Raw genomic sequence first — 144179 nt, 5'->3', positions numbered from 1 at the left:
GTGGTTTCGGCAGCTGAGTCGGACAATTCTGAAGAGGAGGAGGAGGAGGGTTTGGAGAGCCTTTGGTTGTAGAGGAAAGTTCTGATGCACCGCAGAGCTCTCAGCTAGGCCCCTCCCGTCATGTTCCTCCTCAGACCCAGCTGTGTGAGCCTGAAAGATTGGAAGAAGACGATCCACAGCTGGCTCTGTTCAGGGACACTCGAAGCAGGAGGCAGACTAGCAGAAGTGAACAAAGAAAAGCAATGAGGCACCTCAGGAGAAGGCAATAAGAAGCCACGCCTTGAGACTGCTGTTTAAAAGGAGAATGTGTGGGAGGTGCTGGTTGCTGAAGGCAACCGTTTGAAGAGCTTCTGATATAGTCTCGGTCTGTATTTGTTTAACTCTGTTTTGAACTGTTTCGTTTAGTTTTTGCAAATAAATTTGGTTGGCTTAATTCCAGCCTATTGAATATAAAAAAGGGGTTGTCCCTGACATTCCAACAGGGCCGGTCGTAGGCTGGAACAGAACAACAGGAGTCCCCAATCTATGGGCTGCGGACCAGGACCGGGCTGCAGGCTCTTGGCCAGTGGGCTGCGAAAATGGCTGACCAGTGTGTGCACGCATGGGCACGCATTCCCACACTCACGCTAGTGCCCACGATCCCATTGGCACCTGCGTGCAGGTGCAAATGGGGTTGCTAGTCCCACGTGAGTGTGCACAGCCATTCGTGCATGTGCAAACAGGGCTGCTAGCCGCCATTGAGGGCGCGCAGCCATTTCTGCATGCACACAGCACCAGCACATGCCACATGCATGAACGGGGCCACTAGTGCTGCACCAGTGCACATGGTTGTGTTTGCGTGCACGTGCACACATGCACCAATTTGGAAGCTGCTCTCCTTCCCTCCAGCCCAGAAAGGTTGGAGGCCTCTGGGTACCACTTCGGTGGGAAGGTAACGCTTTTTTGTGCTCCTTGGTGTATAGTCATGCTGGCCACATGACTACAGAAATGTCTTTGGACAACGCTGGCTCTCTCGGCTAAGAAACAGAGATGAGCACAGCCTCCTAGAGCTGGACATGACCGGACAGTATGTTTGTAAATAATTATAAACATAGTTTATGTTTTAATCATATGTTCTCATTTAAAAAAATATTTTTAAAAATATTTAAATGTTTTAAATATTAAAATAAACAATTCATGGTTTCAACATTGATTTTCAGATCTTGATAGACTGAGATTTCCAATTGTTCGTCTTTTGTGATCCCCTGTTATGCCACATCAATCCACACTTTCTTCTTTTCAGCTAAAATTATTTTTGGTGTGTTATGAGCCGAGGCTATTAATCTCTATTCAGAAATCCTATAATATTTTAACCTACTACAATTTTCAATTGCTGGTACATGATAATTTTTATACATGTTCCAGTGAATCATTTTGGCTATTGTGCTATGTTGCTTTTTATAATCAGTTTGTGTGAACTTCTTGTATGAGCTAAGTATATGATCTACTAGCTCTTCTGCTTCTTTGCCCAATTTGCACTTTGAATCATTTGACAATTTTTCAATTCTGGCCTTGATTGCATTAGTTTGAATAGCTTGTTCTTTTGCAGTCAAAAATCAAGTCTTCAATTTCTTTTTTTAATGTTCCAGTTATAAGCCATTGGCAAGTTTTACCTTTATCCACTTCCCCTTCTATCTTTTGTGGAAATTAACTATGTAATGCTTTTTCTTGCCAGCATTCTGTTCTGCTTTTATAACCTTATTTCAATATTCACTTTTTGTTTCCTGTACATTTGATACGTTCAGTTTTTTAACTTGAATCAAAGCTTGTCCGTGGCTGTCTTTTACATAATCAACCAATGCACTTTTTATTTCTTCAACAGTTTCTTTCTGGAAGTAAACCTCTGTCTCCATTTCTGTGGGGCAGGTACAGTGTATCAATATCACTGCAGGGGAGCGAATAGCAAATAGTCATCAATCCTCTTGTTTTCAGTCCAAACTGACCAGTTCAGTTTGCATCCAGTTAATAATTCCAGCAATGTATCATATCACAGCTGTGGCCCAGGTATTAATAGCTTTGGTTCTGTTTCCACCATTCAGTTTTGTCTTTAGCAATTTTATTATGTATTATTATTTTATTTATTAAATGTATATGCCGCCCATCTTGCAGTTCAAGGCGAATCTGGGCGTCTAGAGTTTTCTCACTATTTGGATACAGCCTTTACTAATTGCATTTTTAATTTATCCATTCTCGATGTTATCCAACTGTAAAATGCCCTTGCCAATGACTGGTACTTGTCAATGACTGGTTTTCGATGTCTGATTTTCCATAAAGCTTTAAAAATATCCATATAAAGGAAATATGAGGTTTCATTAGCATTTTTTTTGCTGTTTGGTAGCCAAGATTTGTTTTCTTCAAAATCAAAAAGTGGGATCATAGCAGTGACAACTAATAAGAGTAATAATGAATGAAGCTGGAAGATGCCTCTCCTAATGTTGACAAGCCTATATTTTTCATTTCCAACCACCAATTGTGTGTACTATACTGCTTGAGTAATTTTTATATAAACAATCTAATGTTTTTACTGACACCAGCTGTTTCCAAATACTTAATGATTCAGCTATTGGCAATGAATCAAACACCTTTTTATAATCAGTCCATCAATAAATTAGTTTAAATTGGTATACTTTTGTCTTGATTGTGGTTGTTGTTCTTCTGGTAATCCTCCTGAGTCCTGTTGCCCACAGATACCCAGGAACTGTAACATCTGATGTGATTCTTGTTGACCTGGGCAGTGACCAATCTGGTTTAGGTTGCTTTTTCTGTTTTCTCACCATATTAAATAAGTTGATGGATATACTGAGTCTGCCTCTTCCATTAAGACCTCTCTGCAGTGGTGGGATTCAGCCGGTTCACACCACTTAGGCAGAACCAGTAGCTAATTTTTTGTTGCCCAGGCCCAGAATGGACTTCCAGTAGTGGCATCCACAGAGAAAACCAATTGTTCACATATTTGAATCTCACCACTGCCTCTCTGGCATGGGTGACCCCTTTGGTAGAACACAATACCACCAACATAGCATTTGACCTCATCGGAGTGTCTCCTACATGACAAGGCGGCATCGTGGAGTTGTTGCTGTTATTTGTAGCACTATTAGTTAATATAGTATTAAATATACTGCTCAAAAAAATAAAGGGAACACTTAAACAACAAAATGTACTGTATTTAATAGTAGGATGTCTTATCTTGTGTTCCCTTTATTTTTTTGAGCAGTATATTTAATGAACAGTTAGTAATATTTACTATTAGTTAAGTGGTATATAAATATTAAATTATTTTCATGTATTGTTTGGGGGGGTGTGGTCAATGAACAATCTGAAATTTCATGGAGGAGGTGATGAACTGAAGAGTTTTGTGAGTCTTCCTTTAAATGCATTAGATTATTAGCTTGATAGCAATTGAGTACAATAATGTTCCTTTTTCCCCCCTAGAATCAAAGTTAGGCATATAGAATTTTTCTTCATAAAATAAGCAGCTACCAGTTAAATTCCCCTTGGCCAAGATATACAAGAAAAACTCCAGAGACTACCCAATTAAATGTAGTATGTGGAGCAAAGCCAAATGGTGTAGACTTTCTGTTCCCTTTTAACTGGCTTTATTCCATAAGAAATAAGGATAGTAGCTCACAATTATAGTCAAAATCCATATAGAGCTGTCGGAAATCTGTTCTGACGCTCTGCTAGACAAAGCAAAACTTTAGATGGAAAATATGTTTGTTTAAAATGCTTTTTAGCTTTATTTTGTGCTGCTCTTTGGTTTGCTTCATGTTAATCTTTGCCCAAAGCAATAAAATAATAGCGCTTAGTTCTGAGTTAATTGCAAGCAATTTGGTTATTTTTTTAATACTGCAATCTAATTCTGGCTCACACATTTTAATGATGTGAAACTGTTATGCGAATCAATTATTCTGATTTTCAGGCTATATTTCCTCTGTGTCCTTATTTTACCTTTGGCTAGCAGTTTTATAAATCGAGACTTGAGGGCCTCTGCTGTGTTTAAAGAACAGCCTTTTTTGAGTCAATTCTGGTGACTTCATGACTACCCATAAATCTCAGGAAATTGTTTAGCTCTACAACATGAAAAGACAGCTTAGCAGTTGCCTCTTCAGCTGCAAAGAGACCTACATGTTCCATAGGTCAGCCAAAATACCCCAAATATCAACAAAAGACACTATGTGCAATTTCCAGGCTACATTAAAAAAAAACAATCAGATCCCTCAGGCAGTTCAATCAGGACACTTTAACAAGACCTCCACTCCTACAAAGAATTGTACCAACTGCTGGTCTACAACTGATAATTGGAACTACATGGGGTTCTCCATAGAAGTTTAGAACATGTATGATTCCATACAAACAAGGTATAAAGTCCAACTTGTGAGCTACATGTATTGGTGAAAAATCCCAGGTGACCCATGATCATAGTCATTATGACATCCTGAGCCCTTTCCAGTATGAACATTCCTGTATATCATCCAGTGGTGTGCCTGAGGTCATCCCAGCTAATCAATCTATGCAAATCCTCAAAGCGATTATTTGCTTCCATGAAGGTTTGAGTGACACACTGGAAGCAACTTAATCTCAGTATCATCCATGACTTACAAGAGTTGGAAGAAGTTTCTGCTCATGCAGAGCACCTGCACAGAAGGCTGTGCCACCTTTTACAAGTAATAGAAGATGCCAGGGACACAAGAAACAAGGGCTACACTGAACTGAATAATATATAATTCTATATTTCTCCCTAGCAGTTACAGAATGATCCAATAAAACCACTATTTTAGTCTCAGTTTATAGGCAGTTGTTTATTATGATGCACAGTGAAGGAAAGTATTTTAAGATTAGTGTGTCATAAGACTCACAGCAACGTGAATACAATACTAAGAATAGAAACAAAGTGTGAGAAGCAAATCCCCCCCTTGTCCTTGTTTTTGAGCTGTGATTTTTCTGAAAATATATACAGGGTTAGTGCAGATAGCTTTAAATATCAGATTAACTCCAATTACAGTAGGGTTGACCTAAATGTCTTTACATTGTCTGGTTTGTAGGGTTCAGAAACTTTTCTACGTCACATTCATAAATTTTACTGAAAATGTAAGTATGTTTATGCAATCTATCATTATTTCTTGATTGTTACTATTTTTACTTGTTTTTCATTTTTATCAAAAAATATTACAATCAGTAACTCATCTGATATCGAATACAACCAACACTTCCTATCTCTACTGCATTTCTCCCCATAATCCTTATCCATACCTATAATACTGCTAAAACTTTCAGAACAGATCTGTTGATGTACAGGAAAACGAATTCAATTTCCATAAAAATTCATTTCTCTTCTGATAGACCTGTTTATATACAATCCTATATTGGGCATTATGTTACTTATTAGCTTTGTCCTTGTAAATATTTTTACATGCAGTGTTGATCTGACTTTATATACTATGGTATATTTCAGTTACTTCAGGATAATGTAATTCACAAATGGCCTATGTTTAAAAGATAAGAAAGAACAATGCATGGTGGTTTGTCTTAACTATGCTACGTTGTTTTACTTTGGTGGATTGTTGTACAGGTGGTCCTCATTTAGCATTGACCATTTGCAGTTACAATGGTGATTAAAAATTTCACGATCAATCCTTGCATTTACAACTCTGCAAGTCTGTTAAAGCAAAGGAAAGTTGAAGTAAGAAAATAAGCACAGTTGTGGTTTCACTTAGCAATTTTATTAGGTAGGAAGGGACCTTGTTCCTTGTTCTGGGACTCAGGAAAAGACAGGACTGGCTTCAGGGGGTTTTATGGAGTTGGATCCCCCCAATCTTTACACCTCCACAAGACCCTTTGATAACCACTGCTGTTGAGGGCTCAAAGTTCTATAGGTATGACCCAAAATTCTAAATAGAACAAAATCAAGGGGTTTTTTTGTTTTTAAGACAAAAAGAAATGAAAGGGAGAGGACAATGGCTACCATACTATTGCTTCTCAACCAGCCCATTTATGGGACCAACTATATTACGTGGGAATTTGGCTTTTTACTACAAAGCGTCCTTTCACCAAGGATGCTGCAACTCAGACAGATGGAAGGATTTCAAACATATATAATACAAACCTTTCCTCAAATTAGCTCATCAGCTGGAGAGCTGGTTTTTCAGATCCTGACAGAACAAGCTCTCACACGGTGGCCCCAGCTACCAGTCAGTATTTGTTTTGAATGCAGGATTAGCCCTCGTTCAAAACTCACATTGCCAGATTTCAAGAGAGTTCTGTCTACAATCTACCATGCAGCTGTCCTGCTTTGACCAGCCATCTGTCATATCTCACCGTCTCCGCAAGACCCCATCGTGGCCTGTGCCTGCATCCGTATGTGCCTGATTTGAAGATTGTTTCCAGAATATGGAAGTTTAAGCCAGGGTTTCTTTCTTTCTTTCTTTTTTAATCTATTGCTTTTCTTGACTTGCCCTGGTCATCTCAAAGGCCACAGCTGTAGGGTGGGGACTGGCAAGGGGGATAGGGAACTTGTCAACCAACTCAGTGACAGGTGGATAGACTTTTTTTCTTTTTTCTTTCAGACACTTATTCTAGAAAATTACTTTAAGCAAACGAAAGACCTCTGTGCATATTTTTATTTATTTTTATTTTTCCCTTCCCATCCCATATATTTCCAATTATGCATTTGCAATTTGCCTCTAAATTTTTCTCCCAACGTTCTATACACAGTTTTTCTCTATTCTGCACTCAGAATACATCTTCTACAAGTGTTATTTTAAATAATACTTCCTGTGTCATCTACTTTATATAAAAAAGTTGTATTTTAAAAGCTTTGCTTCATTTTGTGACTATAAGATATTTTTCTGTACTAAGCAGGCATATAGGTCACTTGCTAAAACTATCAACTGTACTGAAATTACATAGTTTTCTATTTATATTTTAAAAATATCTCGGGGCAATACATGTCAAGGTTCTGCACACTATTTTTCGTGTGGTATACAAATAAATGATGAGTAACAATTTTTCAAGCTTTCTGGAATAAAACTATAAATAAACTATATTTACATTTATTCCGTCTTTGCTCAACTGATTTCTTCCTATATGCAAAGTGGTGGGCTGAAGAAGAATTTTAAATAAAAGGCACTGTCCACTCCTGCAAAAATGATGATAGGTAGAGATGAATCTGAGGAATGCCATAGAAGCAATTGAAAAGCCAGTTTGGTATAGTGGTAAAGGCATCTGGATAGAAACAATAAGGGACTGAGTTCTAGTCCTGCCTTCAGCACACAGCCAAGTGGGTGACCTTTTGCCAATCATACTCTCTGAGTTCTGGGAAGCAGGCAGTGGTGAACCACTTACAAAAATCTTGCCAAGAAAACTGCAGGAACTTGTCCTGGCAATCACCAGGAATCAAGGCTGACTGGAAGGCACCAATAAATAAAAAGCAATTATATTGTCAAGTCATATTTATTAACTTGCATGCTGATTATCTGTAATATCTGTTTATCTCCATGCACAATCTGGTCTATTTTATAGTCATAAAAACTAATCACTATAATTATGACATCCTTTGTTTCACAGTGGAAGCATTAAGTACTGCCTGAAAGTTAATTTTTTCAGATTAAATGTTCCTTCATAAAGAAAAATAGAAATAAATCCCTTGATTAGAGCTTAATTCTAACTAGATCTTGTGACTGTTGATGGAATTTCTTCTTATAAATATCTAAGGATATGAGAAATTTCCTGGAAGCAAAAATAGGTACAATCTGCTTCTAAAATGACAGAAATGCTGTTTGTGATTTGACACTCAATGGGAAGAAAGAAAATATGCTCAGTGGTTAATCTTGAAGAGCTACCTCCAAGCTGCAGCTGTAGTTATCAACTAGTTTCATCCTGACAAGGGGAATATATGGCTTCAGGAAATCTTCAGTTTTCTTCCTTTATTAATTCAACATTGCCTACTGCCATCTCTCTTTTGTTGATTTAATGTTTATGTTGTTAAGTTCAGTACTGATTGTGGAACAAAAAGAATCTATAAATCACATTAAATTCCTGATGCTAATAAAAGCTGGAAAATTTTAGAGACTGCAGTAATATAATTATTATTTTTTACTTTTTAATTTTAGAAATATAAACTGATTTAACTGATAGAAAATTGTCTCTTTCCTGTCAGAAAGGTTCAGAAAAGGTAAATGTAATTACTTTATGGCAAGGATAGATACTCGAATGCCCCTTTTGCAGCTCCCCAATGACATACTGTTAAAATCTGACATAAAGGCTTTCTACCTTTGGTACATGGGCACCTTAAGACAGCCCATAGATTAAGAGTCCAGTTCGTCACAATTAAAGCAATTAAGATAATCTTTATTGTCATTTTTTTACTATGGGCACAGCGGCACACATAAAAAATGAAATTTAGTTTTTATTTTTATTTTTATTGTAATGATCAATGAGAGTAGAAAGGACAGTGATTTGACTTTCTGTAATAAATGTTACTCCGGGTTTTCTATTTTAGCTTATTTCAAGAATTGCCCTTTTTATTTTCTATAGAAGTAGAGCACCCACACACCAAAATATAAACAACCTCAAAACCACAAGAAAGGCATGTAGTAGTGATAATCTTTTTTAATATTCTCTGGTCACCAAAGATAAGAAAATTCTCATCTTCTGTTGAGACATCTGCCTAAGATCCTCTTTCAGAAACCTTCCTCATACCATTCTAATTTCCACCTAGATATCTGAGCTCAAAATGTAAATTAAAGATTCTGGAGATTTAAAAAACAAAAGACATTTTGGAAGTGATTCCTGACCTTCAGTGGATAACCAGCTATGTTCCTTCTGTTCCCTGCCCCTCTCCAAATGTTGTGTCATCCAGTCTTTTAGATGCTCCAGTATTTATTCCCCTTGATATTTAATCTACTCTTCATTTCCTTGAACAAATTCAAAGACAGTTTGCCAAGAGTGCAAATAAGATTTTACAGTGCTGTAATAGCCAAACCTAGGCCAGTCTTGGATGAAATAATTCAAATACGCAGGCCAAAACAGAAAACAAATGTACTGTTCTTTTTTTTTTTTTTGCAATATTTTGGAATGTGTAAACATGGGTAATTTTGGAATGAAACATCTCAGCCAAAATATACTAAATAGAAGAAAATACAACAGTGATAAAGTAATTCAATACAAAAATTAATACAAAAATTGGTGGTGATTAAATGAACTAAACAAAAAGGACGAAGCATTGCATATAATATTAATGTTGTGTAGTGAGTTCTTTGGAGGCAGTAAGCGCGACGAGATGTTGCAAACAGGAACATTGCTTTATTGAGGCAAACAGGAACAGAACTGAATCAGAGGCTTCTGCGCAGCTACTTATATGGTTGGCCACTAGGCGGCGGCCAATAAGTTCAAAGGAACCCATTCCTGCCCCAAATCATCCAGTGATCTTCTTGGAGACTGCATGTCTGGCTAGTCAGCGACCATTACATAGACACCTCAATTGAGCAACCTTAAGCAGCATTCAAAAGACACGTGAAAACTTTTCAAGTAAAATCCCAATATATTACAATTAATATAGAACTAGCTATGCCTACAGATACCCAATTCCTTTTTTAGAGTCTGTGGATGCTTGAGAATAGAGGTACTCCTTAATTGTAAGCACTGAAAATACAGTACATTCTTGCTGTTACAGTCTCAACAGGACATCTTCTTACTAAAGTTGTAGTCTCAGCAGGAGGGAGACAAATTGAAGAGGGTTTGGTGACTATAAAACATGCCAGCATTACAAGCAAAAATGCATCAAGCAAATTAGTATTTCCATGATAGAATAATAAATGGATGGTTAGATGGATGTAAAGATAGATGGGTAGACAGACAGATGATGTTAGATATTTGGCTATGTGGTACAGTATGTTTGTGTCTCCACCAATTACTCCTTCGTAAAAATTGTGAAGTAGATATTTCAATGGCATTAACATGTTTCAAACAGTTATTAATACAGGTCATTTTTTCCTACTGTCATTCTTCAAGCAGACTTAATCACCTAATCTTGCTGCTAAGAATGTAAAGGCATCCAGTAGACTGTGGAACACCACAGTAATTGATGGGGTGGCAGAATAAGGATCATTCTCATTTCATTAATGCCTTCACAGCAAAGGTGCATGCAGTAATTCATCTGAACATAAGACTAGGGTTATAATTATTCTGGAGGGCTATATTTGGCAATTCTCTTTTGAACTGAAATAGAGATTAAATATGTATTCATCCAGAGATATGGGGCATTTTATGTAGGACACCATCACTTCTGTTATTTTAATTAGCAGTAGGAATTCCCAGGTGTTACTTTTTCTTCCCCTGTATGGTTACCATAAACGACCTAATGTAATTACTGGAACATTCCTTATTTTCTTTTCAAAATCTAAAGAGTTTATCTAAAAATTCAGCCTTCAGAATCCACAGATATATAGAGTTTTTTAAATACCGTACCTGATTGTCAGCCTATGAATATGCATTTGCAATGAATGGCGTACTCTTAGTTGAGATCAGTAACATTATCATATTGATACCAAAGAACAAGAAGAATAATCTCTACTATTAATCTGCAGAAACAGCTTAAAGAAGGAACTGTCATATTATTATTATTGTTATTATTATTATTATTATTATTATTATTATTATTATTATTAATAATAATAATAATAATAATAATAATGTTGGAAGGGACCTTGGAGGTCATCTAGTCCAACCCCCTGCTCAGGCAGGAAACCCTATACCATTTCAGGCAAATGGCTGTCCAGTCTCTTCTTAAAAACCTCCAGTGTTGGAGCATTCACCACCTCTGGAGGCAGGTTGTTCCACTGGTTAATTGTTCTAACTGTCAGGAAGTTTCTCCTTAGTTCTAGGTTGCTTCTCTCCTTGACTAGTTTCCAATCGTTGCTTCTTGTCCTGCTTTCAGGTGCTTTGGAGAATAGCTTGACTCCCTCTTCTTTGTGGTAGCCCCTGAGATATTGGAACACTGCTATCATGTCGCCCCTCACTCTTCTCTTCGTTAAGCTACACATACACAATTCCAGCAACTCTTCCCTATATGTTTTAGCCTCCCGTTCCCGACATGTTTTAGCCTCCAGCCCCCTAATCATCTTTATTTGCTTCTCTGTACCCTTTCTAGAGTCTCGACATCTTTTTTACATCGTGGTGACCAAAACTGGATGCAGTATTCTAGGTGTGGCCTTACCAAAGCATTGTAAAGTGGTATTAATTAATTAATTAATTATTCAATCACTGAAAGACTGTTGGTTTAAGGAGATATTTTAAGATTTTTTCCCCATTTCCATTCACGCTTCAAAAATCAAGGAAATTGGAATAAAAAATTAGCATTTTATAATCTGAACCACATAAGCTGCAGAGAACTGGTTCGTCTTATACATAATAATTGAAATTCTTTTTTTTAAAAAAAAGAATTAGTACGATGATGATTTACAAAACAAGAAATGTTCCAATTATAGATTGGTCTGGGATATGAAGTTAGAGAGAACTCTCTGTTCAGCGGGATCTAAGAGAGGAAAAGGTGTCACAATCTGCAAGAAGGCAGATGTGTGTTGCATTCGCTATCTTCAGCCTGTGATTTGTCCATGAGCACCTTGATTTTATCATTCATCTTGGACCTGAACTATTGGTATTTAGCTAATCTTAGAAATCCCTTGCTGCTTCCATTTCCTCTTTTGGATCTCCCCATCTTCCTTTGCTTTCTCATCCTATTCTCTGTGGCCAGAGAGTCCTCCCTTCAGAGGCCAACACTATTGTATAGAGCCAACTATATCACTTCCTGAGCCACCTTCGAAACTAGAATGGAGCTGGCTATCACAGCTCAGAGGACCTTGTGCAAATAATTCTACAGGATTAAGCCCTAGTTATCTCATGTTCACATCTCTGAGAAACGTCATCTGCCAAATAGCGGAATATTCCTCAAAGCAGCCCTGGAGATTGTCCTGCAGCCCATCCATCCCAAGCAGGTAATGGGTCATTCTAAGCAGGGCTGTTGGGTAGCTATCAGCAGACACAATAAGGACAGAGAAATAAAGGTGCTTTGTTGTGAAGTAATCCCAAACGTGGGCTCTTACTCATATAAAATCAGATTCCTCTTCATTTTCCTCCAATAGTCCTCTAGGACCTCTTCTGGCATTTCAACTCATGAGCAACGCAGAGAACAAAGTTGTGCCCTAGGATCTGCACACAGGGAGAGGGCACATCCAGTAGGAGCAATGCAGTCCAAGGTTAGATTTCGGGGAAACCCCTTGCTTGCTTTGGACCTCACTGGGTCCATTAGTTGCCCTGGGCAGATTGTTCTGATACAACCCATCTCCTCATGTGGATGGGTGATACCAGCAAGTTGAAAGGCAGATAGTCCAAGTCCAGTCCAAGTTAGATCACATTGCTACTCCCAAAGACAAAAATCAGACCTACCTTGCAAGCGCTGGCAAACGTCTGGCCCACTGTCCTCATACAGCCAAGCCAAAAAACCAACACTGGCTCCAGGGGCAGCAGTAGATCCAAGAAGCCCACAGAAGAATCGAGGCCAAGTCTTGCCAGGCCACCAGGTCTGCCATTTGGAATACCATCTTTCCAACCATTAGCCACTCTTTGCTAGCTCCCAGTCCCATCAGGCTCAGCTGGTGCAAATTAGCCTTGTACCATTCCCAGCTCGCTGGCTGTTTTTGCAATGACTCTACCACTAGTCCATCATAATCCAGATGTTCTGAAGGCTTGTACCTATCAGTATTTTGAGGTTGTTTAGATCAGACTAGAATTTGAGTTGTATTAACTGAATCCTGGAATTCTTCTCCCTAATACTGTTTCTGAATATGTCTTCCGAACATTTCACTCAATGCCACTTCCATAGCCCCACTCTTGCCTCTTCTCTCTGCTGCTCTCATTCATCCAGGTTCTCATTATCTCTGAGAGCTCCCAGGGCTGTTTCAGAGTCAGCAGAGATCATTCCTTGTGGATACATCTACTTGGGCAATTTTAGGTAAGCTTTTCATTTCTTGATAACAGAATTTATACACACATACCCTTATTTCTTCTTTTAAGATATACATTCACAAAATTCTTAAATCAGCTTTCAATTTACATTTTAACTAGTTATTATGAAACATAATGCATGACATACTGGAGGTCAGCAAAGACATATTCTTCTTAGTTGACAGATTGATTCTGCGTGTTTCACATCATCTTTCATCTCCAGCAGCTTATTTATGTCATCTGTACATTTATACACATAAAGCATATGTATTTGATAACTGAAAAAAATTGCCAAGGACTTAACATTTCTGCTTATTATTTGTCAATATAATGTTAACATTTTGTTCATAATGAAAGAGAGACTAAGCCAAGCACATCCCAATAAAAAAAACCAAGATTTATTCTGGCAGCAAACCTCACTGGAAAACATAGTTGTTTATAATTGTAATCCTGACTTGCATCTCACTTTCTCCTAGTTTATTTTTATGTTACATTAATTTCTTTAAGATATTAATAAATAAAAAGAAACCAAAACTGGTTGAACAACTATAATTAGCTTCCTTTTCATAAGATCACTTGAGCTTGTTTAGTAAGTCATGCCTGTAGCAAATCCTAACTTAACAAACCCTTCCTTAAACTAAAATGTGGAATCTATATTGATGTAATAATATTTGAATCATGAATTTTAGACTATCTGTGATAGATCAAACATTCCTTATACTGATTCCAGAATAATCACAAATAACCTGTCATGATTGGTGCCTGTGGAATAAAATCTGAAATCTCTGCCTCATAGGGTTGTATCTGTGAAATGAATGAAACCAAGCTAAACAAGTGTTTGCTACATGAAATCACACACCTCTTCATCTTAAATCTTTTATGCACACAGAGCAAACTTATCAGGACTTCCTTCACATACCAAGGAGGATATAGCTGGGAACAGATGTTTCTCAGATACTAGAGAACCCTAGGTCTTTCCATCTGCTGCTACTTATTGCTGCCTCTTTGTCACCACTCTGGTTCAATCCAGGAAATTTTGGTTGCCAGCATGATGGAGCAGGACAACATTTTGAAATTCCAGACACATTCCAGAAATCTTTTGGAAGACTTTCCATGTTTTTTCCATGCCTGTTTCCACTTTCAGTGTCTTCACAAATCTGTTTCTTGTCTCTGCTTCTTCTTGCCTCATTAACAGCTTTCTGAAACTCTAAGTCAGAAGTCCCCAACCTTGCCCACTTTATGACTTGTGGACTTCAACATGGCTGGCTGAGGAATTCTGGGAGTTGAAAATAAAAAAATAAATGCCACAAATCTTTATGAATTGATATTTGAATAATTCTTATGAAGGCATACCATTATGTTTAGCAGTAATGAGCACATATTAGTTTCAAGCACTGATTTAGGTTAGAATCATCATCATCATCATCATCATCATCATCATCATCATCCAGAACTGTAATTACCAGGGGAAAATATTTATACTTGCTAGTATGGGGAAGAACGATGATAGATAGCTATCTATCATCTACAATATCTATCTATCTATCTATCTATCTATCTATCTATCTATCTATCTATCTATCTATCTATCGTCATCTATCTATCTAATCTCTCTCTCTTTCTATCTGTTTGTAGACATTGCAAAGGAAAGATTTTTCTGTTGCTTCCTAGCAACATTAAAATATCGCATAAAAGTATTCTAGAGACAAATAAACTATAATTTTAATCATACTAGCTTTCATCCAGTAAATGGAATCATAATTGCTTTAGGGAAAATATATTTGAACATTAAACTAAAAATCATTTTTGTGACAATTAGTATACATTTTTGGAGGGGACATATCCTCATGCTTTGTTATGATTTCAGATGCTATTCAAATGCAATTCCAAGAAAATGTATTTTCAACACAGATACTTTGATCACTGTAATTTCCCTTTTTTACAAGGTAATTGTATATTTTGTTTTTCATATGATGTCATACATATAATAGACCAAACACCTCCTTTATTAGCCAAATAGTATTTTGAAAACTGGTTTCCTAGGGAACAAATGCAAGTGATAATAGGACATCATTAATCAATATAAGGAATAATTTGTTGTGAATTCTAAATTTTTGTCTTCAGGCAATCAGTGCAAATGCAGAGTGCTAACTTTAAAACAGCCTTCTATACGAAATCTAGTACCTATCACATAAGAGATGCCTAGTGCCGGTAGGAAAAGAAAGAGGCCAACCAAGCATTGATGAGAATCTTCATTGACCTTACTTTGTAACTATAAAAGCAATAAAGAGAATTCACTTTGCAGCCAGCCCTGTGACCAGGTCCTTTTTTAGGTAAATAAGGGCTGGGAGAGCTCTAACAGGAATCTTGCAAGGAATATTCCTAACAACTATTGCACAAATTCATTCAGCTTCAACTCAGAGTTGGCTCTGGCCTGGCAGATCCTATGGAGGTGACTAAGGCTCATTTGAATTCAGTTATTTGTGAAGAGTTTGAACTGGTTGACCATGAGGAGGTGAACAGAGTCCGTGCATCTGCAAGTTTAACCGTCTGTATTCTGGATCAGTCTTAAGTTCTCCTAGAAGGTGTTGTTTGGTTGAGTGAAAGCAGTGATTAGTGCCTCCATGCAGCAGGGGTTAAACACAACCTGCCTTGAAGAAGATGCTAGTGCACCCTCTTCTCAAGAGGTCTCCTTGGACCAACAATATTAGACAACTTTTATCCAGACTCCAACCCTTTCTAGGGAAGATTGACAAGAGAATGGAAAAGTCAGAGGGCCCTGAAGTGGACTCTCTGGACTCTTTTCAGCCTGGTTTCAGGCTGGGTTATAGTACAGAGATGATATTGGCTGAACTTGTGGGTGACCTCTAGAGAGCTTGGGATAAGGATGGTGCAACCATGTCAGCCTTTCTAAATCTGTCAGACATATTCTTCTGGTCTGGGAGTGGAGGGTGCTGTTTTGCAGTGGTTCTCCTTTTTTTCTTGTCTGGTTGCAGTCAGTATTGGATGGAGGGGTCCAACCCTGGGGCTGTTTTGTATTGGGAGCCTTAGGGTTCAGAGCACTCCTCCTTAACATCTACCACTAGGCAAGGTTGTTCAGTGGCACCAGGTGCTGTATCATCAGAATGCTGATGATTCCATTTACACATATCTATTCCTTCCCAGGTGGATGATGCCATCCAGGTGCTGAGTTATTGCCTGTATGACAAGAGTCTGAGAACTAGCTCTGATTCAGTCCTAGTCCTACAAACCGGCTGGGTAGCTTTGGGCAAGTCAATCTCTCTTAGCCACAGAAAGCAGGTCATTGCTAACCACTTAAGAAAAATCTTGCCAAGAAAATTGCAGAAATTAACAAGGCAGTTGCCAAGAGTTAACACTGATTCAGTGGGACCTGGGACAAAAGAGATTGTAGGAAAAATAATGGACCAGAATCGTGTTTTGTGTTTGTTTTGCTTTGTTGTATGTGTATGTGTATTTGGACAGTTTAGTTGCAAAAACACGAAACATCTACGCTATTCCCATTACACATTTGTTCACAGTCATTGTCTAGGGCAGGGATAGGCAACCTTGGCTCTTTTATGACTCGTGGACTTCAACTCCCAGAATTCCTGAGCCAACCATGCTGGCTCAGGGATTCTGGAAGTTGAAGTCCATGAATCATAAAAGAGCCAAGTTTGCCTATCCCTAGGGCTTGACATTTATATACACACAAAACAATTGACCCTACCTTCTACTTGCTCTTAAGAGACGCGGTGGCTCAGTGGGTTAGGATGCTGAGCTTGTCGATCAGAAGGTGGGCAGTTTGGCGGGTCGAATCCCAAGTGCTGCGTAGCAGAGTGAGCGCCTGTTACTCGTCCCAGCTTCTGCCAACCTAGCAGTTCGAAAGCACGTAAAAATGGAAGTAGAAAAATTGGGACCACTGTGGTGGGAAGGTAACAGCGTTCCGTGCGTCTTTGGCGTCTAGTCATGCCGGCCACATGACCATGGAGAAATCCTCGGATAAGCGCTGGCTCTTCGGGTTTGAAACGGAGATGAGCACAGCCCCCTAGAGTCAGAAACGACTAGCACGCATGTGCGGGGGAACCTTTACCTTTACCTCTACTTGCTCTTATGATTTCTCTTTATGAGATCACTCAATAAAGTAAGGAAAAAAAACTGTAAACCAATAGTTCTAAACTAAACCATTATACACTTAGACATGAAAAACCAAATGCACAAGTATAGTATAGGGGCACCTTGCTCAATAGTAGTAACTGTGAGAGGGATCTCAGAGTCCTAGTGGACAATCACTTAAATATGAGCCAGCAGTGTGCTGCAGCTGCCAAAAAAGCCAACATGGTGCTAGGCTCCATTAACAGAGCGATAGAATCAAGATCACGTGAAGTATTAATACCACTTTATTATGCCTTGGTAAGGCCACACTTGGAATACTGCATGCAGTTTTGGTCACCACATTATAAAAAAGATGTTGAGACTCTAGAAAAAGTACAAAAAAGAGCAACAAAGGTGATTAGGGGACTGGAGGCTAAAACATATAAGGAATAGTTGCTGGAATTGGGCATGTCTAGTTTAATGAAGAGAAGGGTGAGGGGTGACATGATAGCAGTGTTCCGATATCTCAGGGGCTGCCACAAAGAAGAGGGAGTCAAGCTATTCTCCAAAGCACCTGAAGGCAGGACAAGAAGCAACAGATGGAAACTAATCAAGGAGAGAAGCAACCTGGAACTAAGGAGAAACTTCCTGACAGTTAGAACAATTAACCAGCGAAACAACCTGCCTCCAGAAGCAGTGAATGCTCCAACACTGGAAGTTTTTAAGAAGAGACTGGAAGCCATTTGTCTGAAATGGTATAAGGTTTCCTGCCTGAGCAGGGGGTTGGACTAGATGACCTCCAAGGTCCCTTCCAACTTTATTATTGTTGTTGTTGTTGTTGTTAGACCTCCATTGCATTGCATTTAAATACATCAACATAAATAGAATTCAGACTTATTTTAATGATTTCACAATGCATAATCTCAGTGCTCCTATTATATTTTCTCATAACCTATTTCTGTCTCTTAAGGTAGCATATTGTATGGGAGCCTAGAGATTAATGAAACACACCTTGTTCTCTAACATTTAGAGGTGAGATCTTCATCAGTATAGCTTAGTTTCTTTAGCCATGAAAACCATGTGTGAAACATGAATTTCCTGTGTATTATTTTCTTGTGGGGGCCTTGCTGCTCTCTGAGCTTGGTTGTTTTCCTGCAAATGTTTCATTACCCAAACTAGATAACATCATCAGTGCTAGTAAGGAGCGAAGTTTTCTATCAGTTTATATTCTAGTGACTTGCTCTTTCATTGTTGGTGGGGGTGATATTAGAGGTTCTTTGTTTGGGCTGTTTACTGTTAGCTGTTCCCTGATTGGGGATTGTTTACTTCTTGATTGTTGGTCTGATGTTAATCTTGTAGTTAATCTATGCTCTTCTGGGTGTTGATTGCTGATGGAGAGGTGTTTTGGTCTTTCTGTTCCCTTTTTGGCTTGTTGGTTGTCTCTTTTGCATAGCATGTAGCTATTGTTTATGTCTGTGTGTCTATTCATAGCTAATTTATCAGAGTGCCAGGCTTCTAAGAATTCCCTAGTGTTTTTGGATTTGGCTTGGTCTAGGACAGGGGTGTCAAACTCAATTTCATTGAGGGCCGCATCAGCATTGCGGTTGCCCTCAGGGGGCTGGGTGGGTATGGCCTGGGTGGGCGTGGCCTACTGGGTGGGCATGGCTAGAGTGCGTATGGCTTACTGGGTGGGCATGGCCAGCTCTACATCGTTCGCATCAAGGGTGCCTATGGGGGCCTAGGCAGGAGTGGGACAGATCTGAGGATCTCTGGCAGAAGGAGGGTCTCTGGGCCAGGGCCAAGGCAGTGGGGGCCATTCCCTCACTGTTTCCAGGATGGCTTCACGGGCCACATGAAACCACTTCACGGGCCGGATCTGGCCCCCGGGCCTTGTGTTTGACATGTCTGGTCTAGGATGGTCACAGTTTCCCAATTGAAACTCTGGTTAAGCCTGTCCATATGTTGTGAAATTAAACAGTTTTCTTCATGTCTTCTGACTGCTAGTTGGTGTTTATGTATTCTGCCAGTCTTCTGCCTATTTGTCCTACATAATGGCTGTTGCAGTCTTTACACTGTGTTGTTGAAAGAAAAATCTTCAGGTCCAGTCCAAGCCACCAATAAACAAAATGGAGGCTGCTTGGAAAGAAGGTTGTTGTTTATTTTGTTGCGAGAAAATTCAATGACACAGCATGTTTCTGGGGTAACTGACCAAGATGGAGTGGAGAGTGGTGGGTTTTATACCTTCTGATTGAGATGCTCCAGGGGGTTGTGCCATGTAATGAGTCTTGTGTCAATGGTGATGGGTTAATCCTATTATGTCCTAAATTTCATATCTTTAGACTTTGGGTGGGGGAGGTGTAGATTTTTTTTTGGGGGGGGTCTTTGTCTTTCTAATCCCATCAGCTCCAAGCTTCCAGGCTCTAGTTTTTCTGAAAGGATTACTGAATCTGCATTTCTAAAAGCTGGTTTCTTCTTGGGCAGGGAGACGGGGTTGGTTTCTGAGGGCTGGTTTCTTTCTAAGATTTTTCTATTATTCCTTTTTAATATTCCCCAAAATATTTCTTTCTCTACGGTTGGGGTGCTGACTTTCCACAGTATGTTGTAGATCAGTCCTATTTTTTATTCTGGGGCTGCTGGGTCTTTTGGTTTACTCAGGATGTTTTGAAGGGATTTAGTCAGCTTGTGTGCTACACTGATTCTTATGTGGTTGTGATAGTCTGCCGGTGGTTTCTGAGATGTTCTTGATGTTCTCCACTAGCATATATTGAGGTTTCTGAGATGTTCCTGATGTTCTCCACTAGCATATATCGAGGTTTCTGAGATGTTCTTGATGTACTATAAGTTGGTGATTTCTGGGATCCATACATCAAGAACTTCTCAGAAATCACCAACAGACTGGAGTCCAAGGTATATTGTTCCAGATTGATTGAATAAATGGGAATATGAATATGTATGAGATTGATGGAAACATAAAGGTGCTTTTTCCAAAGGCAACTGGACTTCCTCGGGGTTTTTTTCTTTGAACACATTTTGCTTTTCATCCAAGAAGCTTCTTCAGTTCTAACTGACTGGTGGGGAAAGGAAGAGTTTATATTTTTTGCACTCTTCTGGTCATTAGCACTTCCCATTGTGGAAGCTATATAATAATGCAAACAATACTAAACGTTAGTAGAATTCCAAGGTGGGAAGAGACGAGAGACAGGCTGCAGATAATTAGAGTGAAAAAGGATGGGGGGGCAATGACTAGAACATTTTAAACAAGATATATACTAATTAGCCCTTTGGAGCAAATAAATTATCATTCTTCTATCAATAAGCATGTTTTATTTAAAAAATTGATGTTTCTCATTAATTTATGTGATTTATCTACCACTTTAATCCTATGCAATAATAATAATGAAAATAGTATAATTACATTATAGCTAGTACAGCAAATTTAAGCACCTATGGCACCAAAATCAGTGAGAGCAGGCTGGCTGAGGAATTCTGGGAGTTGAAGTCCACAAGTCTTAAAGTTACCAAGTTTGGAGACTCCCATTCTAGAAGATCGTCTGACAGAGCCAAGTTTTTATTAGTCTCCATATAGCCATGAAGTAGGGGTCATCCTCAGGGACGCGGTGGCTCAGTGGGTTAGGATGCTGAGCTTGTTGATCAGAAGGTCAGCAGTTTGGTGGGTCAAATCCCGAGTGCCGCATAACAGAGTGAGCGCCTATTACTCGTCCCAGCTTCTGCCAACCTAGCAGTTCGAAAGCATGTAAAAATGCAAGTAGAAAAATAGGGACCACTACAAGTGGGAAGGTAACAGCGTTCTATGCGCCTTTGGTGTCTAGTCATGCCGGCCACATGACCACGGAGATGTCCTCAGACAAGCACTGGCTCTTCGGCATTGAAACGGAGATGAGCACCGGCCCCTAGAGTCGGAAACGACTAGCACGCATGTGCGGGGGAACCTTTACCTTTTAGGGGTCATCCTCACCTTGGTAAGCAGACTGTTCACAGGAGAGCTGTTAAGGAGAATATTTGCCACTGAGCCTTTTAAGAGAAGCAGCTGAATTGCCATAAACAATGAATGAATGAACCTTTATTGTCAAAGTACAACCATATATACATTGAGATTGGCTGAGCCTTCCTTCATGCCCCCCTTCCCACCACAACTCAGCATCTTATTACACCATTTGAGCTGATTGCACACAACACACCGGCCTCGCAAGTCGATCATACATCAAGTTATTTCCCATTCAAGAGCCTGACAGCCCATGGATAGAAGCTGTTCTTCAGCCTGTTGGTACGGCTGGCTGTACTCCTGTATCTCCTACCCATTGGTAGGAGAGTAAAGAGGTACCTACCAGGGTGTGAGTCATCCCTGAGAATTTTCCTCACTCTTCCAAGGCAGCAAGCCCTGGCTATGTCATCCAGTGGTGTCAGGGGACAGCCCATGATGTGTTGTGCTGTGCTCACCACCCTCTGTAATATCTTCCTATCCGCGGCTGTCAGGCCAGCATACCAAACCGCAATACAGTGCGAGAAGACGCTCTCTATGGTAGACCAGTAAAAGGAGGTCATTAGCCATTGTTCTACCCTGCCCTTCCACAAAACCCTGAGGAAGTGAAGTCTCTGTTGGGCCTTTCTGGCTACCTGGGTTGTATTGACTTTCCAGGTAAGATCTTCACAGAGGTAGACTCCCAAGAATTTAAAGGAGGAAACTCTCTCCACACAGCCCCTCCCCGGTATAAAGTGGGGCAGGTTCCTCTCTTTTCCTCCAGATGTCTATCACCATCTCCTTCGTCTCGCCAATGTTCAGGTGCAAATTGTTCTCTAAACACCATAGGGAAAGTTTTTGTACCTCCCACCCTGTACACTGTTTCATCTCCACCTGTAATAAGACCCAGTACGGTGATATCATCTGCAAACTTAATGGTCGCAGTGGATGGGTCAGACGATACACAATCGTATGTGTACAGTGAATACAGATAGGGGCTAAGCACGCAGCCCTGTGGCGAGCCCGTGCAAAGCTTCAGGGGGGTGGATGAAACAGACCCAACCCTCACTGTTTGTAGCTGGTCCCTTAGAAAGTCTTTAATCCAATTGCAGATGGAGGGGGGGGAAATTCAATATGGTTAAACAGTGTAATGCTGTTATCAAATACATTTTTCACTGTTTATAATCAACTAGCCCCTTAAATAAATGAGAGACAGAATGTAATTTCCTCATATGTAAGATACTACATTTCAAGGAAAAATGACAATAAATATGTTTATATTGAGATGAACATTTAAAATCTTCAGCAAGATCTTGTACCCTAAAATTAACTTAGGATATTTTTTGCCACTTTTGAGCACATAGACCAATTCTATCACATACACATACATATGTATATGTAAAGAAGAAAGTTTTTTGGTTTTTTTTTAACTGACATGTTTTGGCAGCACGTTACCTTATCTCTCAGTACAGGAGAGCAGTGAACCTCAGATATCACCAGAAAATGTCAAGATACTGGGATGTATTCAAATCATCTTTTTGGCATGTAATTTTTGTTTTAAGGCTGCATAGCATTTGTGTCCATGGAGATGATTTTGCAATGCAAAATAACAAGTAGATTGAAGTCTAGGCACTGAAATACATAAGCACCCCATAAAGAAGTTGTTTGGGTATGATCCCCCAACCTATTTAAACATTTTTCAATAATAGAAACTTTCTTGTGATTATAATCAGTGACTGAACTTTTTGAGACCTTATAATACGTGAGCAAACAAATTGAAAAATCACACCTTCATTTACTACAGTCCCTCAGCAATTTTGTGAAATGCTTTTTATACGGGATAGACAGCACAAGTGTTATTATTGTACATGCAGAAATCAGGGGAAAAAATCATTTATACTTACGATTTATTTTTAGAGGTAGGAAATTATTTCATGAGAGATGCTCCTCCATCAGCCTGGAAATAATAATAATAATGCAACTTTTCCGCTTTGTTTGAACAGGGCTCAGGATTCATTTAGAGTACAATGGAATTGTTTCAGTTTCTCTAAATTGGTAAGCTATCGGGGTCACGTGTGGACCTACAGAACAGCCTCATAAATCATATGCAGGAATAAGACCCACTGAATTTTGCTGAGATTCTGCCAAGTCACAGGTCTGCAACCCGCGGCTCCAGAGCCGCATGCGGCTCTTTCAGCCGTCTCCTGCGGCTCCCAGTCCTCTGCCATGTGCAGTCCAAAAAAAAAAGTGGGACTAAAAAAGTTCAACCAATCAATTCAAATATGCAGGGTAGGTGCATATCTCGCCTTGGCTCCACTCTTCAAACCCTGTTCTGCGCATGCGCGCATGTACGTGCATGTGCACACATTTTTTGCGGCTCCCAGTTTTTCCTTTTGTGAGGGAACCGGTTCCGAGTGGCTCTTTCACTGTTTCAGGTTGCTGACCCCTGTGCCAAGTCAACATGTGTTAAATAGGAACATTAACCATTTTACTGGAACATTAATATATAGTTCCCTTATACAGGTAGTCCTCAACTTACGACCACAATGGAGCCCAAACTTTACAATGCTAAGTGAGACATTTGTTAAGTGAGTTTTGCCCCATTTTATGACCTTTCTTTCCACAGTTACTAAGTGAATCATGGGAGTTAAGTTAGTTACGTGTTTGTTAAGTGAATCTGGTCTTCCCCCATTGTCTTTGCTTGTCAGAAGGTCAGAAAAGGGGAATCACATGACTCCAGGGCACTGCAACCGTCCTAAATGTGAGTCAGTTGCCAACTCTCTGCATTTTGATCATGTGACCATGGGCATGCTGCAACGGTCATAAATTTGAAAAATGGTCATAAGCCACTTTTTTCAGTGATGTACAGTAACTTGGAACCGTCGCTAAATAAACTGTCATAAGTCACGGATTACTTCCACCAAATTCTCGGAACTTGTATTCTGCCTTGACTTATACAGATACTGTAGTGGCCATTTAGAGACCATTATCAGCCACAAAAAACATGTTTTTTTCTCTCTCTCTCAAATGAGACCCGTTCTGCTTGTCCTTGGCTTATACATATTTATATTGCCCTTTCACTTCTTTCTCAATAGCTTTCAAGCCAGCGACACAAAACTGAGATTACACAGACCAGTGCCAATGTTGGTATTCATGAACTGTGATTGCACCATTGATGTTTTCGAAAGACACGCACCATAGAGTTTTAAAGTGCTTTTTTTTTTTTTTTTGCTCAGCTTCTAATTAGTTGACATCAGCTTGGCCTGAATATACCATATTGCACTTCTGGAAGTAATTTTCCTTTCAAGCAAATGAATGACAGTCAAGCATATGCACGAACCCATTGAATGTAATGCCCGTGTTTAATCATTCAGAACAAGTGCTAACTCTTATGACAAGTGGCAGCATTGAAAACACTGATTTAATCACACTACCTTCCCTCTCCAGTGAAAGCGTCCAAATGAGAAGCATTGAACTTGTCCTCTTGTGCCTCTGCCTTTCCTTGCACCCTGTCAATTTGTATCCAGGGCTCATCTGAGACATTTGAAGCTTGACAAGAGATGGACCTTCCCCCATCATTTACAAAGCGGATAATTGGCAGATGAAATGTACTTCAGCCAGAGGGATGGGATAAGGCCCTTCGCTGTGTATTGCATCTGAAGGGGCCAGATTGCTTGGCAAAGCAGAAATTATTGTTGTTATTCCAGAAATAGAGTCACTAATATCAGCAGTACATAAACTCTGTTTTCTCATTGACTGCTGCCACTTTCTGAAACAGCCTACCTTCGGAGATATGGACTGCCCCAACTTCTTAGCCTTAAAAAGGGACTGAATGCTGGGTTTTGTACGGAGTTTTGGGGCACTGATGATGCAAGGATTATTTAGTAATAGTTAGATATAACATTGTTGTGTCTTACTGTTTTACTTTGCTTGTTTTTGATTGTAAACTATTTTGGGTTTACTGAGGTAGGCAGCATGTAAAGCTTGGTTAAATAAATAAGTAAATAAATACATACACCAATAAACCGCACAATTCTTATGCTCCTATATGAAAATCTAGGGTCAACATGAAAGACCCAGAGTATTAGATTATGATTTCCACAATTTCCAATTAGCTTAATTAAAAAGAGGGAATTATGAAACTGTAATCTGATAGGTCTAGGGGGCATTACATTAAGGGAAAATACTCTGTTCATTTAAAAATATTGATATAGCCCACCAAGATAAACAAAGCACACCCATTACTTTGAATTCCTGCCCTTGGAAAAAATAATTAAAAAAAAATAAAATTTGAAAAGAATGGAGTTTCAAAAGACAAATATTCTTTCTTTATCCCAGAATGTCCCTGTAACATTATTTGGATCTTAATGATTCCTCCATAAATTTTGAAGTAATTAAATAAAATATGTTTTTTGAAAGGAAGGTGAAATGCAAAGGAACCACAAGAGACATTTTCAGCTGCATGCAGCCTTATATTTTAGTAATAGTATTACCGGAACTAAATTATACACAAATGCAAAAGCCTCCTGGTGTCCAGTGGCTTTGAAGTAGGATGTCTCAGACACTTTTTTTGCTTTATAGGATAGTTTATGTGGTTAAGGTTTTAAAAGGAAATTGCAAAGTTATTTCATAATTTTTCATATTTCACTGAAACAACTTTCAACTTGAAAGTACAGTTTACCAGACTAAGGTTACAAGAATCCAAAGAACCAGGAGAAGGCAGAGAGGGAGAAAATGTCTAGTGATCTATTAAACTAAGGACATAGACCCATATCCTGGAAGTCCAGTGCTGGGATTCAGCCAGTTCACACCACTTCGGAAGAATCTGCAGCTAATTTTTTGTTGCCCAGGCCCAGAATGGACTTCCGGAAGCAGCGGCATCCACACAGAGAACCAGTTGTTCACATATTTGAATCCCACCACTGTGGAAGTCTAAACCCCTGATTTACAGTATATGGCAACATTATATATCCTGAACAACAACAGAATAACAGAGAAGGAAGGGACCTTGAAGTCTCAAGCAGGAGACTCTATACCATTTTAGACAATCTCTCAGTCTCTCGGCAAACTTGTTGTGGAAGCAAAACTGCAGTTTAGTTGACCACTATTCCTTCCGGTTTTTTGAGCACATATTTCTTCCATTGAAGAAATATTAATCATTTTGCTGTTGGTCAAGTTTAACAAAAGTTACATCTAAATTGAATCTCTTTTTTCAGTTATACACATGAAATATATACAAAAAATTGGCTGACACTAATGACAGACTTTGAAATAAGCACATTTTTGACTAGCCATAAAGGCAGAAATTAATGCTGATGTAATATTGAAGCAGAATTGAGTTTGAGCAGAATGTTCTTGTTCATGCATTGCCCTAAACCCGTGGTGGCGAACCTATGGCACGCATGTCACAGGTGGCACGCACAGCCCTCTCTGTTGGCACGCACGTCGTCACCCCAATCCTAGGCCTTCAGCTGGGTTTTAGAAAACCTTTTTGCTTTACCAGGAAACACAGATAGGACAGCCTAGAAAGGTAAGTGCCATCCTAACCATGCCCAAGCACTCCGGGTTTGTTGACGAAATCCATTTTACTCTATGAGTTCATGGTGACCTAACCCTAACCCTAAGTGGAATTTTCCTCCAATGGGATTTTCCCATATATTTTACCAGGAAACAATAGAAAGGGCAGCCTAGAAAGGTAAGTGCCCTCCTAACCATATCCAAGCACTCCGGGTTTGTTGGTGGTGTCCATTTTCCTGTATGAGTTCATGATGACCTAACCCTAACCCTAAGTGGAATTTTCCTCCAATGTGATTTTCCCATGTATTTTTCCAGGAAACATAGATAGGGCAGCCTAGAAAGGTAAGTGCCCTCCTAACCATACCCAAATACTCCGAGTTTGTTGGCGATGTCCATTTTGTTGTATGAGTTCATAGTGACCTAACCCTAACCCTAAGTGGAATTTTCCTCCAATGGGATTTTCCCGTTTATTTTACCAGGAAACATAGATAGGGCAGCCTAGAGAAGTAAGTGCCCTCCTAACCATACCCAAGCAGTCCGGGTTTGTTGGTGAAGCTCATTTTCCTGTATGAGTTCATGGTGACTTAACCCTAACCCTACGTGAAATTTTCCTCCAGTGGGTCACGTCCACTTGGCACCCGGCGATACATAAGTGGGTTTTAGGTCGCAGTTTGGGCACTTGCTCTCTGAAAAGCTTTCCATGATTGCCCTAACCTATAATGTGATTTGTATGGTTTAAACCTATTGTGCCTTTTAAGGTATTATTTAACCCAGTGGTTGTGATTTATGAGTTAATGCAATGTGTGAAATCCACTAATTGTAGTTTGGTCAACAAACTGTGATTAAGCAAGCAACAGCCAACAGAAGATGTGAATTCAATATAGTATAGTCAGTGCTTTTTTTGTAAAAGAAAAAGGTGCCGGAACTCACATATTGTTCTGTACCAGCCTGCTACCGGCCCTGCAGAAAAGACAGGGACAACCCCTTTACAAACGGCAAGAGGCTGGAATTAAACCTGCCAAATTTATTAACATAAAACAGAGCAAAACAAGACACCAACCATGAAACAGGAGCTATGAAACAGGAACTATACAAGCGGTTGCCTTCAGCAAACCAGCCCTCCCATGCATTCCCCTTTTATACAGTTCAGGGCGTGGCTTCTCTCTGCCTCCTTCCAAGGTGCCCCATTGCCCTCCTCTGTTTACTCCTTATTGACTGCCTCCTGCGTCAGGGGTCCTTGAACAGGGCCAGCTGTGGGTCATCTTCATCCACGCTGTCAGGCTCACACAGCTGGGTCTCCGTCGTGACCAGGTGGGAGGGGCCTGGCTGAGGGCTCTCATCAGCAAGCTCTCCAATCCCCTCAGCAAGCTCTTCTACACCCCCCTCCTCCTCTGAGTCATCCAACCCAACTGCCGAACCCACAGGCTGACCCTGAATCACAACACACATGTCATACAAACCACCTTGCCTACCCTACAAGGTTCCATCCAAAAAAGGTGCCAGAACTCCGTTCTGAGCATTCTATGAGAAAAAAAGCCCTGAGTATAGTAGTAGTAATATAATGTAATAATAGTTCTGTGTTTGCTGAACTACTGTAGACCTCTCACTTAAGTTTTCTAAGAATGAAAATTAGTGTACCAATATATTAAATAAATGGATAGTATGCTTTTATCTGGGATATCTCCATGTACAACTGGAGACATTTGTTTCTGAATCTCTGGAAAGTTGATTCTGGTCACTGTAGAATTACAGATAGCTACGGGCTTGAATGGACCTTTATGTATATTATGAAAGTATACATTACAGAAATAGTAATGATTAAAGATAGCTCTCAAAAGAAGAAAACATATGAATGAAAATATAACACAAAAGATAACTCTTTAGAAAAATTACATTAAAAACAGTAGACACAACTACATTTTTATGGATAGAATTGGTGGCAGTATTCCAGGTGTGGTCTTACTAGGGTTTTATAAAATGGTACTAATACTTCGTGTGATCATGATTCTATGCCTCTGTTTATACAGCCCAGGACTGTATTAGTTTTTTTTGGCTGCTGCTGCACACTGCTGGCTCATAGTCAAGTGATGGTCCACTAGGAATCCAAGGTTCCTCTAACAGTTGCTGTTTTTGAGGCAGGTCTCGCCTAATCTGTACTTAAACCTTTGATTTTTCCTGCCTAAATGTAAAACTTTGCTTTTCTCCACATTAAAACTCATTTTCTTGGATAGGGCCCATTGTTCGAGTTTGTCAAGATCTTTTTGGATCCTGAGCTTGTCTTCTGGGGTGTTGGCTATTCCTGTCAGTTTGGGTGTCATCTACAAATTTGATGAGTTCCCCTTCTATTCTTCCCAGATTCTCCTCTGTGCTGTGCATGATATGCATGATTCCTGGATTTGGCAAGGATTGTAGCCTCCTTTTTTTATAAAAAATCCACGGTATCATTGACCTATACAGTTATTCAAATATTTTCTATGATTTACAAAACCTTCTGTGATTTAGAATGAGGTTATTCAGAAAGGTTCTTATGGGTAACTGCTTCCCTTATGGCAGACATGTCAAACTTGCAACGTCACGTGACGTCACACGACGTATTGGAACTTTTTCCCCATTGGCAATGGGATGGGCACAGTTTCCTCGTGACGCATCCAGCCCACGGGCCAGCAGTTTGACACTCCTGCCTTATGGTATAATTCTTTGCTGGAGGCAGGCTATTATCTTTGTGCATACCATTTTGTCAGTAGGCTGTTATTTTTTATTGAAGCAAACTAATTTTAGACTTGGATTTTATTGGGATACGTTATTTGTTTCTAACTGAAGTGCTTTAAACTGTTGAGTGTTAAAGTTTGATCTACCTTAATTCTTTTATTTCCATTTTATTGGTCATCTGATTTAATTCTAATTTTGCTGGGATTACAGGGTATAAATTTAATAACTATTGTATTTTAATTTACCAGTTCCAGCAAAACTCAGAACATTTCAAAATCCATTCTGAATATTCATCTGCATGCTACAGTCAAGTTGAAAATTCTTCAAACATACCTTGACATCTCCTTTCTTGGACAATTCTTCCTCTCCAGTTTTGTTTTATTTATTATTTCTTCCCAGTGTGATTTCAGTTTTATGTAATCCAAGGAGGCATATATGTACCATTATTATAATAATAATAACAGTTGGAAGGGATTTTTTATTATTATTATTTTTATTTTTATTTTAATTCCATTTATATCCCGCCCTTCTCCGAAGACTCAGGGCGGCTTACAAGCTTAGCAGTAGCCTTCATTCTATGTATATGCCTGCTTATTAGGGCTTTCACACACACCCCCAAGCGGCATTATTACAAAGTCAGCTTAATTGCCCCCAACAATCTGGGTCCTCATTTTACCTACCTCGGAAGGATGGAAGGCTGAGTCAACCATGAGCCTGGTGGGACTCGAACCTGCACTAATTGCAGGCAGCTGGTGTTACTTAAGGAGGCATTAGCCCACTGCTCCACCAAGGCTTGGAGGTGTTCTAGTCCAATCTCCTGCTCAGGCAGGAAAAATGTTTCTCCAATCTCTTCTTAAAATCTTTCCACAACTTCTGGAGGCAGGTTGTTCCACTAATTAATTTATCCTTAATTCTAAGTTGCTTCTCTCCTTAATTAGTTTCCATCTGTTGCTTCTTGTCCTGCCTTCAGGTGCTTTGAAGAATAGGTTGCCCCCCCTTCTCTGTGGCAGCCCCTTAGATATTGGAAAACTGCTATCATGTCACCCCAATTCCTTCTTCTTTGTATGTTTTAGCCTCCAGTTCCCTAAAATCATCTTTGTTGCTCTTCTCTGTACTCTTTCTAGAGCAGACATGTCAAACTCGCGACGTCATGTGATGTCACGCAACGTATCGGAGCTTTTTCCCCATTGCTGGCAATGGGGTGGACGCGGTTTCATTGCAACGTGTCTGGCCCGCGGGCTGGCAGTTTGACACCCCTGCTCTAGAGTCTGACAGGAAACATTAAGCTAAATTAAACTCATAGATTTCTTCTCCAAGGATTGAATAAATTTTGAAATGGCAAGAGACATGGGACAAGGTCAGAATACCCCTTGGTATCAGGCCTTAAAGACACATAAGATTCACATATTTTCTTTTCAATCAAGTGCTTTGTAAACAAGGAGTGGTTTATTGAATTTGCTCTCATGTACATGAGTATTTCCCAGAATTTCACAATTTACACCAAAAGAAGAGTGGAAGTACTTTAAGCATTCTTGAACTGTTTTATCAGTGATACTACAGACTAAGGAAGTACGGGTAGTTCTCGATTTACCACAGTCCATTTAAGTGACTGTTCAAAGTTACAAGGGCACTGAAAAAAGAGAGCTATGACCATTTTTCACACATGCCCATTGTGGCATCCCCATGGTCAGGTGATCAAAATTCAGGCGCTTGGCAACTGACTCATATTTAGGACAGTGGCAGTATCCCAGAATCATGTGATCACCTTTTACAACCTTCTGACAAGCAAAGTCAATGGGGAATCCAATTTCACTTAACAACCATGTTACTAACTTGACAACTGCAGTGATTCACTTAACAACTGTGGCAAAGGAAGATCATAAAATGGGGCAAAACTCACTTAACAAATGTCTCAGTAATAGAAATATTGGGCTCAGCTGTGATCGTAAGTCAACCTTAAGATAAAGGCAGTGCTTTTTTTTGTAAAAGAAAAAGGTGCCGGAACTCACACATGTCATACAACCCGCCTTGCCTACCCTACAAGGTTCCATCCAAAAAAGGTGCCAGAACTCCGTTCTGAACGTTCTATGAGAAAAAAAGCCCTGGGTAAAGGTTCCCCCGCACATGTGTGCTAGTCGTTTCTGACTCTAGGGGCCGGTGCTCATCTCCGTTTCAAAGCCGAAGAGCCAGTGCTTGTCTGTGGACGTCTCCGTGGTCATGTGGCCGGCATGACAAGACACCAAAGGCGCACGGAACGTTGTTACCTTCCCACCATAGTGGTCCCTATTTTTCTACTTCCATTTTTACATGCTTTCGAACTGTTAGGTTGGCAGAAGCTGGGACGAGTAACAGGTGCTCACTCTGTTACGCAGCACTTGGGATTCGACCCGCCAAACTGCCGACGTTCTGATCGACAAGCTCAGCATCCTAACCCATTGAGCCACCGCGTCCCTTTAAGTCAACCTTAGCAACTTTATAAAGTCTGGACTTCAAGTTGCAGAATTTCCAAGTCAGCATTCTGGGGTTGAAAAGGTTGAGAAACCCTGACCTAAGGAAACAAAGAGGCCTCATATCAATCCCTGGACTGACATGTGTTATTAGGGATCAGTGGGGCAGATAGCATTCCCATTGCAATGTACCCCTTCTCTTCCTTAAAACAAATACCAAATTTGGTGCTAAATACAGATGGATGGAGGTTTTTGTCAACAGTTCTGTTGTTCTTTTTGGAAACAAGGATAGTGCTTTTTCCCAAGATCAGTTAAAAAAAATAATGATGGGCATATTGTGATGTTCCATGCTCAAAAATTATCATAATCATGAATGTCATTCCTTCCCAGAAAAAAAATATTTAATATCTGAGCTAATCATACTCCAAATAAGCTGAAATTTGCATGCATGTAGTAAGAGGCTATTGGTGTTTCTTCAGTACCTCTTGTTAATAGAACATAGCTCTGCTACGTCAGAAACACCAACCCTTTGAGCAACATGCTTCTCATTTGATCTCCTCTGTTTTAGGTTGGACAGGTATTTTACAGTATAGAATACAGTTGGATAAAGCTTTGTAAATTGTGGAACAGCCACAAGGCAAAGTTGGAGCCTTTTCCTTGGGGAAAGAAGGGCCAGAAGGAACACCACACACTAGCCTACCCTAAGCTGCCCCAGGTCCTGGAGCATTCTCAATTGCAAGGACAAGGTTTGGTAGTAGGTGGTTGCAAAGAGCAGCATCTGTATAGAAAATGATGGAGACACATTCATACCTCTTTCTGTTACTCCTTTATAACTATTTATATGCACTGAGAAAAGCTGGACTAGGCCTAATGCAGAGAATAAATGTTTCAATTACCCCGGCTGCATTAAATTGAATTACATTTTGGCCTAAAGTTTACAACCAATCAAAAAAAATAAAAATAAAAATTATAACAACTCCACCTTTATAAGTTATATAATGTGTTTCCGTTCATTTATATGATGGTGGTTGGTGACGGTGTGAAGATACAGTGTTCTCCAATCTTGTCCCTAATTTCCTGCTTTCCAAACTTCCATAATTCCCAGACAATTTTGTTTCTTCTTTCTTTCTTTCTTTCTTTCTTTCTTTCTTTCTTTCTTTCTTTCTTTCTTTCTTTCTTTCTTTCCATCTCAACAAGTGACTCTTGTTTGTTCTAAAGTCATAGCAATTTGACACACAAATAATGGATTCCAAAAAAATGAATTATCTTTTGGGAGACCCATTTTTTATATACATGAAGGTTCAGAATATGAAGATTTGTGCTTGCATTTTCATGTTTCTTCTCCCTTATAACAGGTAAGAGGCTGGACTGTCTACTAACTCTAGAACATATTGGTTGTGATCTTTATACATTCAGAAGCTGAACTAGGAAATTAGAATAATTTGCAAAAATCACCATGCAACATTTAGTTGCAGCTCAAGTATTTTATCCTTTTAAGTTCACATAAGCTCCTACCCCATCTTCATCTTTTCTGTTCTGATCTTTCTGATCTTTGTCATAATAATAATAATAATAATAATAATAATAATAATAATAATAATAATAATAATAATAATAATAATAATAATAAAGTTGGAAGGGACCTTGGAGGTCATCTAGTCCAACCCCCTGCTCAGGCAGGAAACCTTATACCATTTCAGGCAAATGGCTGTCCAGTCTCTTCTTAAAAACCTCCAGTGTTGGAGCATTCACCACCTCTGGAGGCAGGTTGTTCCACTTGTTAATTGTTCTAACTGTCAGGAAGTTTCTCCTTAGTTCTAGATTGCTTCTCTCCTTGACTAGTTTCCATCCGTTGCTTCTTGTCCTGCTTTCAGGTGCTTTGGAGAATAGCTAAGATAACCTTTTGCCACTTTACATTGTATTAGAGTTTGCAAGAGATTTGTTGCATACTTTTTTTAATAAAGTGCTTCCACTGTTAAACACTCCTCAGCATGCTGTTCTTAGCTCGTCTGTGTATGAGCCTTTGTTTCCTCTGTTTTAGGCATGACTGGGTATTAATCTCACATCCAACACAAACCAGCCCAGTGTGCAGAAGCCAGATACCCACGGATCACTGACTGTATTTGTCAATGTAAAGGAAACCATTTAATAAACACATTCCATTGGCTGCTCTCAAAAAGTCTCTGGTGGAATCAGCAAACTTGCAGGAAATTGGAAACAAAACAAAATGTTCAGCCAGACACTTCATCAGAATTTCTAAGAAGTGATTCTTAAGAATGGAAGTTTTAACAGATTGTCAACATGACAAAGCTGTGCCCAAAGGGCTTTTATTAGGCTTCATCACCACTTTTCTGTTTAAATGCTCAAAGCCTGCTGCTGGAATATAGTCCAAACATATTAATAGATCTCAATGTTTTTGTAATGCAAATATTCAAAGCCAGGTGTACATGATCTACACCAGAACTCTGTTCTGTTTCTGAGATTCTGCTTGCAAGTTCTCCAGAAAGTGTTTGCATATAATAGGTATGCTGTAATTGATAAAAGGTCCACAATAATAGTTGCTGGTTTTAGTACATGAGTGTGATATATATATATATAAATAACCCCTTTTTCAAGAAGGCAAGAGGCTGGAATTACGCCTGCCAAATTTATTACTACAAAAACAAACGGAACAAGACAAACCAAGAAACCGGAGCTTTAAGAAACATGAACTATCCGAGTGGTTGCCTTCAGCAAACCAGCCCTCCCAGACATTCCCCTTATATAGAGTTCAGGGCGTGGCTTCTCTCTGCCTCCTTCCGAGGAGCCCCATTGCCTTCCTCTGTTTACTCCTAATTGACTGCCTCATGCGTCGGGCGTCCTTGAACAGGGCCAGCTGTGGGTCATCTTCATCCACGCTGTCAGGCTCACACAGCTGGGTCTCCGTGGTGACCAAGTGGGAGGGGCCTGGCTGAGGGCTCTCATCAGCAAGATCTTCAACCCCCTCAGCAAGGTCTTCAACACCCCCCTCCTCCTCCTCTGAGTCGTCCGACCCAACTGCTGAACCCACAGGCTGACCCTGAATCACAACAAAAGTATGGGAGAAGAAGGAACTTCAGGAAAGATCATATGTTTTTAGCAACCCATAAGTATTGAACATTTTAGTTGTTTTTAGGGCTGTTTCTGTCTGGGAGCTTATTCTTCACATGTCTGTATAAAACTCAATTTCCTTTCTCACCTCATAAATACACTATCCACTTTTTCTGAACAATGTTGCTTAAGTTAAAGGGGTAGTACTGTACTGCACTTTTGTTACATGCACCTAGTGTAAAGAAGCTGCATTTACACATTTGGCTAATTGAATTATTTTGAAGGGAAATAGCTTCATGATAATAGATTGGACTTGGAACATGTGTTCCAAAAATAAGACAAGTAATATATTAAATACTTAAGGAGAATTTATATCCTTTTTCATTTAACCTTCAGTTGGGCTTCAAAAACCTGAACATCTATATTAAATTTCACAAATGTTCCTGAGTTGCTGTGTTACCCGATCACAAAAATGTTTTCATTACTTTTCATAACCATCAGTATGTTTTCATAAATTTGACTTTGGAATAATTGGAGCGCCATCTTGTTTAAGTATTAAGTTGAGATGTTTTAGGAGGCTGGTAGCAGCTAAAGAAGGACAGTGCTTGGAGCAGAGAAATGGCAAGTCATCTGTTCCCTTTCTCCATCAGGATTTCTCATGTGTAAATAACTCCAAAGCAGTGGTGGGATTCAGCTGATTCGCACCACTTCGGCAGAACTGGTAGCTAATTTTTTGTTGCTAAGGCCCAGAATGGACTTCCGGAAGCGGCATCCACACAGAGAACCGGTTGTTCACATATTTGAATCCCACCGCTACTCCAAAGTAATCATGTTTGACAAGTGGCTTCAAAACTCAGATACAAGCAGACACATAGAACATACAATTAGTCCCATTTTGTTAGTAATATGTGTATGAGTTTTAGGGAGTAACATATTTCTCGTTCTTATGGAAACAGTGAATTTTTTTCCAGTAAAGGAGAATATTTGTATCTCAGGGTTGAAGCGTGAGTTCCTTGGTGCTCTTTAAGCTTGGTTGTTTTCTTGCAGACATTTCATTACCCGAATTATGTAACATCGTGAGTGCTGATGCGGTTACTTGATTTGGGTAATGAAACATTTGCAAGAAAACAACCAAGCTCAGCCAGCACCAAGGACCCCCTCAGGGATTTTTTCCCCCCACAAAGGTTAAGATATAATTGAGAGAGGATAAGCAGTAACCCAAGGAAAGTTAAAGATGGAAAGTCAGAAATGGGAGAAAGATGGTTAGCAAGCCATGATGCAGGAAGACAGGTAATAAAAGTTTCGGCTTTTAAATAAAGTGCCATCAGGATACATTGCAAAAGTACAAGTGAACCTCCAGAGCCCAGGACAAATAATGGGGATTATTTATTTATTTATTTATTTATTTATTTATTTATTTATTTATTTATTTATTTATTTTTACCTTTACAGGGTCTGAATGAAATAACACTGTTAACTGGACTTGTGGAATGATCAAATGTTGCATAGCTTTCCAGATGAGTAAAACACTTCAGGAAGAAATATGAGCAAGAAGACCAGGTAATAATAATAATAATAATAATAATAATAATAATAATAATAATAATAATAATAATAATAATAATAATAAGAAGAAGAAGAAGAAGAAGAAGAAGAAGAAGAAGAAGAAGAAGAAGAAGAAGAAGAAGAAGAAGAAGAAGTTGGAAGGGACCTTGGAGGTCATCTAGTCCAACCCTCTGCTCAGGCAAGAAACCCTATACCATTTCAGACAAATGGCTGGCCAGTCTCTTCTTAAAAACTTCCAGTGTTGGAGCATTCACCACTTCTGGAGGCAGGTTGTTCCACTGGTTAATTGTTCTAACTGTGTATTAGAATGAATGGATGACAACTTGACAAAAACATACCGTATTCCAAGCATGAGGCCCTGGAAAAGTATTCATTTCCATTTCCAAAACTAACACTGCGTTTTTTCTTAGAGCTTATTTTTTTCACATCTCTTCTTCTGTTGAATAACTGTCACCGCTTATGGTTTCTATACTGACTGCCCGTGAGTGGATTTTAAAAATCATCTTAACAACTGGATTACATTAATGGCCCAGAAAGTAATATGTGCTGAGTTTTTTATCCATAAAGAAAAGGGAAAAAATACTTGAAGGACACTGAGAAAGCCACTGAGGGGTAGCATAATTAATTCACTTTGAAGTTATGTTATTTTTAAGAAATGCTCTATTTTTTCCCAAGAAAATCTTGGAATTCACTAATGTCTGATTGACATTTAAAAAAATTCCTTGCCAGCCTTTTTTCTTCAGCAGGCAGTGCTGCTGCACCTCTAAGAAACCAAAGCAAGCAGAAGAGATTCCTACAACACTGATTTTAAACTTTGGAGGTGCATTACTGTGTTTGAGTTTACTATTTGAAGCTATTTATAGAGATACACATAAACAAATCCCCTCTAAAACTTTTTTCATAAAAACAAATACTGAAATGAAGATGGCTCTTCCTTAATACCTAAGGAATTATACCTACTATTTCTGTATTCCAAGAGTTTGTTCAGAACAGCCAGTCATAGCAGAAGTTAAGTTAGACATTACAGCACCAATGTAAATTAGATCATACATGTTATTAATGGCACCGCAGGTATTGGCTGGTATTAAGAGCGGAGATAGGCATGAAAACATAGTTTTTGAGCTGGTTCTTCAGATAAAGCACTGTTGGAGTCAAATGAGAGAGTCAGGTCTAAAAACAACAAATTGGATGTACTGCAATACTGTATGTCAGCAAACAAAATGAAGGCTGTCTACTTCAAACAAGCTATTAAAATTCAGCCAGGAAATGAGGTCAAGGATTCAGAGACTCAAACTGGCAATTGTTAGAGGAGAAGGTTAAGTTAATGTTTGTTCATTGCTGCAGTTATTCTGATGTCTTTAGGACAGACAACCCAGAGATTTTAGCTTCAAGTAAGTAAAGAGGCCAAAGCAATTAACTGATAAAAAGATAGCAGGGCCGAAATGAACCTGATTGTGAGAGTTGGCTTGCTTTTTAAGACTAAAAAAAAAAGAAAAGAAACCTGCCACTTTTCCCATGCTGCTTTTGTATTGCAACCTTTGTATTGCAACCTTTGTCAACTGATACTGGCATACTAAGTAAATCCATTAAGGAGCATCATCTGGTGGAACCCAGGGGCGGAGCCTTTTCGGCTGTGGCACCCACTCTCTGGAACTTCATTTCCTTGTTGGCCTTCTGAAAGAGCATTGTAGTAGAGCAGGGGTGTCAAACTGATGGCCCGCAGGCTGGACACGTCACAAGGAAACTGCCCACCCCATTGCCAGCAATGGGGAAAAAGCTCCGATACGTCGTGCAACATCACGTGATGTTGCAAGTTTGACATGTCTGGAGCAGAGCCTGCAAAGTGACTGTACTACCAATGAAATGGATTGTGCTCTCCTGCAATTTTTAAAAAATGTTTTATATAGGGTTTTTTTTTGTTTCTGTTTTAATGGCTTTGTTGTTTACAGACTTTTTTCTATTTGTATTGCTTCTGTGCTTTTAACATTGCAAGCCACCCAGAGTCAAGGAGGTGAGGTGGGTGGCTATACAGGTAGTCCTCAACCTACGACTGCGACTGAGCCCAAAATTTCTATTGTTAACTGAGACATTTGTTAAGTGAGTTTTGCCCATTTTACATCCTTTCTTGACTGTTTCTCGATTGTTAAGTGAATCACTCCAGTTGTTAAATTAGTAACAGTGTTGTTAAGTGAATCTGGCTTCCCCATTGCCTTTTCTTGTCAGAAGGTCGCAAAAGAGGATCACATGACCTGGGACACTGCAACAGTCACAAATATGAGTTAGTTTCCAAGCGTCTGAATTTTGATCACATGATCATGGGGATGCTATTAAAGGTTGTAAGTGCGAAAAATGACTGTAAGTCACTTTTTTCAATGCTGTTGAAACTTTGAATGGTTACTAAATGAACGGTTGGAAGCCGAAGACTATCTGTATACATTTAATAAATGAATAAATAGTTATAAATATAAGTAGCTGCATGGTATCCCAATGCAAAATGATCCCATCATTCCATTAGGCTACTTTTATCTGTATCAGCCTTTTCCAAAAACCATCCTCCAGTTGTTTTGAGACTGCACTTCCCAGAACTCCTAGATTGTATGCCCAAACGCTTGTTGTTGTTAGCTGCGAAGTCGTGTCTGACCCATTGCAACCCCATAGACAACGTTCCTCCAGGCCTTCCTGTCCTCTACCATTTTCTGGAGTCCATTTAAACTCACGCCTACTGCTTCAGTGACTTCATCCAGCCACCTCATTCTTTGTCGTCTGATTCTTCTCTTGCCCTCAATCTTTCCCAGCATTAGGTTCTTCTCCAGTGAGTCCTTCCTTCTCATTAGGTGGCCAAAGTATTTGAGTTTCAACTTCAGGATCTGGCCTTCTAAAGAGCAGTCAGGGTTGATCTCCTCTAGGACTGACTGGTTTGATCGCCTTGCAGTCCAAGGGACTCGCAGGAGTCTTCTCCAGAACCATAGTTCAAAGGCCTCAGTTCTTTGGCGCTCAGCCTTTCTTATGGTCCAACTTTCACTGCCATACATTGCAACTAGGAAGACCATAGCCTTGACTATACGCACTTTTGTTGACAGGTGATGTCTCTGCTTTTTAGTGTACTGTCTAGATTTGCCATGGCTTTCCTCCCCAGGAGCAAGCATCTTTTAATTTCTTGGCTACAGTCCCCATCTGCAGTGATCTTGGAGCCCAGGAAAATAAAATCTGCCACTACCTGCATTTCTGCCCCATCTATTTGCCCCATCTATTTGTCCAAACACTAGTAATTACAATATCCCCAACAATACAGGTAGTCCTCAGGTTATGATGGCAATCAGAACAAGAAATTTGGTTAAGTGATGCATTCGTTAGCAACATCCCTTAGCAACAATGATCCCAACATTCCCTGTTGCCATTGCAACCCCACGATTGCAGGGTTCCTTAAGAGAGAAGAGGCGGGAGTCCCAGACAGGCACCATGGGTAGATGGTAAGAGTGTGGGCAAGCCAGTTGGGAGCCCCAGGTGGGTCCTCCTAATATGGCAGAGGTGTGTGATGCTAGCTATCATGGGCACTAAGGAGTGTGGGTGGGCCAGAGGTCGCTATGGGTGGGCCAGGGGGGACTGTGGACTGAGTGGGGCAGGCTGTGTGGGCTGTGGATGGGCCATTAAGGATCTGAAATGCAAGCAGATAGCAGGGGTCATGGGCAGGCAACTATGGAGTGTGGACAAGCCAGTGGAAACCTCGGTGGAGTATAGGTGGGTAGGATGCTACATAATACAAGCAGTCCTCAACTTGCAACCATAACTGAGCCCAAAATTATGTCGCTAAGTGAGACAACTAAGTGAACTTTGCTCCATTTTATGACTTTTCTTGCTACAGTTGTTAAGTAAATCACAGCAGTTGTTAAGTTAACAGCACAATTGTTAAGTGAATCTGGCTTCCCCATTGACTTTGCTTGTCAGAAGGTCACAAAAGTTGATTATGTGACCCCAGGACACCGCAACCGTCCTAAATATGAGTCAGTTGCCAAGCGTCTGAATTTTGATCACATGACCATGGGAATGCTGCAATGTTTGTAAGTATGAAAAATGATCATAAGTCACTTTTTTCAGTGTCGTTGTAACTTCAAAAGGTCACTAAATGAACTGTTGTAAGTCGAGGATTACCTGGGATTTATCTCTTTTAAATTAGGATTAGGAGTAACTGGTTTAAACTTTCGAGGCTTTTAATATACTCTATGAAATGTATACAGTCCCATTATTTTATCATACATAAGCTGTTTGAGAAAAAGCTCATAAGAACCACAGCTCCCTCTCCCTTCTCAGCTATTTTTACCACAAGCTTCATCCTGATTCGTTCATCCACTCAGTCCAGGCCACAAACCCAGTCTCCAAATAGTTTATTTTCAAGGGTCTGCCTGAGCCTGATCAGTCACGCAAAGGACATGTTAACAATGCTCTCAAGGTAAATGACCCCCTTCTCACCACCAAATGCAGACCAAATCTACAGGAGCAAAGAAATTACAAACAGATTATTGGTTACAAATTAGGTGTCAAGCAACTTTGTACTCAGATACAAATGAAGTCATGGTAAGATAAGCATGCATATTGGAAAAATTGCACTAAGCAACTTCTTATCTCTACTGTGTGGTGTGGTGTGCTAGACTGTACCAACTGCCTAATCTTCTTTGTTTTTCCTACAAAGCCAAAACTGTTTGCTATTCACTATATCGGCTTACAGGAGTTCTCAGTTTATGATTCTAATTGGGACCAGAATGCAATCCCTAACCCTAACCCTGAAAAAGACAGATAATTAGCAAATGAACTCTAGGACCTTTTGCCTCCTGCTCACTACAGGCCACTAAATTAGGTCCTTTTTGTAAAAAATAATAATAATAATAACGGGTCTCCCTTTTTTTATGGAGAGACTGGCTTGTTTTTCATTTGTACTATATTGGAGTAACAATTTGCGAATGATATGGAAATTGAAACTGGAAAATCATTCAAATGCACAAAAATTAATTTATTGCACTTTATCTTTATGGCACTACTTAATACTTTTGGACTCGATTCCAAAGTTATTAACATTATTATTATTATTATTATTATTAATAATAATAATAATAATAATAATAATAATAATAATAATAATAATAAAAGTTGGAAGGGACCTTTGGAGGTCATCTAGCCCAACCCCCTGCTCAGGCAGGAAACCCTATACCATTTCAGACAAATGGCTGTCTATTCTCTTCTTAAAAACATAAAAATTGATTATATTTGTTTATTTGAAAAATCTGTGACATATTGGTAGATTTCCCATACATACATGCATCTCTTTTTTTGTCTTCTGGTTTCTCCTCTATTTCTTATATTATGTATATAAGCTTGGCAGTCTGAAATCTTGACAAAATAAATAGAGAGAATAAAGAGAAGTTAAGAAGAAAAGACAAGAGGGACGGCAAAGAAATTTGATAAATAAATAAATAAATACTAACAAAGAAAGTGATCTGGAAGCCTAGAGGAAATATAGAAGAAAAGTCTAATTTGGTGCAGAGTAGGGACGCAGCGGCTCAGTGGGTTTGGACGCTGAGCTTGTTGATCAGAAAGTCGGCAGTTTGGCGGGTCGAATCGCAAGTGCCGCGTAACAGAGTGAGCGCCTGTTACTCATCCCAGCAGTTGCTAGGTTGGCAGATGCAAGTAGAAAAATAGGGACCACTGCGGTGGGAAGGTAACAGCATTCCGTGTGCCTTTGGCGTCTAGTCATGCCGGCCACATGACCACGGAGACGTCTTTGGACAGGTGCTGGCTCTTCGGCTTTGAAACAGAGATGAGCACCAACCCCTAGAGTTGGAAACGGCTAGCACGGATGTGCGGGGGAACCTTTACCTTTACCTTTACCTTTTAGTTGTGAAAAAAGTAAAGTAATAATTGAGAAAGGGATTGCCATTATTGTAAAGTTATGAATTGCGAATTGCTAATTGCAAAAAGGGATGCAGTATTTTAAACCTTCCAGGCAGATAACTTCTTTGAAGTGTCTCTTATTAAAAGACAGAAATGATAGGCTGAACCTCCTGACATGTCCTAGTTTGTCCCGGATAGGAAGTTCTTTTCTCCTTCTGCCAAGGACTTCTTCCTTCAGGAAATGGTAGTGCTTTGCATCTTCCTGCTCAGAGCTCAACAATTTAGAATTTATAACTTCTTAAGCCAATTCCTGAACTTACAAGGGCAAGCTGTACAATCCCACAGTCTTGCACTTGTGAAAACTTTTTAAACCATAAAAGGGTTAACAAATATAAACAGTTCACTGAAACAGGGATATCCAGGAATGCAATGAAAGAAAATGGCCTCATAAAAAATTCCAAATGAAATCTATACAGCCCAGCCAAGTTACTTATTAGCTCATGTAATATAAGATACTGGCTGTGCACTTAGTCATGCTTTGACACAGAAAAGGGGGGGGAAATCTGCCTCTTGTTTTGCTGTACTTTTGATTTTGCCCTCCTTTTCTCCCTCTTGCAAGCATTATTCAGATTTACAAAATGTGGAAGATAAATGAAAACCAACTTCTTGTAGAGACTGATGCTTTGCCAGACCAAGCCAAATGCTCCATCTCTGATGCCCTGGATCTAACCAGAGATTCAAAAAACTAATAAGCAACCAAGTCATCTATCCTAACAACTCCCATTTTCATGCAATGGCAAACAATGCAGGTTTCCCCCCCCCCCCCCCCAAAGTTCATCATTGCCAAGGAAAAAGAGCGCCACACAGCCATACAGCAGGATTACCATCTCGGAAAGAGCAAACTTGAGGCAAACAAATATCAAGATCAATGGAAAATTGAAAGAAGGAAGAGAGAGCACAGAAAGTAGCGTCGTGAACATATACCCATATTTAGAGAAAGTAAACAAGGCAGAGTTAACTTCAACATGTCCAATGCGAAACAGAGGAGTGCTGAGAGATAGACCCAGTAATCAAAAATGAAACCACAAAGTCTGGAGATAAACAAAAGAATCTTATAGGTTTGCAGGGAGATCTGCCCTGTTCTCAGCAAGATTCTGTTCCAGTTCTTTTTTCATGAAACCCTTCTGTTACCTTAGTGAAATCCTCCCAACCATATCCTCCAAAGCAAGAATTAATTTCCACTGAGAGTTATGACAATGAACCATTGTCAAATCCCAGGCCACCTAGGGCTTGCCTGACAACAGAGAAGGAAACAACACAACAATCTTTTTTCTCCTGTATTTATTCTGCCCTTATCCGGGTCCATATAGAAAAGAATAAGGTAAATGACACACCATAATTTCCTTACATTACCTGCCCCTTTGTAGGGATCTCTTTGAAGCCATTTATTTTAACCACGATTTACCACCAGCCAGAAGATTTATTTCTTTGGACAAAAGGGCATGTAATAGTGTGGGATGTTGCTGTTCTTTTATTTCATGTAATAGAAAGTGAGAGATCTCTGATCTATCATTCTGAGCCGATGATTTATTTATTTAAAAGTTTCAGGTGCCTATCCTATCTGTATTTCCATTTTCATTTAGCATGCCTTTTTAAAATGTTCTTTACAAAACAGAAAACATAATGTAAGTATGAATGGATCAAAGGCTTGGCATGCAGTTGTGAATACTTCTAGGTAGATATACCAGATAATTTGCAATTAATCCTTTCAGTCTCCATTATTTCTTGTAAAGGTGTTGAAATCGTTAAGAGTTGATCCGTAAAGGCATTAGTTTGTATTTTATCTACCTATGTAGGTTATCTTCGAAAGGTTAGCTTTCCTACAAGAAAGTGGATCTCATAATTCTTGGGTAGGCATCTTCACTTCCAGTCTTCTCTTTGGAGAACAGAGGCTATTCCCAGATGGTTCCAGGTTTTATCATCATTTCTGTCTTCTTCTTCTTCCTCTTCTTCTTCTTCTTCTTCTTCTTCTTCTTCTTCTTCTTCTTCTTCTTCTTCTTCTTCTTCTTCTTCTTCTTCTTCTTCTTCTTCTTGAAAGACAAAGCATTGAAAGATAGCATTCTTGGGGCAAAGGAAGTCTTGTGATTTTATAATAAAACTGTAACTGGAATAGTATTCCCGGGTTGAAGCAAGTCAGTACTGGTAGATGACTGATGTCAAAAAGTAACAACAGCTGCTCCCTTTAGCATGCAAACTGTGATATATAAGGCTATAGGTTAGGGTTAATATTCTTATTTTAAAAAGAGAGCTATGCGTGCTTTGTTATTTTTGTGTGTGTGAGAGTGTATCCTCGCCAATTGGGATTGTCAGAAGGAAGCATAGTTTTTTGCCATTTAGAAGGTTAAAAACACCCCAAATAGGCTTAGCAAGCATTTTTTAAAAATGAATTCTTTCCATTCCCTCCAAAATCCAACAAAAAGCAAAAAATCTGTTATAGTCCAGTCTACTTAAGCCAGGATAGCCCTCCCATAAAATCTTAAATGTCCTAATTATTAAAAGGTTGCCAGTCTCAATTTAAATTAGTAGTAATCTGTCTCCATAATATGCTGCTGTTTTAAAATCTCACTTGTGCAAGTGATAAAAGGTTTCTGGGTTTCAGAAGCTTTTCTGGGTTGATTTCTTTGGTAAAGTAATGATTGGAACCTGATTGATGCTAAATTTATATCACAATGAGCCGAGATACAGTGTGTGTGTGTGTGTGTGTGTGTGTGTGTGTGTGTGTGTGTATTCAGTATATATATTAAATGTTTTAAAAACGAAAATGAATATAGGGTGATGAATAAAAAAGAGAAAGAAATCAAAGAGAGATCCAAAAGTGCAAGAAATAAATAAAAGAAAAATAGAATACACACACACACACACACACACACACATGGAAATGGAAGCCATTTCCATTTACAAGTACAATCATAATTTCACCTACTCCTCTAAAGTTACATCATGACCGTCTTCTTTCTATAACTCATGCTATCTATTTGACAGAACCGTAAAAAGTCCATAAGGGATTTCCAGTCAGCAATAAGCATCTTATCTTTTCTTTAATCAAGCTTTAATCAAGCTATTTGGCCGCCTCAGCAAATTTTATTATCTTCAACAATCATTCCCCCATTGTAGGTATTACCAAATCTTTCCATCTTTTGCGCACAATAATCTTGTTGGGGTTATCATTCACAAAAACAAAGTCCAATAACTTTTTTTCCATCTGTTTGTTTACCAGTCCAAACATTCTGATCTCAGTTATATATTATTCCTTACAATCCTCTGAATCAGGTGTTTGAATCCAAAAATGTATAGCTTTTTTACACATCCATGAAGCAAGAAAAAAATTACCCTTTTCGTTCACATTTCCAACATAAATTTGAAGCGCCATTATAAGTTCCAGACAATTTCTTTGGTGCCATATAACAATGTTACGTCATTTTATAAAAATTCTCTTTACGATTTTAACTTAGTGTAAATTAATGGAAGAAAACATATGTGGCTCAGATTTGAACTATGGAGTCCTTGGTATTCTCTGAGTTTGGTTGTTTACTTGCAGATGTTTCATTAACCAAATAGTACATCCAGTGGTGTGATTCAGATATGTGAACAACCAGTACTCTGTGTGGATGCTGCTTCCGGAACTCCGTTCTGGGCCTGGGCAACAAAAAATTAGCTACTGGTTCTCCTGAACTGGTGTGAACTGGCTGAATCCTACCACTGAGTACCTCAGGGTTAGCCTGTTTGCAGCTTGCACCCTGTTTATATTTTTATTTTTATTTTTTATTTTAATTCCATTTATATCCCGCCCTTCTCCGAAGACTCAGGGCGGCTTACAAGCTTAGCAGTAGCAGTAAACTGTCTTGCCAGTATTGGTGGGGGTGTGTTTTCTCCTTGGTAAGTTCCTTAATTGGATATTGTTTTCTGCTTGATTGTTTGCTTGGTATTAAATCCTGCTTATCTGGATGTTTGCTGGAGGATATGTTTGGTCTTTTTTTTTCCTCCTTAGCTTATTAGCTTAGTTTATGTCAATGTGTCTAAATCATAATCCCTGCTGTGAAGTATCTAGCTGGTTGACTTTGTCCCAGTCACTCTCTCAGATCAACTTACCTCATAGGTTTGGTATTGTGGGGAAAATAAAAGGAGGCAGGAATATTAGCTATGTTTACCTTCTTGATATATCTATAAAAATATTTAAGGCAGGTTAAAGAAATTTTAAAAAGAACTTTCTCATTTTATAAACTTTTTTTTACAAAGGTCATATCTTCCAAAACTTTGAGCAAGAAAGCCCAGATCATGGTGAATAGAATGTGAAGAATGTGTGTATATAATGTATGTTTTTGTTTGTGGTTTTTATTTGTGTGTAGCGTGCACTATGGACAGCACTTAATTTCGTTGTCGGATACACAGTGACAATAAAGATATTCTATTCTATGAAACTGGCAAAGGTCTTCTCGGAGGATCAACTCAGGGATGTGGCAAGTTAGAGAGGTTAGTTCTGAGCTGAAGGAATTGGGTTCTTTCATTTCCCAAAGCAGAAAGACCTTTGAGGATAATACTCAAGGACAAAAGGGGAGGGAATGCATCTGCACTTTCCTAAAGTGGCCAGTAAGCACTAGGTTGTTCTCACTCTGTAGGGATCATGTGATGATGACATTGATTGAATGGTCAGTGAAGCACATTAGATTACAATTCATAACTTTCACAGTTTGTTGACTGCACACACCAGTTCAACACGGAAAACAACTACAGTTAACCTAAGTATGGGAAGACCTCATTAAGCAATTGCCCCATTAACCAACTGCCTATTTAAGTGACCACATTTATGATGGTGATGTAAAAATAACTTTGCTACAGATGTCTGTATTTATGGCCTTTACAAGTCTGTAAAGCAAAAGAAAGCCAAAGTAAGACCATAAGCACAGTTACAGGTTGACTTAGCAACTGCTTTGCTTAATGACTGAGTTACCAGTCCAACTGTGGTCACTAAATAAGGATTACCTGTATGCAGTGCTTTTTTTGTAAAAGAAAAAGGTGCCAGAACTCACACATGTCATACAACCCGCCTTGCCTACCCTACAAGGTTCCATCCAAAAAAGGTGCTGGAACTCCGTTCTGAGCGTTCTATGAGAAAAAAAGCCCTGCCTGTATGATTTAGGGAGAGATAAAGGCCATGGGGTGAGAACATGGCAGAATAAAGAGGCTGTTGATTGGTTGTAGTTAGGTGCAAGTAGCCTTTAATTAATGGAGGAGAGAGTACTCTTTAGCCTTCCCTGTTTTTATGTTCAGAAGTGATTTTCTTGTATACAGAAGCAACTAATGTTTTGTTCCTATGGTAACATATTGTTGGAACATTACAGGCTACGAACATTACTTTGTCAAGTGAAAGATTCTTGTTCAGTATTTCCACATCGATAGCTCAGTTCAGAAGAAATGGTTAACAAGTCCTCAGCATCTTTCCAATTTTGATTTATTGGTTTATTGGTTACTAGGATAGCCAACAGATCTTGAAAAGGTACACTAGGCCATTCAAGAAAGCAGGATTCTGGAAACATAATAAAAAAAACAAAATGAAACAAAATGACCAACTTTGGTATGTCGGTGTTGTGAAATAATTTTCTTAAAACCGTCTAAGCACTCCTCTCAAACCGTTATGCTGGAAGCAAAGACTAATCCTTTAAAATAATCTCCCAGTGAATGGCAAGGCATTTATTTTAATTAACTTTGCACCACAACGCATCTTGAAAGACAGTGATTTTTTTTCCTTTTGAAACTCAGACATTAAAATGATGATGCTCATCCATATCCTTGAGCAATAAAAGGGCCTCTGCTAAATCACAGAAGACCTAAACCTTCTGGGGAAGTTCTTTGCTGACTGGAGGCTCATCCCAAGCATGAGCAAAACAGGAGCAATGTGTTTGTAGCTTAATAACAAAGAAGCAAAAAAAAAGTTCCAAAGATATATCCTTCAATAACAGCTTGCTGCCTTACAACCCTTTCCAAAATACCTTGGCTTAAATGTTGGATCGAATTCTCTCTTGCAAGAAACACACAGAAAATACTGCAGCAAATATTAATACCAGAAATAACATACTCCATAAATTTGTGGAACTGAATGGGGTGCCTCCCTCAGCTTCTATGCTCAGAACCTCAGCATTGGGATTGGTCTGCTCTACAGCTGAACATTGTGGCCCTAATCTGGATGAACAGTTGCCATACAAATAAACTGGATGCCAAATTGAATGATACAATGCAGATAACAAGTGGGTGCATCCAGACCACACCAAGCTGCTGGCTTCCTATAATAAGCCATAATGCCCCACCAGCATTATGATGACAAGATGCACTTCTCAGAGTGTACAAAACAATTGTCAGTAATCCACAACTGCTGTTGTACTCGATACACCATATTTATTAATTAGAAGGCTTAAGTCCAGAACACCTATGTGCACACTGACACTGGCATAACAATTGCATAACACTAACTTTGATGTAAAATCCCAGTGGCAAGTAAACTGGACTATCAAACGCTGGATCGCATAGTGACTAGCTGCCACCTAAGAGCTTCTATGGGAGAAAAAAGCAGATTTTCTCCAACTAACGAATGCTGCTCTTAATTGGATAAACGACGTTGTAAACGCCTTTCACCACCACCTTTTCACTACAGAGCCACAGTGGCATAGTGATTAGAATGCAATATTGCAGGCTAACTCTGCCCACTGTCAACAGTTCGATCTTGACCGGCTCAAGGTTGATTCAACCTTCCATCCTTCCGAGGTTGGTAAAATAAGGACCCAGATTGTTGGGGGCAGTATGCTGACTTTGTAAACCACTTAGAGAGGGCTGTAAAGGACTGTGAAGTGGTATATAAGTCCAAGTGCTATTGCTACATTCTACAAATTGTCAGGGTAATTTGTTTTTCCATATTGCTTTTGTCTATCAAAGGCCATTTCCCAATAAAACAGGATATGGGGATACCCCAAATATTAAAATAACTTTTGCATTACTTTTTTAAAGACTAAAATCAGTGTCGCAATGGGAAAGCTTGGTCCATCTGATCATTCCAAATACTGACCCTTATTTTAAATGGGTGGCCCACACATTCAATGGACTTGGCTGTTGTTAAGATAGGATTATTGGGAGGGGCAAATTTTGCATTAGAAATTCCAAGTGTAGAATCTCTCCTTATTAATCTGAGTAACATATATCAGGATGGGCAACCAGCCCGTTTTTTCAGCCACCCAATGGTGCCAATAAGCTTTTTAAGTGTTTGCAAAACCAGTCTATGCTAAAGTAAACTCCCAAACAAACTTGAAAGGACATAGCCTGTATCTTTGTTACTTTTGGGGGGAAGACAAAGAATCCTTGTTGTTGCTTAAAAGGCATCTTTGCCAGGTTTTATGGAGTGTTTTGAGAAGAGAGGCTTTCTAAGGATTAAAAAAACCAAACAAACAAACAAGCACAAAGCAGACCACATAAATGGCAGAGCTTTCAGGATACTGAAAACATACAGAAACTTGGAAGGCTCATACTGTCTGTCTCTTTGATTGGCTTGGCAGGAACTCGAGGTTCAAATCTGTTAGTGTAAAGTGTAAAATAAATATTGAAAGGGCAGCACAAATTAACTGGTATCAGATCAAATGTGGCTGCTGCTTCCAGTCCTGCCAAATCGTTCTGTCAGTTTATACTGAGACTTTTCCCTTTTTGGAGGAACCTGAGACTCTTTCCAGTCCTAATCTGTCAAAACAACCCAGCTTCATGCAAAGCAACACAATGGCCACATTCTGCTCCAAGACATCAGTCAAAGATCAACAGAGGCCTCTTCTTGGAATGTGGAAAATGGTGTTTCTGCTCACACATCAACATCATTTTGCCTTGATATGCAGGAGTGACCAGATTGCCTTCTTGGGGCTAGCTTAATAGAAGAGGGAAGCTGGCAGGAAGGTATTACAGGTTGTCCTCAACTTACAACAGTTCATTTAGTGTCAATTCGAACTTACAAGAGCACAGAAAATAGTGATTTATAACCATTTTTCACATTTACGACCATTACTGCATTCCCATGGTCATAATAAATAAATAAATAAATATGATCAGAATTGAGATACTTGGCGACTGACTCATATTTATGATGGTTGCAGTATCCCAAGCAAAGTCAATGGGGAAGCCAGATTTATTTAACAACCGTGTTACTAACTTAACAATTGCAGTGATTCACTTAACAACTGGGACAAGAAAGGATGTAAAATGGGGCAAAACTCACTTAACAACTGTCTCAATTAGCACCAGAAATTTTGGACTCAATTGTGTTCATAAGTCAAGGACTATCTGTATTTTCTGATGAAGCCCTTTGGAAGGAGAAGACGACAAACGTTCTTGAGAGAAGGTGGCTGTGTTTTAAATAGCCATAGCCAAGTTAAAAATAAAATCATTTAAAGTATGTATGAATGTTTATGTATGTATGTATGTTTGCACTGTACTTGAGTTTACTTCACACATAAAATGAATACATTATGGAGATTGCCTTCATTCCCCACCCACCCCCGGCACTTAGAAGAAATATGTAGAAGCTATCTTATTCCAAGTTAGGTCCTTGATTTAACTTGCCTTTTTTCATCTTCACCAGTGTTTCCTAAAATATAGTTCTAGGAGTCCCGAGACTCCCTCAAGACCCTCTCAGGGATGCAGAAAACCAAAATTATTTATTATGTTTAAAAATAGGTAATGGTAAAGGTTCCCCCACACATGTGTGCCAGTCGTTTCCAACTCTAGGGGCTGGTGCTCATCTCCGTTTCAAAGCCGAAGAGCCAGTGCTTGTCCGAGAACGTCTCCGTGGTCATGTGGCCAGCATGACTAGATGCCAAAGGCACACGGAATGCTGTTACCTTCCCACCATAGTGGTCCCTATTTTTCTACTTGCATTTTTACATGCTTTTGAACTGCTAGGTTGGCAGAAGCTGGGACGAGTAACAGGCGCTCACTCTGTTACGCGGCACTCGGGATTCGACCTGCCAAACTGCCAACCTTCTGATCGACAAGCTCAGCGTCCTAACCCACTGAGCCACCGCGTCCCTATATGTTTAAAATAGTGCAGTATTAAAATCTCATCAAACAGTTATAAGAAGCAGCAGCAACCATAAATGCATCAGTTGTAATTGTTTACTAGAGTAAATATAGATAATAAAATGGTAAAAATACCAAGAAAAGCTGTTTTGGAGTTCTCCATAATTTGTAAAAGTGGGAAAGAGGAAACGAAACACTGATCTACACACCAAATTAAGCAACCCTTTCCCCATCTGGATGTTTGGAATTTATTCTTTCCTTGTTAAAAAAAAATTGCTGGATTTAAGGGAGGTGTACAAAATAATTGCAAGCGGCCAAGCTGACGTACCTCAATCTAGGTGCTCACCAAAATTTTAGATAATAACAAATATGAGCAACATTCTGAAGTGTCAGCAGGAGCAGCTCAGCTTTCCAATTTACAACGTGCTTCAAGTAGTCAGCAGAACCCGCCTGCCTGGGATTTTTTCAGCCAGTTTACTGTTTGGGTAAGAATAGAAAAGCTTTTAATTTTTTTTTTAAAAAAACTGGACATTATCTTCAGGTTTCTTCTTAAAATTTTAGGTCATAAGGAAAGCTAAAACCTCCAAGTGAATTTTAGGATGAGATGCAAGTAAACATCACCAACACTTTTTTTGGTAAAGCCAGGTACGAAAGCTGTGAACCTTCAGGTATTGTTGAATTACAACTTCTAGCCTTTAGCTTCATTGCTATGCTGGCTGGGATTTGGTTTCTTACAACATATGGAGACTGACATGTTTTGCAACAAACGGCAAAAAGCAATTGATAGGACACTTGGCCAAAGGGCACTCAGAAAAGGAGGGATATAAAAAGGGCACTGAAGTGAAATGACAGTATCTGCTCATTTAGGAGCTTTTAGCACAAGAAGTGTCCAGGAGAGAATAGGTGGTCCTGTATAAAAGAACTGGTTGTGCTGTTGAGTGCTCAGAAAAAGCAGATAACAAGAATTAGCTGGCCCTTATGTTTCAGATAATAATACATAGAAAATTTGCATTACTTACAGACTTTCTAAAGGCATGTGTGTTGACCGCAGCCACACAGAATAAATATTTGAAGCAGCAACTGCTTCTAAATTGATAAAACTCAAAAAGTACCATGAGGTTGTAAGTGTGCAATTTTGGTAGCATTAATTTTAGATTAATTTTAATAGCATTTCTACATCTCATTCTAGTGAGCAATGTTAACATTTTATCATTTTTATGTAACAACAATGCTCAACTCAACACACATTTGTGTTTGTGGACTTTATTCACAGTTGATAATATTGCAGGACTACTTATTAGTCATTCCAGCAAAACAATTTTGCACTATCTGAAAGAAGATATAGGAGTCGTGGTGGCCTAGTAGTTAGAATGCAATATTGCAAGCTAACTCTGCCCACTGCCAGCAGTTAGATCCTGACGGGCTCAAGATTGACTCAACCTTCCATCCTTCCGAGGTCAGTAAAATGAGAACCCAGATTGTTGGGGACAATATGCTAGCTCTGTAAACCACTTAGAGAGGGCTGTGAATATAAGTATATAAGTATATAAGTCTAAGTGTTATTGTTATATGAGGTGAATCCTTATTTAGCTTTAAAGAAATAGTTGCTTCTGAAAAATTGTGGGTCAGAACTGGGAAAGACGGGGAAACATTTGAGTCTGAAATTCACCAGTGCTCATGTTATTACACTATTGTTTAGTGTAGTCAGTATTGTTTAGTGTAGTCTTAGCCAGTCCTTCTGGTTTTGTGTATAAGCAGGGTCAGATCTGGTCAGTACTTGGATGGGAGACTAATAAGAAATTCCAAGAATTATATTAGGTTAGGAAGTATAAATAAATATCCTGAATAAGTCAGTAAGCTAATGGTAAAATACACAAACATGTCTGTAAAGTCCCAGAAATCAAATTCAACATAAAAGATATTTGCTTTAATGGTTCAGCACAATCCATGCAAAATAGACACATTTTTCTGAATCTCAGCAAAGTTCCTGAAATGTCCCAGCTCAGTCTTTACATTTTGCAATGCTGAGCTATAATGAACATATAAACCACTTTTAAAGATGAAGTAAATGAAGCAACATGACTGTAATGGTGAACAATTATGTTGGGAGCTTATACTGTCATTCTTCCTCATTTGACATGCAAATTGCATTTGATACGGCTGAATCATCCTTAGCCTGTCAGAAATGCAATGCTTGATTAATGTGGGTGGATTTAAATGTCTTTAAGGTGAAGGAGTAGGGAAAACTCTAGATAACAATATAACAAGGCATCACCGCTGAGAATGTTTGCAATGTTGATGCTATTTAGGCGCACACTTCTCTTCTTGCCCCACCTTTGTTGATGGATAATTTCTATTTTTACTTAAAAGAAACCCCCCCCTCCAAATGAATAGATCTTATAATTTCCCCATGTTGTTGCAGCTTGTCAAATCTTCTGATAAAACCTGGCATTTCTTCTCCTTTTACATGATGCTTTCGGGAACATTTGCAGAGTGTTTCTCAAGTAATGATCTATGCATATGAAATGTTGCAGAACAAAGTATTTTCTTTCTGTCATTCCCAGCAGCTCCTAATCCATCTATCTTTTGCTGTTCTAGGTTATATTCAAAGGCCAAATTACCCCAAGGAAAATGAAGGCTATTTTTACCAACTAGAAAAGCTTTTTCTGGACTTCAGCCTCTATGACTGAATGCCTTTTTCTAGTGCTACCAGATCAAGGCTGCAAAACTTTGGACAAACACTAAGGGGGAACAAAATTAAAGGTCGTGAATATGGGAGCTAAGATCTCACACATTTGAAGGGCAACATGTTAGAGTCAGCTGCTAATAACTATCACTGACAAATCAGAAGTGCCAGAAATACAATGATCTCTTTCATATTATTGTCTGAGCTTTATCAAATAGCAGCTCTCTAGGAATCCCTTGTTTGGACTGTGCCAGAGGCAACTGAAAGAGGGATTAACATGCCAAATCAATATTTTAATATTAAATTATTACTTTGTCTGGTTGATATGTTTCCTTTAAAGTTGTAAATGAAGATGAGTGATGAATATTCAACACTAACAAAAAAAGTCATGTAGTCAAAGTTTGCTTTGCCCTTGCTTAGCAGAGTACAAAACAAAACTTAGGGCAATGGCGCTGCACTCTTGTTATGGGGTATCAGCATAAGTGTTGCCAATTTAGCTTGTCTTCTGGAATATGAACAATTAGGGAAGTATTGGAGAATGTTAGAAGCTGAGTTCCAAAGCCTATCTATGTCTGTGAAATAAAATTATCTCAGCTATGGAGCTAAAAACAATACCCATTTGATGGCAAGGCTTGTTACGGTATACATTGCTTTAAAAGTATTACTAAGTCTCTATATATCTGCTACATCTTTTATGCTAAGGAAACTTGAAATAAAAGCCTGAAAATTTATCTCGGTTTTCATCAATTTAATTATTCCATGTATAATTAAGGGACTTTGTTTTGTTCTCTTTTAACGGAAAAGTGAACATGTGCGCATACACACACACACACACACACGAAGCTGACAGAATCAAAGAATTCATATTATTTGGAGAAGAGCAATCAAATGGGAATATAAAAAGAATATATAAAAAAACTGCATTTCATTCTGAGAAACTTTCTGGCTTTCTTCAATATGTCCATCAATTGAAAAGCTTGTCTCTGATATCATTTATGAAGGCTGGAGGTGACAGAAATGATTAGAATGCTGGTGCACTTCAGTACATAGCATGAAAGGCAGATCATTCCTCTGTTGTAAATTCTACTTTCTTTGTAATACCTTTGATAACCACGTGGACTATGAAATTCTTTGAGAATAGACAGTTCTCAAACTTTTCCAGATTAAACTTGCATTCTCATTCTCACTTCATGGTGTGAGACGTGAATTCAAAGTCAAAGCCTGAAGGGGTTTCTTTTTGAAAATCCAGATCTAGCCCTTTTTAAATCCAGTATTTTGGCAATTACCTAAATAATTTTTAAATGGAAGTGTTTGCAACAACTTGCAAAAGATTAATCACGTTTGTTACTTGAAGCAACATTATAATCCTTCATGTTTCCAAACTTGCAGAAACGCGATAAGAACCTTGTCATCAACATCAATTTCTCGAGGGAGGAGTTTGTTTTCCTTAATTTGTTAAATTGGAGCTCTTATGAATTCCCTAAGGATGTTGACGTTTTTTCCAACTCCAAAATATAATGTTTTTGTTCTGAGCATGTCTTCAAGTCCTAATTAAATAAACAGGAGGATACTAAGTGATGATTGTTGTATCTACTTATTCTTCCTGCTGCTTGGCAGGGTTAGGAGATCCATGGAAGTGGATCATTTTGGCCTTATTCTCACAATGTGCTTAACCAAATCAGTCATTAACTCAGTCAAACCTCCTAACCAATAATTCTGACAGCCCACATTCCTGCTGAGTCAAAAGTTACCACTTTGGGAATGCAAAGCCCCTCTTCAGTTTCTCCAGAAAGTATTTATATGTATATATGTACCTATATGTGTGTGTTGGATATATCTTTATGCCAGCTATTCCCAAAGACTACAGGAAGCTAAAAGTGAAGTATTCAATATTTGCTGAACCTTTGCCCAAAATTTCATTACATAAATTGTTTTCTCTTTTACCCAGGCATTGAGCAGCAGGACTGGTTTGACTGCTGCAGCTAATCACATTTGGAAAATGTTGCCAGGACTTGACTGAGTTGTGTACTGGGAAGGCTTTCTATTGATTAGTTGTTTATATTTTCATAACTTGCCAGAATTTGTGAGGTTAGTTTAACCTTAAAGCATAGGTCTGGATCTAAATGTTAACATGGCCAGCATTACTTGATTTGATGGACATTTGTCTAAGATTATGTACTAGTGGATGTCTGAATTCTGCAGGGGGGCTGGGCAGATGATTGAAATCCCTTCCAACCCAATTCCATGATTCTGATTATGTGAACCTTCTTTGATGCTCTACTCCTAACTGTCTTTATTATGTGGGAAGAATCCAGAGAAAGAAATATTTGGGGGGATATTAAAAAGGCAGAATATATTTCTCCAAAGGAATAATGGAGAAGATCTTTAAAAAAGCATAAACTTCTCCCTCCCCCCAGCCAGAAAACTCAACAGAAACCAGCTTTTAGAAATGCAGATGTAATAATCCAATCAGAAAGGTTGGAGCTAGGAAGCTAGAAGAAACTGATGAGATTAGGAAGACAAAGACCCCTAAAATCTATATACCCCACCCAAACTCTAAGGACAGGAAACATAATAGGATTAATCTACCAATACCAAAAGGGCACACTCAGACAAAGGTGAAAGTACACGACACAGGAAATACAAAGCCTCAAACAGGAATGGGAAACAACCTCAAAAGCCCCAGAAGGTATAAAAATCCACCACTCCCAGCAACATGTGGTCAGTTTTCCCAGAGCCATGCTTCTGTCTGGCTTTGCTCTTCAATAAACCACAACCTTCTTTCTAAAGCTGTCTCCATTTTGTTTATTCCAGCTTGGACTGGACCCTGATGAAGATTTTTCTTTCAACAGTTAAGAGGGTTATGAAGTCCAGAGATACTTTTAGGAACTGACTTGAATCTCTTTTATCCAGTATCCTCCAGGTTGGAGTGGAATTAAAATGCTGGCAGTAGGTTAGAGCACCAGTATAACCAATAAGGAATTGATTTCAATATCTGTAAAGTTGGGGAAGTACTGGAACGTTCCTTCCTTCCTTCCTTCCTTCCTTCCTTCCTTCCTTCCTTCCTTCCTTCCTTCCTTTCTTCCTTCCTTCCTTCCTTCCATGTTTAGATCCTATACTCACTTTTTATTTATTTGAAACTGGCTGGGTTTACTTTACTTCACGGGTGTCAAACTCACATGACATGTTGCGACATATCACAACTTTTTTTGCATTGCCAGAGCTGGGATGGGCAGCTCTACATGATGCAACCGGCCTGCAGGCCAGCAGTTTGACACCCCTGCTTTAATTAGTCCTAGTTTAATTTCCTGACAGAACAATTAATCAGTGGAACAACCTGCCTTCAGAAGCTGTGAATGCTCCAACACTGGAAGTTTTTAAGAAGAGACTGGACAGCCATTTGTCTGAAATGGTATAGGGTTTCCTGCCTGAGCAGGAGGCTGGACTAGATGACCTCCAAGGTCCCTCCCAACTATTATTATTATTATTATTATTATTATTATTATTATTATTATTATTATTATTATTATTATTTTATTAAACATGAACCTCAGTCAACTGAACACTCAAATTGACTGGCACTAATGGATGACACAAGTTGCTGCCAGCATCCTAGGTATCAACCAGGTATCTCCTTAAAATGTAAGATGTTCCAAGTAGCACAGTTTTTTGTAACTTTGCTGGAGTTATTGCAGGAAGCTGCAATTTCTTGATGTATTTTGCAAAGTTTTTGGACATAGTTCCCCGTGCCCCAATGACAATGGGTATCACTGTTACACGTTTCATCCATAATAGCGCAGTTTCGAAGGCCAGGTTGCGGTATTTCGTAATTTTTTCCAGTTCTTTTTTTTTCAACTCTGGCATCTCTTGGTACAGCAATATCAATCAACAGTACGCTTCAGTTCTCTACGACTGCAATATCTGGCATGATGTGTTCCAAATGGCGATCTGTCTGTATTCAGAAGTCCCACAAGATCTTCACCCTCTCATTCTCGACAACTTTTTCCACCCTATGTTTCCATGACTTTTCGGACACAGGCAAGTTGTATTTTTTACATAATGCCCAGTGGATTAGTTTAGCAACTCGGTCACATCTAGCTTTGTAATCAGTTTGTGTGATTTTGCTGCACTCACATATTAAATTATTATTATCCCTCCCAACTACTTCTTCTTCTTCTTCTTCTTCTTCTTCTTCTTCTTCTTCTTCTTCTTCTTCTTCTTCTTATTCTTATTCTTATTCTTATTCTTCTTATTCGTCTTCGTCTTCTTCTTCTTTCATCATCATCATCATCAGAATTACATATAAATTATGTAAGCCATAATTTACCAATCACAATTAGTACTTTTTTGTGTGTGAATCCAAGTATAATGGGCTTAGTCAATAATTCAGCCTAATATACTAGACCTTAATACCATGATTTAGTGCCACAGCAAACTCACAAGATGTTGCAAGATATTTAAAATATTTGAGGAAAAGACAGGGATACTTGACATTTTTCAAATACCACATGAACTACTAGTACAAGGTAATTCAGTTGTGGCCTAGGGCTGCCATGGAAAATTTACTGAGATACTAATGGCACTCTGAACTGAAAACATTTGGGGACCTCTAACTTAGTGTAAAATGTGAAAACATCTGGACTTGGTTGTTGTACAGAAAGAAATACAGCCTCCCTCTCCCCAGAGGAGTGGGGAATGGCAATTATTGCAGGGAGAGGTACAGAAAGTGAAGCAATCAGGGCAATATTTTGGAAGAAGCAGCCTGAAAAATGAATGCCACACCAAGAATGCAAGAGGCAATTTTAATGGCCACACTCTGATTGCATTGCCACAAAACCTCCCTTAGAAGCATAGGTCCTTAATTCCATTGGGTGTTTTGAGACTGTGCCTAGCAAAGGTAATCCCTTTTAACATCTGCTGTGCTGTGAACTATGCATATTGAAAACTGCTTAATAGTTTCCCAGGTGTTCTTTTGTTTGCTGGGATTTAGAAGATGGCTAAATCCTGAGAAATATTTCCTGTAGTTGCTTGTTAATAAAACAAATTGAATCCATCCATTTGTTGGATATTGGAACTATTCTGCTAGAAAATTAGCATCTTATTTGTCATCACCACCAAATAATGGGAGTACAGAAATAGCCCATGTGTTTTTACGAGTCATGAGATCAGTGGCAACATTGTCAGAGTAGTCACTCCTGAGAATCCCTTATAATGATTTCATGTTTAGCAAGCCCAGTTTGTCTAATGATAGGTTAAGCCAAATGTCAAAGTTACTATACCCATTCTGACAATTCACTGTCTTCTAATTACTGGTGCCTGCAAAAATCCTAGAAGCATTATCATCATAAATACATTATACTATTACTCGATTACTGTGTGGGCTTTTCCTGCTTTCACCCTTCTGTAAGCCATCTAAGTATCTTAAAAAAAACATGAAAGGGATTTCAGTTCATAAAAATCTAGATCAAATTTAATAGTTTTTCATTTGTTAACAAATGTCAAGAATTTAAGGAGCACAGCTGCCTTCCTGGAAATTATAGAAAACTGTTTATACATTATTTGAGCAGAGTGTGGATAAATGCATTATGAATTCTTTTGCTAACACATTTTGAGGGCAAATGCATTAATTCTAACCAACATTTAGGGTTCCTACCCAAAATACATGCAGGCTTTTTGGACTCTTGATCCTGAAAGATTCCTGTAAAATCAGTGCTTTTTTTGTAAAAGAAAAAGGTGCCGGAACTCACACATGACATACAACCCGTCTTGCCTACCCTACAAGGTTCCATCCAAAAAAGGTGCCGGAACTCAGTTCTGAGCGTTCTATGACAAAAAAAGCCCTGTGTAAAATCATTTCTAATGTGCCATCATCCCTTCAGAGATATAGAGCAATGTTTTATGTGTACCGTAAGATAGAACATGTCCTATCTTTTCTTAATAACATCTTAAGTTTGCATAGATGATATCTGTTACAAGGAAGAAATTTCATTTTCTGTCATTCATAGCAGCTCAGTTAAAAGTTGACAGGCAAGTAAATGTAACCTGTACATGAGGGGCATGGTACATTTGAGATGTACAGGTATATAATGATGCTATTTATGTATAAAATAAAATCCAATCCTCTCTTCTCCTCCTGCAGCCAATAGATATGTTAGGCCAGCAAAATTATGTTAAATAAAAGGGGAAGGAATAACTTATTCTAACCTCAATAATAACAGATTACATGAAGAAAGTCCAGTTTCATGTTCACAATATCATCTGTGCCTTTGTTCTCCAACATGTTATTTGTAAGCAAGTAATCATTATAGATAATCAGATAATCAGATAATTAGATTAGTAATCATTATAGATAAAAATTAACATCTGTAAAAGTGTGAGATTAATTTGAGGACTGAGTTAAAGAAAGGTACATTTTGTCTGGACAGCTAGAGACTACTAGGATTTTTTTCCAGTTTTGTTCTAAATAAATTATCTTATAATTTCCTAGAGTGCTGAGAAATGTTTTGATTACATAATACTGTATATTCCAATAGCTGCAATTTTGCACCAGACGTGCATAATATGGTGGATATGATATAGTACAAAGAATTCCTCAAAGGGAATAATGGTAGGTGTATTTTGTAATTGACTAAAAGCAACCTAATGTAGTTGTAGAAAATTAATCCTGTTATTTAAATGGAACAAAACAAGTATGAAAGCTATTGCTATAACATATCTTCCTTCTCTGGCATAACTTTAGAGAAAATGATGATAATAAATATTCAATAAGTGAAAATAATAACAAATGTGTTGCTTATCCTTAAATATGTTAATATACAGGTAAAAATCTTTTGTTGTTGTTGTTGTTGTTGTTGTTGTTGTTGTTGTTGTTATTATTATTATTATTATTATTATTATTATTATTATTATTATTATTATTATTATTATTTGGAGTGGGCAGGACCATAGAAGGTGCAACTGCATTACAGGGGTGGGATTTTTTTATTTTTTGAAGTTTGGGAATGAGGTTTAATAGCCCTTTTCTTTCTCACTGAGTGAAGCCTGTGTTTATTTATATAATACAATTTAGAGGTTACCCAAGTTGAAATGATTCTAGCTAGCTTACACTTAAAAAAGCAGATATAACAAAAACAACAAAATAAAAAACAGAACATACAAAATCAGAAAGCAAACTCTCAATGACAAACAAAACATTTTGTTAGGGTTTAAACAGCATCCTGTTCTAATGACCAAGACTTTCAGAATGTCATCAGGATGGGAGCTTGGGAGATCTCTGGGGAGATGTCATTCCAGAGGGCAGATATCATGATAATGTGTTTCCTCAAAAATAAGACCTATCCTGAAAATAAGCCCTAGCTTGATTTTTGGGTTTATGCCTAATATAAGGCCTATCCCCAAAATAAGCCCTAGTTAGGACCTGGCCACCCTCCCGGCTCTTCCCTTTCAGTCCCCTTACAAGCCATACTCTGGTGCTTTTGGCCCCCTGGCCCCCTTCGCAGCTTTGCTCACACAGCCATCAAAATGGCAGGCAGAGCCCCGGAGGGTCGGGGGGGGTGCTGAAGTAAGCAGGCATCCTGCCTGCAGTGTGCATGCTGGCTGCCCCTTTCCTGACAGAGCTGGAATGCCACCACATTCCATTGCTGGAGAGAAACAGGCCCTTTTCAGGCCTGGCGCCATTAGGTGGGGTTGCCTTGCCATCTGCTTTCCAGCTCCATCATACTGTATTTCTCTACAACTGCGGAGCTGGAGAGCTTGCCACACCACCACCCAGATGCCTTCGCTTCTGCCAAGCAGTTCTTTGCTAACCTGATTTCCATCTCCATTGCATTTCTCCGTCACGTTTCTCCATCCTGTTTCTCCACTGCCGCATGCAGGGAAACAAATCAAGTTTGTGGGACTAAAACAAAAGTTCAATCACACCTTCTCATGAAAAAAAAAATCATGAAGTTGGAAGTTCTGATTGAATTCTTTTTTTAGTCCCACAAACTTCTTTTGTTTCCCTGGATGTAGCGGCGGAGAAACATGATGGAGAAATGCGACGGAAAAACGTGACAAAGCTGGAAATCAAGTTAGTGAAGAAATGCTTGGGGGAAGCAAGGGCATCTGGGAGGTGGTGTGGTGCAGGTCTCCAACTTCATGGTGGCAGAGAAATGCAAAGGAGATGGAAATGCAATGGAGGTGGCGCATGGGGCAGATTGGGGGGGGGGAATCTGCCAAGCCTCATGGCAACAGCACTGGTGTGCACAACGTGGCTTCCTGCTGTGAGCGGCCAAAAGTTGCCACAGAACAAGTGGGGTGGCATGGGAGGCCTGGCTACGGGAGCCTGCAGCATGGTAAGTGGGACATGTGGTGCAGATACCCCCTCACCTGCCAAGCCTCTTGGCAGTGGCACATTCCTGGCATGAGCAGGTGAAAGCAGCTGCAGAAGAAGTGAGGCGGCAGCCATGTGGGCCACTGCCACAAGCCAAGACAGGTGTGGGTGGAATAAAAAAAGATATTCCCCCCAAAATAAGACCTAGTGCCTCTTTTGGAGGCAACAAATGTATAAGACCGGGTCTTATTTTGGGGGAAACACGGTAAGTGTACTTCCTAGGGCCCAATATGAAACATTTTAATTGAATAAGCCCAAAGTGCATCCTCTCTGACCAATCCCACTGGTGGGTAGAGACAGTTGGCATTCTTGGGCAGTCCTTCAGATAACCAGACCTTCTGCCCACAAAGGGCTTTGTAGGTGATAAACCAGCATACTGAATTGTGCCAACTGTCCACCAGTGCAGCTTGAAAAATAGTGCCATATGAGCAATCACTACCACACTCTGGACCAGCTTCCAAATGATCTTCACGGGGCAACCTGATATAGACTGCACTGTAATAGTTCATGAGGTGACTGGGATATGAATCTGTAGGGTCTTCCACTTCAAGAACAGGGGCAACTGAAAGCTGATTAAAATTAATTCAGTTAATCTGTTTCCTCCAGGATTCTCTAGATCTGTCTGTAGACTGAGTGGAAGCATGGGGTTGCAGGTTTTTCACTCTACCTTAATAAATCAAATATTTTTTTAACAAAAATTCTGTCAGGAGGTCAGCTTTTATTCTGTGCTTTTGTAGTCTTGCACTGATGTAGAAACTAACACATGTGGTAAAGAAAAATACCAGCACAGATGGAAATTATAGAGGTTTATGAGAGGGCTATTGTTCCCTTGTACAAATTCACTGTTTAAACAGTGATGAGTGATGGTATGGCAATATGCCATTTCCAAGTTTTGATTTGTGTCTGCGCTAATGAAAAGCACATGCCTGCAGCCAGTAACCTGCAGTCTCAAGGAACTTTAGCAATGATAATACCTCTTCAGATCAATTAATTCAACTGTTTGCCATATTTTCTTCAATACAAGTAGTGAATAGTACTGACAGCAAATTGGAAAGACTCACTAGTGTTAATTCAGCCATCTGTCTATTGAAATGGTGGTGTAAAAGTTTAGGGATGGAAACAAAAGCTATTATATAATATAATAACACCACCATATTCAGATTTTGTGGTGGTTAATATCTTCTCATACAGAAGAATCTCCAGAATGTACCATAGATTGCTAGCAAGTTAAAATTCTAGAATTCACCTGGCACTAGTTAATATAATTCCTGTTTCATTTTAAATTCTTGTGATGTAGTGTTCTGCATATTGCATAAAACAGTACTGCAAGTCAATATACCAATTTGCAGGCAGGACTGCAGTGTTCTCACTTTCTTCTGGAAGAATCTGTGCCTTTTAACAGGTGAGTGTTCAAATAGATATTGTCAAAACAATTCCTGTTGAAGTTTTACTGGTCATGCAGCTGTCAGAGGCACAGCTATTAGACCAAAAAGAAGCAGCTTTTTAATTACTACAGACTCATGTGGTAAAACTCAATAAGCAAATAGAGTGTACTTTCAGATTTTAAATTACTTTGCTCCTGGCTGGGGGAATGGAAAAGCAGAATTGACAAACAGCCATTGTGTTACCTTTTTAAAATTAGAACAAGCATTAACAGAATTTGGATATTTTCCTTCTAAAACCTGCCTTTATACCTCACCAAATTGGTTTACTCAGGCATGGAAGAGCAAGATGAGGTACCTATTTTGTGTGGTGCTAAAAATCTGCTATCCAGAATGATGGTGTCTGGAACAGGGGTGTCAAACTGCCAGCCCATGGGCTGGATGCATCATAGCAAAATTGTGCCCACCCCATTGCCGACAATGGAAAAAAAGTCACGATACGTTGTGACACATCACATGACATTGTGAGTTTGACACCCCTGGTCTAGAATGATGGAGAGGTAGAAACAAAACAATGGAGTAGGTACTACGGTATTTGCTTGTATGAAGTACAATAGTCTACTGCTAGTAGACTTCCCAGACATTTCTATACATCTTGCCTATTGTCTGACAAGAACTCCCCCATAACATATGTGGCAAAATTTTGTGTGGCAGCATGTAAGATCAGAAAGATGGGGTTGCTCCAAAATAGCAACCAAATAAGTAATATTATTCATATAATAAATTGCCTATGGAGACTTAAAACAAGATGGACCCACAACAACCACAAGTATTGCGGGCCCAATTGGCAAAAGAAAACTCAGGACTGTATTGGTTGGAAACATGCGAAAGAGGCCTTCATCCCACACTGGATAGACGATCACTAAAATTACATATGATGATATGCAAAACATGAACTATTAGCAGCATACAACACTTTCTATATAGTCAGTTTTAAAATATATTCATTCTCTAAAATATTTCTGTCACTCTATCATTCTATTTGTAAAGAACTTCAGTATACCATAGTCTTTCCATTTTCCTTTAATTTCATCTTCATACATCAGATACCTTTGGAGTTCTTATATATTTCTGTCTTAGCTGTAAATTTTCTTGTGAGTTATGTGAACAATCCTTTCCTTATTAGTTTCCTCTATTTGGAGACATTCTTAATTGATACTGGGGTTTTTTAAATTTCTGTTGCAAGTCAGTGTTCATCATGCACTTTCTAGTAAACAAAGGTTTTTATCCTGTTTCTGTTGCTGTTTTGATAATCATTTGAGGGTTTTTTTCCTTTCTTGTGGACTTTTAAGAGTTTATTTTATTTCAGTTTTCACAGCATCTTATTTCTTCCCTTAGATTTTTAAATTCTCCTTCACTTATGTGTAGAAAATCTATTCTTACTCTGATGTTATATTGTGTTGGTATGTTCATGATCTGCATCACAATCTGCACCTGGAATTATCCAAGCTGTCTAGATTACACAGTTACATCTTCTGTTTCATATTACTGTATATAATTAAGTTGATTCTTGTGTTTTTCACTTATTGTCATCCATGTGTAGAGTCTGTTTTAATATTGCTTCAAAGGTATTGACAATAAACAAGGAATTATTTTTGAAAAACTTGTTAATCTATGCAATAAACACATGTTTGCCCAGTCAAAGAGTTCCTATGGTTCATGGTTCTTCCATGTCTCTAAATTTTGCATTCCAACCAGTAGTTTACCCCTTCTTCACAGTCGAAGTAGCAACTCTGACAATTGGGCAGTATCTTTCTCCATTGCAATTGTAATAGGTTCATACACATGCATAACATTGAAATTTACTGATTAGCCACTAATTTTCATATACAGTAATTACCTATAAATATACTAATCAGTGACATTCTTTTCAGTGTCATCGACTCTCCATTTCTTCATAATAGATTTGTACCCTGAATGTGTCATGTAATCATCTTGTGGTTCCTTTTGGCTCATCTGAATTCACTTATCCCTAAAAGTTTACATTTGAACAGTTTATAAGAATTTCACATTTTCCTTCATTCGTGCTGCTGACATTCAGTGCTCTGATTGTATGAGTCTTTGTACAATAAAGAACACATGCTTCAGTCCTGGCAACATCAGTGATTTTCTATCATTTGGGTGCATCACCATTTCAGATCTATTCATCAGTTCAGTATGCTTCTCTAGTAGCTAGAGGAGGACCTTTTGAACTTGGGATTGGGGGTGTCTCAACATCTACCACCCAAACTTTTCTACATGTTTTGGCTGTATAATTTTTGTGGTGACAGTACAGAAGTGCTTTGTCAAAATCTTTTCCCAGCTGTGATTGTTTTCTTTTCACAGGTGGGTTGTTTCATTGTGTTTGCAGACCCACACCTGCTCTACATTAATTGCTGCATCACCAGCATTGTCACATTACTCTTAGCGTCCTCCTACCTTCTTTGACTTTACCAGCAAGGATAAACCTACCAGGTGTTTCTATTCCTATTAATGTTGATTTTAGAGACAATGGAACTATTGAGTTCACTTACTATATCAAGGTAGTAATCTCCCAGAAGGCAAGGTGAAATAGGCAGGCAGGTAAAGGATATATAGTTCCTGAAGCAGGAACTTACACAGCAAAAACAAGGATAAAGAATGCAATTGCAGCTGATCCTAACCATGTGCCTCCTTGCTACCCATTCCCTCTCATACGTTACAGGAGACATTTTTTTTTGGTTTGCCTGCCAGGATTCTACCTGACCTTCATATTTAAAGGTAATCATTTTTTTAAAAAAAGAAAGAAAGAAATGACATGCCATTTTCACCACATACCAAATCAAGTTACTCTTTGTTATGCTCTCAGCAGTTTGTCTTCTGGTAAATTGGTGCATTGTGACTGGTCATAACCACCCTGGAAATGTTTTGTGAATGGGATAGTATTCTTATGGCAGCCTTTTTATTACTGTCACTCTAATCTCAAAGGATGGGAAGTATATTACCTGACCATTGATGAAGGTTCAAGATTAGTTGTTATTCCCTATTGAAAACCAAATTAACTTTGTAGCAACATATGTAATGCTTGTAGTAGTCCTTTCTTGATCCAAGCTAGAATTCAGAAAGTTCTGAAATACAATTCATTCTTGGATTTATGTTAGCTTGGAAAGGAAAAGGCCAACCCATCTTTCACTGCAAAGAAACAATGAGCTACAATATAAAATACCTTTTCCAAACTTGATTTTATTTCAAAACTTTAGTACTAAGAGCCTTTGAGCACAAACCGTGAAACTTTTCCTTTCATTCAGAAGCATTTATTTAGCGTATGGCTGGTCACACATAGAATTAAAAGCACTTCATATTTACAAGTTAGAACAGTTAAAACTTTTTTTTTTAAAAAAGAAGCAATTATAAAACCTAAGAGGAAAACAGAAATAACATTTCAGAATTTAATGTCGAGTTTGGAGATCCGGTCAGTAGCTGCCGTTGTTACGCAGAGGAAGTCCTTAAAATCTCCTGGATATCTTCTATTAGTGCATTCCCTCACTATATGTTGGGTAGTCTGTCGGGGAGCTCCGCAATCACGTTGTGCTGAAGGTGTCTTTCCCCATTTATCGGCACACACCCCATGAGTCGTTCTAATTCTATTGTATGTCACCCATATGTGTCGGGGTAGATTAAATCCTGGAGGTATACTATTAGGATTAATATGCTCAGAAATATCTTGGGAGGTATAGCTACTCCATGCTTCCATCCACTTTTGTATAGTGCTCTGATGTTCGGCCAGCAGCTTAAGCGCTGTGAGGTGTGGTGGATTTCTTGACTTTAATCGACATGTTAAGAGATCAGAGGTATAGGCATGAATGGGTAGAGAGGAGTTTAGCAGGATCTTACTATACTCCTGAATGAGAGCTTCTTGTCGTCATAAGTGCGGGGGAAGTATGTGGCTAAGAACTGGTAGCCAGTGAATAGGTGTAGATTTTATGCACCCAGTAATTAATCTCATCGTATGGTTGAGTTGAACATCAACAAGTCTTGTATGTGAGCTGTTTATCCATACAGGTGCGCAGTATTCCGCTACAGAGTAGCAAAGCCCAAGGGCTGCACATCGAAGAGTTGGAGCTGAAGCTCCCCAAGTTGTTCCGCATAGTTTTTGCAGAATGTTGTTTCTGCTGTTAACCTTGGCAGCCATATTCTGAATATGTTTTTTGAAAGACAGGGTCCTGTCTAAGGTGACCTCCAGATATTTTGGAGTTGCCTCATATGGGAGCAATTTGTTATTTAGGTATACATTGAGTTCTCTTTTTGCCAGTTTATTATTAAGGTGGAAACATGATGTGACTGTCTTACTTACGCTTGGGATTAACCTCCATTGGTGGAAGTATGTGCTCAGAGTTGTAAGGTCGGCTGTAAGTACACCTTCTGTAACTTCGATGTCCTTGTGGCTATATGCTAATGCCAAGTCATCAGCGTAAGAGAACTTTGTTGATAGCATGGGTGGTATATCGGAAATATATAAGTTGAATAAGGATGGGGCCAATACAGAGCCCTGAGGGAATCCATTATTCAGATGTCTTTGCTTACTAATTTTATCTCCCATGATTACTTGAAAGGTCCTTGCTGAGAGCATGTTATTTATTAGGTGGCCCATGGTACTACAAGGGACAGCGTGGAGGAATTTGCTTAATAGACCATCCCTCCACACTGTATCGTATGTTGCTGTGAGATCCACAAATACAACAGATGTTTTCAATTTATTCTGATAGCTGCTTTCAATGTGGCTAGTAAGACTAAGGACTTGATCGGCACAGCTCCAATAAGATCTAAACCCAGCCTGTTCAATCGGTATTTGTTCGTTAATTTTCTGTCCAATTCTGTTAAGTATCAACCTTTCAAGTAGTTTATAACAAACACTTAACAGAGCAATGGGGTGATAGTTTTCTGGCTTGTTGCTTTCTTTTCCAGGTTTTAATATGCCGATTACCTTGGTTCTCTTAAATTCTGGAGGGAGCTTACTGGAAGTTAGGATATCTGTGTAGAATTTTGCCAGCCATTCTCTTGTGCGAGGCCCAGAATGGATGATAAATTCAGGCATTGCTCCATCAAAACCAGGAGATTTTCCAGCTTTGACATTCTTCAGGGCAGTATCTATTTCAGCCACTTGGAAGGGTCGAGCATATTCCTGGCTAGGCGAGCACAAAGTTTTTAAGTGCTTTAGTTCTCTTTTCACTAATTTAGTATGTTTCTTATCATGGGGTACTCTAGTTAAGTTGACAATTTGAGTTGCTACTTGATCTCTTGTTGTTTGCGTTGAGCTGGTTGGTCTCCTCCCAATTTTTTCAGTAGTCTCCATGCCTTCCTGCTTGAGTGTTTAAACTCTAGTCCAGAAATAGCTTGCTCCCATTTCTGCCTGCGTGTCAGGTCAAGGTTATGAAGAAGTTCATCGGCTATCTCAGCATCACCATTCTCTAGATGTTTTTGGTATAGGTTTTCACAGGTTTCATTCCATCCTGGGATATATTCCTTGTGGAAGCCACGTGGGATGGATTTTTTAGCCGATGACATGATTGCTCCGACAAAACGATAGTAGCTTTTACTAACTGCCAGGATACGTCCTATTGTGTTCTCAAGGTCCATCGTAAACTTTTCCCAGTTGGCCATCTTCAGGTTCCACCTTGGTCGGGGTATAGATCTGATAATAGGTATCTTTATTCCTGTCTTAATGATAATGTTGGCTATGGGGGAAGGTTGGTAGCACTTGCCGAGAGGCAGGTACAGGTTTGGTTTTATCTTGTGTAACAAAACATAAGTCAGGGTTATACTTTTTCTTCCATGCAGCTGATTTAAAAGTACCTCGATCTTTAGCATCAAAAACTAGGTATAGGTTGTTCTGCTCTGCCCATTCGCAGAGGGTCTCGCCATTAGTATCATTAAGCATATATCTCCATTGGGTATGGTGGCTATTGAAATTTCCTATATAGATGCCCAGGTGTGGAATCCTTGGAAGAACTGTGTTAGGCCAAGAGATAGTAGGGGGCTTATAGATGTTCATAACTTGGGTGTCTCCAATCTTAATTGTGATAGTGTAGATGTTACCCTCACTGCTTGTTTCCAATAAGTATGCATTTTCAATGTTATTACGCACATATGTTATCTGACCATAAGTTTGATGAAAAATAGTGCCTAAGACATCATATCCAGGTATTCTTCCTCTGCTTTTAAGCTGCTGTTCATTCTCAATGCGTGTTTCCTGGATCACAGCCAAATCGACATAGTTTTCAAGTAGTAGTTTGGAGAGATGTTCACATTTTGATCTACTACTGCCTTCGATGTTAAGTTGGCATATACATATTGACCTTCCAATATTTCGAATCATTTTATTATTGGTATTTGTTATTTCTGTTATTTCTGCTATTTTTCAGTCCTTAAAAGGACTGTAGAGTTGTGTGTGAAGCCAGGAGATCCTCGCGGATGTCTGGCTACCAGTCCGTCTGTTACTCATTTAGCACCACCCAGGAGGCACGTGTGGCTTAAGGTTTGCCACGGACACGAGTAACTTTGCCCCCTGCTTATAGTAACTGTCTTATTTGGAATACTGTCTTGATGCTAGTGTTAATGTCTGATATGTAAACTTTATTGTATAATTGGTAGTCTATCCTCAACTTGGTGAGTCACAAGTTATGTAGATAAGGCATACCTTTTTATGCATGTATTTGAAAATTGTGACTCCTTTAGTGAACTACAACAATCCTGAGAAGCCATCCCAATTACATACCCCCATCCCACCTGCTCAAGCAAAGAGGACATGCAACAAATCCCATTGGTTAAATAATTCTGACTGGCAGATTCTAGGAAGAGGGCCTTCTCTGCTGTTGCCCCCTCCTCTTTGGAATATCTTACTCTCAAAGGTGAGCCAATATCTTTCTGGTTTTCCAGAAGAATATTAAGACCTGGCTTTGCCAATTAACCTGGGGGTTTAAGAGTGTTCTGCAGTCTTGGAGAATGGCTAGTGGTTCAAGGGCACTCTTTCTACCCTTTAATCTTTTATCCTTCTGAATTTTTCAATTTTGATTGTCACTTTTAACTTGTAAATTTTAAGCTTATTTTTATTTTAACTGTGCTTTTAATCATGTTTAATGTTCTCTTACTATGTTGCTAAAGAGTCACTTAGATGAGATGGATAGGTAAGACAGTGTAGAAATTTGATAAATAAATGAACAAATAAAACAATGTCGTAGCTTGCTCTTAATGATGACCTAGAATGTGATGCATATTGAATAAACAAATGTACTCTGTGTGTTTTGATGATATCACACAGAACTGAGGAATAGTTTGCACCATATGATCATTGTGTACACATTTTATTGCTTGTGGTTCCTTGCCTTTCTTTTGGAGATATTAATGGAACCACATGTGAGAAAGTTGTGGCATTTTGGTCCTTATTGTCATGTAATTTAAAAATATTTTTCAGGTTCTAACATTAAAGGTAATGATTTGGTTGATCATTTTTTGCTAAGGGCAAAATAAGAGTAATAGCAATGGAAAAGGGCCTGTTGCTGAATAATGATTTGTAGTCTGTTTTTTATAACTGTTTTCTCAACAATTAGGCAAGCATTTCTCTTGTATGCTTTTTCTTATAATTTTGTCAATCTTTCTATTATCAGCAAATCTGCATGTAAAAACTTAAACTTGAAACTTATTGCCTCTTACCCTCTTGAGGAAAATAAAATAAAAATCACATGTAGCATTAACTATACTTTTCTTTTTATTTAAATACCGTAAGTACAACAGAAGATGTTTAACCAATGAATATTTTAGAGACAGAGTTTAGAAACAAAAATTATGTACCTTGCAACATTTATTCATATCATTCACATTGCTTCATAAGCTTCATAAACTTGGCAATCATTTGCAGGAGCTTCTGTCTTTGTGAATCTGAATAACATTTGAATTTACATTTTAAAAACAGATCAATCAGCAGTTTTCTGTGTTTTTTTCAGTTTCAGCAATCTTAAATGTAATATGAAAATCAGTGCTTTTTTGTAAAAGAAAAAGGTGCTGGAACTCAGTCATGTCATACAACCCACCTTGCCTACCCTACAAGGTTCCATCCAAAAAAGGTGCCAGAACTCCGTTCTGAGCATTCTATGAGAAAAAAGGCCCTGATGTAAATTAATATGAAACCTACATAATATTTAGTGGAAATTGCAATCCATTTAATTCCGTGTCTTCTCCCATATGCCACATTGGACTTGGTGATGTAATGCTTTAAGTTTTCCCCCTCCCTTCCCACCTCCTTTTATTTAATGTGCTTTATTTATTACTTGACATGCTGTGGACTTAAGACATTTTTTTAAAAATCCCAAAAGAAGAAAAGGACAAACCACTTCTATATCCATTGCCTATATCCTACTCAAGCTTGATTTGAAGACAACTTTATTAAGTTAACATATGATTATTACCCTTAGCAGTTTTTGCATTTTTACTCCCTGTAAAGATATTTGAAAATTTCAATCATACATTCTTAACATTATATTTCATTTGTAAGTTGGAAAACTAATGGCACATACATCATCCACAGAGACCTGGTAAAGACAGATATTCTTGTTTAATTAGATTAAAGGTCTCATCCCAGAGTATAAGCTGCCTTTTGCAATTGACTGATGGGGTTTTGTCAGTGACAATGGTGTTCAAGTGGTGTTCCAGTTTTTTTGGGATTGTATCCACAATGCTATCACTATTGGTAGTATTGATAATGATGATGATTGCATGTATACTTCTGAATCTTTAAGACTCTGGCTGCTTTAGAAACACATAGTTAACAAAACTATATTAATTATGTCCACATTCAAAGGATACCATACATAAGAAGGAAAAGCTGAAATTTACAACAGCTGATAAGAAATGATTATCCAACTAGCAATGGCAACAGTGGCTCCCCTCCACCCCCACCCTCTCCCTACTTCATTTGGAAGTATTTGTTCTTTAAAAGCTTTCAGATGAGAGACACAGAGGAGGTCAGGCTAACTTCTTAAGGGAGGTTCTTCTGATGACCTTAGCATAAGAGTGGAGGAGCAGTGCCTTAGCTCTCCATCACTTTACTCTGGAGACCACTTTCATATGTCTGGGACAGTATGAGGACTCCTGCCTTGTGGGATGCTGGACTAGAAATCTCCAAAGTCCCTTCCAATTCTATGATTCAAATTTACAACATATATGTGAAATTCCTGGGAATATGTAAGACAGAGGGAGTGAAATGTTTTGGACAGAATTCCTTTCTAATGTTAATATTTCACTTTTTTGGATTTCTATTCATTGTATTGTATAAATTGCTAGTTTCTATCAACATTACACGGGAACAGTTGTCCAAATCATTTTGAGTGGTTGCCTAATATGTCCTTAGTCACATTGGATTGGCATAGCAAGTGATGAATATCATTTGTACATTTGATTTTCTGTGGTGCAATAACTAGGCATTTATTTCATAACAGCTTTGGTGCCTTGCAAGACACATTGGGAATTCACAAGTAGAGGTGATTTATATAGTTAAACAGAATGCAATATTGTGCAGGCTTATTTGCAGTACAATATCATAAATATACATATGAATTATATACTGGGTTACATTTTCTATATGTTTCCTTGCCCTATGATTGTTATCTTTTTATATCACAGATGAAAATAGAATGCAGAGTCATCTGTCATTTGCTGTCCTATATAGTCTTCCCTGGAATAAATCCATGTATTTTCAAGCAATATGAATAGAATTTAAAATTACGTATTATTGAATAAAGACAGAAACCCCCTTTTTCATTTGCATACTAGTTGGAAAAAAACAGGAAAAAATGTAATATTATAGCCATATTGAGGCAGGACATAAAGTGAGACAGGACATAAAGTGAAGGCAGGACATTCCTGCGCCAAAAACCCCGCTATTTAACAGTGGCGACGAGGATGGGATCCTGCTTCACTGAATAAAGAGTTGAAGTCTACGAGGGAAAGGCAGCGCACACCGGAGGGAAAAGGCATTTCCCCCCCCTCTCAAGGTCGGCTACCAAGCTACGCTAAGGAACTCATGCTCAGTGGACTCATTCCCTGAGCCTAGAAGCAGGATTCGGAAGAACGCAGGAACCAGCAAGAAAGAATGCTGAAGGTCGGAAAACTGCGAGAATTCGACGTGAAACACCTGGAGGAATGGCCATATTTATCACAAGTAGAAAACTACCTCAGGGCCAATCAGATCACGGAAGAAGGACTGAAGGCCACAATGCTACTCTGTGTGTGCGGCCCAGCAACCTTTGATTTGGCCGAGAACCTTTTCATGCCGACGCCGATTGAAACGGTCTCCTACACAGATCTCAAAAAGAAGCTAACCAGGCATTTCCAGCCCAAGTTGGCTTGGCGGTTCAAGTTCGACCAAAGAGTGCAGCTACCTGGTGAATCAGCTTCAGAATTCATAGCGGGCCTAAGGCAGGGCACATGCCTATGCAAATTTTCAAATTTAGAAGAGCGACTACGAGACCGGCTCGTCTGCGGCCTACAGGACAGAACGCTTCAGCAGAGACTCTTTGTTAGGCCAAACTTAACATTTTCTGAAGCACAAAACGAAGTGATGGCCGACGAAGCTGCTGGGGGCGCAGTTCAAACAGTACAGCCCACCAAATCGCCAAAGTTTGAAGAAATGGTCCACCTTGAGGATGCCAAACATACCGAAGAATCTTCCAAGGAAGAAGAACCTGAAATCAACTGACTCCGAAAGCAACCCAACGTGCAACACCGCAACAGCCAGTAGCGAGAGGACAGTTACAAGGCAGTTCTCTTACCGAGATGTAAGGGGTGCTGTGGCAACCATTTTTGCGCCAATTGCAGATTTCGATCAGCCATGTACAGAGCTTGCGGAAGGACAGGCCACATCGCAGTAGTTTGCAGAGCCCGCCAGAGAGACCGGCCACCCAAACACCAGTCTGAAGAACCGACTAGGAGCGGTACTGGGGCCCAGGGTCCAGTTAGTGTGGGGGTTTTCAGAAGCCATAGAAGCGTATGCCACACCGGGGCTCGACGGCCCCTCAAACCCAAACTTAAGCTCATGGTAGAGCTACAAGGAGTTCCATGTAAGATGGAATTGGACTCTGGCTTTGCAGTCTCAATTATTTCTCAAGACACTTTTAACTTCGTGTATAGGCACAGTAACAATTGGGCCTAAGACCCTCAGATATAATTCTAACGGACTTTCAAAATGCTCACGTTAAAGTTAAGGAGAAGCCACTTTGTTGGTAAAGTTTAAAGGGGTTTGGGGGCACCTGGATGTAATAATAGTAGGGGCCAGAAAACGAGTTTCATTGGACTCGATTGGTTTGATGCCTTAGGTATTCAGATTACTGGCATAAACCGGACACAAACTACAGACCTCGCGTCAGTATGCAGAGAATATGCGGATGTTTCTGATTTAACCCTAGGAACATACACAGGCCCGCCTATCTCATTTAAGCTAGATCCCAACATAGTTCCAATTAGGGTTAAGCCTCGTAGGGTCTCCTTTGCCTTAAAACATAAAATTGATTCTGAAATCGATAAGATTGTAGAACAGGGCGTGTTACAGCCTGTTGATGGTGGGGAGTGGGAAACTCCTATAGTCACTCCACTTAAAGCCAATGGGGAAGACTTCTGGTGGCGACGCGACGCCGAAGACAGCTGTTTTCAGGCTGCCCGCTCTGCAGCTGTGTTTTTCCATCGTAAACAGCGCCAATCAGCTGTTTAGATGGATTTGAAGCCCCCTCCTCGGGAGAAGAGGAGGGGGTGAGGCCCCAGGTAGGGGTTGAGCTCTCCGGGGCCGCCTGAGCTGAGAGCTTGGGCGGCTGAAGGATGAGCCCCCCCGAAGCCTGGGTTGCTCCGAGCTGCGCAGCGCCTCTGCTCTGGGATTATTGGAGCAGAGCCAGGCGTTAGCAACCACCCCTGCCAAAAGGAAATACTTTTGATTATCAAGATGCAGGCAGAGCGGTACAGGAGGTCAAGGTGAAGTGGACTCTTTATTTTTACTCTCTAGCTCAATGGATTTTATAGCTTCAAAGTGAAAGTGCGTAATAAGTGAAAGTGGGGGAAGATGGCGGCTAAAACTTCTAAAGCTCTCCGGAATGCGGGGTCTTCCCTGATGCAAGAGACCTCATTGCAAGCTTTGCTTCCTCCTGCATCTCCCCCGGCATTGACGCTTAAGGATTTACAAGACGCTCTTGGAAAGCATGCACAATTGATGTCTGATATGATGGATGAAAAGTTGAAAAAGCTGGAGGAGAAAATGGAGGAGAAAATGGAGAAATTGGAGAAGAAGATGGAAGAGAAGCTGAGAGCAATGAGGGTGTCTAAGGTTGAATCCGTAGCTGAATGTGTGCTACAGCTGGATATAAAAGTGGAGGATCTCAGTCAAAAGAACTCTACTGTATATTAGAAGCAAAGGTATTAGAAAATGAAAATATAAGGGATAAAATGGACGAAGAATTGAGCCTTGTTCAGTATAATCAGATGCAGTATGCTATTAGAATTAGGGGTTTAAAGGAGAATGGTAAAGAAGATTTAAAGCAGCTGATTTCTGAGGCTCTGGAAGGGGTACTGGGCCAGTCAGCATCTGAAATTGAGGGAAATATGGACAAAGTTTTTCGTGTAAATTCATGGATTGCAAGACAGAGGAAGTTACCCAGAGATGTGGTGGTCTATTTTACAAAGAGAGTAATTAGAGATGAAGTCATTCAAGCTGCTTATGATACTAATTTGGTAGTGGCTGAGCAAGAAGTTTTGGTTTTAAAAGAGATCCCTCCGAAGATCCTAAGGAGAAGGAAAGATTTTGCATTTCTAGTTCAGGAACTTAAGAAACGTGATATTAAGTTTAGATGGGAGATTCCAGCTGGATTGGTGGCGACGCATGAAGGTAAAAGACATCGTTTGGTTACTGTGGCTCAGGCACGTGATTTTTATAGTAATGTGTTAAAAGCAACCCCCCTATCATTTTTGGAAGCTGCAAAAGGATACGGTGTGGGAAAGCTTCAAGATGTTGCAGATAGACAGACAGAGGACAATGGTGTTGGAGGGGATCAAGTCACAGTTTCATCGGTTGCTGCAGGAGGCCAGAAGATGACGCGTGCCGCCCTAAGAAGAGCGAGATGAGAGCAAGAGCAAGACCAGCAGAAAGTTAGGGAATCTTCAAAGTGTGCTTACAGTGAAGATGTGGGAGGAGAGCGGTCTAAAGAAGTTTTGGGGGTCATGACAGAGGTGCTTCAAAAGTTTTGGGGCGTTAAGATTGCTGATTAATTTTTAGATTAGAATGTCAATGGAGTAAAATTATTATAGAGGAGAAAGAAAGTTTTCTTTCTTTTTTTTGTTAATATTTTACACAATTTAAGATTGCTTGCTAGAAAAGTATATTAGGGTTATGGATTTAAAGTATGTGTTGAACTAAGAATGGGTATGTAAGCTCCTAATTAACAACAAGTTGTCTTAGAGATTGCCTAAATCTTTTTTTTATATACTCTTTGTATTTGAACTTTTATTTGAACTTAAGGATGATTTGGAACTGCGAGACATTTGGCGTGATACATGCAAGAACTATTTTTGATCATAGTTTAGTTTGGTCGGAGATTATTAAGATTAACAGAGATAGGCGCTTTTGGCGTGTAACTGAGAATTTGTTTGGAAATTAGAGAAAGGTGGGAGAATGCAAATAGCAGGTGAAAGTTTTTTTGGTTTTTTTGTTTTCTTTTTTCTTTTTTTTTGAAATTAATATGAATAAGGACTGGGATTAAGAAATTTATTTTGAGTAAAGCTCTTTTTCTGTTTTCCTCTTTTTTTCTACTTTATTTGTAATATTAATATTGTTTGTATTCATTTTATATGAGCTAGAGAGAGATAGAATTTATAGTTTATTGTTGATAACATAGGGGTGTTTATGTTTGTTTTTTGATTTTATGCCCTGTATTTAGCTCTGGGAAGTCGGGGGGGGGAGGAGGGAGTGGGGGAGAGGGATAGGGAGGGTTCAATAGGGGTGGGGGAGGGGGGGATTAAAGTCAAAATGTATTGTAAAACTTTTTAAATAAAAAAGCCAATGGGGAAATTCGCATTTGTGCTGACTATAAATGCACTCTAAATAATCAACCATATTTTAGCCTCCTTGCAAGGGGGTACTATTTTTGCCAAACTTGATTTAGCACAGGCCTATCAGCAATTGTTGGTTGATGTGGCCACAGCCGTGGCTCAAACGATCGTGACTCACAGGGGGGCTTTCAAAGTTAAAGTTAAATGCTTACAGTTTGGAGTCAGTGTTGCACTGGGTATTTTTCAGAGAATCATGGAGCGTACACTCAAGGGTATTCAGGGTGTCTGCCCTTATTTTGATGATGTTCTTATTGCAGGGGAATCCCCAGAAGTGTTGGCCAGTAGGCTCAGGGCTGTCTTGCAGAGGCTTCGCAAAGCAGGCCTCAAATTAAACAAGAACAAGTGTAGTATTGGGGTTTCTTCAACAGAATTCCTGGGTTTCCAGATTGATGCTAATGGCATTCACTCCGCTGATCTAAAGTGAAGGCCATGAAAATGGCTCCTAGGCCCAAATCAAAAGGAGAGCTACAAGCCTCCTAAACTTCTATCACACATTTCTACCTCATAAGACTGCAATAGCAGAGCCCCTCCACAGGCTTCTAGATAAGAAAGCTCCATAGAAATGGACTAACTTACACAAAAACAGTTTCCAGGACTTAAAAGCACTATTGTCAGAAAAGTCCACTGTAACTCACTACAAAGAGTCTAAACCTGTATGTCTTGCATGTGATGCATCTCCCTATGGGGTGGGGGCAGTTTTAAGTCACATAGAAAAAAATGGGAAACAAGTTCCTATAGCATTTTACTCAAGGACATTGTCCTCTGCAGAGCGCAACTATGCTCAGATTGACAAAGAGGCCCTAGCCATCGTTGCTGGAATAAAAAAATTCCATGACTATTTATATGGCAGGGATTTCATGGTCTACACTGACCACAAACCTCTGTTGGGACTTTTCACAATGGACAAACAAACCCCCCACATACTATCTCCAAGAATGCTGAGATGGTCTATTTTCCTATCTGCATACAATTTTAAATTAATTCACAAACCGGGCAATTAATGATGGCCTCAGCAGACTCAGCAGACTACCACTGCCACTAATGGATCCAGATCTGGCTCCAGCTGCTAGAATATTGTCCATATAGGACACACCTGAATTTCCTCTCCATGCAGGGACCATTGCTGCTGAAACTGCCACAGATAAATACTTAGTAGAGTGTTGTCATGGGTATACATGGGCTGGTTGGATAAAAGTCCAGGCGCAGAATTTCAGAGCTATTTTGTCAGGAGGCATGAGTTATCTGCCCATAAAGGGTGCATTTTATGGGGAAACAGAGTCATAATTCTCACTTCCCTAAAAGACAGGGTTTTACAATCATTACATGAAGGCCATCCAGGCATTGTCAGAATGAAAGCTTTAGCTAGAAGCTACCTCTAGTGGCCTGGCCTTGATAAGGACATTGAGGCTCAAGTCCATGGTTGTTATACATGCCAGCAATCTAGGCCTGAAATGCCACAGGCTCCAGTTCACAGGTGGGAGGAAACGCACACTCCCTGGTCTAGGATTCACATAGACTACGCTGGGCCCTTTCAGAGACAGCTCTTCCTTATAATAGTGGATAGCCACTCCAAATGGCTGGAAGTAATTCCAGTTCCTAACATGACTACTGCTAGGACCATCCAGGTGCTGAGAAAACTCTTTGCCACACCTGGGTTGCCAGATGTTTTAGTTTCAGTCAATGGGGCCCAATTCACTGCTGCTGAATTTCAGGCCTTCCTTAAAGCTAATCTCATCAGACACGCAATATCTGCGCCTTTTCATCCATTTTCTAATGGTCAAGCTGAACACATGGTGAGGATAACAAAGGAAGCACTCAAGCGCATTGTCACAGGTGACTGGCATCACAGATTGGCAGATTTTTTACTCTGCCAGCATTCTACTCCCTGCACTGCTACAGGCAAAAGTCCTGCAGAACTACGTTGGGGGAGGCATTTGATCACCAAACTGGACAGGTTGTATCCAGATAGAGTGGCAGCAGAAGCCTCTCGACCAAAACCCCCGAGGGGGCTGCACATGGGTGATTGGGTTTGGGCCAGGAACTATGGTCATGGGAATCAGTGGGTTCCTGGTCAAATTACCAAGGCATCCAGACTCCTATCTAATGAAGTGGGGTTGGAGGGAGGGTGAGTTGTCAGACGACACATTGATCAGCTCAGGAAACGGTTTCCAGAATGGCCACTAAGTGAGGACTGCATCATAAGTCCTCAAACTTGCGACCAAGCCAGTCCTCACATGGACTATCAGGACTTTTCCTTCTTAACTGAGGCAGAACCAGAGGGAGAACTGGGGAGCCCTGGAGTGCAACATGGATCCCCTGAAGGAGCAAGCCAACCGAACTTCAGCAACCGCTGTGCCTACTCTGCTGAACAGTCTGACTCTGGGGTGGGCCAACCTGGAGAGGCCAGCCAGAGTGCATCGAATCCCCTTGACTCAAGAGCACAAAGGGACACAAGTCTACCCAGCCCACTGGGTAAGCTGGTAGACCACAAAGTGATGGGAACTCCGAGACATTCCTCTAGGGCACACAAGCCTCCTTCATATCTTGCAGATTACGTTGTAAAATAAAGAGCTATATATTGTTGTAATTCCTGTTTGCCACTATACTACAAAAACTAGTGCTATGATGTAACTGTCTAAAAGTGCCATCTTTGAAGCCTATTCATTCAGACGTTTAATAACATTGTAACCTACATTGTTTTTTTATTTTTTATTATTATTATCACTTTTACTTTAGTGTGTTTGGATAATGAGTCTTGATAATTTTTGAGACTGATTGGTGTTATTATGGTCTGATCTAAGAGGGAGGGGTGTTATGTACTGGACTCTTGAGGAATACCACTTGAGTTGCTGGAGCAGCTAACCGCTCTCCAGCAACCCAGAATACAAGTCTCCTGTGCTGCAATTGGCTATCTCCAGGGGGCAATGGTTGATTCAAACCTATTGGCTGCCGCCTAGGGGCTAAACTATATATTGCGGCTAGTTGCAGCCATTTCCCCAGTACAGTTTCTGCACGAAATAAACTATGAGTTACCTTGTACTCAGTTACGCGTCTTCATTCCTGCGCCAAAGAACCCACTATTTAACACTAACAGTGACTCCAAGGCACAAAAAGCAAACAAACAAAAACTAGTAGTTATTGGATGGTGAAAATGGGATTGCTTTGCTTTTTTTTTGGCTTTTTTTTTGCCAGTGGAACTCCAACTGTTGAGTAGCAATAGCCTTAGGTTGGCAGCATTTAACTGACGTTGGCTGATCTTAGGAGCTAGTTGTGTTGCCAGTACTTGTATGGAGAAGCTGCTCGGAATTCCTGTGCAGTTAACTAAATTGGGGAGTCGAACAAGCAAACAAATCAGAAGAAGAAGCCTACTGCAAGCCATTACATTAAGATTGGCACCATCTGGGAACAGAGGCAATAGAGGCGGGGTAAAAATTGCCAGGTTTCACGCTGATATAATTTTTTTTGCCAATTTAAGAGTACAGGAACAGCTTGATACAGTAGTGGGGAAAGTTTCTTAAATCTAAACCAGCTATTTAATGCTACAGTTTTCCTTTTTAGATTCTTCCTGTTGAATCATAGAAGTTACTGAGTTACCACCACACTGAAGTGTCTTTTGCTGGTTTCTGAATCTTGTGGAAATGAAAAGCTTGGCCCATCAGGATGCTGTCCAAAGCAATACTAGTAAGCAAGAAAACTTTATAAATGGAAAGTTAGTTCAGTCTAACCAAAACCACCATGAAAACAATTGCTTGTTAGTAATCGTGATCAGAATTTTAAGATGAAATTTTTTTTAAAGCTTTCAGCATGCAGAAAGATTGCAGATCTTTTTGTCAGAGTGAAATTTGAGCCTCATGCGTTATGGGTGCTTTCAACATATGCTATCTGCTTTTAATCCATTTGCGTGCCAGTCTTTTCTCTCTTTATTTTATGGTGAATGTGCATTTGAGATTTCTGTGCATTGGAGGTTGTCAGAATACAAGCGAATTTGAGGGCTAATCCACATGGAGCCCCATTTCCATCTGTCCTGTTTGCCATCGTTCACTCCCTAGAGACTAAAATGGACAATGTGAAACTTGAGCGGGCCCCGAACAAGGAGTATATATCGGAGGTGGTGACCCTTTGAGAGCTGTATGCAACGAAATTTCATTTTGATGTATGCCAATTGGTGTACATTCAAAGTGACAATAAAGTTATCATCATTATGTGACCACCGCTCAATTTTCCCTCACTGCTTGAAAATTTTTTTCCCCTGCTTTAGATATTTCCATTTGACATTTTCCCCCCTACTTTTCCCCACTAGTCTCCCCTCGCACATAGAGCGCCATCGGGAATCAGAAGTCTCCGCAGCAATAGCCGAGTCTGTCTCTCTTTAGCGAAAACAAACAGGCCTTCTGAGCTCGGGGTCTCTCGCGGCAGCGCCGCTTTCCAGCGCATTCATTGGCTGGGCTTCGCTTGGGGGCGGGGACTGAGGAGGGAGGGGGGGGAAACCGAGAAGATAAAAGGAGCGCTATCACCGGCGAACCTCAGAGCACCGAATAGACTTCAAGGGTTGTGGGGAACGCGTTAGCGGGGACCGAAGGTGGCAGACGGGGACGCTTTGGAGTGGCGTCTTGGCGACGAGAGGCGGCCATGCTGTGCTATGTGACCAGGCCGGATGCGGTGGTGATGGAAGTAGAGGTGGAGGCCAAAGCCAATGGCGAAGACTGCCTGAACCAGGTGAAAAGCCTCGCTTTCCTTCACCACCCTCATCCCTTTACACCTGAGCAGCCCTTCGGGGCTCGCGGAGGGGGCTCCTCTGGCGCGTGGCCGTCCCTTCCTCCTCCTCCTCCTCGCCCCCCCCCCTCCGGCTCCGTCTGGTTGCCGCGCGCGCGCGCGCGCTCCCGCCCGCGCGCCGTGTGGCTGAGGCGCAGACACGGCGCGAGGTGGGACCCTCGCCTTACCGCCGCCTCGCAGCTCGACGCAGCCGCCGCCGCGGGTGAAGCCAGAAGGAAAAAAAGGGGTGACGCCGGACGGCGGTTCTTCTCATCTCCCGCGCGTGTTGCTTGGGAGCAGCTCCGTTTATTATTTGGTCGGCCGGCTTCTTCCTGAGTTTCCCCCCCCCCCTCACCGGGGAAATCCCACCCACCCACTCCCCTGCTAGCCCCGTTTTAACCGCACTAGCCACGTGGCGTTTGCAAAGGCGGTGGTTCCCCCTGAACCGGGCGCTGCCGGACCTGGACATCTCGCCGGGCTTCGTGGACCTGTTGGGGATGCGGAGGGAGGGAGCAGGAGTGCCTGCTAAGCAGACATTAGAGCCAGGGGTCTTCAAACTTGGCCCTTTTATGACTTGTGGACTTCAACTCCCAGAATTCCTCAGCCAGCTTTGCTGGCTGAGGAATTCTGGGAGTTGAAGTCCACAAGTCATAAAAGGGCCAAGTTTGAAGACCCCCTGCATTAGAGATAGATGTCTGTGGAGTTAGTTCCTCAATCATCCAGGTCATAGTGCCTTTTTCCAAAAGGCAACTGGGCTTGCTTGGTTCTTTTCCTTTGCAAAGGAAAGTTAGAACCGAAGAAGCTTCCTAGAGGAGAAGTGAAACGTTTTCCAAGTTTAAAACAACAAAACAAAAACCGAGAAAGTCCAGTTGCCTTTTGGGAAAAAAAGCACCTTTTGGGGAAAACGGTGCCTCCTCATTTCGACCCCTTTGTTTCCGTGAAGATTTGAAAGTCCAGCCGCAATTGCTGCTTTTGCTATACACGAGGTTAAAGGTTCATATCTCAATCTCTAGAGCAGAGTGTTGAACACTTTTGTTGAACACTTGAAAGCTTTAGAAAGGTCACTAGCTTCCATAAGAGCCCTCTGAGCTGACTTCTTATTGAATGCGTATTCCAAACATATTGTCTCAGCTGGTATAATGGTAGTAATAAGTGAGAAACTATTTGTGTAACCTTGTTAAGTAAATGGGTACCTTATAGCATCTTTCTCTAGTACTCATTACAGTAGTGTTTATGATGTTTAACTTGTAATTATAGGTTTGCAGGCGACTGGGAATTATAGAAGTTGATTACTTCGGACTCCAGTTTACAGGAAGCAAGGGAGAGAACTTATGGCTGAATTTGAGAAATAGAATATCCCAACAGATGGATGGCTTGCCTCCTTACAGATTGAAACTACGGGTCAAGTTCTTTGTGGAACCACATCTGATCTTGCAGGAGCAGACAAGGTAAAAAGAAATAAACCTTCACTGGAAATGGTTTCTGTTTATTATTTTGCACTCTGTGGCTCCATAGAGTAACTTTGGATTTTCAGCATACTTAAAGTGGTCAGTTTTTTCATTTGATCTTAGCTTTATGGTTTGCTTTTTATTGTGTACAGTATATTAGGAAGAAGCCACCATTAAAGGTAATGCTCTAGTCTCTGTACTGAAAATATTGGTGCTTTGCAATTATTAGTGTTCCTATACGGACTTGGCAATAGTTTATCTAGTTATGGAGTTATAGAAGTAAAAAAAAGCAAAGTATAGGCTCCAGTGCCCGACAGTAACCTCTTAGCAGTGTTATTACAGGTCATTTTAAAATGTTCATGACTGGAAACTTCCTCCATATTTTAGTTTACAGGACTCCTCCTTTAATCTGTGTCATATTACAGTAATACTCAAATGACTGTTTCAAACTACAAAGAGAAAACAGATGTTTTTCCTTAAAAATATATAATTCTAAACTGGATTTAAAAGTAATCAAAAACATTGTCATTGACTTTTAACAATTATTTGGAAGACTACTGTTTTATTTGTGGTTTGTGAACTGTAACAAGTCTGTAACACGTCCAGAGTGCATGTTCATTTTCCCAGTAGTTTTTGTAAAAAAAATTACAAAAATGTTTGAAAAGTTTTCTGCATGTATGATGGAAGAATATTCTTTAATTACAGTTTGAGTGTTCATTGAAGCTATCAGTCATCTTCTCTATGGAGAATCAAAATTATAACTTTGCTGACAGATTGGCTACATTATCACATCCCTGAAGAGCCCAGACCTTCTGTTGTTCTACCCTTATGTGGTAGAATAATTGCTGAATATTTTGCTTATAACCTTGTAACAGTGCATCACTGTACAATGCAATCCAAATTATTGTTTAAAATATAATTACAGTACTGTGCAAAAACCACCCACTTTGTTTTAGCAAAGGTTTAATAACCATCTATAATTATTTTTTGGTCTTGAATACCACATCTTGAATATCCAGTTGGTTTGTTGTTTTCCCTTAAGAGTGGCTTTCCTGATGCAAAAGTATGATTTTATGTTTGTCAAATTCTGTTATCTTTTGCATTTTGACTGGAATGATGTGATTGAAAATTGGTCTTAACAAGCTTTCAGTGAATTACACACATACATGTGTCTGTACTGCATGTGATGCTCAAGCATGTCTTGCACAAACCTGTTATAATTTTGCACAGCAGTCCTTTTGGCATGGAGGTGGTAGTAAACACAGTACCTAGTGTTTCATTCCATTTGGGTTTACAGGAGCCATGTGTGTGCTGTTGCTCAAGTGTAAGGGGAGATCATACTATACAATTTCCACTTTAGCCTATGAAAGCTGTTTTTTTCTGCCTTTTCCTGTTTTTGACTAGTGCATACAAATTTCCTGTATTTTCTGGTTGTATTCTGATAAGACTGAGACATAATTATATACAGTCATTATACCATTGCTACAGCAACAAATCTAATAGTGGCCTAAGACTTGAACAGTACTATACATTTTTGTGGAGAAGTGCAGAGCATGATTTATACTAACCTGAGATTTTGTTGGAATTAAAATCTACTGATTTCCATGCTGTGATCTGCACTATGATGATCAAAATTTATGTCACGTCAATAAATCAGCTAGGTTTTTTGGCCTACTTCAACATGTTACGAATGCTAGAATATTTCTAAAGAAACAGATTCCAAGTAAAGACGTTTATTATTTGTATATTTCCCCCCAATTGTCAGCATTTTTTCCTTAGCCTATTTAATGATTAAAGAAAATAGTTTGAGGCAGTACCAAATGGAATAGACTATTTATTGATACAGAAAATATGCTAAATATAAATATGCTATTTCTGCCCCCTCTCTTATGCCATTTATCCATCTTTGGTAAAAGCAAGTTAGGTTTTTAAAAAGTACAGGTTCAGAAAAGAATTGTAGCTGACTCTCAAACACTTCTGGGTGTGACTCATTTTGCAATTGTAAATGTCTCTGGCTTGAAGGAAGAAAGTCTGATACTCAGAAAAGCAACAACAAGGTAACTATAGGTCATTCACTGAAAGTAACCCTTGTTAATAGCTGCTAGGCTGTTTCGTCAAATCAGTGGCTGCTGTCCAGGAAGAAAGAGGAGATGCTTAAGAAATTCACTTCCTGATTGGTCTGTCACAGATGCCTCCGGGACAAAGTTTTGCTTTTGTAGCTGAACTTTCTTGAAGAACTTACAGCAGTCTGCTATAACTTTTTTGGGGTGCTTTAATTTCTAAAAAATTAAAGAGCGGGTAAAATTTTTGAGAAAAGTCTCCTCGAACTGATTTCCCATTTAGTGAAGAACTTAATTTCTCTGACTTGAGCTATATTAGATGTGCTACTTTGTTCAAATGGATGTTTGCAGTTAAAAATGATAGTTTCATTAGACATTTGCACTTGTGAAATATTTGTAATTTGTAGTCCAAACATCAAACTACTGCACTAGGTAAAATGTTTATCTGAGTGGTGTAGGATCTATTGCTTTTTTTTCTGAGATAAGTGCTGAATACCCTTAACTGCATGCAGCAGAGTTGAACATCCAGAGTTAACCTTTCCCCTGATTAATCAGCAGTGAAGACTGGAGCTTGTAAAACCTTTGCTTTTGCTTGAAGTTTGGTATGCTGTTGGCACTGAACTATAAACCAGTCTTATCTGATTCAATTATTTATTTGGTCTGAGATAAAATGAAGCTACTCCCAGATATTCAAAGCGGAAGCAAATTAAATGTTTATTCTAAAAAGATGTTACTCTAAGGAATGTAAAGAACAAATGTAGGGTTGTATTGGCAATCAACAGCGGGCACTCAGCAGAAGTTTCACACTAAATGCTGGGCATATTCGAAAAAGGTACAAGTGATAAGGTATCAAAACCCCTCAATTTTAATAGGAGCAAATAGTTCTGAGATGTCGCTAGCTGTATATGTGGAGTTATATTCCTAAAATATATTCTCAGCCTAGGACAGGGGTCGGCAACCTAAAAAAGAAAAAGAGCCACTGGGAACCGGTTCCATCACAAATTAAAAAAAGAGGGAGCCGCGTGCGTGTGTCCATGCACGCGCATGCGCAAAAAGTTTTTTTGCGCATGCGCGGACGCACGCGGCTGCCATTTTTAAAAAAATGAGATGGAACCGGTTCCCGGTTGCCCGATGGCGACGGCCCGTCTGCAAAGCTGCCGCTTTCGGCAGCTTTGCAGACGGGCCGTGGCAGCTTCCGCAAAGAGCGGCGCCCCTGCCCATTCCGAGAGGTGCGCGCGCACCTCTCCGAACGACCGGAGGTGCGCGCGCACCTCCCCAAACCTTTGGGGAGGTGCGCGCGTACCTCCGTGCGAAGGGGCAGCGGTGCCGCTCTTTCAGGAAGCCCGCCGCGGCCCGTCTGTGAAGCTGCCGAAAGCGGCAGCTTAGCAAACGGGCCGCGGCAGCTTCCGCAAAGAGCGGCGCCCCTGCCCATTCCGAGAGGTGCGCGCGCACCTCTCCGAACGACCGGAGTTGCGCGCGCACCTCCCCAAACCTTTGGGGAGGTGCGCGCGTACCTCCGTGCGAAGGGGCAGCAGCGCCGCTCTTTCAGGAAGCTGCCGAAAGCGAAGGGGCAGCGGCGCCGCTCTTTCAGGAAGCTGCCGAAAGCGAAGGGGCAGCGGCGCCGCTCTTTCAGGAAGCTGCCGAAAGCGAAGGGGCAGCGGCGCCGCTCTTTCAGGAAGCTGCCGAAAGCGAAGGGGCAGCGGCGCCGCTCTTTCAGGAAGCTGCCGAAAGCGGCAGCTTCCTGAAAGAGCGGCACCGCTGCCCGTTCTCCGAACGACCGGAGTTGCGCACGCACCTCCCCAAACCTTTGGGGAGGTGCGCGCGTACCTCCGTGCGAAGGGGCAGCAGCGCCGCTCTTTCAGGAAGCTGCCGAAAGCGAAGGGGCAGCGGCGCCGCTCTTTCAGGAAGCTGCCGAAAGCGGCAGCTTCCTGAAAGAGCGGCACCGCTGCCCGTTCTCCGAACGACCGGAGTTGCGCACGCACCTCCCCAAACCTTTGGGGAGGTGCGCGCGTACCTCCGTGCGAAGGGGCAGCAGCGCCGCTCTTTCAGGAAGCTGCCGAAAGCGAAGGGGCAGCGGCGCCGCTCTTTCAGGAAGCTGCCGAAAGCGGCAGCTTCCTGAAAGAGCGGCACCGCTGCCCGTTCGCGCGGAGGTACGCGCGCACCTCCCCAAAGGTTTGGGGAGGTGCGCGCGCACCTCCGGTCGTTCGGAGAGGTGCGCGCGCACCTCTCGGAATGGGCAGGGGCGCCGCTCTTTGCGGAAGCTGCCGCGGCCCGTCTGCTAAGCTGCCGCTTTCGGCAGCTTCACAGACGGGCCGAGGCGGGCTTCCTGAAAGAGCGGCACCGCTGCCCATTCGCGCGGAGGTACGCGCGCACCTCTCCAAAGGTTTGGGGAGGTGCGCGCGCACCTCCGCCCATTCGGGGAGGTGCGCGTGCACCTCTCCAAACGGGCGGTGCCACTCTCCATTTGGAGAGGTGCGCGCGCACCACTGCCCGTTGGAAGAGGTGCGCGCGCACCGGGCGGCTGGGAGCCGCAAGAGACGGCTCAAAGAGCCGCATGCGGCTCCGGAGCCGCAGGTTGCCGACCTGTGGCCTAGGATGTTCATATTATGGGCTATTGAAATTTTTCTGTATTTTGTTGAATATCACATTTTTTCTAAGATATTCCTTGAGCTTTTGTATAGAATATGGGATATATCATATATACAGGGCTTTTTTGTCATAGAGCGCCCAGAACGGAGTTCTGGCACCTTTTTTGGATGGAACTTTGTAGGGTAGGCAAGGCGGGTTGTATGACGTGTGAGTTCTGGCACCTTTTTCTTTTACAAAAAAAGCACTGCATATATCAGTTTCTTGGCTAATAATTTTAGGGAGGGTGTGTTTGATCTGGTGTTTTACCAAATATATTTTAAGAGATTAAAATGACAGATTTCTAATAGGCTACATTTTTTGTAGCTCTGATTTTTTTTACTAATTGCTTTACATTCTTTTATTTCATGTTTTCCTAATCGTATTGGGCTGGAGCTAAATTTAGACATGGTATTACTAGGTTTTAATCTTCCAGTTTTATTCTAAATGCATTTTTTTTAAAAATATTGTTTTATTAATTTTTTAACAGTCAACTTAATATTCAGTAAACAGTGTGTTGTCTGGGTTTACATTTAAGAAACATTCACTAACTGTTCGATTTCTATAATCTATAATCCGCATAATAACTTTACTTGATTTCCTCTTTTCCCCATAATGTTCTCTTTTACCAACCTTACATTAATACAATTCTTGTTGTTTAAATGAATGATGATTGAGTATAAAAGTTTTCTAATACTTCTACAGATAATAATCACATCAATATAATATTCCTTTTCTATCTAGTCATTCTGGTTGTCTCATCATACAGTTCTTGTTTACATTTGTTTTTCCCACAATGTTCAAAACATTCTTACTGCTTAAGATTTTCTCAAAGTTAATTACATTTAAATATTTAAGTCTATTTTTTTCTCATGTAAGCCTACCCAATACTTTTACCTTTTTTGAATAAATAAGACTAAAAAAAGAATAAAAAAATAAAAAGTTAGTATGCTACTTAACATCTCTATTTCCTATAAGCTATTACATATTTATTTCCAATTTTTTTCGTTCTTTTACCATCATTAAAAATATATTTAATCTTTAAATATTCCATTTAATAAATCTAGTCCTCTATTCTTTTAACTCTTATTCAAAACATTTTTAATCCATTGTAATTTTCTTAGTCAATCACCTTTAGATATCTAAAAAATTTCCTTTATATAAGCCATTCCAACTCTTTTATATTACTCATATCAAGAAATAAAAAAGAAGAAAAAGAAAGTACTATGTTACTTGAGGGGCTCTTCCCTCTTAAAAGTCAAAATCACATCCAAATTTTTTTCTATTTCTCTAACATATTCGAACAGGTGTTTCTCTGTTAAACATTCAGATAGGCCCCATCGTCTATTTTCTTAATTTTCACTTTAGCCTTTTTCTTTTGCCCAGTATCTTTCTTAGTATGTTCTGCTGAGTCAGAATCTTTCCATAGTCTTCTGTTACTGTAGATATAAAAAGTAAGTCAAGTACAGTATCTTTGTGAGAGGCATTTGCCCATTCATTTTTGTTGAAAATCTTTTTATTTCTTTTTCTCTGCTTTTCTTACCATTTTTTGTCTCTCTAGTTCTAGTGTTTTTCCTGGCATCTCTGCAGTCCATTTTGTCCAATCTTTTTTCTTATCCTCAAATTTGTTTTGTGGTGTTAAAGTATAAGTATAAAGTATAAGTTGTCTTTTCCAAATCCAGTATTTCTTGTAATTTTTATTCCACTTGGGGTAAATCATACTTCTTTGTTTGGTTTAGGTTCCATCTTCTATCCTCAAATTTGTGTTCAGTTGTCTGTTTTATCCGTTCTTTCTATGTTGTTGTTTCCTGGGATTTTTTTTGTTTTTGTTGTAAAGTTAAATTGGAGGTGAATTGAGTTAGGGTTTATATGTTGTTGTTTTTTAGACAAGTTTATATTTTCAACGTTATTTTGGATTTCTTTGTGGTTTGAAATCATTGTTATTTGAATTAGTTGCAACATATATATGTCTCCTCTTGAAAAGTATTTAGGTTCTTTCTATAAATCACTGGTTTTCCATGATGACCAAGAATCCTTTTTTTTTCTCAGCAAATAGCTTTGGGGTCAGAGTTAAATACATACCTGTAATGCAGAAAGTTCAAAAAAGAGGGGGTTTTTTTTGTTCCCTGAAGTTTGTTCGTCTTACTTTGTCTGCAGCCCAGATTGTTTTCTTTTTTGTCACAGCTGTTCTCTATTGTTAGAGCTTTGAAGGTCATAAGTAGAGATTAGTTTTTTTCCAGATTTTGCCAAGTCCTACATGAAAGCCATAGCTGTCGTAGTCTTCACACAGTACTAGATGTCAGCACTGGTTTATTTTTCAAAGTTGATAAGGATAGAGAAAATCAATGTTATTACCCAGATTCAAACACACTGTTTACAATCAGCTTAAAATAGTGCTTTTGACTTCAGTTGCTTGCAGCTTGGGCTAGACTTTGAAGTTAGGCTAGCCTTTCTGCTCTTGGTTTCTGGAAGGCTTCTCCTGGATTGATTGGGTCAACTGCCATGTCTCCGAGGTCCCCAGGACTTACTTCTTTGCCGCCTCTTTGGGGCAGCTTCTGGCCCATTTAGGGTCCCCTAGGAAGAAACTCAGCAGAAGGCTACAGAGTCCCAAACCCCTCGACTGCTGCGCAGGACCGGAAGTCCTAAATGCAGTTATATTACTCACACTTTTAAAAAGAATGTTTCCCATCAATTTACTCTGGGGTTTCTTGAAGTTCCATTTATAAAGACAGTAGTTCTGTCTTTCAGTTATTAGCAGAAATACTGTATTTCTTGTAATATTTGAGCAGGTCTTAAAAGTTGCTCAGTTTCATTTCTGCATTACAAAAATACATTTCCTGTTTTAGGCATATGTTTTTCCTGCACATAGAGGAGGACCTTCTGGCTGGTAATCTACAGTGTTCTTCTGAACGTGCTGTTGAGCTAAGTGCATTGCTTGCCCAGTTGAAGTTTGGTGATTATAATCAAAATACTGCCCAATACCACTATGAAGAGTTCTGTATGAAAGAACTTACCTCTTCTACTTTGGACAGGTAACTTTTGTGGTTAAACTTTTAACACAGAAGCATATAAGAATAATTATTTGTAAGTTTCGCAATTTGGGGAGATTGTCTTAAATGTGCATCTGATGCAAGGGTTTTAATTTTTGAAAGCATCTGTGGGAAAGTTAATATATTAAAAATGGGCTGCTTTCTGTGAGAGAATTTACTTTTTTTTGCTTGTCCCTTGAACTGATTAGGATATTAAAGTGATTAACTTTTGTCTTGACCTGATACAGGTTTAAATAAAAAATTATGCTTTTGATTCATCAAATGACTTTTCTCAATATAACTGATAATAATTCAGTAAAATTATAACTTTTTGATCCTCAATATTATTTATACCTTTAAATTAATTGTATTTAAATTAAGAGTTATGGATTGTGTAAAATCTGTTTTAAGAGTTCCTAATACAATCTTAAGAACTTATAGTGGCAAATCAATATATTTAAGTTATAAAATAAAATCAAAATTGTGATTAATCTTCTTTCATATTTTTATCCACAGTATTATTGCAAAACATAAGGATCTTGAAGGCCTTAGCCAAGTTTCAGCTGAATATCAAGTTTTACAGATTGTGTCAACACTAGAAAACTATGGAGTAGAATGGCATTCGGTCAGAGACAGTGAGGGGCAAAAACTTTTTATTGGAATTGGCCCTGAAGGCATTTCCAGATGTACAGATGACTTTGTTCCCATCAACAGGTGATTACCAGAAAGTCCTGCCTGAAAAACTTTATCAAAAGCTTGTAAAATAGCCAAAGGATTCTGAAGCATGCAGCTGTTTTATCTGAGTCTCTAGCTTAACGGTATTGAACATTTCTTACTGTGTATTGTTGAAAAGGATTGTTTCATTCAGATGTATTTTGGTTTCATTCTTTGTATTTTCCCCATTGCTTTAGGATTGCGTATTCAGTTGTTCAGATGGCTACACAGTCTGGGAAGAATGTATACTTAACTGTCACTAAAGAATCAGGAAACAGCATAGTTCATCTTTTCAAGATGATCAGCACCAGAGCTGCTAGTGGATTGTACAGAGCAATAACAGAAACACATGCATTTTACAGGTTTGTATTTCTGGGGAGAGACACACATGTAAAAGTTTTAGGTCAAGTTCAACTACAGTGTTCTTGACATTAATATGTAAGTAGTTTGTCATACCACTGTTCTAGTATGTTGTAAACAAGAACATAATAAATCCATTTTATATAACTAACATTGGAATCTGTGTTTATATTACACATGGCTTTTTCCCTCGCCACATTCTTATTTCAGTAGTATTGAGATATAAAGGGAAAAAAGATTGATTCATGTTTCTTTTATATCTTCCTTTCCTGCTAGGTGTGATACTGTTACTAGCGCTGTCATGATGCAATATAGCCGAGACCTAAAGGGTCACTTGGCATCCTTATTCCTGACAGAAAATATTAATCTTGGGAAAAAGTATGTATTTGACATTAAGCGGACATCTAAGGAAGCTTATGATCATGCAAGACGAGCTCTTTACAATGCTGGCATTGTGGATCTAGTTTCAAGAAATGACCAAAGCCCCCCCAGTTCTCCTCTTAAATCATCAGAAAACGGTATGAACTGTAACAACAATTGTGAGGGTCTCAACTGTCAGCAAATGAAAGCTGTTCAGGAAAAACTACGGAAATTTAAGGAGTCTCTGCTGTGTATGGCATGCTGTGAAGAAGAAATAAATTCAACATTTTGTCCATGTGGCCACACTGTGTGCTGTGAGACATGTGCCATACAGTTACAAGTAGGTATAAAATCAGTTGCCACAGTGAAATATTACATTTTGACTTCAGTTCTAAAAGTACTGGAAAGTGTTTTAATTCTCAAAGCATACAATAACTTAGAATGCAGGATTTAAAAATCAGTTCATGGCTAAGTATAGTCGTGCATCAAGACACTATGGAAGGAAGAAAGGGACAAGCCTCATTGATTAACATACAAGTAGTATGTTAAATATAAAAAATAAAGCCACCAAGTTTTAATTGAAATTTCTAAATGTTTTCTTAGGATTTTACTGTTTCCTAGACAGCTGTACCCAAATATGGGTAAATATGTAAAATGTTCTAAGTTGGCGTAGTGAACCAGTTCTAGAATCTGTCTTCATATTCCACCAGAACAGATCAATCCAAATGTTCCATGTGTCTATGTTTCTGGAAGTTGATTCACTGGAACCAGAAATCTTTAATTGGGCTCCAGATAATCCACTTCTGGAAATATATAAATCATTAGATGAACACTCACAATATTTCTTTCCAGAAAGTTAGCATTTTGGAGCTGCATCAGTCCATAACTAGTTTTCTGTGGCCTCCAAAGTAAATCCTTCAAATAGAAACATAATTATAGGTCTCTAATCAGTAAGTTAAATGAATCTTTCAGAGATGCCAAGTAGTGAAAGGGTACCTGCAAGGCTACAGCATCTTCAGGGAGGAAAGAGAGAGATATCCGCTGCCTCTTCACTGTTGGAGCAGTTGACCTAATGGCTTTATCTGGTCATTCACTATGAAAAATTCCTTTCCCACTTGGGGAGAGAAGGAAGAGGAAGCTGGAAAAAGTAGCAGAAGAAAGAGAGTGGCATTGGGGCTACCGTTTCTTTATTGCAAAAATCCAGACTGCCACTAGAGGACAGAAGTGATAACAGAAAAATTTTAATTTTATGTTGCTATTTAGTGGCATTCTGGATGTTTGCAGTCCAGACAATAGTTCATACATTGGAGTCCCATAGATGTTGCCTATTCCTTACATTTTGGAAAAGAGTCATTGGAAGAAAGCATTTGCTGTGTAATTGGGGTGTGTGTGAATAATAGCCATTAATGCTTTTGATATATAAAAACAAAACTTCAATAATGTAAATTGTGTATTAGCATTTTCTGTTTATGAAAACTAATGAAACTCTAGACATTCAGTTGGTAACATTACTCTTGTGTTTCCCTTCTAGGTATGTCCAGTCTGCAGATCTCAAATAGAACATGTGCAGCATGTATATTTGCCTGCCCACACCAGCTTGCTTAATTTGACTCTAATATGACCTCTATGTTGCTTTCTTAACTAATCCATACTTCCAAAGTACTGCACTAAAAGTTCTGACTCCACTGATAAAAGAACTATCACTTCTGCATCTGCCAGCAATTACTGGAAGGACCATGACAAAACTTGGAAAGGAAGAATATAAAAAAGCTCTTATTAGAATAAATTTTAGAGGATATACTGTGAATGACTTGTAGACAAACTTGTTATATGAAACAGCATTATTAATAAATTAACAATATTCTGAGAGTGAAAAATGAAAAATTAGTCTGCAGTATCCAGCAGTAACTCAGTTTTATGCATTTTATTAAAATCATTTTAAAAATTACTTTATCTAGCATGACCATTCCCATTTATTTTTAGAAAGACTAGTTTTTAATATGTACGTCTATTGTAGTATAATTTTGTTTCTGCTTTTGTTTTACTGAAGTAAGAAACTTATTTTTAAATTTGTACACTTTAAGAGATTAAGATTGCAAAGCTTTAAAGCAAAAAGCTGGCTTTATTCAGCAGATCTTGCAGTCAGATTACTTGCAAAATTTACTATCAACTTTTGAGTCAATCAGCCTGTTGGGTACCTAAGAAAATGTGGATAAAGCACTTAAAATGTAACTTTGATTATCTAAAGATTTTTTATACTTAGAAAACTCAGCTATTGTTTCTGTTCATATGCCTTATGTTTGGAGAAATGTTCCTCAGATTCTATAATCTTAAGAGTTTTCTTAAAATGCAGTTGTGTAAAATTTCTTAAAACCCATCAGCCACAATCCCTATCTTCTCTTAGGATTTTGGATTTTGGTCAACTTGTGAATGCTACAGAATACTGAAAGGTAGATGATCATGTGCAATACTAGCTGAAATGAAAGCTAGAAAAGTCACTTTACTGCAGCTTTCTAAATATACTGTTCATATTGCCTTAATGTAGCAGTAATATGTGTATGCATTTGTTTCTTTGCACAGACATTTTGTCAAATATCAAACTCTACTTTTTTATGGCACATTAGCATATAAATCTTGTTCCCAAAAAGATATTTATTTTTTCACTTTGTAAAAATGTTTTGTTTCCACATGAAGTAAGAGCTCCTATATGGTAGAAAACTTCTCTTTTTTATATATTCAGGTTAATAAAGGACTTTTAAAATAGTTTTGGCAATCTTCTCTATATCTTAACGTGTGTATTAAATTTTATCTATTCAATTCATCACAAAATGTTTGCAACCATAGCTATGATGTCATTCTCTTACCCATATTTTTTTGGCTGCAGTATGATTGACTTCGCCTATAGGGCTGTTATAAAGATGCTTTTTTGGTTATATAATGTTTAGGTTCGTCAGGTCACCTAACATCCATGTAGCTGATCAGTTATTGAACCAGTTGGCAAAGAGGGAATAGAAATGTGGCTTCATTGACAAAGGAGGCATAGTTATATCAGAGCATAGCACTGTGATAGTTCTGATATGACATGAGAAAAGCATGTTAAGTGTCTTAAGGGTATCCTGGCCTAGGTACAGGTGCATAACCAGTGCACTAGATGAACTTATACAAAGGCTTTACTGGCCACAGTTGCACTTCCTATTCTAGGAGGTTTGATCTAAAAAATTCACCAGACTGTACCAGCATTGAAAGGGGAAGTACAATTCTATTCAGGGCTAAAAATGGACCTATCCCAGATTCAGACAGTCAAAACATCCTCAGTCATTCAGTCTTGTCAGGGTTATGAGCCCATACTTGCCCAAACTGCTTCCAAACATAGTTATAAGAATTTGCTGTGTCACCTGTTTAGCCTAGGGCCAAAATGTATAGCTGGATAAGGTCAACAACTAATAATATTGGGCCACCAACCAACAGATGACCTCATTCTTTCACTCAAATGTGAAAGCATCAAGCTTTGAGGTACTCCCCCTCTAGCTTGCTTTCTACTCTTCTCCCTTACACTGATTGGATGAAAATTTCCAGAAAGTTGGATCCAGCAAAGGCTTTTTGAGGAGAGTGCTTATTACTCCCTCCTCAAAGGTAGGAGGCACTGCCCCTCCCTCAAGCAGCTACTACCATATTGGCCAAACTGTGTTATCTCACAGGTGGCCTTCACCAGCCAGGAGGGTCATGGATCTAATACAATCTCATAATCTAATTTGTGATGAAGTCTGCAATAGAAATGACATTTTAGTCCCAGATCTTCAGCCATTTGTTCACCTCAGCAGCTTTTGAAGTTTTCACTTGGTTGCCTTACTTGGTTAAAAAGTTGGTCAGTTTTTAGGACTTAAGGTTTTGCACCATAGTGCACGGCCGCGGGATAGCAAAGCTCCACTCCCCTCAGCCAGTTTCGTCCTATTGGGAACCCTAAATGGGTCTGAAGTTGCCCCAAAGAAGTGACCATGAAGGAGGGACACTCCATTGATCATGAAATGACAGCAGTCATTTTGTTCGATCTTGGGGGAAGCCCTCCAACCTGACAGGAGAAAGGCTAGTGTGGCATCAGCCTGTAGCCCAAGCTACCTGCAGCCACAGTCCAAGAGCACAAACGAGAACATAGTGAACAGTGTGCTTGGAACTTGTGAGCGTATCAATCTTCTCTCTTCTATCTACTAACTGAATACTTGGGAAAGGCCCCACCCCAAAGAAAGAAAACCTCCAAAAGTGAAGGGAGGAGACTATCCCCATTCCCTCATAGATGGAAGCAGTGAATTAATACTAAGGGGGAAAGAAATAAAATTTACAATACTATAGTCAGGAGAAATCTAGAAATTAAAAAAAACTGCTAAGACTAGCCCTAAAAGGGTTTTAATGAAATTATACAAAATATATAACAATTTTTTGTCTGAAAAAAACTGGAAAATGAACAACTACTGACACCTAATGAAGAACCAGAGCACAAAACACTAACAATAACGACTCAGAAATAATGACGCCTAGAAACAAAGAATAAGCTGTTCCCTTAAATTTTAAATAACTTTGAAGATAGCTGGGAACAAAGAAAAAGCTGGCCCAGCCACAAGATTAAAAAGTGTCTGAAGAAAAATACTTGGACTGTTTAGAGAAAAAGAAAAACTTTGGCTCTTGGCTATTCTTTTAGAGGAGAATCTACAGGAAGGTGGCTTAACATACTGAATTGCAATTTTGACTAATTGATAATTAACCCCTGAACTAAAATATTGATGAAAGACTATTTGAAGTGGGGAGACAACATGGATATCGTACACTTATCAACAAATGACAGGACACCACACTCAATATTCACTCTGGAAGGATTTAGCCTGGAACATCAAAGACTCAGAAGCAATATTTCAAGGTAAGACAAATACTTTCCAAGAGGAAATGTACACAGTATTACAACAGATATAAATGACAATAGATTTAAACCACAAGGAAATCTAGAACTTTGACAACACAAATAAGCACATGTCTAATCTAAATCTACAATCAAAAACATCCAGAAAATGACCTGGAACATCAAAGACTCTCAGAAGCAATATTTCAAGGTAAGACAAATACTTTCCAAGAGGAAATGTACACAGTGTTACAACAGATATAAATGACAATAGATTTAAACCACGAGGAAATCTAGAACTTTGACAACACAAATAAGCACATATCTAAATCTACAATCAAAAAACATCCAGAAAATGATGGCGAATGAACAGAAAAATCAGATAATAGAACACAGATTAGAAGAACATGATCATATCAACAAAGCTACAAATGAAAAGAATCACAATTCCAACACAAACAGGAAAAAATCTACAAGATTTTGATATAACAATAAAAATGCAGGGGACTATAGAATTCCCAGGAAAATCATTGGGAGGCAGAAAGTATATATCCTACCTATTCTATCTTCTGTATTCCCAAAAATACTTGCAAAAACTGCTGGGTAAGGGGAATATATTAACTTGGAAAGCTAGTCAGCAAAAGAAGGCTAGAGACAGATTCAAGAGATTTGAGTCACCCTACCAGATGGAGCATTACATGAGTAAACTTTTGTTTGAATATGGTTAAAATAGAGAACTTTGAACATAAACAGGCCCTATAATGAGTGATAAGAGACTTAAGTAATATAGTATGTTTTACAATATATGAAATGTAAAAATAAAATAAAAATATTGGGATGATGTAACTTTTATAAATATAAGTGAAATATCAGAAAGGATGTTATACCCAGATGTTATAAGACAGATAAGAAGCACAGTATTTTTATAGTACATGAAACATGAAAATATTGGGATGGTGAACCTAAATGGAAAAATTTGGATATCTAGATGACTAACATTGAGAAAATCATGACTGATAAGAATGGATTGAATAAAAGGGAAAATTAAGCTTAAACAAAAATCACGAAAATAGGATGCATGGTGAACTAATGAGATGGTGGTTATAAGAATAATATAAGCTGATAAAAATGTTATACATAGGTTATCACTATCTGTATAAATATGAAAAAATGTCTATAATCATTTATATATTGAAAATATTAAGAATTATATTTGTTTAAGGTTGAAGGAGAATACAAATGGGAGAAGGGAAGATCAAAGAAATATATTGTTAATATACTAATCATGGAATTATCAAATTTAATCATTTTTGACTGTTATTATTATTGCCTTTTTTCTCAAATATATAAACGAAGACAACACAAGGTACACCAGGCACTGGAGATTGTTATTGTTAAAAACCAATAAAATATTTTTTTTAAAAAAAGTTGGTCAGCTTTTATTTGTATATTTATTTTTCTGTCACTCTGGGATTGTGCACTGCAAACTAGATATCCTGGAAGATTTATGAAATTCATTACTGATATTGCTTATAACCCCTTTTTTCCTGATTTCGTAGTTTTATTCTTCTCTTTCTTTTCCCTTCTATGTGTATCTCCCCATTTCATTCAATCATCCCTATCTGGGGTTTAATTGTCTGTTTTTATTGGAAATAGGACAGAGCTTTGAATGTGGTATGTGGGAGAAAATTTGATACATGAGATAAGATTAAGTTTATAACGGAGGCACCTTATTTCACAGGGAATTAAACAATAATTTGCTATTTTTTTCCTAGCCCCATTCTTTTGGGATTGTGGCTTCTAAGAGGTATATGTATGTATGCACTCATAAGAACAAATGTGTCATATTTATTGGGAAGGAGGAAACTCTAGGATTTATTTTATTTGTGTTGAAAAGACATGAAGGAAAAATTTGATTATTATCATGGTTTACATCTACTCTGCTTTTGGTGGGGAATCAAATTAAATATATTTCTTTGAGACAAATAAACTTTTGGAAATTTTCTAAATGTGCCAGGATTCTACAGCAACATTTGCATTAATCTAACATCTCTAAAAGTTAGCTGTACATGTACAACCAGGCACAAAGTTTCTGTGATACATGAACTTTCTAAATAATTGTTTTCCTTGATACTTACGTTGGAAAAGAGATGATCTGTTCAAAAATATATAAAAAGTGCTGCAAGTCTGCCAAGTTTCTTTGAAAAAGGAAGCCTCAGTACAAAAGGGCAAATCACAATCCAGTTAAACAGGTCATATTTTTGCCTTTTTGACCTACAACATGGCTGTGCCAGCCTAGCAAAAGAAAAATGAGACAACTGTATGAAAGATTAAAGGTTAAGATAAATAACCTTTATTCAGGAACATGTGAATGATAAACACCTGCCGATTAATCTTTGCAGATGATAAAAGTTCAACTTTCTGTGCATGTCTTCCTAAGAAAGAAATACAAGATTAAAAGTCCCAGGGCAAGCTGTAGACTAGAAATTTTATTTGAGAGCTATAACATTCTATTTATAAATGACCAATTCTAAGCTTGTGCAGGAACTCAGATGTCAAGTTTTCCAAAAAGCCATTGAGCTAATACAGTACCACATGTTGTGTATAGGTAGAGTTGTTAGTCCTGTTTCTGAATTGTTTGCTACTAAAAACAAGGTTGAATGTTGTATGAACTTCCAGATGTTGATAGACTGAAGATGATGTGGTCGGCCATGTTAGAATTTCCTGGCTCTATACATCTGGAGAATGGCTGGATGGGTAAGGTTAAATTTTTTAAAAAGTGTCTTTAAATAAAAGCCAAACCAGCAATTCAAGCACTGTCAAATATCAGGTATATTCCATGCTGGTTGTAAACATTTTAAAAAGTCATCTTTGCATAGCTCAGTCTTATGCTTGCTTACTTACAAAGATAGCACTCAGCCACTTCCTTCTCTTGATAACAAGAGATGGTATGCTTCAGGCCTATCAATTAAAGAGTGTCACCTGATGGGACTTAGGAGGAAGTGGGCCTTCTCACTCACAGCACTGGCCATCTAGAGTAGCATGAGCCCAGAGATCTGAATAATTCCAACTCTGACCTCATCACACAAGCCTTGAAGACTGATCTTCTCCCAGGCAGATAGTGTGATAGATCCCTTTTGGAAACATGGCAAACTGAGAGTTATTTATTGCTCTGAGATGTCTTCTCTGCTTTGTTATTGTGATTTTTATTGTTTTTATTGTTTTATTGTTTTTAATATTCTACATCACCCAGGGTCATTATTGACTCAGTTGGCTTTAGACTTTGGACAAACAAATTTAAAAAAAAAACTTCTTCCAAAGTACACTATTATATCTCAAAATACAGTACTGATAGCCTAATGCCTAGCAATCCTAACTAGACAAATTACTTTGGATAACCTCTATGAAAGGCAGGAGCTGTTATATAGAAGAAAGCATCTGAACTGCCCATAGTATGGGATCAAATCATATAGGACTTTAAATGAAATGAGCAGAATATTTGTGAAATGTATTTCATAAATTAATCAGAAATTAATTGGCAGCTAACATCAAGCCCTCAGTACAGGTGTGATATGGTTGCTTTACATTTCTAGGAAGATCAGTTTGATTACAGAGTTCTGTTCTAGTACAGGTTTATGGACTAGACGCTTAGTAGATTTAAACCAATTATAGGACAGTACTCTACTCAAGGTTATTTTCTTCCAGGCATAATAGATAAGGCTGATAAAAGACAAACTTATCAGTGTGAGATGTTTCTCCCAGTGTGAGAAACATCTGGATACCTGTTTCTTCTAGATCACCATAACAAGGTCAGCCCCTTCCTTGAATTCTGATCTCTTACAATAAGCAACTTCACTTTTTCTATATCTGATTTCCAGTCTCTCATACAAGTTTCCAAGTGTCCAAGCATATACAGGAGTCGTATATTACATGAAGATATTACTGAGGAATAGATTTCAGCAGCAACATGCAGTAGTGCCCAGTTCTGAATTCTATGATGATTTACCTTGCCCGTTTAATATACATTCTGAAATACACCAGAGATGGAACAGAACTGTGAGGGGACACTACACTCCACTCCTGTTTCAAACAGCAATTCATTCCAAGCAACACAGTATGGAATTTATTTGCAGACTGGACAGAGTTCCCAAATCTGCAGAAATATTTCCTGGTATCAAAAGTTACCGAGAGTTTAAGAATTAACAGATATAAGTTTGGTCAATCTCCATCAGTTAAGACCAGTTAAGTGTGGAATTCATCGCTTCCTCTAAAGTCAGTGTGCAGTGGATCATGAATTTAAATTGTGTCAGTGACTAACAAATTCTCTCTTCCAGGTAGCAGCAAGGCCCTCACAAAATCACTGGTGGATTCAACTACAACTTTTTCAACATCTCTTGCAAACTAACCGGTCCAATAGTCTTTGCAACCAGGCCATCTTAATAGATCTACTGCTTCTACAGATATGAGATATGCTACTAATATACCGGTAATCTTAAGCAATCAAGGAGTGTAGGCTTATACACTGTACAGTACAGAAGTTTCTAAGTTTCAGCAATTTGCAAACCTGCTATGTATAAACAGGATTAAAACAACATAAAAATATAAACCAATCAAAATTTCCATGTGTCTAGGCAGCCCTTTGGGTATTGCTCCAAGGGCTCCTATTACCGTTGCTACAACCATTGATTTCTTCCTCCATAGTCCCTCAACTTCTATTTGCAAATCACAATATTTTGTTATTTTTTTCTAGCCATTTCTCTTCAATTCGTGCATCACCCTGGTATTTGCAGTATCAATGAACCAGGTTTTTTTTTCTTTTCCTCAATAGTGAGGTCAGGCATCTTGTGTTCCCAGTAATTTTTGCTGCATTTGAGCCCAAACTTCTAACAAAGCTTCCAGTATATAATTTTGGCAACTCAGTCATGACATTGTAGATAATCAGTCTGTGAGATTTTGCTGCAGCCACTGATAAGGTGACCCACTCTTTCATCTTTCTTACTCCATATTATTGTTGTTGTTGATCATTGCACAGTCAGCCAGATGTTCAGACTGGATTTGGCATTTTTGTCTACCTATCGAGTCCTTACCAAGGACCTGAGATAGGCAGATGTGGATGTTTGATGGTATTACAGATATAGTTGCAGGATGGAAGTAGTTCCTAGTAAGGCCGCCTTTTGCAATTGACTAATGGCGAGTTTGTCAATGACAATGGTGTTTAAGTGGTGCTCCAGTTGTTTTGAGATTGCACTCAAGGCGCCTATTTCTATTGGTACTACCCTTGCTTGCCTTTGCCACAGTCTTTCTATTTCTATTTGTAGGTCTTTGTATTTTGTTATCTTCTCCAGTTCTTTCTCATCTATTCTGCTGTCTCCAGGCACTGCCATGTCCACTATCCAGACTTTTTTTGTCTTTCTTATCGACAATTGTTAAGTCCGGGGTGCTATGTTGCAGCTGCTTGTCTGCTCGAATTCTGAAGTCCCAGAGCAGTTTAACTTTATCATTTTCTATGACTTTTTCCATTTTATGATCCCACCAGTTCTTGCTTACAGGCAAATGATATTTCTTGCAGATCTTCCAATGCAACATTGTTGATACACTGTCATGCGCTGCTTGTAGTCAGTCTGTGTGATCTTCTTGCAGCAGCTAACCAGGTGGTCCACTGTTTCTTCAGCTTCTTTGCATAGGCAGTACTTACTGTCTGTTGCTATCTTCTCAATTTTGACTCTGTATGCATTAAGGCTTGGTCTTGTGCAGCCAGAATTAGTCCCTCGGTCTCTTTCTTCAAGTTTCCTGCTCTTAGACATGGCCAGGTCTTGTTATTATCTGCTTTCCCAGCTATTTTTTTAAATGTACTGGCCATGTAGTGCTTTGTCTTTCCATGCCTCTATTCTGTTCTTCATTTGGTCTTTCTTGTAGGCCAGTTTGGTCCCTCCAGTAGACAGTAAGCCTTCCTGATATACTAATTTCAGTGCATCTTCATCATCGTTCAGATATTCTTCCAAAGCCATTTTTTCTTCTTCAGCCTCCTGATGTACTTGCAGCATTCCACATCCACCTATTTGCCTTGGTAGATAAGAGTTGTTGTTGTTATTATTATTTGCACTGTCAGATTTTTAGAATGGACTTGGCATTTTTGTCTTCCTATCAAGACCGACCAAAGACCTGGGATAAGCAGATGTTGTTTGATGGTGTTATGAGGTATTGTCACAGTATATGAATTGTTCCAAGTAAAGCTGCCTTTTGCAATTGACTAATGGCGATTTTGTCAAAGTTGGTGGTGTTGAAGTGTTACTCCAGATCAGGGGTGTCAAACTCAATTTCATTGAGGGCCGCATCAGCACTGCGGTTGCCCTCAAGGGGCCGGGTGGGTATGGCCAGGGTGGGCGTGGCCTACTGGGTGGGCATGGCTAGAGTGCGTATGACCTACTGGGTGGGCGTGGCCAGCTCTACATCGCATCAAGGGTGCCTATGGGGGCCTGGGCAGGAATGGGACAGATCTGAGGGTCTCTGGCAGAAGAAGGGTCTCTGGGCCAGGGCCAAGGCAGAGGGGGCCATTCTCTCACTGTTTCCAGGATAGCATCGTGGGCCGCATGAAACCACTTCGCGGGCCGGATCTGGCCCCTGGGCCTTGTGTTTGACATGTCTGCTCCAGATATATTAAGACTGCACTCAAAGCATCTATTACTATCTTCCTCCTCCACCACCACCTTTTAAAAAAACAACCATTACTTTTAATATTTTAAAAAGTTATTAGGCTTGGGCAGTCTTGGATTTGAACAGACAAGTGCTCTGGAGAGGCCTATGTGCAATTCTTTAAGGCAGCTGTGATCTTATCCAGATGGCACAGCTGCCCTTCACAGCTGCAGCAGAGGCCAGGGAGGAAACCACTTTGCTGAAGGAGTTGCTGACAAGTGTTAATGCACATCTGTCCATGTTTCAAAGCACTTTTCTATTTTGAATCTTAAGTTTTGCACAACTCCAACACACATAGGAGATGGAGGAGGAGCCCAATAGAATATTTAAAGACAAATTGGAAAATATAGAAATAGCATCCGAAATGCTAAAGCTCAGTTATCTGAGGCGAAGGAGGATGCTTCATCAAGGATTTCATAAAAGTTTGCTGAAGAAAAAAGAACAAATAAAAAAAATCAGTATATTACTTACTCAGAGAAGACACCAAACAAAAGGCAAAGCTACTCAATTCCTGCTTTGACTCTCCCATGGGCAGTATGTGTGCCAACAGGAATTTTGAAGAGTGAGATGAATCACAGGGAATATCTGTTAATAATAATAATAATAATAATAATAATAATAATAATAATAATAATAATAATAATAATAATAATAATATAAAGTTGGAAGGGACCTTGGAGGTCATCTAGTCCAACCCCCTGCTCAGGCAGGAAACCCTATACCATTTCAGGCAAATGGCTGTCCAGTCTTCTTAAAAACCTCCAGTGTTGGAGCATTCACCACCTCTGGAGGCAGGTTGTTCCACTGGTTAATTGTTCTAACTGTCAGGAAGTTTCTCCTTAGTTCTAGGTTGCTTCTCTCCTTGACTAGTTTCCATCCGTTGCTTCTTGTCCTGCTTTCAGGTGCTTTGGAGAATAGCTTGATTCCCTCTTCTTTGTGGTAGCCCCTGAGATATTGGAACGCTGCTATCATGTCACCCCTCACCCTTTTCTTCATTAAACTACACATACCCAATTCCAGCAACCGTTCCCTATATGTTTTAGCCTCCAGCCCCCTAATCATCTTGGTTGCTCTTCTCTGTACCCTTTCTAGAGTCTCAACATCTTTTTTACATCGTGGTGACCAAAACTGGATGCAGTATTCCAGGTGTGGCCTTACCAAAGCATTGTAAAGTGGTATTAGTACTTCACTTGATCTTGATTCTATCCCTCTGTTAATGCAGCCTAGCACTGTGTTGGCTTTTTTGGCAGCTGCAGCACACTGCTGGCTCATATTGAAGTGATTGTCTACTAAGACTCCGAGATCCCTCTCACAGTTACTACTATTGAGCAAGGTACCACCTATACTATACCTGTGCATTTGATTTTTCCTGCCTAAATGTAGAACCTTACTTTTTTCACCATTGAATTTCATTTTGTTAGATAGTGCCCAGTGTTCGAGTCTGTCCAGATCCTTCTGTATCTTAAGCCTATCTTCTGGAGTATTGGCTATTCCTGCCAGCTTGGTGTCGTCTGCAAATTTGATGAGTTCCCCATCTATCCCCTCATCCAAATCATTAATGAAGATATTGAAGAGCACTGGGCCCAGAACAGAGCCCTGGGGCACCCCACTACACACTTCCTTCCATGTAGATGCGGTTCCATTGAAGACCACACGCTGAGTACGGCCTGTCAGCCAGCTACGAATCCATCTGGTGGTAATGCTATCTAACCCACATTTTTCTATCTTATCAAGTAGTAGGTTGTGATCTACTTTATCAAATGCCTTACTGAAGTCCAAGTAAATTATATCTACAGCGTTCCTCTGGTCCACTAATTTTGTCACTTGGTCAAAGAATGTAATAAGATTTGTCTGGCATGATCTGTTTTTGACAAACCCATGTTGACTTTTAGTGATGACTTTGTTTGCATCAAGGTGTTCGCTGATTTGTTGTTGTTTATTCGGAATTACTTAACTTCCAGAGTTAATTGTATCTGAGGGCTGTTTGAGAACTGCTGATGACTTGGCCAAACTTTGTCCATTATTTTTGAAGAATCTGGGAGAATAGATGATTAGAGAATGGCCTAGGATGGCATATGTTGCCTTTATTTTCAAAAACAGAGGAAAAGTGTTGGCTTCCAGGGCAGCATAGTGGATTTACACTATTTTATGGGATAAAGATCAAGGGAAAAAAGGAAAAGATTTATTAAGTGAATCTGTTGGATAAGTGTGTGTTTGTGTGTGTGTGTGCAGTGGTTTCCAGTAGTTGGTAATGGGATGACCAGTATTGTAAAATGAGGCTTGAAAACTTGATTCACAGATTTTTGTTAATTAGGATGGAATAGTGGTTTCTTTTGTACTTTGAATATTGATAAGGGATGAAATATGAGAAGATTTTTATTGAAGTACTAGAGAAGGTATTAAATTAGCCAAATTGTTTACACTTGTCTGGAGGGAGAAAGGAATAATCTTTTATACATCTTTTTAGTTTTTTTTCTACTTCTTTCCATTTTTCTTCTTTTTTATATTTTTATTAGTTTGCTCTAGTGCTTAATCTTTTTATTTAGAAAACTTAATTTTTTTTTAAAAAAAGAAGTGTAAAATAGGGAGAACTCAAAATCAATTTAATATCACTTGGAAGCTTTCTAAAGCATTTAATAAAAAGATCAACCTGTAAGGACACTGAAAACAGTGCAGTGGTTAGCAGAAAACAGGATCAATTTATCAAGAAGAAATCTTACTAGGCCTGGAGGAACGTTGTCCATAGGGTCGCGATGAGTCGGACACGACTTCGCAGCTAACAACAACAACCCTTACCTCTATTTTGATTTGGTGATTTCCTGATTAGACTGTGGGTATACGTAAATTTTCAGCAAAATATTTGCCAGAGTACTTTGTAAGATTCTGATTGGTAAGCTACTTAAATAAATGTGGGCTGAATAGAATGGCAATTAAAGGGACAGGAATTCAAAGCAATTTTGTTACATTAGATAGGTTGAAAAATAATAGTATGAAATTTAACTGAGAAATCACATTGGAGGAAAAAAGCATAATGCTGGGCACACACAAGTTGAAACCTGCAACTCTGCATCTGAAATATGATATTTGAGATACACAACTTCCTCAAAAATTAAACAGACTGTTGCATTCCCATATTACCTTTTTTTTTGGAAGGGGTTAGTCAATATTTCATAAGGTTGTTCATAGTTCGCAGAGATCCTAACATATTTTGCTGTGCCAGGAAAAAAAGCTAACATACCAGGAAAATTATTGCTGTTTTCAGTCTGCAGGAATAATAATACAAACTTTGACATAGCCACCTGGTCTCTTTCCATTATTATATCAGAAGATTACAGATGTTTTATTCCTGCTGCTCAAAATATTGCTGATCTAGCATTCTGCTTATCACTAATGTGGTGAAAATAACTATTTTTGCCCACTATAGTAACGTATAAAAGCAGTTTGTTGGTAGAGGACCAACATTTTCATGCTAGTTATGAGATCAATCTTGGTCTCAGAGAACAGCGCTCTGCTGGTCAATGTTAGTATTTAGAACAGGGGTACGCAACCTCGGCTCTTTTATGACTCATGGACTTCAACTCCCAGAATTCCTGAGCCAGGCATGCTGGCTCAGGAATTCTGGGAGTTGAAGTCCATGAGTCATAAAAGAGCCGAGGTTGCCTACCCCTGATTTAGAAGAAACTGATAAATCAAAATGTTGAAGAGAACCAACTGGGTGCTGTCACCATTTTATTTCTTTTTATTTTTTGCCTTAACACTACAATTGATATAATCATTTTAAGTGATTTAGCTTGGCCAAAGGCATCAGCTGTGGTTTCTAAAATTTTTCCAAGCAATGATTTTTTTTATCTGAATTTAATCTAAGTGTGGTGAGAAGTGACCACATATTTTTCAAACTGTTGGCAATTAAATCCTTCCTGATCTTCAGTTTATCAAAGCAAGACACAAGTTTGATGGACGTGAGGTACAAGGAGTGCACTTTTGCTTCATGGTTATCTTTGAAAATGCCGCTAACAAGAAAGAGGTCTGTGTTCTTGGTGTTAAAAAAAAACAACAACAACCTTCTGTGCCAAGAAAAAAGTACTTCCTCATTTCTTCACTCTTAAAACTTGCTGTTTGTTGCCATTAACTAAAAGCTGAAGCATTTTCTGTTGCCCAGATTAAACTCTGTCCGCTGTGACCTTTGTGGGTCAGCCTTGAATCCCATTTTTTAAAAAAATTGCAAAATGGATACGTAGATAGAAAGAATCTTCTGGGTAGGTCAAAGGAAGCTACAGGTAGTCCGACTTACAACCATTCATTTAGTGACCATTCAGTTACAAGAACACTGAAAAAACGTGACGTGGCTGTTTTCCACACTTACGATTGTTGCAGTCTCCCCATCGTGTGATCAAAATTCAGACGCTTGGCAACTGGTTCATATTTATAACAGTTGCCGTGTCCCGGGGTCACATGATCATTTTTTGTGACCTTCTGACAATCAAAGTCAATGGGGAAGCCGGATTCAATTAACAGCCGTCACTAACTTAACAACTGTAGTGATTCACTCAGCACCTGTGGGAAGAACGTCATAAAATGGGGCAAAAGTCACTTAGCAACTGCCTTATTTAACAACATAATTTTTTGGCTCAATTGTGGTCGTAAGTCAAGGACTACCTGTATCTTGTTTCTTTCCCCCCCCTCAAATTTAGAACAAACCCTGTTCACCCTTCTCTTTTCTACCTGCACTATCAAGCATGGTGAAGTAGTTTTCCCAGCTTTCAGTTCTGCCTCTAAAAGAAGGCTAAAGGACAGGATGCAGCTGTTAAAACAGCTATAGACATGTTTGGTCACTCTTCCCCAATCCATCGAGGTGGATTGTGTACATTCTCTCCCCTAAGAGAGCAGCATGTCATTCAAGACATATTTTAATCTGCTTTGAACAACGTTATGTGTTTGAACAAGTTTGAAAAATGGGCGACTTCACCCTACCAATGGCATCCCACAGATTTGGCCCTTGCTTTTTGTGAACTGAGCTTGTCCAAACACACCCCAGGATATTTCACAATGTGCCAACCACTATGGCGCCCTGCAAGAGGGAATGTCAAAATGCCTTTCTTTGAAGATGAACGGTTTCAAACTCCATTTAACTCATACGAGCAGAGAGGTATTACTAATCTGACTGATCATTTCTCGTAATCATTGTTAATCCTGCATTGGGTTGATGTTGTTAGAAGAAAAGTAATCACCTTAAAACAGGTTTTCAGGGATTAAGGAAAGACGCCCTCTGCTGTGCTGAAATGTCCAAAGGATATAAAAGCCAAAAAAGCAACTATTTTAAGTTTATTTAATGAAACATTACATTTTATACTGTTTTTGAATTACGTAGATACTGCATAGCAAAGCCTAGAGTCATAAAGTAGACCACTGGTCCCCAACCTTTCCGGCTTTGTGGACCAGCAACAGTGGTGGGGAAGAGGAGATGGTTCTCTGTGCGCAGCAGGCAAGTGTGCAAGTGCACCCAGGCCCACTTGCGGAAGTGCGTGTGTCCACTGCTCACGCAAATGGAGCTTTGTGTACATGCCTGCACCCACTGCTTTCACTTGCCCGGACCAGTTCTGAATGGGCTGTGGCCCAGTGCAGGGCTGTGGCCTGGGGTTGGGGACCCCTGGAGTAGATGACATAGTTTCCATTGTTGCTGACTTGCTGAAGCTAAGGCAGAAGAGCAGAATTTTCTTCCTCCTGCTGTTTCTCCCCCTCTTTTTAAACCCCTTCTCACCAAAATAAAAGTCTGAATTATCTCGATTTATGTAGCTCACAAACACAACCCCCTTCTATTGAAGAATGGGAGGGGGGCTTCAGATCTGGCAGATTCAAGCTTGCCTAAAATGTTGCTCTGGACCATTTCATCCTGAGGAAAACTTACTAGTGTGCTGCAGCTCTGTCTCCTATCATCATTATGGTCATCATTGCCCTCAGCAGCAGCAGCACCCATCTACCTAAAGCTAGCAAAACTTCTGAAGTAATAACCAAAGTCTCTTCCACGTCTTCCTACTTTACATTCAAATGGAAAATGACTGGGAAGAAGGATCTCTTGGAACAGGTTTTTTTAGTATTTTATGCAAATGAACGAGAGAAGACAGGTTGGACTACTGAACATGGTAAAAGAACTTTTCTTTCAGTGATCCGGTAATTATTGTAAAGATAAGTGCCAGTCTATTAGTGTAAACTTGTCACAGGACTTTTAAAAGATGAGGAGAGGTTGGGGGAAGTTAATTTTAACGATTTTATGAAAGCTGTGTCCCTCTGTGTTAATATAATGAGAAATTATTGTGAAAAACAGCTGTGCTGTTTTTCAGTTCAGACTCATAAAGAAATCTTTTGATCAGGACAGAGTCTTTTTGATTATTTAAAGATCCATATGGACACAGGGATATATTTAAGTAGGGATGGAACTGGAATGTTTCCTAAACATCCAAATCTCCAGATACTCAAAATCTTAAAAGATACTTAGATCTCAAAACCTAAAGATAAAGCTGCCTTCTGCTGGTTCCTCTATTAAAGTTGCTATGAAAATTCCCATGATTTAGAGAAGCAGAAATATGATTATTATTTTATGAATGGCCATATAAAAATAAACAAAATGAGGCAAAGCAAAATAATTTTAAGGGTGCTAAACACATCAAACTTATCAGTATCAATCAGATAGGAAATATTTTTTAAAAGTAATCCAGACTCTGAAGCAACCTAATTTCAGACTGTTAATAACAGCCTGTCTGGAGGAAATAAAATAAAATTAATATAATTTCTTTGGAACATGCAGATGTGCTTTCTGCTAAATCTGAGGAGGAAGATAAAAACACTGTAGCCACCACTAACAATTTATGCTAATTTATTATATTTGCTTTCGTTGTTTAGGTCTGGCGCATATATGCTGCATAATTTAAAAGGCATCCAAGAGATGCAGCCATCTAAATTTGATTGGAAATTGATTTCTCCGTATTTGTACAGTGGAAAAGTGGGTACACTGCACATTTGTCTGAAGGGCAAACTGTTGTGTAAAGACCATTTGTTCTGTAAAAAGTGAAGAAAAAACTGGAGAATTGGAGCAATGAGAGGCCACATTTTAGCTGATAAGCAGAATCATTGATGAGCTCAGACAAAGAAAGAATAGCAATTACACTGATGCACACTGGGAAGATTTTCTTCTGCTGCTTTTTTTTTTACAAACATCTGCATTAAATTTTAAAAACAAACATTAAAATACAAGCTAACGTAAAGGGGGGGAAAGGGAGAGGAATAACAGGACAGATAAAAAAAGTGACCAAAAAAAATATCAAATAAATATATAACAAAAGTGATTTCCAATTTAATGTATTTCAGTGCAGAGACAATGATACAACTTTTAAAAGTTAAATAATTAATAAACTATCCTAAAAGACTAATAAACATTCTAACATATGCATATTATATTCTTCTCTTAATTTTAATCTGACACATAAGAAATTGTCTAATATGAAAACCACATTTTTTTTAAAAAACACCCATATTTATCTGGTCATATCAGATCTAATCCTCAAATCCCAAAGTTGATAATTTTGGTTGCTGTGCTCCTTGTAGCCTTATCTGGAGCAGGAAGCTTTGACAATCCCATGCCCTCATCACCTTGAAGCTGAATTACTGCAGTGCACTGGGTATCAAAATACTTTTGAAGATCACCTGGGCTCTAACTGATACAAAATACTACTTCCTGTAGGTTGGAGAGGGACAGCCACGTGACATTGATGCTATAAGTGCTGCACTGACCATCAATAGTTTTCTAAGTACCATTCCAAATTTTGTTTTTAATTCATAGAACCTTGAAGTTTGGCTCTCAAAGTCTTAAATTTTAGCAGCCCATATGAGTTTTTAATTTCCCCCCATTATCGGATAATCCCAGAGGAAAATCAACAGAGGACACTAGAAGAATGCAGCGTGCTCACACAAAAAGTGTAGGGTGCAAACAAAAAGGGCACATCTAAGAGTTAGAAAGGGGGACAAGCTTGAGTATATATAAATTACCTGGAATTGCAGAGATACCAACAAGAAAGCTCAGAATGGATACTGAATACACTATATTTAGATATGTTCAAAATAATTCATATGGCAAATACTTAGGGAAGACAGTAAATGCAAACAAGCATGGGAAGGAAATCAAGATTACTTTCTAAGATGGGCGACAAGAAAAACAGGGCTTCTTCACTCTTCTTTTGGCTCAGTCCTCTTCAACAAGAGGGTACATGTTCCACAAAGGGCCTTAAAGGTAAAGGTAAAGGTTCCCCCGCACATGCCTGCTAGTTGTTTCTAACTCTAGGGGCCGGTGCTCATCTCTGTTTCAAAGCCGAAGAGCCAATGTTTGTCCGAGGATGTCTCTGTGGTCATGTGGCAGGTATGACTAGACGCCAAAAGAGCACGGAACGCTGTTACCTTCCCACCGGAGTGGTCCCTATTTTTCTACTTGCATTTTTATGTGCTTTCAAACTGCTAGGTTGGCAGAAGCTGGGACAAGTAACAGGTGCTTACTCTGCTATGCGGCACTCGGGATTCGACCTGCCAAACTGCCGATCTTCTGATCAACAAGCTCAGCGTCCTAACCCACTGAGCCACCACGTCCCTGAAGGGCCTTAGCTTGACACTAATAGAAATACGATCAGAAAACCTCTGTTTACTATTATTTTAATCCTCCCAGGCCAGATGAATTGAATTTCTGAGTTTTGAAAGAACATCCTGATGAATTGGCTCAACTTCCATTTCTAAAAATTGATATATTTTTTAGAGAAGAAAAAAAGTAAAAAAGTGACTATATGAGAACAAATGTTGTCCAATAACAGAAAAAGGTTAAGACCTAAGGAACTAAAGTCCAATCTGAACATTGCTATTTGGGAGAATTCTAGAGAGAATCATACTGAGATCAATAAATAAGCACTCTGAAAACAATGTAATCGCTAGATTGAGCTGACAGACTAATTTTACTGCATTTATTCATCAGGTAATTTCACTAGCAGAATGTTATGTAGCATTTTGATTTTAGTAGAGCATTTAACAAAGTACCCCATGCTGGTCTGATTACCAAGTTAAATTAGGAGGGGGCTGGATCATATGACAAATGAATATGTAGGTTGCCCTCAAAACAATACTGGAAAGTGGTTCTTAATGGTTCTTCATCAAACTCAAAGGATACATTATGCCAGAAAGTTCAATCATGAATCTTGCACACATCAACATTTTCATTACTTTTTCATTAAATGAAAAAGTAGAATGGTAATCAAGTGTGCAGATGATATAACCATGTGGGGATAAACTCTTGTTTGGCAAGAGTACTTGTAAAAAAATGTGCTTGTTTTTTGTACAGGTAGTCCTTGACCTACAACTACAATTGAGCCTAAACTTTCTGTTGTTAAGCGAGACAGTTAAGTGAGTTTTGTCCTATTTTATGACCTTTCTAGCCACAGTTGTTAAGTGAATTATTGCAGTTGTTAAGTTAGTAGCTTGGCTGTTAAGTGATTCTGGCTTCCCCATTGACTTCGCTTGTCAGGAGGTTGCAAAAGGGGATCACATGACCCCGGCACACTAAATATGAGTCAGTTGCCAAGCGTCTTGAATTTTGATCCTGTGACGTGGGGATGCTGCAATGGTTGTAAATCTGAAAAACGGCCATCAGTGGTTTCGTAACTTCAAACAGTCGATAAGCAAATGGCTATAAGTCAAGGAGTATCTGCAGTAACTGAATGTAAACTGAAGATGAACCAACAGTGTCTGCATGGCATATTTTTAGTTGTGTATGTACAAGAGAGCAAAAGAGAGAAGAGAGAGAAGTTTTAGCTTAAATGTGGCTTGGAGGAAGGTCTTTAACAACCAGATTGTGTACTGGGGGATGTGCCACTTTCCTTGCCTTGAGTTTTTGGGCCATGTTACTTGTCATCAGTATACCTTCCTACAAAAAGGGTATTTTATGACTTGCCAGACTCATTAACAGCTATTGTATGAATGGACATTCAATAGCAGCCATTTTGGAATACTGCTATCTCCTTGGGAATATTTGCAAGAAATGGAATTAAGTCAAAACTGGTGTTTGTACCAATTGTTATGAGCACAGGCACAAAAGATGGAATATTCAGGATAATTTGAATATGCTCACATTTCTTCTGTACAGCTGACAATTTTCAAGGAACATAGTACACTGATTATTGTTCTATAACTGACTTAGGTTTGCCATACAATTCTGCTAAAAAGTACTAAAACAGTTTGACATTCTGTTCAATTTTTTTAAAGATATTCAAAATAATGTTACTAGGTACAGTAACATTGTCCTGCTTTCGGAAACAGTTAATGTCATTGGCACAAATGAAATCATCTATTTGGGGTATTGGTTAAGGATAACATTGTTCAAACTTAAGGACAGGGATCTGATTAAGATCTTCACAGAATATCACTAATATGGAACTGTCATACTCAGAAATGTTCATTAAATAGGATTTTTTTTTTTAGAAAGACCAAAAATGCATCATGATGTAAGCTTCGCCCTCACAGGCTCAGACATATAATCCACATTCACAAGGGAGAAACGTCCTCTAAGCAAAGACGGGTGTCACAGCCTTTTCCTATTACATTCTTGGTCCTTTAAAAAGACAGAGCTAAACTGGAAAGGGGAATGAAAAAAGAGCTGGCTGAATTCAGGATCAGAGCAGGGTTTACTGTCTTACCAGAATGCCCAAGAACCTCAGAAAAGCAATAAAAGTTATTTCTGAACAAATAGGCAAAAAAGGCAAACAGAAAATTTGCATGGAATGCTTTCTTTTTTTCTATGTAGAATCATTTTAAATATAATGCTTATTTTGCTGTACAAATTTAGAAACTGGGTTTGACGACAATCTGGCATCAAACCTCAAGACTGTGGATGATCATTTTATTTATAATTTTCTTGTCGTTTATATACCACAAATCTCTTGACAGGTAACTTTATTTTGCAGACCAGTGCCATCTTCTGGTCTATGTGGAGTAATTATTTCATATTTTCTTGTCGAATTTTGTTTACTGTAATTGCTGACCCCGATTAAAGCCAATGCATAATTTGTTTTCTAACAAACCCCAACCAACTAAAAATACAAACTAAGAGAGAAAAGAGACAAAGTTTGATTTTGTTTATCTTTAGTGAATTTGGTATGTCTTCCAAAGATGGAAGGAGACTGAAACCTCTAGATTAGGGGTTGGGAACCTTAAACACTCAAATTGCCACTTGGACCCGTTTCCCACAGAAAAGAAAACACTGGGAGCCACGAAACCCTTTTGACATCTAAAATGAACACTGCATATATTGTTTTTTACCTTTATGCTATGTATAAAAAAACTATAGTAGGTTGTATTCATGAAGTCAATGAACTGCCACAAAGAAAACAAGTTTTTATTTCTGCATGCAACAAAAACATATTGAACTCCCCAAAAAAGATGCTGGGTCAAAGGTTACTTCCAAATAAAATACTCAATGTCTATTTGAGTCCTCCTCGTATTTATGAAATAAAAAGCCGGTGCAAACTATAAAAACTACAAATAGAAAAATAGAAAGGAAAAAAATTGTGGGGGGTGGGAGGGGGAAACAAAAGGACAGGAGAAAGAGGGGGGGGAAAAAACCTTTCTCCTTCATCCCAACAGGTAAAAACTATTTTAGTAGCTTATCTACCGTCTTTAGATACAGCATAATTATCCCCATACCTCATCTCTTAATTAAAAAAATCAAAATATTTCATTAAATGTTCTTTACTAAAAGTCCAGTAAAGACAACCACATATATTTATATTCTCTCTCCCTCCCTCCTTTCCTCCCTTCCCCCCTCTCTCTCCCTGTCTCCCTCCCTCCCTCTCCGCCCACTCATTCATTAATCCGCTCCAAGCACCCGCATGTGCCCACACAGACAAGTTTTTCTATCTTGCTCTTGCGGAGAGGAGGGAGGAGCAGGAGGAACCGGCCCAAGCGGAATGGGACAAATGAACACAGCTGCCTTAAGATGCCCGCTGCATCTCAGGCACCCCATCACGGCTGACACACCACGGACATTCTAATTGGGCTGGCTCTCCACTGGTGCTTGTCTCCTGCTCTTGATCTGCCAGTCCTTTCCCCACTCAGTGTGTGTGTGTGTGTGTGTGTGTGTGTGTGTGTGTGTGTGTGAGAGAGAGAGAGAGAGAGAGAGAGAGAGAGGGGGGGGGGCTCAGTAAGCACAAGGCGCGCATCACCAGGGAAGCCCAAAGAGCGCATGGGGTGGGGGGAGGATGACTTACAGAACAAGCGAGCGAGGCAGAGAAGTGACGATCAAGCAAAAAGGAGAAGCTACATAAGCTGGGCTTCGCCCTTCTGCCGCTTGCAAAACAGCACTGAGCCTGAACTTCTGGTGAACTGGGGCGCTGTGGCACAAAAAGTGTCCCAAAAAGCCGTGGCACCTCCAAGTCTATTGGTTTACTGGCGAGCCACCACGTCTCTTACCCTTGCTGCGTCTGCTGTGGAAACCTGTTTGTGTCTGTCTCTCTCTCTGCCACTCAAAGCCATCCTGCAGCTCGATTCTTGAAGCGGTTCAGTTGGCCCCTTCATTGCCAAGCGTCCCCATGGAAGTCAATGGAGGTCTGGGGCGACTCCACTTGGCTGAGTTTGGACAAAAGATCTGGCGAGGTCCTGTTCCAACCATCACTACTATGGCCAGGAGAGACCCGCATTCTGATTAGCCAGTCCTCCTGCTCGGTGGTCTGTGTTGCCGCCAAAGCTGAGGAGGAGGCGGCGGTGGCTCACTGGTAAACCAACGGATTTGGAGGTGCTGCGGCTTTCTGGGACACTTTCTGTGCCACAGCGCCCCAGTTTGTCAGAGGTTCAGGCTCAGTGCTGTTTTGCGAGCGGCAGAAGAATGAAGCCCAGTTTATTCTCCTTGCTTGATCGTCACTTCTCTGCCTCACTCGCTTGTTCTGTAAGTCACCCCCCCCCCGAAAAAATTGCTTGGTGATGCACAGGAGCGGCAGGCCCACGCGGGCAGTACCCAGCCCCTTGCGCTCTTTTGGCTTCCCTGGAGACACTAGACAATAGAAGAAGAGGACCGAGGACGAGGAATCATCCTAGCATCTGCTCTGGTTCACTTGTCTCCAAAGGAGACGAGCGCCGGTGGAGAGCCTGCCCAATAAAAATGTCCACAGTGTATCAGCTTGTTGGAGAAGAGCTGGCCAGGTGAACAGAAGATCAGGGAGAGAGAGAGAGGGATGAGAAGCGCAAGTGCCTCTCTCTGTCTCTGCAAATGGCGGAGGAGGACTGGAAGCCGCAGTAGAAGGCTAAAAGAGCCACATGCGGCTCCAGAGCTGCGGGTTGCCGACCTGTGCTCTGGATACATAACCCACTGCTATTTGGCCCAAAGACAACTTTGCGACATTATTTCCACTTTTGAGCTTTTTAAGCTTACATACTGGGATTGGGGGAGGATGACTGGAAGATAAGTGATGGCAGCAACAAATATCGTATTTTCCGGCGTATAAGACGACTTTTTAACCCATGAAAATCATCTCAAAAGTTGGGGGGTCGTCTTATACGCCCAGTCGTCTTATACGCCGGAAAATAGTACATAAATCAATCGAGTGCCCCCGTTCTTGCAAAGCAACTTCAAGCCTCCTTAGTCCAGTCCCCCCTCCAACGTGACTCTCCCTTCCCACCCACAAGAGCCTCTCACCCCCTTCCCCTCCCCCTTGCAAACGCCAGACCCCGGGAGCTCTTGTGTCTATTCCAAAGGGTGGGTGGAAGGAAAAGCCCCTTTCGGCTCTGGCTTGGCTGCAAGTCAGCGAGCCCGGGAAGGCACGCCCTCCCCTCTCACTGTGGAGGAAGCAGGGCAGGCTGGCATCTGGCGGGAGCCGGCAGGGCAGTCCTGCGCACGTGCGCGCTCCCCGGCTCCTAAGGAGCGCTCCTTAGCAGCCGGGGAGTGTGCGCGTGTGCAGGACTGCCCTGCCGGCTCCCGCCCGACGCCGGACGGCTCCGCCGATGCTGCCTCAAGAGGGAAGAGCGTGAGGCGCCTGCCATGGCTCCCCGAGGACTCCTTAGCAGCCGGGGAGCGCGTGTGTGCGCAGGACTGCCCTGCCGGCTCCCGCCAGACGCCAGCCTGCCCTGCTTCCTCCACAGTGAGAGGGGAGGGTGTGCCTTCCCGGGGTCGCTGATTTTCCGGCGTATAAGACGAAAAATCTTTTATGTAAAGAACTAGTTGTATTGAATATAATCGTTTCTATTTATAAAGCTGAATGAATGTAGCAATGATTATAAGGCTGCCTGGAGCAGAGGTCTACTTTATTATGGAAAATTTTGACCATTTAATCTGGGGAACTGAAGATGAAAGCGCAGCCTATTAACACTGTGTTTTCTGAGAAAATCTAATGAATAGTAGTTTGGGCTGGTCCAGAAGCAATTACTCTGATTTGCAAATGTCACCTCTGACTTCATTTAAATGTAACCATCTGTGGAGAGAGATATGGAAATGATTTAAAATTAAAATAACATTATTTAGAGCTGGAGCTATAAGAGGAACTCAAAGAGAAGTCCATTATTAAAATAACCACTTTGCCTGGAAAATGAGAGACATTAGAAAACAAATTATATTTTCTAGTATCTAAGGCATGGTAGAGAATTGTATTACATAAATATCAAGCATCCCATCTTATATTAACTGTGCTACATTTTGAGCTACCAAATAAGTGCTTTATTTTTTTAAAAAAAAAATACAAATATGCCAAAAATCAGAAGCAGGTATTTGAGACTCATATATTGGTAGGAAGACAACTCTAAATCCTGGGAATCACCTTACCTTCCCCACCTCTTCCTTCTTGTTGTAATTCCAACTCACCTGCTCGTCTAATTATGCAGACTGGGTAAGGAAATAGATATGCTTCCTTCATTTATCTTGTGTACTTTCTTTCTTCTGAATGGCTAGAAACATAAGTCCAGGAGAAAAGTACAAGTAAATGGATTCTATAATGAGAAATAAAACAGAATTTTTATTGACTAAGAAAAAGAGTATCCAGCAATTCTTCTTATATGATTGCAGTGCATCAGTTTCAGTTGGTTGATTTCCTAAGATAGCAGAAATGAGGGCCCCATCTATGCTTCAGGACTTGGCTTAACAAGGTTGATTTCATTATTAGGACTGTCCTTCCTGATATCTATATGCGAAGGCAGGATGCCTTCATATTTAAAGAAGGCAATTGTTAGATCTCTTTTGAAGAAGCTTAACCTGGATCCCTTAGTGCACAGGTCTGCAACCCACGGCTCTGGAGCCACATGCGGCTCTTTCAGCCATCTCCTGTGGCTCCCAGTCCTCTGCCATGTGCAGTCCCCCAAAAAAAAGTGGGACTAAGAAAGTTCAACCAATCAATTCAAATATGCAGGGTAGGTGCATATCTCGCCTTGGCTCCACTCTTCAGTCAAATCCTATTTTGCACTTGCATGCATGTACGCGCAAGCGCACACATTTTTTGCGGCTCCCAGTTTTTCCTTTTGTGAGGGAACCGGTTCCGAGTGGCTCTTTCACTGTTTCAGGTTGCTGACCCCTGCCTTAGTGATAACTCTAGGTTGGTCTCCAGTCTACCTCATCTGTTTCAAGTTGTCTCAGAAGAAAAATGGTTTCCTATACCCACTTTGGAAGAATTGGTGATTAGGAAGCAGCATTTAGAATGGAATAGAGCAATTAAGCAGTTCAAAATTGCAAAAGCCATGTGCCAAGTTTATATACTATAACCACAGTTATTAAACCTATATCAGAAAATACTATGAGAAGTGGCAGATTAAGATTTAAATTGCTGAGAGAAATATTAACCACCACAGACATATTGTAGACATCACCTTGGTAGCTGGAAATAAGGAAGATTTAAGAAATCTCTTGCTGAAGGTTAAAGTTGAAAGTGCAAATGCCATTTTGATGCTCAGTATATATATATTTTTAATTAACTGCTCATATCAATTTTGTGCATATAGTTGTAAATTAGTGTAAGAACTGACTTTATCTTTCTCAGCTCAAAACTCCAGAGATATCTGGATCTTTGGAGAAAGATTTTAATAGATAACAGAATTTTAAAGCATAGTCAGATCGTACTGCCAACAAAAGTGTATAAGGTCAAGGTTTGGGGTTAATAATGGTTGGATACTAAATGAGAATCACTGATACGAGAGGAGATCCAGTGTAGTGGTTAAGGTGCTAGACTGACACTGGGGAGACTGGTTCTAGTCCTCTCATAGCCACAGAAGCTCACTAGTTGACTATGGGTCACTTTCACTCAGCTCCACCTATCTGGTTGTAGGAGGAAATAGGGAGAGGAGACTTAAGTTCTTGAACTAAACTAACGTTTAACCACTGCATAACCTCTTATTCTAAAAAAAACATAATATCTATAGCATGGTACAGACTATATCTATGAATGAGGTAATGCCAGGTGCAGAGATATAGAACAGTTCACAGGAAGGGCATTTCATTAATGAGCTAGTTTCTCACATATTTTGTTTTGCCTATTGTTGGAAAAGCTTTGCAAACCAGCTCCTTGGCACAGACATGTCATGGCAAAACACAGTATACAAATATGTTGTCTGTCGCAAGGAACATTGCATGTTTACTCCTGTAAGTATTTATGTTTAATAAAGTTTGTGAGGATCATAGTGGCTTTCATCTCCTCTTGGAAATCTTTCATGGATGTTGGCTCCTGAAGGCATTTGGGCATTAAACTGCTCCTGAACAAAAGATGAATACATCCAATACAAATACAAATAAAAAAAATTTTTTTTTTGGAAAATCCAGTACTAATAATGAAAGTCAATTTCATAACATGATTAGATACAGTACAGGTAGTCTTCGACTTACAACAGTTCATTGAGTGACCAAAGTTACAACAGCACTGAAAAAAGTGGCTTATGACCTTTTTTACATTTAAGACTGTTGCAGCATCCCCATGGTCATGTGATCAAAATTCAGACACTTGGCAACTGATTCATATTTATTACGGTTGCAATGTTCCAGCATCATGTGATCAACTTTTGCACCCTTCTGACAAGCAAAGTCAAAGGGGAAACCAAATTCACTTAACAACCTTATTACTAACTTAACAACTGCAGTGATTAACAACTGTGATGGGAAAGATCATAAAATGGGGCAAAAAGTCATCTAACAACTCTCTCGCTTAGCAACAGATATTTTGGACTCAACTGTTGTCATAAGTTGAGGACTACCTATACTAACACTGATATTATGAGCAGGAGTTTACAAAACTCAAATAATAAGTTGCCGAGTGATAAATATGGCAAATCAATTGCCCAAAGGGTCACAAAGAACTGGAAATGCCATTCTGGGAAAATCTGAATTAAGAAAAGTGAGACACAAGTTGCATGGAGGTACACTAGTTGTAAATGTAACACACTTCGTTAGAATTAAAGGGCAAGTATGAAGAATCATGCACACAGCTTGTGTAATAGAAAAGGATGGAATACAGACTAATTACTTTAAAAAAGAAAATCAAGAACACCTGAACTGTTATCAGACTCTGTCTCACAGGCTCACAGAAGATACTAATAAGCAGGCATATACATAGAATGAAGGCTACTGCTAAGCTTGTAAGCCGCCCTGAGTCTTCGGAGAAGGGCGGGATATAAATGGAATAAAAATAAAAATAAAATAAATAAATTTCTAAGAGCTCTTTAAGGCAGGTTTCACAGCCAGATCTGTGGACACTACAACTCCCAGAATTCTCAGAGGTCACACTGTCCCATTGGAGACTGTGGGAGTTGTAGTCCCAGCACAACACAGCACAACACAAGCAATGGGCAACTTACGTCTTCAAGAAGCACCGTTGTCGCAGCTGAGGGGCAAATCAATTTGTGAGGAAAGGTTTTTCTTCACCTCAAAGCCATCTGCAACGCTCGAAAGACAATATTAAATGCAAACAAATCAATAGAAATGCAATGGAAGAGAAGAACTAACGCACACCAACAACCACAAAGAAGGTGGGGAGGGAAGGAGGGGAGGGGAAAGGAGCGCGCGAACAGGAGAAGCAGCTCCCGCTATTTCTCCACAAATGGGGAAGGTTTGAAGAAGCAGCTCCTGCTATTTCTCCACAAATGGGGAAGGTTTGAAGAGAGCCGCCGCCGCCTCTTCAGCCCTTAATTCTCCCGCAGGCTTCCGATTTGAAGCGGCGTCGGTTGCAGCCCGGCGTGCCCGGCTTCTTTCCCGGGAAAACCAGCGCCGATCGTCTTCCCGGTGCCAGCGCTACGTTATTGTAGGAACGACCGCCGCTTCCTCCTCCTCCTCCTCCTCCTGCTAAGTGCAGCAGCGTCTCTGGCTGGCCACTACCGAGCTGCATTGCTGTAGGAGCGCGCAACAACACTCAGGCGCCAGCCGGAGCTGCAGTGCCGACCCGGGAGAGGCAAAACGAGGTCGGGCGAGGAGCCGCCGGTGGAGAGCGAGGCCCTCTGACCCGCCTCGCGGCCATGTGCATTCCGTGCCAGCCCGCTCCTAATAAAGCGATGGGGCCGGGACGTTGCCTCCCGCTTCTTCACGCCCTATAAATATTCAGCCGGCCCCGAAGGCCAGCTCGGGTGGCTTGTGGGCTGCCTGACCCTGGCTCAGAAGAACAGCTGCCGCCGCGAGAAAACCTGAGGCGGCCCGAGCGTGCGTCCGTCCGCCTAGGCGAGCCGGCGAGATGCCCCGAGTAGATGCAGATCTTAAACTGGACTTTAAGGATGTCTTGCTCAGACCTAAGCGGAGCAGCCTCCGAAGCAGAGCAGAGGTGGGGGCATTTCCAAAGGAGCATGCTTTCTCCCCCCCCCCTTTTCCTCTCCCTTCCTCTTTAAAAAATGCGGCGTCCGACTTCATTAGATGCAACCCCTCTTCTCTTCCTAGTTGCATTTCAGGCGAAGGGGTTAATGCCCTTGCCGCCTCGGCCTCTGTTTTTTTGTTTTTTGTTTTGGTCCTTAATACGAAGTCAAAGGATTTCAGAACTTTCCATGCGGAACCCGGCCGGTGAGGTCTCGGCCCTCTGTAGCAGCTACCGGTACTGCTTTGCTTTGCTTTGCTTTTTTTGTTTCCACCTTTTTGCAGATTGCGATCCAGAGGAGAATCCTTAGGAAAGTGCTCACCGGGGCATTTGATCGAATTGCTTCCAAATTTGCAAGAAGCCAGCAGGGATGTTGGGGGGGGGGGGAACGTGTGTGTGTGACCGACAGAAGGAGACCTAGAGTCGGATTGCATTCTGCTCGGAACTGTTTGTACAGGAGCCGGTAAACAAGTGGCATGACAGATCATTTTGCCGGGGAAAGGAAGGGAGAGGAGGGGAGGCTGATTCAAGTTACAAACCCTCCCTGAGAGAGAGAGAGGCCTGGCTTTCCTTGAGTGGAAGTAATGCTTGGAGAGGCGATTTCCTGGGGCCAGCAGGTCAGACGCACGCAGGGAGGGGAGCTGGGCAATGGAATTGAAATCTTTTTGTGTTTTGCGGAAAACCAGTTCGTGCATTGGCCTTTACTCTTCCAACATTTCTCCTTAATTTCGTTCTGTCTAGCGTTTGGTCTCCAAAGGGATGTTGAAAAATTCCTATTTACACAAACAACGTCTCTCCCAAGGGTAAAGATCAACAAAGTCAAAATGTCACCGTTGACATTTTGGAAGCCCTGTGCCTTTTGTCCCTGTAGTTGGAACTGGCCATTCCCAGATAAAGGCTTGCACAGCAGGTTTAAAGAACAAGTCTCTGGGATTGGGGGACACAGTATAGATCACGGTTGTCCAACTTTTTTGGCTTACTTGGGCCTCATTGAGTGAAGAGGATTTGTCCTGGGTCGCATATAAAATATATAGTTAATGTACATAAATTACACAGTGTTAAAAGTTTACATTCTTGTGGGGGCACATTACTATCTGTTCAGGGCTGCATGCATGCATGGCTGGCTTAGATAAGGCTGATTTAGATAAGGCGATGCTGGCTGGGGAATTCTTTGGAGTTGAAGTTCACAAGTCTTAGAGCTGACAAATTTGGAGACCAGATGATCCTTGGTTAGAATCCCACTGAAAGTCTGGATTTTCTTGCAGCACCTCTGTTTTGTGGAACTGAAAAAAATGAAGGGGATGGTTGTGAATGAAAATGTAGGATGGGCCTCTCTCGCTCTATTATGCAGATTACTGCAATATCTTTAAGTTGAAATCAAATGGTTTGTATAATTACAGTTATTGCTACGGAGCCATTGTTAAAATACAGTATATCTCTGAAACAAATTAACATGAGTATTTTGGGAATATGATTTCCAGCATGCTTTGATCCAAAATGACCTATTATAGTTTCCTGTCATCTGGAAAGGACTTTGAAAGATCTTCTAGAGTTGGAGCCTTTTTAATTGAGGGAGATTAGAGCTAAAAATAATAACAATCCACCAGGCCATATTTGATAAATTTGTGTTAATTTTAAGTCTAATCACCACATAATCTTGAGCATCACTCACAAGTGCAGGTTGCAGATTAACAAATTAACAGTGGCTTCGGATAAAATAATACTAAATACTTCTTTTGGTGTAGTATGACCGATGTAGAATTCACATATGGATTCCATTTGTGTGTGTGAATTTGAAAGTAGGCCTGGTTGGATTCTGTATGATTCACTTAAACATTGGAATAGAATAACCATCAGCCTTGAACCTGAGCTGCTTTTGTCCTATTTCTGGAAACATGTTAGCTATTGACTATTGATTATTTCTGAACATTATGACATATGTATGAAATTCAATCTTGTTCTTAGGATGTATTTTGGATGCTGAACTTGCAAATAAGTGAGGTGATCTCCTTCCCATTTGAATATTTACAGGTAGTCCTCAACTTAAGACCATTTGTTTAGTAACTGTTCAAAGTTACAACATCACTGAAAAAAAGACAGTTTTTTTTACACACGACCATTGCAGTCTCCCCATGGTCATGTGATCAAAATTTGGATGCTTAGCAATTGGTTCATATTTATGACGGTTGCAGTGTCCTGGGGTCATGTGATACCCTTTTGTGAACTTCTGACAACAAAGTCAGAAAATGGAAATTGTAAGCCAAAGAAATTAAAGGCATAAGGTAAGAAAAGGAAATATAATTAAACTGAAGTGTTTACAGAAACGCTTTTCACTCTACCTCTTTTTATACTTGCAAACCAGTTTTCCAACTTGTCCATTCATACACCAAATCAAGCACTGCTTTGTTCTTTCCACAATTGAGTAGCTGATGAAAAAGTAAACACAGCGTAATAAAAATATTTTCAACCAGTTCACTTTTGTCATCCAGGGATTGGATGGATTGGAAAGCATGTCTGAATTATAAATTTACCTTTTTTGTGAGCATGTGATATCATTATTTATATTTGCTGACAAGTTTAATTACCTGATTTGAATTTCAGGCTGTTCTCATGGTCCAGATCAATTTATTGCTTAAATGGGATGCTTTAACAATGTTAGAAACAAATTGGCTGGCTATCTCCTTCCTTGCCATTTTAGGACACTGAAGCACTTATGAGATTGTAGATACTGTATTTATGTAGAAAAATAATTATTTAATATCTGTTATTTTAGTGTTTTTATTTTTCTAACTTTATGTCTGAATTCTATATTGAATGCATTTTTGTCACTGGATAAAAATGAAAATGCTTTCAGGTCCAAAATAAAAAGGTGTTGTTTTTACAGGTAGATCTTACACGTACTTTCTTCTTTCGTAACTCCAAGCAAACCTATACAGGCATCCCCATTATTGTAGCAAATATGGACACTGTTGGTACTTTTGAAATGGCACAAGTTATGGCTAAAGTAAGTGTTTTGTAATTCTCTTCTCCTAAAAAAAAAGGAATGAAAATAACATATGAATTAATTTCAAGTCATTGTAATGATTTAAGTCATTCACCTTGGGATGATCTGCTATCTATGGTAAATGTCATATTACCTAAAAGTCAATTTTATAACCCTCATATGAAGCACTAGCCAATTAGGGATAGCCAGTTTTGAACACTGCTAATTTTTGTAAGAAAGTTGTAAGTTAAATAACTGTACCATACATAATGAAAATTACACGCAGGCATAGGGAAAAAAAAACTAAGCAAAAGAAATTAAAGTCCTGAATTTTTTTTTAAAAATCATTCACTATAACCTCTCTTTATCTTTCTTTAAATGATCTTTGCTTCATCCATTGCTTCATCCATTGTTTTTTTTATTTTCATCTCTATTTTTGAGGATGTCATCAACTTTATCCAAACACAATTTTCTTAATATTCCTTTTCTTTTGAGTCATTCATTTTAATTTGTTTTGTGTTTAATTTAATTTAATTTAATTTAATTTAATTTATTGAGATTTCTATACCGCCCTTCTCCCAAAGGGACTCAGGGCGGTTCACAGGGCATAAATATAAATGACAATACAAAAATTAAAAGACAATTAAATCAATGCCCAAGTTAAAACAAGATTAATAAAACAAGCCTATAAAAAACCCATGTACCCCCATCAGGCCAGACCCGCTAGTTCAAATAAATGGGTCTTCAACCCGCGACGGAAGGATCGGAGGTCTGATGCCGTCCGGAGCTCAACCGGCAGTTGGTTCCATAATACCGGAGCACCCACAGAGAAGGCCCTCCCCCTGGGGGCCACCAGTCGACATTCCTTGACAGGAGGCACCCTGAGGAGGCCCTCTCTGTGGGCGCGCACAGGGCGGAGGGGAGTCGACGCCGGCAGCAGGTGGTCCTCGAGGTATCGCGGACCCATGCCATGTAGGAACTTAAAGATCATAACCAAAACCTTGAACCTTACCCGGAAGACAACTGGTAACCAATGCAGCTCACGGAGCAAAGGTGTAACATGGGAGTACCGGGAAACTCCCAAGACAACTCTCGCGGCCGCATTCTGTACCAGTTGGAGCCTCCGAGTAGTCTTCAAGGGAAGCCCCATGTAGAGAGCATTACAGTAGTCTAGGCGAGAGGTCACGAGCGCATGAGTGACCGTACATAAGGCCTCCCGGTCCAGATAGGGCCGCAACTGGCGCACCAGGCGAACCTGGGCAAAAGCCCCCCTAGTCACGGCCACTATATGATCCTCCAAAGTGAGTCGTGAATCTAGGAGGACTCCCAAGTTGCGAGCCCTATCCACAGGGGGTAAAAGCTCACCCCCCATAGAAAGAGATGGAACATCCCAGGTGTCCCGGGAAGCCGGAATGTACAGCCACTCAGTCTTGTCAGGGTTGAGTTGAAGTCTGTTCCTCCCCATCCAGACCCGAACCGCCTCCAGGCAACGGGACATCACAGCGAGGGCATCACTGGGGTGGTTTGGGGTCGAAATAAAAAGTTGGGTATCATCAGCATATTGATGATACCCAACTCCAAAACCACGAATGATCTCACCCAGCGGTTTCATATAGATGTTGAACAGGAGAGGCGAGAGGACCGACCCCTGAGGAACTCCACAAGCGAGAGTCCTAGGGGTCGACCTCTGCCCCCCTGCCAACACCGACTGCGAGCGTCCCAGGAGATAGGAGGAGAACCACTGAAAAACCGTGCCTCCCACTCCCAGTCCCCTGAGACGCCGCAGCAGGATACCATGGTCGATGGTATCGAAAGCCGCCGAGAGGTCTAATAGGACTAGGACAGAGGAATATCCCCTATCCCGAGCCCTCCAGAGATCATTCACCAGAGCGACCAATGCCGTCTCCGTGCTGTGCCCGGGCCTGAAACCCGATTGGTAAGGGTCCAGATAATCCGCTTCATCCAGGACCAGAGGGAGCTGATGCGCCACCACACTCTCGACAACCTTCGCAAGAAAGCGAAGGTTGGAGACTGGACGAAAGTTGTTCAATACAGCTGGGTCCAAGGCAGGCTTCTTGAGGAGAGGTCTCACCACCGCCTCCTTCAAGATGGTGGGGAAATAGATCACCTTAGTGTACTTCTTGCCTACTGGTTACTCACTTTTATATTCAGTCCAATTAATTCTTGACTTTTATTTTTGTTTGACCATATCTATTTATTAAGCAAACTATTCCTGTTGCAATCAAGTTTTTTCAATGTTTCTCTTAAAAGTTCCAGTTCCCACTTTCTTGCTGTCTTGGCTCCATTCCTTGCAACTTTATTTATTTGTGAAAATTTATGTGACCACCCAACTCACTCTCAGTGACTCTGGGTGCTTACGAGGACAAAAACCCAATATGAAATAATTAAAAAACAATAATCCCCTCACTCCTTTAATGTATGCCCATTAAACAGTATTTTCTTCTCATATTTTGTAATAATAATTCTCTTATATGCCTTTTTCTCATGCACAACCTCTTCTGCTTTATTATCTCACACAACAACTTTTCTTTCATACTTCCTATACCTCATGCTTGTGTCTTAGCTTGTAACAGTTCTTAGATAAGCACGTTTGTCAGAGTCATCTTCTCTAATGATTTACTATATAATTGCTAAACTGCTATGAAGGGTTGCAGGCTTAGCATCCAGTCCTGTAATGTTTGAATTCAAGTAAAATTTATAAATAATGCCGTCTCCTGTCGTGGAAATCTGTGGCAGTTGTATTACATATAGACCAGATTTACATTTAAAGCCAGTTTCTTGAATCTGGAGGACTACTGACTTTGGAAGGAGCGTTCAGGGAAAGTTTTAGCTCCTCACTGTTGTGTCTTTCATGTGTAATCTAGGATCTCTGCATTGTTTTCTATTTCAGTATCAACTTCACACCTTCCTGTTGTTTAAGTAAGAACCTTCATGTATTTACAATGACGTCATGGAACTTTGTTTTGTATGCATGCATGTGTCTACATCAAACAGTATAATTATAGCATATTTGTTTGTTTTTCTAGTACACCATGTTTACTGCAATACACAAACATTACTCTCTAGAACAGTGGAAGCTGTTTGCAAGTGATCACCCAGAATGCATAGAGGTACTTTTTCATAAACTTAATAATTAAATATTAGATTGCATTTTCTGAAATATTAGAAAAACTGATAGGCCCTGTCCTGTTAGCAAGAGAGTGGTTTATAAAATCATATGCTTCCAAAAGATATTAGATCTATATGATGCGTGGTATTTTATTAGAGGGCCCCGGTGTTATGAGTGCAATGGCACTTGCAGAAATTGGAGTGACTGTGTGGATGCAGGGAGGCTGCCCAATAACAAAACAACTGCTGTGATCCTTACGAATCACAAGACTAGAACACAAACAGATGAGGCTATCCTCACCGTCATATTTAGCACAACTGGATACTCTTTACCATAACAGCTCATGTGCTTCCAAACAAATGGGTGAACTAGAGCTATTGGCCATTTTTATTTTCTAAAAATATATTTAGAATTGAAATGAAGCCTTGAGGCATTCTTAAAAAGCTAGATGATAGAAGATAAGAGCTCTTCGTCAGATGACAACTTCTTGCTGATAATTACTTTTAATTAAAATAATATGTAAAGATAAACTGAAAGGGACTGACAAAGAGCTTGAAGAGCTTGTGTTTATAGGTATTGTGGTGTTCAGGCATCATGTTGGTTTTATTACATTTTTATTTTACACCATTCTGGCTAATGCATCCTGGAAGATCAAGGGAACAATATATAATATAATAAAAAGTAATATTATAAAATACTGGAAAGAAGTCTGCATGTTTAAGTGAACATTTAGAAAATTATTATTATGTTGTAGAATTCTTTTCATGTTTCTTTACAAGTAAATTCACTCCGAAAAAGACTATTTAGGTCTAGCCTGAACAGTGTGGAACAGCAAAACATTAATGGAATATAAAAACTGAGTTTAAATTATTAAAGATATCAATAGATGATTTGTTGACAAAGTTAGATAACACTATGTACATTAAAGTACGGGTAGGTGACAAAAATGAATAAGAAAATGTTTACAGGGAGTGCAGAATTATTAGGCAAATGAGTATTTTGACCACATCATCCTCTTTATGCATGTTGTCTTACTCCAAGCTGTATAGGCTCGAAAGCCTACTACCAATTAAGCATATTAGGTGATGTGCATCTCTGTAATGAGAAGGGGTGTGGTCTAATGACATCAACACCCTGTATCAGGTGTGCATAATTATTAGGCAACTTCCTTTCCTTTGGCAAAATGGGTCAAAAGAAGGACTTGACAGGCTCAGAAAAGTCAAAAATAGTGAGATATCTTGCAGAGGGATGCAGCACTCTTAAAATTGCAAAGCTTCTGAAGCGTGATCATCGAACAATCAAGCGTTTCATTCAAAATAGTCAACAGGGTCGCAAGAAGCGTGTGGAGAAACCAAGGCGCAAAATAACTGCCCATGAACTGAGAAAAGTCAAGCGTGCAGCTGCCAAGATGCCACTTGCCACCAGTTTGGCCATATTTCAGAGCTGCAACATCACTGGAGTGCCCAAAAGCACAAGGTGTGCAATACTCAGAGACATGGCCAAGGTAAGAAAGGCTGAAAGACGACCACCACTGAACAAGACACACAAGCTGAAACGTCAAGACTGGGCCAAGAAATATCTCAAGACTGATTTTTCTAAGGTTTTATCGACTGATGAAATGAGAGTGAGTCTTGATGGGCCAGATGGATGGGCCCGTGGCTGGATTGGTAAAGGGCAGAGAGCTCCAGTCCGACTCAGACGCCAGCAAGGTGGAGGTGGAGTACTGGTTTGGGCTGGTATCATCAAAGATGAGCTTGTGGGGCCTTTTCGGGTTGAGGATGGAGTCAAGCTCAACTCCCAGTCCTACTGCCAGTTTCTGGAAGACACCTTCTTCAAGCAGTGGTACAGGAAGAAGTCTGCATCCTTCAAGAAAAACATGATTTTCATGCAGGACAATGCTCCATCACACGCGTCCAAGTACTCCACAGCGTGGCTGGCAAGAAAGGGTATAAAAGAAGGAAATCTAATGACATGGCCTCCTTGTTCACCTGATCTGAACCCCATTGAGAACCTGTGGTCCATCATCAAATGTGAGATTTACAAGGAGGGAAAACAGTACACCTCTCTGAACAGTGTCTGGGAGGCTGTGGTTGCTGCTGCACGCAATGTTGATGGTAAACAGATCAAAACACTGACAGAATCCATGGATGGCAGGCTTTTGAGTGTCCTTGCAAAGAAAGGTGGCTATATTGGTCACTGATTTGTTTTTGTTATGTTTTTGAATGTCAGAAATGTATATTTGTGAATGTTGAGATGTTATATTGGTTTCACTGGTAAAAATAAATAATTGAAATGGGTATATATTTGTTTTTTGTTAAGTTGCCTAATAATTATGCACAGTAATAGTCACCTGCACACACAGATATCCCCCTAAAATAGCTATAACTAAAAACAAACTAAAAACTACTTCCAAAAATATTCAGCTTTGATATTAATGAGTTTTTTGGGTTCATTGAGAACATGGTTGTTGTTCAATAATAAAATTAATCCTCAAAAATACAACTTGCCTAATAATTCTGCACTCCCTGTATTGAACAGTGGTAGTCTGTGAAAACAGCTGCAAACACAGTATTTTATTCAGGCAAAAAACATTGAGATCAAGTAGAAAATAAAACATTATACAATGTATAAAACAATGTTGGAAAAGCCCAAATAAATGTTTTAGATTTGTAAATTTAATTGAAAGAAATGAGAATTTTTATAATAATAACAATATATTCTAAGTGGCAAGGAAGCAAATACTTCAAAAGAATAGTAGAAGATTGCACTGGTAGACTTGCTAACCAGTGTTCCTAAAAATAAACTACTGATAAATTAGCAAAAGGCTTTCATTAATTTCCAGGTCAAACCTCAAACCACCCCCTTTTGTCCCACTGCATTCAATCTGAAAACTTCTTATTTTAATATTGATTTTATTTTTGGGAATGGGCTATGCAGATGCATGTGAAATCACAGAGTTTGTCTTCTCGGAGGGGGGGTTGAAAGAAGAAGGATAAAAAGCTTAAACGGCTTATTTGGGAGAATGTAGGCGTTAAAAGTTATATAGAGGCTTTATAGATTCGTAGCCCTTTGCATTTTGCCTAGAAACAGTCCAGGAGATGTTTCGTTATAGGAGTCACAGCCTGTTGATTGTATGAACAAATCATTTTAGACCAGTTGACCTTTCTACATATTTGGTGGACTAGCCTCATTATAGTACTTAGATAAGCGTAGTAACTAAGAGACATGTCACCATGGAGCAGATCTGGCTCAGAAAATGGATATAACCAGAGAACAGATTGGTCATATCTGAGCACATTGACCTTGATTACTTTATAAAATCATATATATTCCTGTAGGTTAAAGCTAACTCCAGAGAATATAAAAGTACCTTGGACAGGCTAAGTTCCTGTCCCTTGATTGGGTTTTGGTTAACTAGGGGGACCTCAGTTTAAGAGAAAAATGTCCGGATCCTAGCCAAGGGCATCCATTTCTCCTCCTTGCAGATGCTGTAGCTGCTCGTCAGAGCATGTTCACCAATCTCTCCAGGATGAAGGGATAGGCTTTGTTTTACATGTAGAAGGTCTCTGTCTCCTCCAGATAGAGTTGAGAAGACCCCAGTTTCAAACTCTGCGGAGCTGGTACTAGTCAATGTAGACAGCTCTCAACTAAATAAAGCACCAAATGGTCTGATACAGGCCAAGCCTTTTTCTTATGTTCCTATTTAAAACTTGGAACTTTCCCTTTAACAAATTGTATGGACTCATAAAAGGTAGGAAAAAGGTAGGATACTAAAAATACCAAGGAGGTTCTTGGCTGCTCTGTTATGTTTCAATCACAAAAGAGATGCAGCATACATGGCAATAAATAAAAGTGAACAATTGTAGTGGGGTGCATGATTCACAGGTATTAAAACTTCATCCTATATTGCAGCTTTGCTGTGTTCCTAGAAAAAAAATACCCTGAAAATACATGTATTTAATTGTCTTTGACATTTTCCCATTTGGCTTCTTCTGCGAAGCCATGCACTGTGAAATGCTTTTGACCTCATTTCTGTAAAAAAAAACCACCACCTTAATTGTTCTCATCTTCTTTTTGCAGCATATAGCAGTGAGCTCAGGCAGTGGGCTGTCTGATTTTGAGAAGCTGATAAGTATCATCGAGGCCATACCCCTTATCAAGTACATCTGCTTGGATGTGGCCAATGGTTACTCAGAACACTTTGTGGAATTTGTGAAAGCTGTTCACGTCCGGTTCCCAAAGCACACTATCATGGTAGGGGTTGGAGAAGTTGAGAGATGGATAGGCTTGTAATTTGGCAAAAGAGTTTCTTGATTCCAGCAAATGCCTTGTGTCTTAACAACAAGAGACCGTAAATAATAAATCATGAATTTAGCATGTGGGGGGAAAAAAATCCAGGTTTAATCTATATAGACTCCCGTGTGAAAACTTGCAGCCAGCCAATATAGGCAACATTGAACAGAACTGATGAGTGGTTTGATTTTGAATTTCTCTGCCATGGGATGGAGTGCTCTTTATTGCTATCTTTGCAGCATATTATTGTGAGATGATTCACACCACTCCATTCCACTCAAGTATACTTTAGAAAATGTTACACAAGAGAGAGAAAGAGAGACTCCTGACACTCACAAGATATTGATAAAATTCCGCAAGATTTGCAGGATTTCAAGAAACCAACATTTTTTATTTGGGGATGGAACAGAAATGGGCATTGTATAACCACCTTCTGTCCTCTTTTGTGGAATTAGCTTCCCATTCTGACGTGATTGTATTAGAAAGCAGATAATTAACCCTAGATCAGGGTTTCAAACTGTTCCCAAGAAGCTGACGTGTTACTGTGTGAGACAAAAAAAGGGAGCAAAATCTCAGTCAATTTTCTATCACTAATGCTTTGTCTTTTGATCAGGGATTCCAAGATTTTTTTTTAAAAAAGCTAACATTTTGTGCAGCATGATAAACCTTGATATAGACCATTAAATTAATGGTCTACTTGTTTGAATAGTGGTTAGCGGGCAGAAAATTGATGTGCGATCATGGCTTATTTTAAGATACAGCTTAAACATCAGTGTTCCTTGCACTAAGGAATGTCTCCATTTGTATTTAGAACAAGGGAAAAATTGTCACTAATTGATGCTGGTAGACATTTCTACAGCAGGAAGAAGAGTCAATTTTATTACTTCTGACTCGTTTTGCTTTTGAGCTATCTCATAAATGGATGAATGAATGCCACCAAAAGGCCTGTTTGGACTTCTTTCCATAGTACTCTTTGCATGCTTGCACATTTATAAGAGTTTTAGTAATAATCACATCTTTGGTTTTGTTTATTTATTTAAAATACATAAGACTGTCCAATCTACAACAACCCTAATGGGTGCAATAAAAGAATAACCAATAATACACAATATTATATTTGTGGTCTTGTCTCTTTTTATTTAAAAGGATAGAAAAACATTTAGGGCTTATGGGATAGATTTGGATAGAGATCTAAGCACAACACAAAGATTGGCATGTTTGTTAATGGGATCATGTGTTAAATTGTAATGCCAATTATATCATTAATAAGATTTAGAATGAACTAGGGATTTGAACCTGGGATCTTCCACTTGACTCTATCGTACAGGATTTATTTTTTATAAATACATACAATACATTTTGAAACAATTTTGTTTCATGCACTGTATGCTTGTTAAAAACATTCGGAAGTAGTAAGAGCACAGAAGTATGGCCAGTGCTTTCCCAAATACCAGTGAGTAACAATATTATTATTAGGTATACAGCATCCTGAGTTTCTTGGAGGAAGGATGAGTTAAAAAAACAAAACAAAAAAACATGCATAAATAGAGACAAAATTATATAAAGTGGTGGACACTTCTTACTAAATGCTAATAGAAAGTAATATTACCTGTTTTTTAATGGGGAGCAATTTTCTGAAGTTCATCAAGAGCAAATCAAGTAAAGTGCTTTTCTTTTACATATGCTTTTACCATTGTTATCGGTGAGAAGATGTTTTTCTGGAAAATGGGAGTTTCATGGCATTGAATAAATCAGTCAGAAAGGGCACATTTTTGCCTTGATGTTTCTGTTCTGATATTAATCTTTCTTAACCATATTAAGCAAGTTCTTTATTCTATTGATAAAAGTGTTGATTGTACAAAATGGATTATAAGAAATGTTTGTATTTGCAACCTACAGAGTTATGGCTGTGACGATGTTCCCTTCTTTTTCAACATTTTAAAGAAATACAGATAAGAGATACTAGGAACATGGGGGATAATTAACTTACCAGAATGATCTGGCTTAGGAATTATAAGGTCCGCTTAATGCCAGAGCAAAGAATCCATCTATTTTAATGGAAGTATTTGTTTTTACAGGATAGGAAGTAGATGTGTCATACACCTGCTGATCACATGAAAATTTAGGGTGTAAATCAGCCAGGATGATGCTGATTGCTGAACAGGGCCTTGGATAATGACACTGCAATTTTAAAAGAAATCATGGTTTTGAAAATAAGGCAATTTTCTGCATACAAGTGAGAATGTGCTGTATATGTAATCTGCCCAGATTGGAAGGCAGGTTAAAAATAGAAGGATAGAAGGAAGGAAGAGAGGTAAATATATTTGTTTTACTACTGCAGTCATTGTGGATTTATTCATTATTTGCAATGATTTTGGCTCTATTTCAGGCAGGCAATGTAGTAACGGGAGAGATGGTGGAAGAACTTCTTCTGTCTGGAGCAGACATTATTAAAGTAGGAATTGGACCAGGTAAGCTGGGTAGAAGGGTATGTGAATGAAGACAACTATACAGGTCACAAGATAATGTTGCAGGGTATATGCAAAATTGCTTACACATTTATGTCAGTAGTATTTTCTTTGCATCCTTACTACATATATGTAGAGTAATGAATAACAAGAACAAAAAAGTAAAATTTGATTTGGTGTGTGAATAGACAAGTTGGCAGGCTGGCTTGCAAATATAAAAAGAGGTAGAGTGAAAAATGTTGCTGTGAACACTTTAATCACATTTCCTTATCTTATGCCTTTAATCCCTTTGGGTTATAATTTCCATTTTTGTGCTTTGTGTAACATTTCCCGCCAAAGGGAAATGATGACTATATACGTATTTTGCAACCTCTTTGGGGAAAAAAATGAGCAAAGCTGTCGTGTCCTATAGTCTGAGAAAATATACATCTTGATAATGATCTGGAGCAAATAAAATCTAAATGCCCTAAGTATTTGTGTCCTAGAATAGTTAGGCATGGAACTGACCCAAAAGGGAGTAGTATCCAGGGTTCTTTTTGAAGACACATTGTTGAAAAGTGGCTACAAAGCCCTTAATGCAGAAGTATTTGGATCATTGCCAAATGACAGATTTGACTTGAAAAGGGAAAACTATTCCAAAATTAGGGGATTGCTTAAAAAGGAGCTGAAAGACAAAGTCAGACTCAAACCTCTCCAGAGACATGCAAAAATGCATTCAAAATCACAATACTAAAAGCTCAAGTAACACATTGAGTGAAAAGCAATCAAAATATGCCACTGAAATTTGGCTGTTTGCCATCAAAATTCAGTGATGTGAAGTTTGGATTTAAAGGGGGAGGATACACACACACACACGCACACACCAAGAGAAGCATGCTTTTGCGGGGAACCAATAATTGATGTCAATGTGGATGTGGATTTCCCAGCTGAATGGAGGTTTGGATCTGTTGCCCCCAAGGCTCTCTGGTCCTGTTTCATGTAAAGAAAGGAGTAAAGAAGAGAAAAGGGATATTTACTGGTTCTATTCATGTTATCTTTTAGTCTTTATGGATCCTATCAAATATTATTTTGGCTCTTGTGGATGTGTGTCCTTTCTCATAGTAAATAGCTCTGTCATTCTGTCTCGTGCATATGATTTCATTATATGTCTTTTATGTGAAAAGGCTTCCAGAGGGATTCAGCTATCTGAAGAGATCAGGGCTACTTTTCATCTAAATCACGAGATGCTGTGATGTCATATTTTGTTTGTTCTCCACGCCTAGGTTCTGTGTGCACTACTCGGATAAAAACTGGGGTTGGCTACCCTCAGCTCAGCGCAGTAATTGAATGTGCAGACTCCGCTCACGGACTGCAAGGACATATCATTTCTGTAAGTAGGATCTGTCTTAAATCCCATAAATGAAAACAATGAATCCAGAAGCAAAGTCCCCATAAGTAGGAATTGATGGAGATTTTTCTTGGATTTTTATTAACTTTTCTACTTGTTATTTTATTTAATAAGCTTAAAAGTCCACTTCCCGGGTCAAAGACATGAATCTGCTCATGAAGATCTAAAATCTTCTAATTATTTGTCCCTCTTATATTGTATTTAGAAAAACTGCAGGGTAGTCATTGACTTAACAACCATTCGTTTAGTGACACTTTGAGGTTACAAAGGCACTGGAAAAAAGTGACTTACGACCAGCTTTCACACTTTAGGACGGTTGCAGCATCCCCGTGGTCATGAGATCAAAATTCAGGCGCTTGGCAACTGGCATGTAATTTTGACAGTTGCAGTGTCCTGGGATCATGTGATCACCATTTGTAAGGTTCCCAGCTAGCTTCTGATAAGCAAAGTCAATGGGGGAAGCCAGATTCATTTAACAACTGCATGATTTGCTTAATGCAGTAATTCGCCTAACCACTCTGGCAAAAAAGGTTGTAAAACGGGGTGCAACTCACTTAACTGTCTTGCTTAGTGACAGGAATTTTGAACTCATAGTCATAAGTTGAGGACTACCCGTACACTAATTATAATTGATTCTGGCATATAGAGAAAACCAGTAGCTCATCCTCGGTTTGTACCAGTTGCACCAACAAAGTGGTCTACAGAACAATGCCACAAAGGGTGCATTATTGTTGTCACTCTTCAGTGCCTATGTTTAGTAACAAAATATTCACACTTGGTGCAAAGGAAAGGAAGATAGATAGGCACTCCCATCTCACCTATCTGTGAATGTTTTCAGTGTACTTTGCAATGTTTTATATCGGTTTTGTTATCAAAGGTCATTTTTTTAAAAAAAAAGCTATTTAATACCTTTCTGCCCGTTCTGAAGGGTGGAATGGCGTGCTTAAGTACATCCCTCATTTTCTAATTTTTACAGAGTAGTGAGAACATCAGACTTACAGCATACAACAAAATAAATCAAGAAAAACAGCTTACCAGTCAGTCCATGGATATTCTGGAAGTGCCCTTGAAAAGCGACTACATTTTCAAAAAATACTAGGACACATAAAACTCTCCATCAGTGCCTGCCATTCTCCTTTATTTTAGTGAGATTAAATGGGTAAAGGTGGGCATCTTCCATGTCCTTTTTTTCTGAAAAAATATATATCCATATCCACAATAGTAATGATGTTGGCTGCTTGTGTGGACAAATATATCTCATTAATGATTGGAGTAAAATTATGCCTAAATCCTGTTTCCAGTACTTTTTAAGAAATCTGCATTCTAGTCTGCCAAATCCTTTGAAGTCAGATCAAATAGTAAATGGAATTTTAATCTGCATTTTTATTTATTTATTTATTTTTGAAGGATTGCTTTCGAGTGAGTGTTGACTTCTGGTGATTGTCTGGACAAATCCTCGAAATATTCTTGGCAAGGATTTTTTTTGGAAGTAGCTTGCCATGATCTCCTTCCTAGGGCTGAGAGCGCATGACTGGCCCAAGGGTCAGCCAGGTGGCTTTCAGGCCTGAGGTCTTGTGCTCTCATAATGTGCTTAGTGCATTGAAATTAAACCTTTTAGGGGGGGAAAAAAAGGTTGATGCGGTCACTTTCTTGTTCTCATTTCTACAAATGCTTAGGCTGAATACTTCTTCCAACCACCAGCTAAAACTGTCCGTGTGTTACAGTAACAAATGGAAGTGAATATACTGACTTTTTCTCTTTTCTCCATCCTTTATTCAGGATGGAGGATGCAGCTGTCCAGGAGATGTGGCCAAAGCTTTTGGTGAGTACTGTCTGTGGCTGAAATATAGGAAATGCATTAAGATGAATCTACTACAGGAAGCCCTTGACTTAACAACCATTTGTTTAGTGACAGCTTTTATGTTACAATGGTGCTGAAAAAAGTAACTGATGACGGTTTTTCACACTTAACAACTGTTGCGTAAGCATCCCCATGGTCACGTGATCAAAATTCAGTTGCTTGGCAACTGGTTCGTATTTATGACAGTTGCAGTGCCCTGGCATCATGTGGTCAGCTTTTGCGACTTTCCGGCAAGCCAAGTTAACGGGGAAGTCAGATTCACTTAACAACCAGGTTGCTAACTTCGCAGTTGCAACAGTTCACTTAACAATCATGGCAAGAAAAGCCACAAAATGGGGTGGAACTCGCTTAACAACTGTTTTGCTTAGCCACATAAATTTTGGGTTGACTTGTGGTTGTAAGTCAAGGAGTACCTGTATATATATACACACATATGCACACGCACACACACAAACACACACACAAAATACTGGAATTGAAAAGGAGATTGCAATTATTAATGCAGCCCTGTATTTAAACACTACAAATGCTATTTTGTTTTGGCTTAACCCCTCATGTTTTTCCTTTGTGCCCCTCACAGGAGCTGGTGCTGATTTTGTGATGCTGGGGGGCATGTTTGCAGGACATGACCAATGTGCTGGAGATATTGTAGAAAAAAATGGTAAAAAAGTGAAGCTTTTCTATGGAATGAGCTCTGACACTGCTATGAAGAAGCACGCAGGTGGTGTTGCAGATTACAGGTACCACTCCCTTTCCAGCATAACATGCAAGGCCACTTCTTGAAACTCTGGTTTTGTTAATATGGTTATTGGCAGCCAACAGAAATGCAGCCCTCAGCAGTGTGCTCCACATGGGGCGGTAGCTGGTCCAGAATGCAGTGGTATGGATAGTAATGCATTTTGCTGAATGCAGAACCTGAATTTAGTAGGTGCCCAAGTTTAAGATGCTGGTTATCGTCTATCAGGTCCTGCACGGTACAGGAGCAGGTTACTTGCAGGACCACCATTCTGCTGTTGGCTTTTCCTCTCCCTGAGGTCACTCAGCCTGGGTATGGTCCAAGTCCCTTCTTTGAAGCAAGATGACTTCAGGAAATGGGCCTTTTCTGTGCCTGAGCCTGTCTTTCGAAATAAGCTTCCCCTGAAATTTGAGTGGCCCTGACTCCACCGATTGTCCATACAGCTCTAAAGACCTGGCTTTTCTCCCATGCACTTTGGCCAGGATTTTAGGTGAGCTTGTTCTGTGACAAGAGCATGTTGCCAAGCTTATGTGTTGATTAGAGTTGATTTTGTTGCTTAACTAAGTTTTTACATAGTATTTATTCCCTTCTTTCCTTCTGAAAGGGTTGTTTTTACTAATCAAATCAAATAATAAAACAGGCAAGATTTTATTCTTGGAGGAGATTAAGATGATGGCCATCACATGATCGAAGTCCCTTTTATATGTCTTGGCATAATGTAGGTTAATGTAGGTTTAAAAAATGGGGTGGGAACTTCAACTATATGGTTGACTTGATTTATTTGCTACTACTACTAGCATCACCCAGTCACTCCCAGGTGCCAAATGCTTGGCTAGCTGCAGAAGTGCAGTCACACTTAGCCACCAGTTGGAAATTTACTGAGAAGGTCATCACGCCTTCTCCTGATATCTGAAAATTAGATTCTGACAACATGGAGTGTGATTGGTAGTCACAATCTAAAACAAAGTTGGAGTGATTTCATTGGGCTTGGTGGCTCTAGGGTGGGCAGCTCCATAGGTAATAGTGGAGCAGGAGCACTTAAGGTCATGACTACTCAAGATTGAGGTACTATAGGACTTTCTACTGTTATTTTATATGTGTGTGTGTGTGTGTGTGTGTGTGTGTGTGTGTGTGAGAGAGAGAGAGAGAGAGAGAGAGAGAGAGAGAGAGAGAGAGAGAGAGAGAGAGAGAGAAACCACTGGCAGGCATCTGTTGATTTGGGGCAAATTAACATTAACATTTGGGATATATACACATTTCTCTAATCAATTAGTATGTAAATGATTCTTACAGTGCAGTGGTAGCGAACCTATGGCACGCATGTTGCCCCAGCCTCCCCCCATGGCCCCCTCACCAGCAGCCCCCCCCCCACAGAGGAGAGTTGCCCCTGGGCGCAGCCTGCGCAGAACAGCACAGCCAAGGACATAACAGCTGGGTAGCAGGGACAAGACTGCCCTCGCGCCCCATCATGCGTAGATGATACTGCAGGGCACAGGCGGAGGGCATGGCCACCGTGGCACTGCAGGGCTGTCTGGGAGATCTATGGCAGGCCGTGGAGATGGAAGGTGCCCCTGCGGGCAGGCAGGGTGGGGGCGCAGGGGGTGGGAAGGGCGGTTTTTGAGCACTTGGTGTCTAAAAGGTTCGCCATCACTGTTATAGTTGAACAATGAAACAGCATCTTTGACTTTCCAGATGGATTTATTTTAGATTGGAATACAAGCAAATATATCTTTGGATAAAAGAGGCACTGTTGGGAAATAGCAGTAGCATTTGGGCTTATATACCACCCCATAGTGCTTTACAGTCCTGTCTGGGTGTACTGTACAATGTCAGCATATTGCTCCTAACAAACTAGGTCCTCATTTTATCAGCTTTGGAAGGATGAAAGGCTAAGTCAACCTTCAGCCCCATCAGGATCGAACTCTAGACTGTGGGCAGAGTTTGCCTGCATTACTGGACTTTAACTGCTGCATCACCATAGCTCCATATTTTAATAGTATGTTTTAATACTTTTAATAGCAGAATAGGTAGCCCACCAATGCAAGTGAAATTAATTTTCCTTTTCAGAGCTTCAGAGGGCAAAACAGTGGAAGTACCCTACAGAGGAGATGTAGAAGATACCATCCGTGACATCCTGGGTGGTCTCCGTTCTGCTTGTACCTATGTGGGAGCTGCCAAACTCAAAGAGCTTAGTCGAAGGACAACCTTCATTCGGGTAACTCAGCAGCACAACACAACATTTTCTTAGCCAAAGAAGGAAACCCCGGGCCTTTGGAGATGTGAAATTTGCTATGTTCTGTTTCTCCTCCACTTCCTTTATTTATTTTGCAGGATGGGGAGGTGATTCTATTCCAAACTAGGAAAGAAGCAGGTTTGCTTAATATCATTGATTGTTGTAGTAGCGGTTGGAATCAGGCCTAGTGAGAACAAGCCATAAACCGCTTCTGGGTCCATGATTATGGTTTTGTTCAGAATTGTTCAGTGGTATTCCTTTTATATCCTTGTCTATTTAAGTAAGAAATCTAGATTGATCTTTCAGAACAACCGATCAGAGGTACTTAGATGTCCATTCATAAAGTATTTGTCCCTTGGATCTGCCATTACTAGAAAAAGCAAAGCCATTCGGGGTTTTATATTTAAAGTTTCAACTGCTCCTGCAATGTGTGGTGAAAGTCAGAAGAAAAGGAAAGCCAACTTCGAAGCCCAGGAAACCCTCACTGCATGGATACTGCTCCAGCATGCCACCTTGGAATAGCACTTACAGAATTAAAAAAAGAGAAAAAGAAAAAAAGAAGCTGTCTTATTTTCACAGAGGCATCAAGTGTTCAGTTTTTAACGTGTGCTGATTTATTATAAAGTTCTTAAAATGGTTGGTCCAATAGCTACACTCCCTTTATTTTAATGCTTTGTTAGGGGATAGGTTTCAACATTGCAAATGGAGATGCTCCTTGTTCGTTCATCTCGTTTTAAAGATGAAAGAGATAAGCTGATGATGATTAACTATTTTTTTTTGTCCAATGCCTTTGGGAAAAGTTCCACACCTGACCCTACTGTGTAGCATTGAGCGTGAAAAAAAAAGACATGCTAAGTTAATAAATAGCAGAGACATGTTTTGGTTGTGCAAGATCTAGATCTCGTTTTCCATATCACTATTGTAATACCCACAACCAATTCATTATGTAACAATTGTTTCATAATTTTAGGAGGCAGTTTTTATGTGGAACTTGATAGATGACCTGCAGAGGAGATTCACTGTAACACTTGTAAAGCTGCATATCTGCAATGTAGTTTTACTGCAAGTAAAGTTCCTTATTTTTTTAAATTACCTTATGGTTTCTTACCATAGCATTGTTTTATTTTCAAAGTCCAAGTAAAATTTGAGTAATTGGTAATTAAAGAGTAACAGAAGTTTGTAAAACCAGATTTGGAAGTTTTGAAATCTCTTTTCTGCCACCCAGTGGTTGTCTCAACTTTTGCAACCCATATCTGGTAACTGACAATTTTACAGTGAAACAACAAAACCAGTCACTGGTTCCTTCTAGAATCTAGACGAATAATACATAAAGCCATACTATA

At 39.6% G+C, this 144179-nt stretch overlaps 2 protein-coding genes and 2 long non-coding RNA genes across 6 annotated transcripts; 2 read left to right on the top strand and 2 right to left on the bottom strand.

The window, feature by feature from the left end:
• Nucleotides 1-82522: 82522 nt before the first annotated feature.
• Nucleotides 82523-96109, top strand: MYLIP (myosin regulatory light chain interacting protein). Its single transcript, XM_083360670.1, has 7 exons — nt 82523-82714; nt 84008-84198; nt 91730-91915; nt 92429-92626; nt 92824-92988; nt 93263-93686; nt 94878-96109. Exons 1-7 carry the CDS (start codon nt 82628-82630, stop codon nt 94965-94967), a joined length of 1341 nt encoding a protein of 446 aa, XP_083216796.1. The 5' UTR covers nt 82523-82627; the 3' UTR covers nt 94968-96109.
• On the bottom strand, nt 86020-105478 carry LOC310639197. Its single transcript, XR_014492259.1, has 2 exons — nt 105399-105478; nt 86020-86477 (listed from the first exon to the last, which is right to left on the bottom strand). It is a non-coding gene; the product is annotated as an uncharacterized lncRNA (long non-coding RNA).
• A 13727-nt stretch (nt 105479-119205) lies between these two features.
• LOC310639193 lies at nt 119206-122954 on the bottom strand. Its single transcript, XR_014492253.1, has 3 exons — nt 122766-122954; nt 119797-119879; nt 119206-119410 (listed from the first exon to the last, which is right to left on the bottom strand). It is a non-coding gene; the product is annotated as an uncharacterized lncRNA (long non-coding RNA).
• Nucleotides 122955-123479: 525 nt separating this feature from the next.
• GMPR (guanosine monophosphate reductase) lies at nt 123480-143928 on the top strand. 3 transcript variants are annotated; one of them, XM_083360680.1, is made up of 9 exons: nt 123480-123718; nt 126630-126749; nt 129776-129859; nt 133939-134112; nt 136541-136622; nt 137882-137988; nt 139786-139828; nt 140448-140607; nt 142671-143928. In XM_083360680.1, exons 1-9 carry the CDS (start codon nt 123632-123634, stop codon nt 142849-142851), a joined length of 1038 nt encoding a protein of 345 aa, XP_083216806.1. In that variant the 5' UTR covers nt 123480-123631; the 3' UTR covers nt 142852-143928. The 3 variants fall into 3 exon arrangements, with proteins under 3 accessions (XP_083216806.1, XP_083216808.1, XP_083216807.1); XM_083360681.1 differs by lacking the exon at nt 123480-123718 and adding an exon at nt 124315-124362; XM_083360682.1 differs by lacking the exon at nt 133939-134112.
• The last annotated feature ends 251 nt before the right edge of the window (nt 143929-144179 follow it).

Source organism: Vipera ursinii (genome assembly GCF_947247035.1).
Source record: "Vipera ursinii genome assembly, chromosome: 3".
Classification (NCBI taxonomy): Eukaryota; Metazoa; Chordata; class Lepidosauria; order Squamata; family Viperidae; genus Vipera; species Vipera ursinii.
This window is presented reverse-complemented; position numbering and strand designations above follow the sequence as displayed.

Bases quoted from the DNA above. Each gene is read 5' to 3' on its own strand.
- MYLIP (XM_083360670.1), top strand. From the start codon at position 82,628: ATGCTGTGCTATGTGACCAGGCCGGATGCGGTGGTGATGGAAGTAGAG. The intron at 82,715-84,007 runs GTGAAAAGCCTC...TTGTAATTATAG, and splicing joins GCGAAGACTGCCTGAACCAG to GTTTGCAGGCGACTGGGAAT. The intron at 91,916-92,428 runs GTAACTTTTGTG...TTTTATCCACAG, and splicing joins ACCTCTTCTACTTTGGACAG to TATTATTGCAAAACATAAGG.
- GMPR (XM_083360680.1), top strand. From the start codon at position 123,632: ATGCCCCGAGTAGATGCAGATCTTAAACTGGACTTTAAGGATGTCTTG. The intron at 126,750-129,775 runs GTAAGTGTTTTG...TTGTTTTTCTAG, and splicing joins TGGCACAAGTTATGGCTAAA to TACACCATGTTTACTGCAAT. The intron at 129,860-133,938 runs GTACTTTTTCAT...TTCTTTTTGCAG, and splicing joins ATCACCCAGAATGCATAGAG to CATATAGCAGTGAGCTCAGG.